Genomic DNA, 144,179 nt, shown 5'->3' with positions numbered 1-144,179 from the left:
ATTTGGGGTAATACCGTCCGACAGGAAGCAGTCAGAGGGCTGAATTTTGGTGCATTGGTAGAGGACATATTGTGCACCAACATATCTCAAGCACACAGGCCTGGCTCACAGTGTGTGAGAGCTGGACATGGTGACATGGTGTTTATGTGGTGTGATTATGGGGGGTGTGCAGACAACTTTTGCCAAACTTTGAGCTATGCTCAGAGGCCCTAAATATGTTGTAGGGGGCCTTTCCATGATTGCATAGATGCCTCCGTTGTGCTCTTGCGTCCTTCCTTTAAGGAGATATGCCCCCTCAAAATTTGGACAAATTTAGGCTTTGGCACCACCTAGCGTCTGAATGGTACACTGCAGAGGCCCCATTCTTACATGTTCGGATTCAGGGTCCCAAGACCTTTCCAACCAACCAAGTGAAGGCGAGTGTCTGGGATATGTTGTCGAGGCTTTTGCTCCCTTTCCATAGACACCTCATATACATGTTTCGGTCAAATGGTTCAAAGGTTACACGCCCCCAAAAGTGGGCGTTTTCACTTGATAGGGTGTAACTCTGGGACTGTTTGTCATACACCAATGTCCATGTGACCGCTGCGATCGGGTTATCGAGCCTAACAGGATTGGTGTGTTTTTTACTAGAAAAAGTATCATTTTCACAATTCCAAATGCCTATCTAAAAAGGTTAGGGATGACGCCCTGATCTTGAATAAATAGGAAAATGGAATGTGGATGTGGGGCAATACCACCTGACAGGAAGGAGTCAGAGGGATGAATTTTGGTGTATTGGTAGAGGACTTACTGTGCACCAACATATCTCAAGCACACAGGCCTGGCTCAAAGAGTGTGCGAGCTGGAGTGTGATTTCTCAGGAGGAAACTTGGGGGGCGTGTGGCCCATGACTGCGCTCACAGTGACATGGTGTATATGTGGTGTGATTTTGGGGGGCGAGCAGACAACTTTTGCCAAAACTTTGAGCTATGCTCAGTGGCCCTAAATATGTTGTAGGGGGCCTTGCCACGATGGCATAGATGCTTCCGGTGTGCTCTTGCGACCCTCCTTTAAGGAGATATGCCCCCTCAAAATTTGGACAATTTTAGGCTTTGGCACCACCTAGCGTCTGAATGGTACACTGCAGAGGCCCCATTCTTACATGTTCGGATTCAGGGTCCCAAGACCTTTCCAACCAACCAAGTGAAGGCGAGTGTCTGGGATATGTGTTCGAGGCATTTGTCCCCTTTCCATAGACACCTCATATACATGTTTCGGTCAAATGGTTCAAAAGTTACACACCCCCAAAAGTGGGCGTTTTCACTTGATAGGGTGTAACTCTGGGACTGTTTGTCATACACCAATGTCCATGTGACCGCTGCGATCGGGTTATCGAGCCTAACAGGATTGATGTGTTTTTTTACTAGAAAAAGTAGCATTTTCACAATTCCAAATGCCTATCTAAAAAGGTTAGGGATGACGCACTGATCTTGAATAAATAGGAAAATGGAATGTGGATGTGGGGCAATACCACCTGACAGGAAGGAGTCAGAGGGATGAATTTTGGTGTATTGGTAGAGGACTTACTGTGCACCAACATATCTCAAGCACACAGGCCTGGCTCAAAGAGTGTGCGAGCTGGAGTGTGATTTCTCAGGAGGAAACTTGGGGGGCGTGTGGCCCATGACTGCGCTCACAGTGACATGGTGTATATGTGGTGTGATTTTGGGGGGCGAGCAGACAACTTTTGCCAAAACTTTGAGCTATGCTCAGTGGCCCTAAATATGTTGTAGGGGGCCTTGCCACGATGGCATAGATGCTTCCGGTGTGCTCTTGCGACCCTCCTTTAAGGAGATATGCCCCCTCAAAATTTGGACAATTTTAGGCTTTGGCACCACCTAGCGTCTGAATGGTACACTGCAGAGGCCCCATTCTTACATCTTTGGATTCAGGGTCCCCAGACCTTTCCAACGAGCCCTCACTTGTCCCGATCGGCCTTGAAACAAAGACATGTCATCCCCAGAACTGCGATTTATGTAGGCAGTGGACGCCATTAGATCTTTACTGCATTTTTTGGGCAAAATGAGTCATTGGTCAGAAAGAAGGAGGGATCCGATGGAGCTGATGTTTATATCTGTTGGTTGGGGTCCCTAGTACCTTCCAAAGATGACTCCTCTGTCCTGCTGCACCCCCGCATTCTTGAGATCCCCCACCATCCTAAAAATCACAATTTCTAAGCCTCTACGGAAGTTTACTCAAACAGCATGCCACGTGAAGGCGAGTGTCTGGGATATGTTGTCGAGGCTTTTGCTCCCTTTCCATAGACACCTCATATTCATGTTTCGGTCAAATGGTTCAAAGGTTACACGCCCCCAAAAGTGGGCGTTTTCACTTGATAGGGTGTAACTCTGGGACTGTTTGTCATACACCAATGTCCATGTGACCGCTGCGATCGGGTTATCGAGCCTAACAGGATTGGTGTGTTTTTTACTAGAAAAAGTATCATTTTCACAATTCCAAATGCCTATCTAAAAAGGTTAGGGATGACGCCCTGACCTTGAATAAATAGGAAAATGGAATGTGGATGTGGGGCAATACCACCTGACAGGAAGGAGTCAGAGGGATGAATTTTGGTGTATTGGTAGAGGACTTACTGTGCACCAACATATCTCAAGCACACAGGCCTGGCTCAAAGAGTGTGCGAGCTGGAGTGTGATTTCTCAGGAGGAAACTTGGGGGGCGTGTGGCCCATGACTGCGCTCACAGTGACATGGTGTATATGTGGTGTGATTTTGGGGGGCGAGCAGACAACTTTTGCCAAAACTTTGAGCTATGCTCAGTGGCCCTAAATATGTTGTAGGGGGCCTTGCCACGATGGCATAGATGCTTCCGGTGTGCTCTTGCGACCCTCCTTTAAGGAGATATGCCCCCTCAAAATTTGGACAATTTTAGGCTTTGGCACCACCTAGCGTCTGAATGGTACACTGCAGAGGCCCCATTCTTACATCTTTGGATTCAGGGTCCCCAGACCTTTCCAACGAGCCCTCACTTGTCCCGATCGGCCTTGAAACAAAGACATGTCATCCCCAGAACTGCGATTTATGTAGGCAGTGGACGCCATTAGATCTTTACTGCATTTTTTGGGCAAAATGAGTCATTGGTCAGAAAGAAGGAGGGATCCGATGGAGCTGATGTTTATATCTGTTGGTTGGGGTCCCTAGTACCTTCCAAAGATGACTCCTCTGTCCTGCTGCACCCCCGCATTCTTGAGATCCCCCACCATCCTAAAAATCACAATTTCTAAGCCTCTACGGAAGTTTACTCAAACAGCATGCCACGTGAAGGCGAGTGTCTGGGATATGTTGTCGAGGCTTTTGCTCCCTTTCCATAGACACCTCATATTCATGTTTCGGTCAAATGGTTCAAAGGTTACACGCCCCCAAAAGTGGGCGTTTTCACTTGATAGGGTGTAACTCTGGGACTGTTTGTCATACACCAATGTCCATGTGACCGCTGCGATCGGGTTATCGAGCCTAACAGGATTGGTGTGTTTTTTACTAGAAAAAGTATCATCTTCACAATTCCAAATGCCTATCTAAAAAGGTTAGGGATGACGCCCTGACCTTGAATAAATAGGAAAATGGAATGTGGATGTGGGGCAATACCACCTGACAGGAAGGAGTCAGAGGGATGAATTTTGGTGTATTGGTAGAGGACTTACTGTGCACCAACATATCTCAAGCACACAGGCCTGGCTCAAAGAGTGTGCGAGCTGGAGTGTGATTTCTCAGGAGGAAACTTGGGGGGCGTGTGGCCCATGACTGCGCTCACAGTGACATGGTGTATATGTGGTGTGATTTTGGGGGGCGAGCAGACAACTTTTGCCAAAACTTTGAGCTATGCTCAGTGGCCCTAAATATGTTGTAGGGGGCCTTGCCACGATGGCATAGATGCTTCCGGTGTGCTCTTGCGACCCTCCTTTAAGGAGATATGCCCCCTCAAAATTTGGACAATTTTAGGCTTTGGCACCACCTAGCGTCTGAATGGTACACTGCAGAGGCCCCATTCTTACATCTTTGGATTCAGGGTCCCCAGACCTTTCCAACGAGCCCTCACTTGTCCCGATCGGCCTTGAAACAAAGACATGTCATCCCCAGAACTGCGATTTATGTAGGCAGTGGACGCCATTAGATCTTTACTGCATTTTTTGGGCAAAATGAGTCATTGGTCAGAAAGAAGGAGGGATCCGATGGAGCTGATGTTTATATCTGTTGGTTGGGGTCCCTAGTACCTTCCAAAGATGACTCCTCTGTCCTGCTGCACCCCCGCATTCTTGAGATCCCCCACCATCCTAAAAATCACAATTTCTAAGCCTCTACGGAAGTTTACTCAAACAGCATGCCACGTGAAGGCGAGTGTCTGGGATATGTTGTCGAGGCTTTTGCTCCCTTTCCATAGACACCTCATATTCATGTTTCGGTCAAATGGTTCAAAGGTTACACGCCCCCAAAAGTGGGCGTTTTCACTTGATAGGGTGTAACTCTGGGACTGTTTGTCATACACCAATGTCCATGTGACCGCTGCGATCGGGTTATCGAGCCTAACAGGATTGGTGTGTTTTTTACTAGAAAAAGTATCATTTTCACAATTCCAAATGCCTATCTAAAAAGGTTAGGGATGACGCCCTGACCTTGAATAAATAGGAAAATGGAATGTGGATGTGGGGCAATACCACCTGACAGGAAGGAGTCAGAGGGATGAATTTTGGTGTATTGGTAGAGGACTTACTGTGCACCAACATATCTCAAGCACACAGGCCTGGCTCAAAGAGTGTGCGAGCTGGAGTGTGATTTCTCAGGAGGAAACTTGGGGGGCGTGTGGCCCATGACTGCGCTCACAGTGACATGGTGTATATGTGGTGTGATTTTGGGGGGCGAGCAGACAACTTTTGCCAAAACTTTGAGCTATGCTCAGTGGCCCTAAATATGTTGTAGGGGGCCTTGCCACGATGGCATAGATGCTTCCGGTGTGCTCTTGCGACCCTCCTTTAAGGAGATATGCCCCCTCAAAATTTGGACAATTTTAGGCTTTGGCACCACCTAGCGTCTGAATGGTACACTGCAGAGGCCCCATTCTTACATCTTTGGATTCAGGGTCCCCAGACCTTTCCAACGAGCCCTCACTTGTCCCGATCGGCCTTGAAACAAAGACATGTCATCCCCAGAACTGCGATTTATGTAGGCAGTGGACGCCATTAGATCTTTACTGCATTTTTTGGGCAAAATGAGTCATTGGTCAGAAAGAAGGAGGGATCCGATGGAGCTGATGTTTATATCTGTTGGTTGGGGTCCCTAGTACCTTCCAAAGATGACTCCTCTGTCCTGCTGCACCCCCGCATTCTTGAGATCCCCCACCATCCTAAAAATCACAATTTCTAAGCCTCTACGGAAGTTTACTCAAACAGCATGCCACGTGAAGGCGAGTGTCTGGGATATGTTGTCGAGGCTTTTGCTCCCTTTCCATAGACACCTCATATTCATGTTTCGGTCAAATGGTTCAAAGGTTACACGCCCCCAAAAGTGGGCGTTTTCACTTGATAGGGTGTAACTCTGGGACTGTTTGTCATACACCAATGTCCATGTGACCGCTGCGATCGGGTTATCGAGCCTAACAGGATTGGTGTGTTTTTTACTAGAAAAAGTATCATCTTCACAATTCCAAATGCCTATCTAAAAAGGTTAGGGATGACGCCCTGACCTTGAATAAATAGGAAAATGGAATGTGGATGTGGGGCAATACCACCTGACAGGAAGGAGTCAGAGGGATGAATTTTGGTGTATTGGTAGAGGACTTACTGTGCACCAACATATCTCAAGCACACAGGCCTGGCTCAAAGAGTGTGCGAGCTGGAGTGTGATTTCTCAGGAGGAAACTTGGGGGGCGTGTGGCCCATGACTGCGCTCACAGTGACATGGTGTATATGTGGTGTGATTTTGGGGGGCGAGCAGACAACTTTTGCCAAAACTTTGAGCTATGCTCAGTGGCCCTAAATATGTTGTAGGGGGCCTTGCCACGATGGCATAGATGCTTCCGGTGTGCTCTTGCGACCCTCCTTTAAGGAGATATGCCCCCTCAAAATTTGGACAATTTTAGGCTTTGGCACCACCTAGCGTCTGAATGGTACACTGCAGAGGCCCCATTCTTACATCTTTGGATTCAGGGTCCCCAGACCTTTCCAACGAGCCCTCACTTGTCCCGATCGGCCTTGAAACAAAGACATGTCATCCCCAGAACTGCGATTTATGTAGGCAGTGGACGCCATTAGATCTTTACTGCATTTTTTGGGCAAAATGAGTCATTGGTCAGAAAGAAGGAGGGATCCGATGGAGCTGATGTTTATATCTGTTGGTTGGGGTCCCTAGTACCTTCCAAAGATGACTCCTCTGTCCTGCTGCACCCCCGCATTCTTGAGATCCCCCACCATCCTAAAAATCACAATTTCTAAGCCTCTACGGAAGTTTACTCAAACAGCATGCCACGTGAAGGCGAGTGTCTGGGATATGTTGTCGAGGCTTTTGCTCCCTTTCCATAGACACCTCATATTCATGTTTCGGTCAAATGGTTCAAAGGTTACACGCCCCCAAAAGTGGGCGTTTTCACTTGATAGGGTGTAACTCTGGGACTGTTTGTCATACACCAATGTCCATGTGACCGCTGCGATCGGGTTATCGAGCCTAACAGGATTGGTGTGTTTTTTACTAGAAAAAGTATCATCTTCACAATTCCAAATGCCTATCTAAAAAGGTTAGGGATGACGCCCTGACCTTGAATAAATAGGAAAATGGAATGTGGATGTGGGGCAATACCACCTGACAGGAAGGAGTCAGAGGGATGAATTTTGGTGTATTGGTAGAGGACTTACTGTGCACCAACATATCTCAAGCACACAGGCCTGGCTCAAAGAGTGTGCGAGCTGGAGTGTGATTTCTCAGGAGGAAACTTGGGGGGCGTGTGGCCCATGACTGCGCTCACAGTGACATGGTGTATATGTGGTGTGATTTTGGGGGGCGAGCAGACAACTTTTGCCAAAACTTTGAGCTATGCTCAGTGGCCCTAAATATGTTGTAGGGGGCCTTGCCACGATGGCATAGATGCTTCCGGTGTGCTCTTGCGACCCTCCTTTAAGGAGATATGCCCCCTCAAAATTTGGACAATTTTAGGCTTTGGCACCACCTAGCGTCTGAATGGTACACTGCAGAGGCCCCATTCTTACATCTTTGGATTCAGGGTCCCCAGACCTTTCCAACGAGCCCTCACTTGTCCCGATCGGCCTTGAAACAAAGACATGTCATCCCCAGAACTGCGATTTATGTAGGCAGTGGACGCCATTAGATCTTTACTGCATTTTTTGGGCAAAATGAGTCATTGGTCAGAAAGAAGGAGGGATCCGATGGAGCTGATGTTTATATCTGTTGGTTGGGGTCCCTAGTACCTTCCAAAGATGACTCCTCTGTCCTGCTGCACCCCCGCATTCTTGAGATCCCCCACCATCCTAAAAATCACAATTTCTAAGCCTCTACGGAAGTTTACTCAAACAGCATGCCACGTGAAGGCGAGTGTCTGGGATATGTTGTCGAGGCTTTTGCTCCCTTTCCATAGACACCTCATATTCATGTTTCGGTCAAATGGTTCAAAGGTTACACGCCCCCAAAAGTGGGCGTTTTCACTTGATAGGGTGTAACTCTGGGACTGTTTGTCATACACCAATGTCCATGTGACCGCTGCGATCGGGTTATCGAGCCTAACAGGATTGGTGTGTTTTTTACTAGAAAAAGTATCATCTTCACAATTCCAAATGCCTATCTAAAAAGGTTAGGGATGACGCCCTGACCTTGAATAAATAGGAAAATGGAATGTGGATGTGGGGCAATACCACCTGACAGGAAGGAGTCAGAGGGATGAATTTTGGTGTATTGGTAGAGGACTTACTGTGCACCAACATATCTCAAGCACACAGGCCTGGCTCAAAGAGTGTGCGAGCTGGAGTGTGATTTCTCAGGAGGAAACTTGGGGGGCGTGTGGCCCATGACTGCGCTCACAGTGACATGGTGTATATGTGGTGTGATTTTGGGGGGCGAGCAGACAACTTTTGCCAAAACTTTGAGCTATGCTCAGTGGCCCTAAATATGTTGTAGGGGGCCTTGCCACGATGGCATAGATGCTTCCGGTGTGCTCTTGCGACCCTCCTTTAAGGAGATATGCCCCCTCAAAATTTGGACAATTTTAGGCTTTGGCACCACCTAGCGTCTGAATGGTACACTGCAGAGGCCCCATTCTTACATCTTTGGATTCAGGGTCCCCAGACCTTTCCAACGAGCCCTCACTTGTCCCGATCGGCCTTGAAACAAAGACATGTCATCCCCAGAACTGCGATTTATGTAGGCAGTGGACGCCATTAGATCTTTACTGCATTTTTTGGGCAAAATGAGTCATTGGTCAGAAAGAAGGAGGGATCCGATGGAGCTGATGTTTATATCTGTTGGTTGGGGTCCCTAGTACCTTCCAAAGATGACTCCTCTGTCCTGCTGCACCCCCGCATTCTTGAGATCCCCCACCATCCTAAAAATCACAATTTCTAAGCCTCTACGGAAGTTTACTCAAACAGCATGCCACGTGAAGGCGAGTGTCTGGGATATGTTGTCGAGGCTTTTGCTCCCTTTCCATAGACACCTCATATTCATGTTTCGGTCAAATGGTTCAAAGGTTACACGCCCCCAAAAGTGGGCGTTTTCACTTGATAGGGTGTAACTCTGGGACTGTTTGTCATACACCAATGTCCATGTGACCGCTGCGATCGGGTTATCGAGCCTAACAGGATTGGTGTGTTTTTTACTAGAAAAAGTATCATTTTCACAATTCCAAATGCCTATCTAAAAAGGTTAGGGATGACGCCCTGACCTTGAATAAATAGGAAAATGGAATGTGGATGTGGGGCAATACCACCTGACAGGAAGGAGTCAGAGGGATGAATTTTGGTGTATTGGTAGAGGACTTACTGTGCACCAACATATCTCAAGCACACAGGCCTGGCTCAAAGAGTGTGCGAGCTGGAGTGTGATTTCTCAGGAGGAAACTTGGGGGGCGTGTGGCCCATGACTGCGCTCACAGTGACATGGTGTATATGTGGTGTGATTTTGGGGGGCGAGCAGACAACTTTTGCCAAAACTTTGAGCTATGCTCAGTGGCCCTAAATATGTTGTAGGGGGCCTTGCCACGATGGCATAGATGCTTCCGGTGTGCTCTTGCGACCCTCCTTTAAGGAGATATGCCCCCTCAAAATTTGGACAATTTTAGGCTTTGGCACCACCTAGCGTCTGAATGGTACACTGCAGAGGCCCCATTCTTACATCTTTGGATTCAGGGTCCCCAGACCTTTCCAACGAGCCCTCACTTGTCCCGATCGGCCTTGAAACAAAGACATGTCATCCCCAGAACTGCGATTTATGTAGGCAGTGGACGCCATTAGATCTTTACTGCATTTTTTGGGCAAAATGAGTCATTGGTCAGAAAGAAGGAGGGATCCGATGGAGCTGATGTTTATATCTGTTGGTTGGGGTCCCTAGTACCTTCCAAAGATGACTCCTCTGTCCTGCTGCACCCCCGCATTCTTGAGATCCCCCACCATCCTAAAAATCACAATTTCTAAGCCTCTACGGAAGTTTACTCAAACAGCATGCCACGTGAAGGCGAGTGTCTGGGATATGTTGTCGAGGCTTTTGCTCCCTTTCCATAGACACCTCATATTCATGTTTCGGTCAAATGGTTCAAAGGTTACACGCCCCCAAAAGTGGGCGTTTTCACTTGATAGGGTGTAACTCTGGGACTGTTTGTCATACACCAATGTCCATGTGACCGCTGCGATCGGGTTATCGAGCCTAACAGGATTGGTGTGTTTTTTACTAGAAAAAGTATCATCTTCACAATTCCAAATGCCTATCTAAAAAGGTTAGGGATGACGCCCTGACCTTGAATAAATAGGAAAATGGAATGTGGATGTGGGGCAATACCACCTGACAGGAAGGAGTCAGAGGGATGAATTTTGGTGTATTGGTAGAGGACTTACTGTGCACCAACATATCTCAAGCACACAGGCCTGGCTCAAAGAGTGTGCGAGCTGGAGTGTGATTTCTCAGGAGGAAACTTGGGGGGCGTGTGGCCCATGACTGCGCTCACAGTGACATGGTGTATATGTGGTGTGATTTTGGGGGGCGAGCAGACAACTTTTGCCAAAACTTTGAGCTATGCTCAGTGGCCCTAAATATGTTGTAGGGGGCCTTGCCACGATGGCATAGATGCTTCCGGTGTGCTCTTGCGACCCTCCTTTAAGGAGATATGCCCCCTCAAAATTTGGACAATTTTAGGCTTTGGCACCACCTAGCGTCTGAATGGTACACTGCAGAGGCCCCATTCTTACATCTTTGGATTCAGGGTCCCCAGACCTTTCCAACGAGCCCTCACTTGTCCCGATCGGCCTTGAAACAAAGACATGTCATCCCCAGAACTGCGATTTATGTAGGCAGTGGACGCCATTAGATCTTTACTGCATTTTTTGGGCAAAATGAGTCATTGGTCAGAAAGAAGGAGGGATCCGATGGAGCTGATGTTTATATCTGTTGGTTGGGGTCCCTAGTACCTTCCAAAGATGACTCCTCTGTCCTGCTGCACCCCCGCATTCTTGAGATCCCCCACCATCCTAAAAATCACAATTTCTAAGCCTCTACGGAAGTTTACTCAAACAGCATGCCACGTGAAGGCGAGTGTCTGGGATATGTTGTCGAGGCTTTTGCTCCCTTTCCATAGACACCTCATATTCATGTTTCGGTCAAATGGTTCAAAGGTTACACGCCCCCAAAAGTGGGCGTTTTCACTTGATAGGGTGTAACTCTGGGACTGTTTGTCATACACCAATGTCCATGTGACCGCTGCGATCGGGTTATCGAGCCTAACAGGATTGGTGTGTTTTTTACTAGAAAAAGTATCATTTTCACAATTCCAAATGCCTATCTAAAAAGGTTAGGGATGACGCCCTGACCTTGAATAAATAGGAAAATGGAATGTGGATGTGGGGCAATACCACCTGACAGGAAGGAGTCAGAGGGATGAATTTTGGTGTATTGGTAGAGGACTTACTGTGCACCAACATATCTCAAGCACACAGGCCTGGCTCAAAGAGTGTGCGAGCTGGAGTGTGATTTCTCAGGAGGAAACTTGGGGGGCGTGTGGCCCATGACTGCGCTCACAGTGACATGGTGTATATGTGGTGTGATTTTGGGGGGCGAGCAGACAACTTTTGCCAAAACTTTGAGCTATGCTCAGTGGCCCTAAATATGTTGTAGGGGGCCTTGCCACGATGGCATAGATGCTTCCGGTGTGCTCTTGCGACCCTCCTTTAAGGAGATATGCCCCCTCAAAATTTGGACAATTTTAGGCTTTGGCACCACCTAGCGTCTGAATGGTACACTGCAGAGGCCCCATTCTTACATCTTTGGATTCAGGGTCCCCAGACCTTTCCAACGAGCCCTCACTTGTCCCGATCGGCCTTGAAACAAAGACATGTCATCCCCAGAACTGCGATTTATGTAGGCAGTGGACGCCATTAGATCTTTACTGCATTTTTTGGGCAAAATGAGTCATTGGTCAGAAAGAAGGAGGGATCCGATGGAGCTGATGTTTATATCTGTTGGTTGGGGTCCCTAGTACCTTCCAAAGATGACTCCTCTGTCCTGCTGCACCCCCGCATTCTTGAGATCCCCCACCATCCTAAAAATCACAATTTCTAAGCCTCTACGGAAGTTTACTCAAACAGCATGCCACGTGAAGGCGAGTGTCTGGGATATGTTGTCGAGGCTTTTGCTCCCTTTCCATAGACACCTCATATTCATGTTTCGGTCAAATGGTTCAAAGGTTACACGCCCCCAAAAGTGGGCGTTTTCACTTGATAGGGTGTAACTCTGGGACTGTTTGTCATACACCAATGTCCATGTGACCGCTGCGATCGGGTTATCGAGCCTAACAGGATTGGTGTGTTTTTTACTAGAAAAAGTATCATTTTCACAATTCCAAATGCCTATCTAAAAAGGTTAGGGATGACGCCCTGACCTTGAATAAATAGGAAAATGGAATGTGGATGTGGGGCAATACCACCTGATAGGAAGGAGTCAGAGGGATGAATTTTGGTGCATTGGTAGATGACTTACTGTACACCAACATATCTCAAACACACAGGCCTGGCTCACAAGGTATGAGAGCCGGCGTGTGATTTCTCAGGAGGTAAGACTTGAAACTTTTTTAAATAGGAACATGGAATAGTCTGCCCATCCCCCACCTTCTTGGTCCATCAGTGAAGTTGAGTTTGAGCTCTGAGAGTTTCAGGAGCAGAGATCCAATGATTTTTCAAGTCTGACATACAGGCCCCCTGTCTTGGGGGCTTGTCTGGGACCTTCCAGGGCTTACATGTTTGTATTTTTTATTGCCCCAACCCTAAGCCAACCCCTAATTTATCGGCCATTTTGTCCTTCCACAATTCCATTCCCATATTTATCCCCATTCAGTTTTGGACTAACTTCTTGGTTTAATTTCTCAAAGACCGTTGGGCCTACGGAGATGGTTGAAACAGTCCCAAGCACGTCTCGACTCACTCTTCGAGCGATCAAAGCTGTTTTGGGGCCAAGACCAACTTTGGTCCAAAACTTTAAGCCACACTCTCAGGCCCCAGGTATGTTGTAGTGGGCTTCGCCCCGAGCACGTCGATGCCTTTGGATGGCTCCTGCGACCCTCCTTAGCAGAGATATGCCCCTTCAAAGTTTGGACATTTTTAGGCTTTGGACTGCCCATCCCCCACCTTCTCAGTCCATCAGTGAAGTTGAGTTTCAGGAGCAGAGATCCATTGATTTTTCAAGTCTGACATACAGGCCCCCTGTCTTGGGGGCTTGTCTGGGACCTTCCAGGGCTTACATGTTTGTATTTTTTATTGCCCCAACCCTAAGCCAACCCCTAATTTAGCGGCCATTTTGTCCTTCCACAATTCCATTCCCATATTTATCCCCATTCAGTTTTGGACTAACTTCTTGGTTTAATTTCTCAAAGACCGTGGGGCCTACGGAGATGGTTGAAACAGTCCCAAGCACGTCTCGACTCACTCTTCGAGCGATCAAAGCTGTTTTGGGGCCAAGACCAACTTTGGTCCAAAACTTTAAGCCACACCCTCAGGCCCCAGGTATGTTGTAGTGGGCTTCGCCCCGAGCACGTCGATGCCTTTGGATGGCTCCTGCGACCCTCCTTAGCAGAGATATGCCCCTTCAAAGTTTGGACATTTTTAGGCTTTGGACTGCCCATCCCCCACCTTCTCAGTCCATCAGTGAAGTTGAGTTTCAGGAGCAGAAATCCATTGATTTTTCAAGTCTGACATACAGGCCCCCTGTCTTGGGGGCTTGTCTGGGACCTTCCAGGGCTTACATGTTTGTATTTTTTATTGCCCCAACCCTAAGCCAACCCCTAATTTAGCGGCCATTTTGTCCTTCCACAATTCCATTCCCATATTTATCCCCATTCAGTTTTGGACTAACTTCTTGGTTTAATTTCTCAAAGACCGTGGGGCCTACGGAGATGGTTGAAACAGTCCCAAGCACGTCTCGACTCACTCTTCGAGCGATCAAAGTTGTTTTGGGGCCAAGACCAACTTTGGTCCAAAAAGTGTCCGCAGGCCCCTCACCGACAGGTATGTTGTAGGTCTAGATGGACTGATCTAGGAAATGCAATCATTTTATTCTGAGACCTTTCCTGCACTCTAGGATGAGGGCCCAAAATGTGGATATTGACCCACTTTGGTCACACCTCCTGTCGCAGCCATAGACCCCACGTGCCTCATTCGAACATGCCTGCAGTCGTATCGAAATGACCTATACAAAGATATCTTCATCAACAGCCCTGGACCCTTCCCTGAAAATGGAAGGTGTCTGATCTCCTCCAAACCTGGAGCATTTTAAAGAGGGAGGCATGCAGCACACAGAATAATACACTAACCTAGCTCCATGGGGAATGTTACACTGCATATCTACCACCAAAACTTTTTTCTTCGTAATACATTGGGACAGACCCCCCGTCTGCTTTGCATAGGTGGGCCTTTGTAATCAGACCAATACCCACAATGTTCAGCCCACACACTGCGGACCTCTAGCGAGCCATCTGGCACATGTGGTTAGGGGGTTAGGGTTATGTGGAGCTACATATGGCTGCTTGGATGCAACCATGGCTTATATTTGGGTAATTGGAAGTCCCCCATCACTTTCCCACACATTCCAGGTGATTAGAGGACATTAGGCATATTCGGGCTAATAAAGGGGATAAAATAATATAATTGATGATTTTGGTTAGATTTGGTTCCAAAAATGTATTTAAATCAACTTCCAATTTGATCTTCCAACTTCCATTGGTGGTACAACACTGCCCCCTAGTGAATTCCAAATTGCGAAAATTCCACATGGAATCTGGAATTTGGAATGAATGGGGCGTCAATGGGAAAATGGAATCCTTCCATTTTACATAGAGAATGAATGGCGAGCTAATAACCCTAACCCTAACCCTAACCCCTAACCCTAACCCTAACCCTAACCCCCTAACCCTAACCCTAACCCTAACCCTAACCCCTAACCCCTAACCCTAACCCTAACCCCTAACCCTAACCCTAACCCTAACCCTAACCCTCATCGCCCAACCTTTTAGAACTAACTACCTTGCCCAAGAATTCTTTCCTAACCCTAACCAACTCCACCCTCATAACTCACCTTTTTAGAACTAACTACCTGGCCCGATAAACCTTTCCTAACCCTAACCAACTCCACCCTAATAAACTTTTCTAGAACTTACAACCTTACCCTGTAATACTTTCCTAAACCTAACAAACTTTCATCAGTTAGTTACCTTAGTAACGTTTGCATAACCCTAAGTACTCATCCTTGTGCAAACTAAGAAAAAGACACATAGAATGTGTATTTGAAAGACTTTAAAGCAACACAAGAAGATGTGTAACTTTAAAACAACTCTAACCCCAATTGGCGATTGGACACACTCCGGGGCTTGATCAACCTCGGCAGGGCCTTCCTTGGGGGAGGGTGTCTAGTGATAATGGCCGAAACACCCTGTGATCCCGAGGTCCACTACTGATGATGTGTCCTAAAACTAAGGTAGTAGAAATCCAATTTTAATAACTAGAAACTAAATCAAGAGACAAAAAATACTTACCAATGTCTAGCAATGGAAAAAGAACATGAAAACAGACAAAATACTCACCCAAAACAGCAAAACTCACCTTATACTGGCCAAAATACTAAATATTGCACTCCTTAAAAACAACAAAATAAAGGTCCGACACAATCATAATATGCTCCTTGTTGAACCACACAGAGAAATGGAGCCCAGAGTGACAAGCGACGGCCCGTGCATTGCCTTTGGCTCCCTACTTAAACTGTTTCGGTTAATAAACTGACTCAGGGGGAGTCATCGAGAAATACTCCAATCCCTAACCAGCCTGAGCCTTTCGGACTACCAAGTTCCTTTTACTCTAAGGTGGTTCAATATTCCAAACTGATAGAACACCTCCTCCAACCCCTTGTTTCTTCAGAATCGAGGGGATGGTAGAATACAGGGTATGCCTAATCCGGCACGGTGATGGTTGATAGATGTAACCACATCTCCCACCACTGATCCCTGTCTCTGCTTGAACAACCTCGACTTCAACTCTTCTCTCATTTTTTCCCCTCTACACCTCCTCCAACCCCTTGTTTCTTCACAGAGTCGAGGGGATGGCAGGATGCAGGGTATGCCTAATCCGGCACGGTGATGGTTGATAGATGTAACCACATCTCCCACCACTGATCCCTGTCTCTGCTTGAACAACCTCGACTTCAACTCTTCTCTCACTTTTTCCCCTCTACACCTCCTCCAACCCCTTGTTTCTTCACAGAGTCGAGGGGATGGCAGGATGCAGGGTATGCCTAATCCGGCACGGTGATGGTTGATAGATGTAACCACATCTCCCACCACTGATCCCTGTCTCTGCTTGAACAACCTCGACTTCAACTCTTCTCTCACTTTTTTCCCCTCTACACCTCCTCCAACCCCTTGTTTCTTCACAGAGTCGAGGGGATGGCAGGATGCAGGGTATGCCTAATCCGGCACGGTGATGGTTGATAGATGTAACCACATCTCCCACCACTGATCCCTGTCTCTGCTTGAACACCTCGACCTCAACACTTCTCACACTTTCTCCTCTCTGCTCCCCATTCCAGATTAACGATCCCAAAAACATCATCTGTGAAGAAAGACAGAACCAATATCTTCAGCCCTGCTTGGGCAGATCGGAGTAACCTTACGGTGTCAACAACCGATCTGTTTACTGAAGGGTTCCGAGCAGGGAGTAAGTATGCGGCCCCCCTGGGTTCCGACTCCAGGAACAGCACGCAGGGTGTGGTGGTCCAGGGCATCAGGACCTGAAACGTAGCCAAGTCTTCTATGAGGTTTAGCCTCACCCATACACAGCCCATTTACACCACACACGACACCCATTTGACCCTTTCCCTAAACCCCTAAGGGCACGGGGGGCCGTAACGACCTGAGGGCACACGGAAGGCAACAGCTTGCTGGGGCTGGTCCAAACTGCTTTTCGGGGGGGCCCCTCAATCCCCAAAAGGGCAAAAACTAATTGGACTCCTTCAAATTGTCAAACTCCCCCTAAAATGGCCATCCCCTAGCTCGTCACCCTATAATTTACTATCTTGCCCAATAAGGTTTTCCTAACCCTAACCAATTCCACCCTCATAACTCACCTTTTAGAACTTACCCAATAATGTTTTCCTAACCCTAACCCTAGCTCACCTTTTTAGAACTTACTACCTTGCCGATAATGTTTTCCTAACCCTAACCAATTCAACCCTCATCGCCCAACCTTTTAGAACTAACTACCTTGCCCAAGAATTCTTTCCTAACCCTAACCAACTCCACCCTCATAACTCACCTTTTTAGAACTAACTACCTGGCCCGATAAACCTTTCCTAACCCTAACCAACTCCACCCTAATAAACTTTTCTAGAACTTACAACCTTACCCTGTAATACTTTCCTAAACCTAACAAACTTTCATCAGTTAGTTACCTTAGTAACGTTTGCATAACCCTAAGTACTCATCCTTGTGCAAACTAAGAAAAAGACACATAGAATGTGTATTTGAAAGACTTTAAAGCAACACAAGAAGATGTGTAACTTTAAAACAACTCTAACCCCAATTGGCGATTGGACACACTCCGGGGCTTGATCAACCTCGGCAGGGCCTTCCTTGGGGGAGGGTGTCTAGTGATAATGGCCGAAACACCCTGTGATCCCGAGGTCCACTACTGATGATGTGTCCTAAAACTAAGGTAGTAGAAATCCAATTTTAATAACTAGAAACTAAATCAAGAGACAAAAAATACTTACCAATGTCTAGCAATGGAAAAAGAACATGAAAACAGACAAAATACTCACCCAAAACAGCAAAACTCACCTTATACTGGCCAAAATACTAAATATTGCACTCCTTAAAAACAACAAAATAAAGGTCCGACACAATCATAATATGCTCCTTGTTGAACCACACAGAGAAATGGAGCCCAGAGTGACAAGCGACGGCCCGTGCATTGCCTTTGGCTCCCTACTTAAACTGTTTCGGTTAATAAACTGACTCAGGGGGAGTCATCGAGAAATACTCCAATCCCTAACCAGCCTGAGCCTTTCGGACTACCAAGTTCCTTTTACTCTAAGGTGGTTCAATATTCCAAACTGATAGAACACCTCCTCCAACCCCTTGTTTCTTCAGAATCGAGGGGATGGTAGAATACAGGGTATGCCTAATCCGGCACGGTGATGGTTGATAGATGTAACCACATCTCCCACCACTGATCCCTGTCTCTGCTTGAACAACCTCGACTTCAACTCTTCTCTCATTTTTTCCCCTCTACACCTCCTCCAACCCCTTGTTTCTTCACAGAGTCGAGGGGATGGCAGGATGCAGGGTATGCCTAATCCGGCACGGTGATGGTTGATAGATGTAACCACATCTCCCACCACTGATCCCTGTCTCTGCTTGAACAACCTCGACTTCAACTCTTCTCTCACTTTTTCCCCTCTACACCTCCTCCAACCCCTTGTTTCTTCACAGAGTCGAGGGGATGGCAGGATGCAGGGTATGCCTAATCCGGCACGGTGATGGTTGATAGATGTAACCACATCTCCCACCACTGATCCCTGTCTCTGCTTGAACAACCTCGACTTCAACTCTTCTCTCACTTTTTTCCCCTCTACACCTCCTCCAACCCCTTGTTTCTTCACAGAGTCGAGGGGATGGCAGGATGCAGGGTATGCCTAATCCGGCACGGTGATGGTTGATAGATGTAACCACATCTCCCACCACTGATCCCTGTCTCTGCTTGAACACCTCGACCTCAACACTTCTCACACTTTCTCCTCTCTGCTCCCCATTCCAGATTAACGATCCCAAAAACATCATCTGTGAAGAAAGACAGAACCAATATCTTCAGCCCTGCTTGGGCAGATCGGAGTAACCTTACGGTGTCAACAACCGATCTGTTTACTGAAGGGTTCCGAGCAGGGAGTAAGTATGCGGCCCCCCTGGGTTCCGACTCCAGGAACAGCACGCAGGGTGTGGTGGTCCAGGGCATCAGGACCTGAAACGTAGCCAAGTCTTCTATGAGGTTTAGCCTCACCCATACACAGCCCATTTACACCACACACGACACCCATTTGACCCTTTCCCTAAACCCCTAAGGGCACGGGGGGCCGTAACGACCTGAGGGCACACGGAAGGCAACAGCTTGCTGGGGCTGGTCCAAACTGCTTTTCGGGGGGGCCCCTCAATCCCCAAAAGGGCAAAAACTAATTGGACTCCTTCAAATTGTCAAACTCCCCCTAAAATGGCCATCCCCTAGCTCGTCACCCTATAATTTACTATCTTGCCCAATAAGGTTTTCCTAACCCTAACCAATTCCACCCTCATAACTCACCTTTTAGAACTTACCCAATAATGTTTTCCTAACCCTAACCCTAGCTCACCTTTTTAGAACTTACTACCTTGCCGATAATGTTTTCCTAACCCTAACCAATTCAACCCTCATCGCCCAACCTTTTAGAACTAACTACCTTGCCCAAGAATTCTTTCCTAACCCTAACCAACTCCACCCTCATAACTCACCTTTTTAGAACTAACTACCTGGCCCGATAAACCTTTCCTAACCCTAACCAACTCCACCCTAATAAACTTTTCTAGAACTTACAACCTTACCCTGTAATACTTTCCTAAACCTAACAAACTTTCATCAGTTAGTTACCTTAGTAACGTTTGCATAACCCTAAGTACTCATCCTTGTGCAAACTAAGAAAAAGACACATAGAATGTGTATTTGAAAGACTTTAAAGCAACACAAGAAGATGTGTAACTTTAAAACAACTCTAACCCCAATTGGCGATTGGACACACTCCGGGGCTTGATCAACCTCGGCAGGGCCTTCCTTGGGGGAGGGTGTCTAGTGATAATGGCCGAAACACCCTGTGATCCCGAGGTCCACTACTGATGATGTGTCCTAAAACTAAGGTAGTAGAAATCCAATTTTAATAACTAGAAACTAAATCAAGAGACAAAAAATACTTACCAATGTCTAGCAATGGAAAAAGAACATGAAAACAGACAAAATACTCACCCAAAACAGCAAAACTCACCTTATACTGGCCAAAATACTAAATATTGCACTCCTTAAAAACAACAAAATAAAGGTCCGACACAATCATAATATGCTCCTTGTTGAACCACACAGAGAAATGGAGCCCAGAGTGACAAGCGACGGCCCGTGCATTGCCTTTGGCTCCCTACTTAAACTGTTTCGGTTAATAAACTGACTCAGGGGGAGTCATCGAGAAATACTCCAATCCCTAACCAGCCTGAGCCTTTCGGACTACCAAGTTCCTTTTACTCTAAGGTGGTTCAATATTCCAAACTGATAGAACACCTCCTCCAACCCCTTGTTTCTTCAGAATCGAGGGGATGGTAGAATACAGGGTATGCCTAATCCGGCACGGTGATGGTTGATAGATGTAACCACATCTCCCACCACTGATCCCTGTCTCTGCTTGAACAACCTCGACTTCAACTCTTCTCTCATTTTTTCCCCTCTACACCTCCTCCAACCCCTTGTTTCTTCACAGAGTCGAGGGGATGGCAGGATGCAGGGTATGCCTAATCCGGCACGGTGATGGTTGATAGATGTAACCACATCTCCCACCACTGATCCCTGTCTCTGCTTGAACAACCTCGACTTCAACTCTTCTCTCACTTTTTCCCCTCTACACCTCCTCCAACCCCTTGTTTCTTCACAGAGTCGAGGGGATGGCAGGATGCAGGGTATGCCTAATCCGGCACGGTGATGGTTGATAGATGTAACCACATCTCCCACCACTGATCCCTGTCTCTGCTTGAACAACCTCGACTTCAACTCTTCTCTCACTTTTTTCCCCTCTACACCTCCTCCAACCCCTTGTTTCTTCACAGAGTCGAGGGGATGGCAGGATGCAGGGTATGCCTAATCCGGCACGGTGATGGTTGATAGATGTAACCACATCTCCCACCACTGATCCCTGTCTCTGCTTGAACACCTCGACCTCAACACTTCTCACACTTTCTCCTCTCTGCTCCCCATTCCAGATTAACGATCCCAAAAACATCATCTGTGAAGAAAGACAGAACCAATATCTTCAGCCCTGCTTGGGCAGATCGGAGTAACCTTACGGTGTCAACAACCGATCTGTTTACTGAAGGGTTCCGAGCAGGGAGTAAGTATGCGGCCCCCCTGGGTTCCGACTCCAGGAACAGCACGCAGGGTGTGGTGGTCCAGGGCATCAGGACCTGAAACGTAGCCAAGTCTTCTATGAGGTTTAGCCTCACCCATACACAGCCCATTTACACCACACACGACACCCATTTGACCCTTTCCCTAAACCCCTAAGGGCACGGGGGGCCGTAACGACCTGAGGGCACACGGAAGGCAACAGCTTGCTGGGGCTGGTCCAAACTGCTTTTCGGGGGGGCCCCTCAATCCCCAAAAGGGCAAAAACTAATTGGACTCCTTCAAATTGTCAAACTCCCCCTAAAATGGCCATCCCCTAGCTCGTCACCCTATAATTTACTATCTTGCCCAATAAGGTTTTCCTAACCCTAACCAATTCCACCCTCATAACTCACCTTTTAGAACTTACCCAATAATGTTTTCCTAACCCTAACCCTAGCTCACCTTTTTAGAACTTACTACCTTGCCGATAATGTTTTCCTAACCCTAACCAATTCAACCCTCATCGCCCAACCTTTTAGAACTAACTACCTTGCCCAAGAATTCTTTCCTAACCCTAACCAACTCCACCCTCATAACTCACCTTTTTAGAACTAACTACCTGGCCCGATAAACCTTTCCTAACCCTAACCAACTCCACCCTAATAAACTTTTCTAGAACTTACAACCTTACCCTGTAATACTTTCCTAAACCTAACAAACTTTCATCAGTTAGTTACCTTAGTAACGTTTGCATAACCCTAAGTACTCATCCTTGTGCAAACTAAGAAAAAGACACATAGAATGTGTATTTGAAAGACTTTAAAGCAACACAAGAAGATGTGTAACTTTAAAACAACTCTAACCCCAATTGGCGATTGGACACACTCCGGGGCTTGATCAACCTCGGCAGGGCCTTCCTTGGGGGAGGGTGTCTAGTGATAATGGCCGAAACACCCTGTGATCCCGAGGTCCACTACTGATGATGTGTCCTAAAACTAAGGTAGTAGAAATCCAATTTTAATAACTAGAAACTAAATCAAGAGACAAAAAATACTTACCAATGTCTAGCAATGGAAAAAGAACATGAAAACAGACAAAATACTCACCCAAAACAGCAAAACTCACCTTATACTGGCCAAAATACTAAATATTGCACTCCTTAAAAACAACAAAATAAAGGTCCGACACAATCATAATATGCTCCTTGTTGAACCACACAGAGAAATGGAGCCCAGAGTGACAAGCGACGGCCCGTGCATTGCCTTTGGCTCCCTACTTAAACTGTTTCGGTTAATAAACTGACTCAGGGGGAGTCATCGAGAAATACTCCAATCCCTAACCAGCCTGAGCCTTTCGGACTACCAAGTTCCTTTTACTCTAAGGTGGTTCAATATTCCAAACTGATAGAACACCTCCTCCAACCCCTTGTTTCTTCAGAATCGAGGGGATGGTAGAATACAGGGTATGCCTAATCCGGCACGGTGATGGTTGATAGATGTAACCACATCTCCCACCACTGATCCCTGTCTCTGCTTGAACAACCTCGACTTCAACTCTTCTCTCATTTTTTCCCCTCTACACCTCCTCCAACCCCTTGTTTCTTCACAGAGTCGAGGGGATGGCAGGATGCAGGGTATGCCTAATCCGGCACGGTGATGGTTGATAGATGTAACCACATCTCCCACCACTGATCCCTGTCTCTGCTTGAACAACCTCGACTTCAACTCTTCTCTCACTTTTTCCCCTCTACACCTCCTCCAACCCCTTGTTTCTTCACAGAGTCGAGGGGATGGCAGGATGCAGGGTATGCCTAATCCGGCACGGTGATGGTTGATAGATGTAACCACATCTCCCACCACTGATCCCTGTCTCTGCTTGAACAACCTCGACTTCAACTCTTCTCTCACTTTTTTCCCCTCTACACCTCCTCCAACCCCTTGTTTCTTCACAGAGTCGAGGGGATGGCAGGATGCAGGGTATGCCTAATCCGGCACGGTGATGGTTGATAGATGTAACCACATCTCCCACCACTGATCCCTGTCTCTGCTTGAACACCTCGACCTCAACACTTCTCACACTTTCTCCTCTCTGCTCCCCATTCCAGATTAACGATCCCAAAAACATCATCTGTGAAGAAAGACAGAACCAATATCTTCAGCCCTGCTTGGGCAGATCGGAGTAACCTTACGGTGTCAACAACCGATCTGTTTACTGAAGGGTTCCGAGCAGGGAGTAAGTATGCGGCCCCCCTGGGTTCCGACTCCAGGAACAGCACGCAGGGTGTGGTGGTCCAGGGCATCAGGACCTGAAACGTAGCCAAGTCTTCTATGAGGTTTAGCCTCACCCATACACAGCCCATTTACACCACACACGACACCCATTTGACCCTTTCCCTAAACCCCTAAGGGCACGGGGGGCCGTAACGACCTGAGGGCACACGGAAGGCAACAGCTTGCTGGGGCTGGTCCAAACTGCTTTTCGGGGGGGCCCCTCAATCCCCAAAAGGGCAAAAACTAATTGGACTCCTTCAAATTGTCAAACTCCCCCTAAAATGGCCATCCCCTAGCTCGTCACCCTATAATTTACTATCTTGCCCAATAAGGTTTTCCTAACCCTAACCAATTCCACCCTCATAACTCACCTTTTAGAACTTACCCAATAATGTTTTCCTAACCCTAACCCTAGCTCACCTTTTTAGAACTTACTACCTTGCCGATAATGTTTTCCTAACCCTAACCAATTCAACCCTCATCGCCCAACCTTTTAGAACTAACTACCTTGCCCAAGAATTCTTTCCTAACCCTAACCAACTCCACCCTCATAACTCACCTTTTTAGAACTAACTACCTGGCCCGATAAACCTTTCCTAACCCTAACCAACTCCACCCTAATAAACTTTTCTAGAACTTACAACCTTACCCTGTAATACTTTCCTAAACCTAACAAACTTTCATCAGTTAGTTACCTTAGTAACGTTTGCATAACCCTAAGTACTCATCCTTGTGCAAACTAAGAAAAAGACACATAGAATGTGTATTTGAAAGACTTTAAAGCAACACAAGAAGATGTGTAACTTTAAAACAACTCTAACCCCAATTGGCGATTGGACACACTCCGGGGCTTGATCAACCTCGGCAGGGCCTTCCTTGGGGGAGGGTGTCTAGTGATAATGGCCGAAACACCCTGTGATCCCGAGGTCCACTACTGATGATGTGTCCTAAAACTAAGGTAGTAGAAATCCAATTTTAATAACTAGAAACTAAATCAAGAGACAAAAAATACTTACCAATGTCTAGCAATGGAAAAAGAACATGAAAACAGACAAAATACTCACCCAAAACAGCAAAACTCACCTTATACTGGCCAAAATACTAAATATTGCACTCCTTAAAAACAACAAAATAAAGGTCCGACACAATCATAATATGCTCCTTGTTGAACCACACAGAGAAATGGAGCCCAGAGTGACAAGCGACGGCCCGTGCATTGCCTTTGGCTCCCTACTTAAACTGTTTCGGTTAATAAACTGACTCAGGGGGAGTCATCGAGAAATACTCCAATCCCTAACCAGCCTGAGCCTTTCGGACTACCAAGTTCCTTTTACTCTAAGGTGGTTCAATATTCCAAACTGATAGAACACCTCCTCCAACCCCTTGTTTCTTCAGAATCGAGGGGATGGTAGAATACAGGGTATGCCTAATCCGGCACGGTGATGGTTGATAGATGTAACCACATCTCCCACCACTGATCCCTGTCTCTGCTTGAACAACCTCGACTTCAACTCTTCTCTCATTTTTTCCCCTCTACACCTCCTCCAACCCCTTGTTTCTTCACAGAGTCGAGGGGATGGCAGGATGCAGGGTATGCCTAATCCGGCACGGTGATGGTTGATAGATGTAACCACATCTCCCACCACTGATCCCTGTCTCTGCTTGAACAACCTCGACTTCAACTCTTCTCTCACTTTTTCCCCTCTACACCTCCTCCAACCCCTTGTTTCTTCACAGAGTCGAGGGGATGGCAGGATGCAGGGTATGCCTAATCCGGCACGGTGATGGTTGATAGATGTAACCACATCTCCCACCACTGATCCCTGTCTCTGCTTGAACAACCTCGACTTCAACTCTTCTCTCACTTTTTTCCCCTCTACACCTCCTCCAACCCCTTGTTTCTTCACAGAGTCGAGGGGATGGCAGGATGCAGGGTATGCCTAATCCGGCACGGTGATGGTTGATAGATGTAACCACATCTCCCACCACTGATCCCTGTCTCTGCTTGAACACCTCGACCTCAACACTTCTCACACTTTCTCCTCTCTGCTCCCCATTCCAGATTAACGATCCCAAAAACATCATCTGTGAAGAAAGACAGAACCAATATCTTCAGCCCTGCTTGGGCAGATCGGAGTAACCTTACGGTGTCAACAACCGATCTGTTTACTGAAGGGTTCCGAGCAGGGAGTAAGTATGCGGCCCCCCTGGGTTCCGACTCCAGGAACAGCACGCAGGGTGTGGTGGTCCAGGGCATCAGGACCTGAAACGTAGCCAAGTCTTCTATGAGGTTTAGCCTCACCCATACACAGCCCATTTACACCACACACGACACCCATTTGACCCTTTCCCTAAACCCCTAAGGGCACGGGGGGCCGTAACGACCTGAGGGCACACGGAAGGCAACAGCTTGCTGGGGCTGGTCCAAACTGCTTTTCGGGGGGGCCCCTCAATCCCCAAAAGGGCAAAAACTAATTGGACTCCTTCAAATTGTCAAACTCCCCCTAAAATGGCCATCCCCTAGCTCGTCACCCTATAATTTACTATCTTGCCCAATAAGGTTTTCCTAACCCTAACCAATTCCACCCTCATAACTCACCTTTTAGAACTTACCCAATAATGTTTTCCTAACCCTAACCCTAGCTCACCTTTTTAGAACTTACTACCTTGCCGATAATGTTTTCCTAACCCTAACCAATTCAACCCTCATCGCCCAACCTTTTAGAACTAACTACCTTGCCCAAGAATTCTTTCCTAACCCTAACCAACTCCACCCTCATAACTCACCTTTTTAGAACTAACTACCTGGCCCGATAAACCTTTCCTAACCCTAACCAACTCCACCCTAATAAACTTTTCTAGAACTTACAACCTTACCCTGTAATACTTTCCTAAACCTAACAAACTTTCATCAGTTAGTTACCTTAGTAACGTTTGCATAACCCTAAGTACTCATCCTTGTGCAAACTAAGAAAAAGACACATAGAATGTGTATTTGAAAGACTTTAAAGCAACACAAGAAGATGTGTAACTTTAAAACAACTCTAACCCCAATTGGCGATTGGACACACTCCGGGGCTTGATCAACCTCGGCAGGGCCTTCCTTGGGGGAGGGTGTCTAGTGATAATGGCCGAAACACCCTGTGATCCCGAGGTCCACTACTGATGATGTGTCCTAAAACTAAGGTAGTAGAAATCCAATTTTAATAACTAGAAACTAAATCAAGAGACAAAAAATACTTACCAATGTCTAGCAATGGAAAAAGAACATGAAAACAGACAAAATACTCACCCAAAACAGCAAAACTCACCTTATACTGGCCAAAATACTAAATATTGCACTCCTTAAAAACAACAAAATAAAGGTCCGACACAATCATAATATGCTCCTTGTTGAACCACACAGAGAAATGGAGCCCAGAGTGACAAGCGACGGCCCGTGCATTGCCTTTGGCTCCCTACTTAAACTGTTTCGGTTAATAAACTGACTCAGGGGGAGTCATCGAGAAATACTCCAATCCCTAACCAGCCTGAGCCTTTCGGACTACCAAGTTCCTTTTACTCTAAGGTGGTTCAATATTCCAAACTGATAGAACACCTCCTCCAACCCCTTGTTTCTTCAGAATCGAGGGGATGGTAGAATACAGGGTATGCCTAATCCGGCACGGTGATGGTTGATAGATGTAACCACATCTCCCACCACTGATCCCTGTCTCTGCTTGAACAACCTCGACTTCAACTCTTCTCTCATTTTTTCCCCTCTACACCTCCTCCAACCCCTTGTTTCTTCACAGAGTCGAGGGGATGGCAGGATGCAGGGTATGCCTAATCCGGCACGGTGATGGTTGATAGATGTAACCACATCTCCCACCACTGATCCCTGTCTCTGCTTGAACAACCTCGACTTCAACTCTTCTCTCACTTTTTCCCCTCTACACCTCCTCCAACCCCTTGTTTCTTCACAGAGTCGAGGGGATGGCAGGATGCAGGGTATGCCTAATCCGGCACGGTGATGGTTGATAGATGTAACCACATCTCCCACCACTGATCCCTGTCTCTGCTTGAACAACCTCGACTTCAACTCTTCTCTCACTTTTTTCCCCTCTACACCTCCTCCAACCCCTTGTTTCTTCACAGAGTCGAGGGGATGGCAGGATGCAGGGTATGCCTAATCCGGCACGGTGATGGTTGATAGATGTAACCACATCTCCCACCACTGATCCCTGTCTCTGCTTGAACAACCTCGACTTCAACTCTTCTCTCACTTTTTTCCCCTCTACACCTCCTCCAACCCCTTGTTTCTTCACAGAGTCGAGGGGATGGCAGGATGCAGGGTATGCCTAATCCGGCACGGTGATGGTTGATAGATGTAACCACATCTCCCACCACTGATCCCTGTCTCTGCTTGAACACCTCGACCTCAACACTTCTCACACTTTCTCCTCTCTGCTCCCCATTCCAGATTAACGATCCCAAAAACATCATCTGTGAAGAAAGACAGAACCAATATCTTCAGCCCTGCTTGGGCAGATCGGAGTAACCTTACGGTGTCAACAACCGATCTGTTTACTGAAGGGTTCCGAGCAGGGAGTAAGTATGCGGCCCCCCTGGGTTCCGACTCCAGGAACAGCACGCAGGGTGTGGTGGTCCAGGGCATCAGGACCTGAAACGTAGCCAAGTCTTCTATGAGGTTTAGCCTCACCCATACACAGCCCATTTACACCACACACGACACCCATTTGACCCTTTCCCTAAACCCCTAAGGGCACGGGGGGCCGTAACGACCTGAGGGCACACGGAAGGCAACAGCTTGCTGGGGCTGGTCCAAACTGCTTTTCGGGGGGGCCCCTCAATCCCCAAAAGGGCAAAAACTAATTGGACTCCTTCAAATTGTCAAACTCCCCCTAAAATGGCCATCCCCTAGCTCGTCACCCTATAATTTACTATCTTGCCCAATAAGGTTTTCCTAACCCTAACCAATTCCACCCTCATAACTCACCTTTTAGAACTTACCCAATAATGTTTTCCTAACCCTAACCCTAGCTCACCTTTTTAGAACTTACTACCTTGCCGATAATGTTTTCCTAACCCTAACCAATTCAACCCTCATCGCCCAACCTTTTAGAACTAACTACCTTGCCCAAGAATTCTTTCCTAACCCTAACCAACTCCACCCTCATAACTCACCTTTTTAGAACTAACTACCTGGCCCGATAAACCTTTCCTAACCCTAACCAACTCCACCCTAATAAACTTTTCTAGAACTTACAACCTTACCCTGTAATACTTTCCTAAACCTAACAAACTTTCATCAGTTAGTTACCTTAGTAACGTTTGCATAACCCTAAGTACTCATCCTTGTGCAAACTAAGAAAAAGACACATAGAATGTGTATTTGAAAGACTTTAAAGCAACACAAGAAGATGTGTAACTTTAAAACAACTCTAACCCCAATTGGCGATTGGACACACTCCGGGGCTTGATCAACCTCGGCAGGGCCTTCCTTGGGGGAGGGTGTCTAGTGATAATGGCCGAAACACCCTGTGATCCCGAGGTCCACTACTGATGATGTGTCCTAAAACTAAGGTAGTAGAAATCCAATTTTAATAACTAGAAACTAAATCAAGAGACAAAAAATACTTACCAATGTCTAGCAATGGAAAAAGAACATGAAAACAGACAAAATACTCACCCAAAACAGCAAAACTCACCTTATACTGGCCAAAATACTAAATATTGCACTCCTTAAAAACAACAAAATAAAGGTCCGACACAATCATAATATGCTCCTTGTTGAACCACACAGAGAAATGGAGCCCAGAGTGACAAGCGACGGCCCGTGCATTGCCTTTGGCTCCCTACTTAAACTGTTTCGGTTAATAAACTGACTCAGGGGGAGTCATCGAGAAATACTCCAATCCCTAACCAGCCTGAGCCTTTCGGACTACCAAGTTCCTTTTACTCTAAGGTGGTTCAATATTCCAAACTGATAGAACACCTCCTCCAACCCCTTGTTTCTTCAGAATCGAGGGGATGGTAGAATACAGGGTATGCCTAATCCGGCACGGTGATGGTTGATAGATGTAACCACATCTCCCACCACTGATCCCTGTCTCTGCTTGAACAACCTCGACTTCAACTCTTCTCTCATTTTTTCCCCTCTACACCTCCTCCAACCCCTTGTTTCTTCACAGAGTCGAGGGGATGGCAGGATGCAGGGTATGCCTAATCCGGCACGGTGATGGTTGATAGATGTAACCACATCTCCCACCACTGATCCCTGTCTCTGCTTGAACAACCTCGACTTCAACTCTTCTCTCACTTTTTCCCCTCTACACCTCCTCCAACCCCTTGTTTCTTCACAGAGTCGAGGGGATGGCAGGATGCAGGGTATGCCTAATCCGGCACGGTGATGGTTGATAGATGTAACCACATCTCCCACCACTGATCCCTGTCTCTGCTTGAACAACCTCGACTTCAACTCTTCTCTCACTTTTTTCCCCTCTACACCTCCTCCAACCCCTTGTTTCTTCACAGAGTCGAGGGGATGGCAGGATGCAGGGTATGCCTAATCCGGCACGGTGATGGTTGATAGATGTAACCACATCTCCCACCACTGATCCCTGTCTCTGCTTGAACACCTCGACCTCAACACTTCTCACACTTTCTCCTCTCTGCTCCCCATTCCAGATTAACGATCCCAAAAACATCATCTGTGAAGAAAGACAGAACCAATATCTTCAGCCCTGCTTGGGCAGATCGGAGTAACCTTACGGTGTCAACAACCGATCTGTTTACTGAAGGGTTCCGAGCAGGGAGTAAGTATGCGGCCCCCCTGGGTTCCGACTCCAGGAACAGCACGCAGGGTGTGGTGGTCCAGGGCATCAGGACCTGAAACGTAGCCAAGTCTTCTATGAGGTTTAGCCTCACCCATACACAGCCCATTTACACCACACACGACACCCATTTGACCCTTTCCCTAAACCCCTAAGGGCACGGGGGGCCGTAACGACCTGAGGGCACACGGAAGGCAACAGCTTGCTGGGGCTGGTCCAAACTGCTTTTCGGGGGGGCCCCTCAATCCCCAAAAGGGCAAAAACTAATTGGACTCCTTCAAATTGTCAAACTCCCCCTAAAATGGCCATCCCCTAGCTCGTCACCCTATAATTTACTATCTTGCCCAATAAGGTTTTCCTAACCCTAACCAATTCCACCCTCATAACTCACCTTTTAGAACTTACCCAATAATGTTTTCCTAACCCTAACCCTAGCTCACCTTTTTAGAACTTACTACCTTGCCGATAATGTTTTCCTAACCCTAACCAATTCAACCCTCATCGCCCAACCTTTTAGAACTAACTACCTTGCCCAAGAATTCTTTCCTAACCCTAACCAACTCCACCCTCATAACTCACCTTTTTAGAACTAACTACCTGGCCCGATAAACCTTTCCTAACCCTAACCAACTCCACCCTAATAAACTTTTCTAGAACTTACAACCTTACCCTGTAATACTTTCCTAAACCTAACAAACTTTCATCAGTTAGTTACCTTAGTAACGTTTGCATAACCCTAAGTACTCATCCTTGTGCAAACTAAGAAAAAGACACATAGAATGTGTATTTGAAAGACTTTAAAGCAACACAAGAAGATGTGTAACTTTAAAACAACTCTAACCCCAATTGGCGATTGGACACACTCCGGGGCTTGATCAACCTCGGCAGGGCCTTCCTTGGGGGAGGGTGTCTAGTGATAATGGCCGAAACACCCTGTGATCCCGAGGTCCACTACTGATGATGTGTCCTAAAACTAAGGTAGTAGAAATCCAATTTTAATAACTAGAAACTAAATCAAGAGACAAAAAATACTTACCAATGTCTAGCAATGGAAAAAGAACATGAAAACAGACAAAATACTCACCCAAAACAGCAAAACTCACCTTATACTGGCCAAAATACTAAATATTGCACTCCTTAAAAACAACAAAATAAAGGTCCGACACAATCATAATATGCTCCTTGTTGAACCACACAGAGAAATGGAGCCCAGAGTGACAAGCGACGGCCCGTGCATTGCCTTTGGCTCCCTACTTAAACTGTTTCGGTTAATAAACTGACTCAGGGGGAGTCATCGAGAAATACTCCAATCCCTAACCCCTAACCCTAACCCTAACCCTAACCCTCTCCGTTGCCCGACGCGGCCGCCCCTGCTTCCTCTGCTTCCTCTACTACCTCTCGCACTATCCCACTCCCTGTGGACCTGGCCGGGGGCCGTCCGGGCCCTCCGATCTTGCAGTCTACCTTACTTTCCCCGCCCAAATTCAAAGCTACAACTCACCTAGCCAGGCCCCACAGGAAGCTACAGGACTGGTCTTTCAGACCCAAAAAGCCTGTAGTCTTCCTGGGGGACTCAAATATTAAACGGATCCCTCACTACACAAACCCTAACATTCAACTTGACAGTTACCCCGGAGCTAACATCTACCATTTTCTTAAAATATGCGAAAAAACACCGTGCAACCCAACTACCAAAATCGTCATTTTCTCCATAGGTATCAACAATAAGGATCAAGATCCAAAACAAACATCCATCAAACAACTTAAGGCTTTGTACAGACAGGCACGGTCTACCTTCCCTAATGCAGACATCTACTTCCCCATCCTCAACTTTTCACCTCATCTCACACCAAGACAACAGGACAACCTGAAACTTCTCAATAATACCATTGCAACACATTTTCCATTCCTTATGGAAATCCCTCATGACATTTTTCACACGGCTGATGACAACATTCACTGGACAACCGCAACGGCACAGACTATCTTCCAACATTGGTGTAGGCAGCTAAATTTATAGATCCTCCTCAAACCAAGTCGGTTATCACACATACTCGCACATCACAACCAGACATCCGCCATTACCTGCTACCCAAGAAATACTTCCATCAGGATACCACCACGGCCCCCATCCCCCCACCAACAACTTCTAACAGGCCCACTCCATCGGACATCCCCTCCCACACATCCCCTAACCTGGGATGGGACTCTACCTCAACAGTCTTAAACCTATCCAAACTATTCACTCCCTCAGCTGCTCAGATCTCACTCCTGGAAAAGGGACTCTCCTTCGTCCCCAGACCTAAGCTTTTAGATCGGGAGGAGCTTCAAAGGGACCTCCACAAATATCATAGACGCTTAAAAATCATTGACCACTTCCGCAACTCGAGTAACACCCATGAGACCCCTTTCACATCCCCCTCCACCTGGGAACCACCCTTTTCCCAGGTGACAGGGGCGGTCCAATCCCTCATACGTTCAGACAGACACACCCTTCTCTCATACCGGCCACAACCTGACATTCTTGACAACCTAACATCCATAGAACGCAGAGCCCTAAAACAACTATCCAAAAATCCTAATATTATCATAAAACCAGCGGACAAAGGTTCCAAGATCATCATCTTGGACAGACAACAATACCTTTTAGAATCTAATAGACAGCTCACAAACTCCATGTATTACAAACCCATCCCCGAAACATTACAACCACAGACCCAATCCCTGATCAGAAACATAGTTCGTTCCCTTCATCATCGCAAATTAATTACAGCCAAACAGAGAGATTTCCTATTTGGTCCAGACCAACCTCGCCCCCGACAATTTTATCTCTTACCCAAGATCCATAAAGACCCCTCTGACTGGACTGTTCCCTTTGAAGTTCCTCCCGGACGCCCGATTGTCTCCGACTGCGGGAGCTCCACCTACAACATTTCACAATACATAGATCATTTCTTAGGACCCCTCTCAACAAAGCACCCCAGTTACATCAAGGACACCTACCATTTCCTCAGTATTATCAGACCCATGGCTGTCCCTAATAATGCTTATCTGTTTACCCTGGATATTGACAGTCTTTACACCAACATCAACACACAACATGGCCTAGAAACAGTTTCATCCATTTTCCACAGATTTCCAGATCCTAAAAGACCAGATGCCGATATCCTGGAATTACTCAAAATTTGTCTCACCAATAATGATTTTACCTTCAATAACAAACACTTCCTTCAAGTCCATGGGACAGCCATGGGTCAGAGATTTGCACCCTCCTATGCCAACATCTACATGAGCGAGTGGGAGCGAGAGGCATTAGCCAAATGTCCCCTCAAACCCCTTCTGTACCTCCGATACCTAGATGACATCATAGGCATATGGCATCATGACATCTCCCTTTTTCAGCCCTTCTTGGACCTTCTCAATAACCATCACTCGTCAATCAAACTAAAACACACAATACATCCCTATCAGGTCCATTTTCTTGACACTACTGTGTACTTCGAAAATTTCAACAATACACACAAACACATTCACACCAAAGTTTATTTCAAAGCAACAGATACACACGCCCTTCTTCATAAATCCAGTTACCACCCAAAACATACCTTCCGAGGCATAATCAAGTCCCAAATCATCCGTTTTTTCCGCATCTCATCTAAACACTCGGACTTCCAACATGCCACTCAAACACTGTTCAAAGCTCTCAGATACAGGGGCTATTCCAAAAGATTTCTCCGTTCTGTGAAAAATACCACTTTGGCTGCTCTTGCTCCCACTCGCTCCAATATTGTGGCACAGCATCCTTATCCTCCACAGCCCTGCAGTCGGGGACAACCAATTCTTCACTCCCCTTCCCCTCTTCCCCTTTCCAATCTCAACCAATCCCTCCTGCCCCACTCCTCTCCAGTTTCCGCCCACCCTCACTCACAGCCCCCCTTCTCTTGTTCCAACCTCAACCCTTCCCCACCCCTTTCTCCCAACCCCAACCATCTTCCATCCCAGCCCGCCTCCCCCAATCCTAGCCTGAGCCCCCCCAACCCTTACCTCCCTTCTAACCTTGCCCCTTCCCCCCTCCTCTATCCTAACCCTAACCATCTTCCATCCCAGCCCGCCTCCCCTAACCCTAACCCTAGCCCCCATATCCCTTACCTCCCTTCCAACCTTACCCCTTCCCCTCTACTCTATCCTAACCCTAACCATCTTCCATCCCAGCCCGCTTCCCCCAACCCTAACCTGAGCCCCCCCAACCCTTACCTCCCTTCCAACCTTAACCCTTCCCCTCTCCTCTATCCTAACCCTAACCATCTTCCATCCCAGCCCACCTCCCCCAATCTTAACCTGAGCCCCCCTATCCCTTACCTCCCTTCTAACCCTAACCTTTCCCCACTCCTCTATCCTAACCCTAACCATCTTCCATCCCAGCCCCCATTCCCCAATCTTTACCCGAGTCCCCCCAACCCTAACTTTTCCCGACTCCTCTATTCTAATCATAACCATCCTCGACCCTTGTCCCCTCTCTCCCCTGGTTCTAACTTTAACCCTTCCCTTCCCCTCTTTTCCACACCTAATCATTCCCCACACATGCTCCTCCTTCCGAACTCTAACCCTCTCTCCAACCCCTTCTCCTTCCCTGACCCCAAACATTCTCCCCCCTCTCCCCTACCCTCCTTGTCCATTCATCTTTCCCCCTAACCCCCTACTCCTCACCCATCCCATGCTACTATACCACCTACTTCTCCCATCCTCCCCCTTGGAAAGGCCACCCACGCTCCCCTTACACGACCCGCTTCAGCACCTAGACCCCTCCCCTTCATTAGCACTTTCTCTCACAGATTCACCCCTCTTCATAAGGCAATCAAAAGTAACTTTCAGAATCTAAAACCTAAACACCCACCTTTCCATAACCATAGATTCATCACAGCATACAGAAGGAACACCAATCTTTACGACATCTTAGTTCATTCGGCTTTCACTGAACATAAACACCCCCACCATCAACTCGATCACCTATTCATCCCAAGGAAATTCATCACCAACTCTCACAGTGGCAAAAGCCTCCCCGTACTAGCTGCCTACTCGCTTTCTTCCAGGAACATAGTCTATGCCATCACCTGCACGGCCTGCAATAAACTCTATATTGGCGAAACTCAACACTCCATACTCACCCGTCTCAAACAACACCTGTATAACATTAGGGAAGGTCGACTGTCCACCCCCCTGGTCAATCATTTTCAGCTTCACTCCATAGAACATCTCACCATTTCTGGATTAGAATCAAATGAGAGATGGACCATCAGACAGCGGAAAAGAGCAGAAAATTCATACACTGGTTACACTCACCCCATATGGCCTCAACATGGCCCCCTAATAACCCCAATAACTCTTTTTTTTCCCCATTCAGGTCCTTTTTTTTTTTTTTTTTTTTTTTTTTTTCCCATAAGCAAATTTTCCCTTTATGTTCAGTTAACAGCATTCCATGTCCCACCATCTTTCACAAACATTCTCCGGGGTTGGCATCGCTCGCCGTGCTGAGGAATTGAACTGTTCCCTCTTGCGTGGTGGGCAGATGTCAACCCCTTTTTGCCAATCACACTGTTGACCTGCACACACCCAACCTGATATTCATTGTTCCCTTTGCCTAACCCTAACCCTCTTTTTTCCTCTTTCTTTTCCCCCCAAAAACATTTGCCTTTTTCAGCTCTCTGGGGCCGCACTGGGGAGTCGAACCGCTCCCAGCCGTGTGGCTGGCGGATGTCAGCCCCACTTTGCCACCAACATTGTTGACACATATACACCCAATATGGTATTCATTGTCTCCTTCTTTATCCCCTTTTTTTTTTTTTTTTTTTTTCTCTTTTTTCAATAATCAGCTATATTTCATCTTCACACAACTGACAATAACCTCCAAGTCAGTAGGCCAGCGCAAAAAACCATAATTGTGGTGACCCGAAACCCCAACCCTAACCCCAACCCCGTGCCGGGGGATCGAACCAGGTCCCTCTGGCCTTCCTTGGGGGAGGGTGTCTAGTGATAATGGCCGAAACACCCTGTGATCACGAGGTCCACTATTGATGATGTGTCCTAAAACTAAGGTAGTAGAAATCCAATTTTAATAACTAGAAACTAAACCAAGAGACAAAAAATACTTACCAATGTCGAGCAATGGAAAAAGAACATGAAAACAGACAAAATACTCACCCAAAACAACAAAACTCACCTTATACTGGCCAAAATACTAAATATTGCACTCCTTAAAAACAACAAAAGAAAGGTCCGACACAATCATAATATGCTCCTTGTTGAACCACACAGAGAAATGGAGCCCAGAGTGACAAGCGACGGCCCGTGCATTGCCTTTGGCTCCCTACTCAAACTGTTTCGGTTAATAAACTGACTCAGGGGGAGTCATCGAGAAATACTCCAATCCCTAACCCTAAACCCCTAACCCTAACCTGATACCTAACCCTAACCTGTCACTAACTAATTTAATTTAATTTATTTTAATTAACCCCACCCCAGGATTTTAACCCTAACCTTAACCCCTAGGACTTTCCCTCTTCTCCTAATAATCTAATACCCTGACCTTGTAATTAAATCTTAACCCTAACCAGTGGAATCCTAAAACTAATAAATCTCAAATAAAAGACTAAAATAATGATTATAAATAAATAAAATATCAATTAAAATAATAACAATAATTATTAATTAGGATATAAAATAAACTAAATTTGAACTCCTTCTCCTCCCCAGGGACATCCGGTCCAGGGCATGTTCATCTGGGTGGTGTCGTCACCCGGAAACAGGAGTGCGAAGGCCAGTGCATGTGTTCTACAGCCTTGGACCTTCGGTCCTCGGCTGCGGACACTTTTCCCTACTTCCTAACCCATTTTAAGGCAGCGCCGGTCATAAAACTGGCTGCAGGGCCGAAGTATCAGTTTGTCCTTTAAACTTGTCAAATGTAAATGTCTGTATGTCTAACCATGGACTAGCTGACTTGAACCTTGAATTTCCCCTTGGGGTTAAATAAAGTATCTTTGATTTGATTTCTCACTAGTTTGGCAGAGTTTTACAACAGTCCTGTACACATCGCGATGTTTCTCAATGTAAATCTGCCTTGTGCTTCTTAAAATCCTGCAAGCTTTACATACATGGTGGAACTTTACTTTTATTGAACCTGTTTTCATTCACAATGTGTCAAGTTAGATGATTGCTCCCAGCTGTGTTCTTCAATCAGCAGTGTCTGTTACTGTATAAATTAGCATAGGCTCAGTGTTTTTGCAATGTTTCTTTTTTTTTTAAGGGGGCATAACCTTGTAACATCAAGTCAACTCAGTACTTCTGTTTGTCATTTTGCCACTTTATCCATTCAAATATTAAATTATGAACCTTATTCAGGAGATATGTTTGGATTTTTCACATTTAAACTTTTTCAGTTATTCAGGTTTTTGTAAATTTTTCAATGCTGTATTGTGATTGCTGAAAACATAAATTCAACTTGGCAATTGATTTATTTTTTTGCACAATGCGCTGCGGACTGCTTTATCGTGGTGCACCGCGACACAAGTGTATAGCAGTGTACAAGGCCCAGGTTCTCCTCCAGCATGTACCATAGAGCTTCTTAATGGTTAGTGTTCGAATATTATGAGGTTCATGCAGAGGCCTTTGATTGGTGCTGTTGGTCAATTACCTCCAGCTGTGTGCTGCACAGACTAGAAGTTACAGTCTAAGAGGAGGCTAAATATACCCGAGTAGTACAGTGCAAAATGCAACAATATTGGTGTGGAAAAAAGATAGTTATAATTTTAGAATACAGGTATTATGAAAGACCATATAAGCAGATTTAAGTGATTGTTTACAATGATTTCAACAACAAAACACAAATTTTCAATGTGACTTTATAGTTTGTCAAGTCAAACTTTTTAGCTGTTTCAAAGGTCTTCACCACTTCTGTGTCTGGTACATTGCAGTCCTGACTCCCACTTTCTTTGCTGAAAAAATATCAAGTCAGCTCAGTGCCTCTTAATAGTACCCATCCATAGCACCTAAGAAAAATGTTCCTGTACATGTAGTTAGTGTTGACTGTTCACACAAATGGAATAGTGTGAAATAAAAAGAAACTGTGCTTTTCATTTGACCAACAGCAGTTTAGTTCAACTTTTTCCTTTTTTTGTGATTGGCTTTTTTTTCCCTTCTTCACAGCAGTTTAGTTCAACCTTTCCCTTTTAGCAATCCTGCTGATTACACGCTGGTGGAAGTTCTAAAAAGGCATTTTTATGCCAATAGCAAAACTCTTCATTAGTTCTGCCAGTTCCTTGAAGATCCTCGTTTCAATAGAAATGTTTTACCTTTTTCCACACATATATATCTGGGCAAAATGGTGGCCTAGTGGTTATGAGAATGGGCCTTTTTACTGGATGTTGAAGATTTGAATCCAAACTAACATTTCACCAAATATTACCACATAGTACAACTTAACACCTCCTTCCACAAATGTATTAATCTGTATTCAGATATTGCAAAAACATTTTTGTGCAGGTAATCCACATATTACCTGCACACCTTCCAGCTGAAGCCGAAGACTCTTATGGAAAGGTATACCACATTCTGTGTGCTACTAGCATATAATCATGATGCACAATGCTCAAAACTGGATTTGAACCCATCCCATGTATACCAATGCCTACCTGTGTACCGGTGCAGAAAATGGACCAATCGCTGAACTGCATTTTCTTTCTTGTCCAATCACAGGAACGGATTTTAAAAATTGACCAAAACTTGAATAACTCCAAAAGTATAAATGTTACAAAGACCAAAAATCCTAGAACATATCGCCTGAATTGGCTGAGACGTTCAATGCTGGAATGCTTGTAGTGAGACTGAAGGTGTAGGAGGAGTAACATTTCAAACATCTTGCAGGAAAGACAACTTCATTCTGTTTTAGCATTTTAACAATTAAAAAATTCATATTTAACGGTCATTTCCCAACAGTTTTTTTTAAAAACTTGAATTAACACTTTTTATAAGTTGTGGAAATTTCCAAGACAAACATTGCACAGACACTATTCCATTTGTGTGAACAGTCAACACTACCTACAGTTTTCAGTTAAATCTAAGCACTTTGATGGATCAGTATGCAGTAGTTTGTGTGCAGAACCCATGCCTTGTATACCATTACGTACCTGTGTACCGGTGCAGAAAATGAAACTATCGCTGAGCTGAATCCAGTTTCATCCAATCACAAGAACCGAATACATTGATAAAAACTGAAATAACTTAAAAAGTTTAAATGTTATAAAGACCAAAAGTCGTAGAACATGTCTCCTGAATGGGCTGAAGAGATTGATACTTGAATGGTTGAAGTGAGACAAATGGTGTAGGAGGAGTAGCGTTTCAAACATTTTTACAAGAAAGACAATGGAGACCGGGACCAAGACGAACCAGACACTTCAACCTGGTGCAGAGCTCCAAAACCCCGTTGAAGCTGTTTTCAGCTCATTATGCAAAAACTGACCAATTGCAGAGCTGAATCTTTGCAACGTCCAATCCACAGTGGGTTTGAAAGACTTTCATCCAATAACAAGGCTGAATTATTTTTGCAAAATGTTAAATATCTCAAAAACTACAAAGATTTGAAATGACAAAAGTCATAGCACACTTCTCCTGAAGGAGCTGCAGGGTTTAAGATGTGAATGGTTGAAGTGACTTGAACGTGTAGGAGTAGCACGGCAAAATTTGGAGGAATAATAAAAATGGCCGAACAGGATCTCAATAATGTGAATGCTCCCATGGGCATTTATATTAATAAACACATCAAGTCTTTTAGGGGAGGTAAGATCAGTATGCTTTAATAGGATATCAGTGCAGAAACCAACTTCTTATTGGGTTTATGTCCCCATAAAGTAATGATAAAATAATGAAATCTAAATGAATATTAGAATAATGAAAAAACTGTATTAACTAATATAAGTGTATATTATGACATTGACAATAACAGAATACAAGTAGTTTAACATGGATCCCCTATGGAATAACACAAACCCTGCTGATTCACAGGGTAAAATAAAATAAAATGCTGATATCTTAAAAGAGAAAGCACAGTCAGTGAGCAGATTTACTCCTGATGATTTAGCTTTTTGGGAAAACCCTTCAAGCAGCACAGTATGTTGAACACAAACTAGAACAGGTGAGGAGCCTTCTATACTTTAAACCAGAACCCTGAAGCTCTGCCCAATTAGCATCTCATCCACTGCAACATTAGCTTTTCTTATGCAGAAATTGTCTGACTCACTCTTTTTTATTGGTTGATATTTGCTTTATTTTAAAGGCTTAAAAACCTTTTCCATCTAAGCTAAAAGAGCAGAAACTTAGCTTCTCTTTTTTCTAGATATTTTATTAATCTGACTTTCATTTTTTCAACTGCATCCACTTACTGTTAACACAATTCACGTCTCATCTGAGCGTATTATCCAGCTATACTTTCTTCACTGTGCTCGGTTCCTGCTCGTTTGTTGTCCAGCTTTGGTCTCCAAACAAAATAAGTGGACAATATTGCACTTTTAATTATTTTTATGGTGATTTTGGAACATGCTTTGAAAATATAAGGTGCTTTTCTGGGAAGCTATAGTTCTAAAAGACACAATACATGATCCTATTAGCATGAATAGCTTCCTTAAACAGATATTTAAGACTTCAAGAGCCTCTAATTTGACCAATGATTGCAGAAAAATACACTTTTGTGTTACAGAAGCAAAGTAAAGTGGAGCAAGAAGAAAACGGGAGTGATGAGCAGATGAAGTAGAGTTGTGCATCATGTATTGGCTGAGCAGGAAGTCTCCACATATTGACTCATTTCTAATGTTTCATTACATCTGGATATTTTGTTAAACTACAGAGCATTTCTCTGGTTTTAATTGTATTTGGCATCTCACCTACCTACATTGCTGTCAAGAATGATATATATTGACATATTTGATAGTTTGCACACTTTGCATAATTTATCCGTAGAAATTTTGCTTAATTTCCTTTTGAAAACAATACTTGTCTTCTGGCCCCTGGTGGATACCAGGATGCAGAAGACTACACTATAATAATTGTGACCCCATCATGTTAATAAACGGCAATAATCCCTGAATACATACTAACCATTTAATTTATGAGTCTGGCCTTAAAAGGGTTAATACCCCATACTGTTTAAGATGAAAAGGTAAGAAAAAATACAATTTTAAAGAAACAAACTTGTAATATTTAGTTAAAAGGTGAGTTTAATTTTGTGATTTCACCTTTAATTTAGCTAAAATGATGTCGTGACTGAAGCACTTAAAATAAACACATTTTATTCTTTGATAAACATTTAGTCAAATGTATTCATGCTCTAATGCACATTGAAGTTTGAAGAATGCAGCATGAGAATTTGTTTTTAGTTATCCCAGATTAACAGAATTCTTTCAGTCAGTAATGAGCCAGAATTAAAAGTCCATGTTGTCACAATTGTCTGTTTCCTTCTAAAGAGACTGGTCAATCAGTTCAGTGTCTATGACCCAACAGCTTGTTAAGTACACAACTAATTCACAGGCCATGTCTACCATATAGCAGCTCTACATTCACCTTCCAGCTGTCAGAAAGAGCTTTACTTTCACTTTAGTCTTTCCTTCTAATCTTAAAAACCAACCAAGTGGCCTTATCTGCGGATGAGCCAGGGAATCCAGTTTCTTAAAGTCTGAATTAGCCCCCAGCTAAATGTTTTCAAACAGGATTTTAGCTCTCTCAGGAGCATTGAATTTTATCAAAATTCATCAAATCATCCAACTTTGGATACTTAAATGAATGTTTTTCAATATAAAATATGAACCATAACTACCTTTTCCTACCTTTTCTCTTTCCTTTAAATTAATAAATTCAATGTAAAGCTACAAACCAAAGAGAAATTATGTTAATTTATTTATCTATTTATTTAGTATTACAAGTCAATTCTTAGTTTGGATTTTGCTTGAAACTAACCACTAAAGTAAAAGGATGGGGACAAACTGTGCACTTGAAGGGTGGACTTGGGTTAAGTACAGCAAGTAAGGTCATAATAAGGCACATCGAATACATTCAAATGAAAACTTGAGTACAACATGAAGTAGATAACATCAAAATACAGTGTTAGTGAATCCAAGATGTAATAAAAACTAAAACAAAGCTTACATACATGGTCTATAAAGCACCACTGCATATCACATATACACATACACACACACATATATATATATATATATCTATATATATATATATATATATATATATGCAGCTTTGCATTTGTCAACTTCACCTCCCTTACAATATTTTAAATGCTACATATCTGAAAAAAGAAACTTAGAAAACTTCTATTTACTTATTAGTTTTTTTCTCTGTTTCTTTAAAGCAAAACACAAAAACAGCACTGGCCAGCCAAAATAAAAAACACAAACAAACACCATAAACACAAGAGGAAACAGCCCTGTGAATGGTATAACAGCATCTAATGGGGTGAGGACAAAGTACCAAGAAACATAACTAAAAATACTGTGTTTAACAGTAGTTCTGTTTTTATGTGTATGTGTACAATGCTCCAAGTCATACTCCAAAGTGGTCACCGCACAGATGTTTAGCTCAAAAGTAAAAAATAAAAATCAAAGTTGTTAGACTAAGAATAAGGACAGAGAGAAGCAGAGTAATATAGTGAGAACATCTATACTGAATACAGACAGCTGATAATCTGTAACAAAGCTGTCTGATATTGACAAACTGGCCATGTCCTATAAAAAAGAATATGAATCATGAGGATGACCTCCACTGTCTCAGTATGTTAACTATTGTAATTTATAAAACTTTGCAGGCATGACATATGCCCCCTTAACCCTTTTCCTGAAGCACATCACTGCTTTTAAATGCTCTTGTGACTGCACAAGTTGAATGGGTAAAGCCCATCACATATGAACTCTTTTGTGCAAGCTATTAGTTTGGCAAATGAACTCACTTCCATTCTGAAACTGTAGCACAATTAAACTACTGCACAACAAGAAAATACCCTGTAGTCACACAAGTAACTTATTCCAACTTAACACAGACATGATACAAATCAACTTTAGGGGAGAAAAAAAAAACTTAATATTTAACTTACAATAGACTCCATATATTGTAGTAAATGTTTATACTACAGTGACACAAATAACAGAATCTGATTGGATGAGTAAAGGAGAAGAAAAAGCAACATGAGCTGGTTGATAAAAGCTAGAAAAAAAAACACTTTCAGTAACATATAGACTATTGAGGCTACAATGAAATATAATGCCCAGGTTGCAGAAACAGAGCTAATGCTGCTGCATAGACCCAGAGCTGGGTATCATTTTACTCAATAATTCTCACAGTAAAGAAATCTTAAAAAAAAACATTTCCAAATCTTAATGCAAGTGTACTTCCTAAAAACAAAGAGGTCTTTCATACAAATCAAAATGAAACTGTTCTCTATGATGCCATGTTAAAGTTTTTTAGTTTTACTGATCGAAAAAAAAAAAAAAATATATATATTCATTCATATATATATATATATATATATATATATATATATATATATATATATATATATATATATATATATATATTCATTATATATATATATATGAATATATATATATATATGAATATATATATATATATATATATATATATATATATGAATATATATATATATAATATATATATATATATATAAATATATGAATATATATATATATATATATATATATATATATATATATATATTCATATATATATATATAAATATATGAATATATATATATATATATATATGAATATGAATATATATATATGAATATATATATATTCATATTCATATATATATATATATATATATATATATATATATATATATATGAATATGAATATATATATATGAATGAATATATATATATATATATGAATGAATATATATATATATATATATATATATATATATATATATATATATATATATATATATATATATATATATATATATATCCTTGGCTGGGGAGGGGTTTGGTCAGTGGCCTTTCTGTGTGGAGTTTGCATGTTCTCCCCGTGTATGCGTGGGTTCTCTCCGGGTACTCCGGCTTCCTCCCACCGTCCAAAGACATGCATGATAGGTTAATTGGTTACTCTAAATTGCCCCTAGGAATGAGTGTGAGCGTGAGTGGTTGTTCGTCTCTCTGTGTGGCCCTGCGATGGACTGGCGAGCTGTCCAGGGTGTACCCTGCCTGGATAGGCTCCAGCTTCCCCGCGACCCTGAATTGGAATAAGCGGTTCAGAAAATGAATGAATGAATATATATATATATATATATATATATAGCTATATATATATGTATATATATATATATATATATATATATATTGGGATTAATCACAATGGAAAAATGGTCAAATGTTTGATTTATAAAATATATATTAATATTTTCCCCTTCAAAAGTTACTCAAAACCTCAGCCCAGGTTAAAAAAAAAAAGGAAAGTAGTATGAGAAATTATTTATATTGGGCTAACTGTCTCTTTAAAGTGCTGCAGTCCTCTATATTGCACAGCAGTCATTTAAATAATCATCTTTGGGACTCAGACTCAGATGCTGAGAGCAAATTGCGCACAGTGGTTGCTTTTAAGAACCAGATCATGATTTTCAGCTCTGGCTTGAGACTTTGACTAAATTAAGAAATGGGACTGTATGCAGGACAGGTGCACAAAAACGGAACTGGACTGTCTTTTCTAAAGTGTAGGTACTATAACATGTTCTCCAGGGAGCTAAATGCTTTAGTTTATAAAGAGAAGGTGGGGATGGGATGTAAGCTGCATAGAGTGCACCGCCTCCGTTAGTTGGAGACTGTACTGCTGCAGATGTTTGTCCTAATCCCAAACCACCAACTCTTCTTCTGTCAGACCTGGGTTTGATGTTCTGAAAAATGGTACAATCTACTGCTAATCCAGTGATTTCCCAGGGTCAAAACCAGGGTTAAAAAAAAAAAGGTAAAATATGCCTGTAACCTTATATGATTTGCTAAAAATCCAGTATTGACCCTTGTTTTTCACACAGGGACCCTCATTAATCATATGTTAGGTATTCTGCTGTGGTCGGAACCTCTACTCTGATCAACCTGCATCTAATATGTCGATAGTATGGGGGTAAAAGAGATTTAAGGAACTTGATCCTGATATGGCTGCAAGTTTCAAGAACTACAAAATGGACGGGAAACAGAGTGTGGGGTCAAGCAAAGCAGGACATGGTTGTGAACACCATTCTCTATAGGTAGCGTAGCCTCAGGGTTTACAGAATGCTCAGAGGCACAAAAGCTTTAATAAAAATTTTTTTTTAAAAAAGGAGAAAAAAAAGTTGTGTTCAAAGTACAGGTCTATGCAGGGGTTTAAATCTGGGGCTCTAAGTGGTTTGGTCAAGGGCTTGCAGCAGGTCACAGCCCTGGAGGAGGTGCAGGCTGCCCTGCAGAGGGACATTAACCTCGCAGTCATAGCGAGTCAACTCCGGCAAACAGGAGGGCTCAAATGAAGAGCCCAGCAAATGACTGATGCCTGCAACAACAGAGAGGGATGTCATTTTATTAAAACCGCAACATGAAAAGTTCATTTTGAAGACTGAAATATTACAAACGTGTCATCTCACTCTCTGTCTTGTTAGACGACAGTATGTTATACTCTGTGTAGCTGCACCTCTTTTGGGAAAAGGATTTTTCATTTGCACCACCTAATTCATTTCCGGGATACTGAGACTTCCTGTGTTGCTGCAGAGAGCTAAAAAATGAAGACGGGTTGCCAGGCATCATCCTCCCCATCCCCAATTCTGTGAGCAGAAAGCCACGAGTTAAAGGCATAGCAGATTAAACAGAAGATGAAATCATGTGACAGAAACAGATTTACCTGTGAGTGATTCTGTGCTGAGGGAGCGATCCATACAGCCGTCATTCCTAATCTTTTTCCATCTGATTTCTGTCAGCTTACTTTCACTCTAAAACACACCCAAAACAGACATTTATTTATCTTTTAGCATAAGACACAAAGACTGCATTGGGCTAAATTAGGGAATGGGAATTTCATGTCATCGGCAGTGCATCATGGCTCACATCTGTCATGTTGGCATCTACAATAGCTTACAGCTGCATCAATTGCATCTGTGATTGTTGTTTATTTTGGTGACAGTTTTTCAAACTTGCCTGCTTGGAGGAAATATCAGACCTAATAATAATATTAATCACAACAACAATAGTAATAATAATGATAATAATAATAACAAACCTGTGAACAAACTGTCTACTCCTGTGTAATATCTGAATTACACTTTATGCAATTCATCTAAAGTTTAAGACCAAAATCAACAAGGTAGTATTATTTATAAATAGGACACTTCAAATATTTTGATTTTTGACTGTTGTGTCTCTTTCAATTTGTATGTTACTGTTTAAAAATATATTAAAATAATCCTCTTGGCTGTGTATTTGCATAGCTGATGCTATTGCTGCCGGTGAAGCTAAAGTTTAGCTTCAAGTATCTGAGAGCAAATCACTGTGTTGTTATATTCCAGTTTAAAGCTATGCAGGTCCTGCACCATTTGTTTGTAACTGGAAATTTGCTATTACGGATTTATAGTTCCTAAAACAATTGATTTATTGACTGGGTAGATACCCACACCATAAACCCGGTAGGCAAAGATGTTGCCATGGCGACCTGTGATAGTTTCTCATTTTGCTACTCTATGTCTTGGTTTTATTTAAATAAGGTCCATATTATTTATCATGCCAGTTTTCTGGAGATAATGCTCTCTAGCCTCGTTCATTAGTGTGTCCCTGTAAGTCCCTTTCCCTTTCTGGTATTTTAGCATGTTTTCTGTAGCAGCACTGAGTGTCCCAACTCGCTATGAATGAAAAGAACAAACTATTGTTTATATTGCGGTAAAAGCAAATTTAATGTGCGTGACCCATAATGCTTAACCACTCCCATTCCCTATAAAATTAATTTTCCCTGCTCCAACACACCTAACTGAAATTGTTGATTGTTTATGTAGAAAGTTGACATGACACTGTAGGATCCATTTAATTTGAATCAAGTGCGTTGGAGCAGGAGATTAACTAAAACTCGCAGGATAGCAAAAGCTGACACCCCCATTCAACATGTCAGGCTTTCTGTCTCATGGCTGATATTGACTTAGCGATGTCCAGTGCATGGCTTTGACAGTGGCCATCAAGGTCTAGAACTGGACATTGGGCATACAACTGACTTAGCTGAAAAAGTAAAGAATCAAGGTGTTGCAATGGTCCAGTCAAATGACTCCTGTAAACCTAGATTGAAAAGAAGATCAGGCCACAATTGTTTCAAAGACCGACAACATTCAAGAAAAAAAAATTCCACGTTGTTCATCCAGAAAACTTGAAGAGGACTTAAAGTTTTTGTCACCTGCAGAGGGATTTACCTCACTATTCCACTCTCTTTATGAACATGTCTAGGTATTGCATACTATCTCAAAGATCTTTCAGCATCTACAGGCTAGGCATATGACAGAAACTCACCACAGCCATCTGGTCGAAGGAGCGCTTGATTTTGTTGGGCATGGCTACTCTGACTGGACTCGCATCTTTGCAAGCCTGTATAAAGTTATCCATGGACCTGCACACACACACAAGCAAAGATTTATCACAATAAATCTATTTCATTTTATCATGTTCTGATTAGTTTAGAAATGTCGCTTATTAATGCTTCCTTGTTTTTTGTAAAAAGTTTTTGACTTCACCTCTTCCTTCTCAATCTCAGTTCAGTCTTTGACAACATTTTACGTTCTACCCTTCTCAATAGACTCATCCATTAGCAACACCCAAACACACCACTTCTGGTTTTGTTTGTATATTACAGGCCAAACTCTGTTCATACAGATAAAATCTTCTAGATCCAACCCCTCAGAAATCGCTAAGGGTGTGCCCCAGGGCTTTGACCTGCGGTCCCTTAATCACCTTTTTCATTCGCCTTGTAAATAACTTTTGCATATTCAATATCCACTTTCACCACTTCGGACTGAAACCCAGCTCTACCTTTCCAGCAAACTAAACCCCTACTCCCACCCTCCTCTCTCACTGCTTGCTTAACTGACATTACATTCTAACAAATTTCTTGAAATTAAACAGTAAAAAAAACCAAAAAAAAAACCAAAAAAAAACCAAAACGAGCTTCTCCTCTTTGACATAAAATCATCATCCAAAGTTGACAAATTCCTTTACAGTCTCCTTCCTCCCCACGTTAAGAGTCTGTCATTTTGGACAACACTGTCTTTCTATTTATATGGCATCATCACCTAGTTCAATTCAACTTTATTTGTATAGCGCCACTTCAGAACATTGCTGTCACAGGGTACTTTACATACACGAATCAACATACACATCATTTCAAGCCAAAAGTTTGAAATTGTGTGATTATTATGATTGTTACCACTGTTTGTGCATGAGAGTTGATACATTCTGCTGGCTTGATGGGCGTTCTTCTCCTGATATATTGTCTATCAGGTAGGCCTTGCTGGGTTGTTGTTGGTAGGTTATCAAAGGGTCTGGAGGCCACTGCATGGAAGACAAAGGAGTGCTGGCTGGGGCCTGATACGGGGGATTCTGCATGTGTCCCATCATGTCTACAGAAGCCTGACTAGAACGTGTCCTCCCCTCTCCAGCCCAGGATGGTTTCGGCTGGGGCTGGTATTGGCCTTGGAGCTGAGCAGTGGAGGACAGTGGCTGAAAGAGGCTGGCAATGTTGCTGAAGCTCTGCTGGGTGCTAAGGTTGCTGGTACTTCCCAGGGATCCACCTTGACTCGCCTCTCTGAGCTCATTCTCAGGAATAATGGGATTCAGTTGGAAGTCTTCTCCATCCATGGGAATGTAGGGGGCTAAAGTTTCCAGGTCCAAATCGCTTAGGTCCCGCTAGAAGACGAGAAACAGGAGCAAGTTGTAAATAGATAAAAGCTAAATGTGTCTGATTCTGTGTGAACTAGAGGTACAAAGCTATGGTTAGAAAAGGTCAGGCTCTATAAATCAGTGAGCATTGCTTCCTGAATTAGGGCCAAATCGGCATTTTCTTCTTGAGACCTTTTGAGTCATGTCAGCCTGACATTACTCTTGCCTGTGCTTTAACTGAGCCATTAACAGTAGACTAATCAGCCTGAGGAAAATTTTTGTCAGACCGTGAAGCGCAATGTGGGCACGAGTGCAAAATGACCAGGAAGAATGATGAAAAATCTGAATTTGGGCAAATCTCAGAGAATAAGCAATTAGACTCCCTCCATGAACGGGCCAAATAAGACCCGCACACAAACACTCTTTCCTTCTTATGTGACACGTCAGCGAAGCTCCATAGTTGGAATTTTACATATTAGAATTTTAGGAGAGGGCTGCATGGTGGTTAGCACTGTGGCCTCACAGCAAAAAGGTCGCTGGTTCGATCCTCAGCTGGGGTGAGGTGTGGACAGTGTCCTTTCAGTGTGGAGTCTGCATGTTCTCCCTGTGTATGCGTGGGTTTTCTCCGGGTTCTTCGGCTTCCTCCCACCGTCCAAAGACATGCATGTTAGGTTAACTGGTTACTCTAAATTGCCCCTATGGTTGAGTGTGAGTGGTTGTTTGTGTGTCCCTGTGATGGACTGGCGAGCTGTCCAGGGTGTACCCTGCCTTTCGCTAAATAACTGCTGGGATATGCTCCAGCTTCCCGTGACCCTTCATCGGATTAAGTGGTTAGGATAATGAATACATTTGAGGAAAGTTATAGGTGCTGATGTTCCAGCAGACCCAATGCAGATGCCAGGGAAGCAAGGCAAAAAAAAAAAAAAAAAAAAAAAATAGGAGGAAAACCTCCTAATCTTCATCAACTCCTCAACTCTGATGAACCACCGGTATTAAGGATAGTACATCCCAATTCTCGGCTGTTGGAACTGCTGCCCTCTGGTAAAATTAATTCTGAATCTGATTATAGTTAGGTAGTTAGGTAGTCATTATAGGTGACAATGTATCTAATGTAAACAAAATAAAAATTTAGTACAAAGACTATCATCTTTACAGACTTTCACTCAAGGGAGCATTAGATGCATCCCATGTTTGTAATCTGGGTGGAGGAGCAAAAATGCAGACTACCTGGTTTGAAGTGAAGTGGGTTGGAGGATGGGAAGAAGGAAGGGGACTGCAAGAGGAACTGGAAATCCAGCAAATTGTAGTGTTAATGCCAAATGTAGCTCAAATTAGGCTCAAAGATGTCGGTTATCAGATAACTGCTTCTCTGAACATAAAGTGGTTACAAAATGACAGCAAACAAGAAGAGTGGAGGTTAAATTTAGTCTAGAATACCAAGAAAAGTTACAGAGACCTGTAATCTCATTTTTAGTCATTGGAAGACAATGTTTTATGAATCCTCTTCCAAAAAGCGTTGAAAGACAAATCCTGTGGACTAATGAAGCTAAATGAAACTATTTGAAGAAAAAACACTGCAGACTACTGTGAAAAGCAGGCAGGTAGATTTATTACATTTTGGGCTGAAGCTGCAGTCAGAACATTTACTTTAAAGTGGAATAAAATCAATGGATACCAGATATCCTGAGAAGATGGTGTGTATAACATGACAGTGATCTCATTATTCAAAATCTTGGTTGAATGGCAGCCAAAATTAGAAGGACTTTGTAGGAACAGTAATGGGAGCAACATATTACCATGCCGAGTGCTAGAATTATAGGCGGATGGAAACCTTAGTAATCTAGTTGCATTTCATTTTGTGTGTTTAAGGGATAAAAATGCCCAAAACTTTGTATGTCAATGTCAACTATTTATATGGTTCATTCTTGACAAATGTTTCCTGTGATGCAGTGAATGGTTTGAAAACAGCTTATAAGGCCCTTAAGAAGTTTTCCAATAACCAGTTAATGAGTCGGACCTTTCAGTTCTGGGTATCATATGGCTCACACAAACCTCAGAGTTTGTAGAGCTGTTTTCATCTGTTTCGAGAGCAAACAGCTTCTTGGTGAGCTCCAACTTCAGGTCATTGTCCACTGAGCTGTAGTAATCACCTGGGCTGCTGGGCTGCAGAGGATGAAGGAGAATGTGATACCAACGGAGACGAGAGAAGCAAAGAGGGCAAAGACAAAAGCAAGCAAAAAAGATGAGCTTCAACAAAGCCATCATTCACTGCTAACAGTCTGTTATGGCCAAACATCCACCCCCGATATTCTCACACACTCTGCTTTGATTTTAGTTTGCTCTGTTGGTGTTCAGTGAGGTCACTGAAAGTGGGCAATCAACCAGTGGCTGACTCACTAACTACCCTCCCACCCAAACAATTGGCCCTCCCTACCGTGGAGCAGCTGCTGAGGCTTGGGGTGGCGCTACCAGGAGGCAGATTCTGCTGCACAGTGAATGCGCTGGCCATGCTGGACATGTCCCCCTGAACAGCAACAGCAGGTTGAACCGCCACAGCTGTAGCAGGCTTGTGGCCATCGCTGGTCCAGGATGAAGGTGGAGGGGGCATGGTTGGAGCAATAACAGGACTAAATGCTGCCGGCTGCTGGGGCTTGTCAAACTGACAGCGACCTGTCAGAAAGATTCTGGATATTTTAGAATCCACTCTTATGCATCGTTGATATTAAGCCCTCATTAAGGTTTTAAGACATTGGAACTCACCAAAATCCAGGGAAATGATGGTGTCTCCAGGTGTTGGAGCCAGCTGAGCAAGGTCCTCTGGCTCCTCCTTGAGTATGGTGAAGAGAGAGTCTCCCGGCTCATGGCTCATGCCCACCCTTCTGGTGGAGAAGAAGCTGCCCATGTGTTGCGGCTTGAACATGGACTCTGTCTGCTCCAGGGACAAAATCATAGCCTTGTCCTCCACGTCACTGCAGGTTTGGTGAGAACACTTTGAGTAGGAAAAGATTTATCTGTGCAATGATAACAGAGTGGTTCAGATGAACGTTTTCACCTGAGGACAAAGTTAATGCAGACGATGCACTGCGGCTGAGAGTTGCGGCTGTTGTAAATGACAGTTCCCTGAGTCTCCACCCAGACATAGCCCCCATTCTTAGCCAGCATGCGATACTGTCCACTCACAGCTTGGCCTTTGGTGCACACTGCAGACACACAGAGACAAACTTAAATGTATCATCAAGTTTTAGTCTGAGTACAGGACTGATAATAAGTGATAAATAAATAATGAACCCTTCATTTCCCGCTGATAGTTTTGATCCTTTACAAGCTAAAATCCTTTCCCGTATTAGCCCCAGTGGATACAAGTCTCTAAAGACCTTGAGATAATAACAGATGCATCTGAGTTGAGCTAAAAGAACTGAATTCAAATTAAATCTTTAGACTTTTTTGCCGAACAGCATATCAGAAAGATGCATAATTTGTTTGAGTTTCTTTGGTTGCATCTGTGAAACCCAGTAAAGATCGGGCTGTTTAACCAACAGAGAACAGGCTTTAAGCAGCAAAAAATAGCTGTTAGCTGGAAACTCTGGACTCAAAGGGCTGGACTAAAAAACTATCCACAGCAGATGAACAAGTCTTAAAATGATGTCCTAAAGAAAAGACGCGACAAGGACCAGAGGGATGCTTGAGGTGATCCATGAAGCCTAATCAGAAAAGATTTCCGAGGAAATATGGCTGTCAAGATGCCAGAAAAGGCTGATGTCACATGACTTTCAGGATTGAATTGAAGATCAGTATGAACAGGTCTAATGTAGGGACAGATCCTCCCCAGAACCCAGACCTCAACAGGTCTGCTGGAGCTGTGGATCTTCCTCATAATGTGACCATGATGCTGTGTGAGATCATATGTACAGAAAACTGAAAAGAAGGCAGAAACATCCAGAGAACAACTCTGGAAAGTCCCTCAGGTCCTCCAGATAACTCTTCCTGAAACTTCTTTAAGAGGCTTAAGACTGTTAAAGAATAAAGATGTTCAGACCAAACATTCATACCAAGCTTTTCCAAATATTCCCCAGCTCGATTTTTCTCATGCTTTGCTTCTATTGTTGCAGCCACTTCCTGTTTTGTCAGCGATATAATAAAGACTAAAGTTCTGGCTCAAGGCTTCTGCCCGTTACTTTAAGTTACAAAGAGTTTCAATTTGAAAATACAGTTTCTTATTTATTTACTATCAAGCTTTTAGATCAGGAGGACAAAGCTGGATGTTTGACTGGGCTGCAGAGATGTTCTGGCTGCAGTCCAGAGTTCAGCACTGGCGTGGGAATCAAGCAAGAACAGTCACAAAGCGTACATTAGGCCAATGACATTGTGTGAGTGTGTACAAGTGAGTGACTTTTTTTGAGGAAGCGTGGAGCAAATTGTATGTAGCAGAGAACAGCGTTAGCATGTGCTGATTGACAAGCTGGTCACGTTGGCCGTGAGAGCGAGTTGTGTGTCTAAGAGACATTAAGATAGAAGGCCTCTTTATCTCTCAACATTTCAGCCAACTAAAGTCTACAGAGAAAAAGAAACACTAAAAACATAATCAAACTTCCTTTTTTTGTGTTTTACATTCACACGAAATGAAACTAGATCATGTAAACCTCACTGCTGCATTATCTCCTGCTGTTTAAGAAAATAAGTCCTAAAATCGAAATCTGAAACATTTTATCAAAACAAAATACTCCATTGTGTGTTGAATGAGTTCTGCAGGCAGCACAAGCATTAAATATTTTAATGGTTTAGAAGCTTGCATTACGTTTTTAGAGGCATATCGCACCACTTTCTTAAAAATAACAAAGCAGTTCTGCATCTGTGGAGTAAACATACAGCATACATTATGCTGGATATGCTTTATGGAGCAACTGTTTCTGCTGCTGAGAGCATATAATGATGTGTTGTGTTAAAGGAGAAAATAGCCATGACACTTCAGAAATTGTCTGCACACACACGCACGCCCACGCACGGGCACACACACACACACACACACACACACACACACACACACACACACACACACACACACACACACACACACAAAGTCATTAGATTGTAACAGAGGACACCTGCTCTCCTGTCCACTGTGTTTGTTTGTAGCACCAGATATGTGCAAACCTCATCAGGACATCAATGGTTTGACTTAACTTGATAACACATCTTAATACCTCTCTCCTGCTGTCATATACACACACACACACACACACACACACACACACACACACACACACAGGAAAAGCCATATATATATATATATATATATATATATATATATATATATATATATATATATATATATATATATATATATATATATGAACAGAGCTGAAGGTAAAATTGCACATATGTAAAAACCACTGATAAATCTACACCCAACAAAGATTTTAGATTAGATTTTAGATTACAACTGCTCTATAAATGAACAATGAAATACTTCTGTGTGTTAAAGTCATATCTATGAACACATACATTTTTTTCTTTTAAAAACTGAAATCTATTTGATTCAACTGTTTAACCGTTTATTAAAATTAAGTATTAAGTTATTAATTACAGGTGACTGCTAAGGGAGTCAGGATCTGGGATAAAAGGTGTACCAATAGTTTTACCCTGTTTTTAGTCCTGTGATTTCTGATTGTGTTCTGGGGTCTTTTGTTTTATAAAATGGAGGTATCAAAAACTTAATGTCAAGCCTGTGAAGCCAACATCAGATGCTTATTGAATGTTGATAAGCTGAAATGTGGCCTAAGCTAGGCCCAAATTTATTTCTCCTTATTTCTCCAGTTTTAGCCTCTCTTCATTGGCTGCCTGTTGAATCTAGAATAGAATTTAAAATCCTTCTCCTTACATATAAAGCCCTCCACAACCAGGCACCACTATATATCAAAGACCTCATAGTTCCTTATATACCAAGCAGAGTACTTCGTTCGCAGACTGCAGGCTTACTTGTGGTTCCTAGAGTCTCAAAGAGCTGAGCAGGAGGCAGAGCCTTTGGTTATCAGGCCCCTCTCTTATGGAATAAGCTCCCAGTTAGTGTTAGGGAAGCAGACACTCTCCCCACCTTTAAGACTAGGCTGAAGACTTATCTTTTTGATAAGTCCTATAGCTAGGGATGGTTAGCATCCCTTAGTTATGCTGCTATAGGTTTAGACTGCTGAGGGACATTTCCTGATACACTGAGCTTCTTTCTCTTTATCTCTCTCTTTTATCCCTTGGTTTCCTTATATAGACTATGCGTGTGCATGTCGATGGGTGTGCCTGAATGCAAACTAATTCTTCTGGTTTTTATTTGTGTAGAATCTTGTGGTGGGCCCATGAGCCCAACCGGTTGGGCTCAGCAAAAAAGGATTACATGATGACCTCAACTCGGGACGTTGTGGGTCGGTGGAGGGAATACTTCGAAGACCTCCTCAATCCTACCAACACGTCTTCCGATTAAGAAGCAGAGGTGGCGGACTCAGGGGTGGACTCTCCTATCTCTGGGGCTGAAGTCGCTGAGGTGGTTAAAAAGCTCCTTGGCGGCAAGGCCCCGGGGGTGGATGAGATCCGTCCGGAGTTCCTTAAGGCTCTGGATGCTGTGGGGCTGTCCTGGCTGACACGCCTCTGCAGCATCGCGTGGGCATCGGGGTCAGTGCCTCTGGATTGGCAGACTGGGGTGGTGGTCCCCCTTTTTAAGAAGGGGAACCGGAGGGTGTGTCCCAACTACAGAGGGATCACACTCCTCAGCCTCCCTGGTAAGGTCTATTCACGGGTCCTGGAGAGGAGGGTCCACCGGATAGTCAAATCTTGGATTGAGGAGGAGTAGTGTGTGTTTTGTGGACTTCGAGAAGGCCAAGTACCCCGGGGGCTCCTGTGGGGGGTACTCTGGGAGTATGGGGTACCAAACCCCCTTGTATGAGCTGTCCGGTCCCTGTACGACAGGTGTCAGAGCTTGGTCCACATTGCCGGTAGTAAGTCGGATTTGTTTCCGGTGAGGGTTGGACTCCGCCAAGGCTGCCCTTTATCACCAATTCTGTTCATAACTTATATGGACAGAATTTCTAGGTGCAGCCGAGGTGTTGAGGGGATCCGACTTGGTGGCCTCAGGATTGGGTCCCTGCTTTTTGCAGATGACGTGGTCCTGTTGGTTTCATCTGGTCGTGATCTCCAGCTCTCACTTGAGCGATTCACGGCCGAGTGTGAAGTGGCTGGGATGAGAATCAGCACCTCCAAATCTGAGACCATGGTCCTCAGCTGGAATAGGGTGGATTGCCCTCTCCGGGTCGGGAGTCAGGTCCTGCCTCAAGTGGAGGAGTTTAAATATCTCGGGGTCTTGTTCACAAGTGAGGGAAGGATGGAGCGTGAGATCGACAGACGGATTGGTGCGGCGTCTGCAGTAATGCGGGCTCTGCGCCGGTCTGTCGTGGTGAAGAAGGAGCTGAGCCAGAAGGTGAAGCTCTTGATTTACCAGTCGATCTACGTTCCTACCCTCACCTATGGTCATGAGCTGTGGGTCGTGACCGAAAGAACGAGATCTCGTATACAGGCGGCTGAAATGAGTTTCCTCCACAGGGTGGCCGGGCTCTCCCTTAGAGATAGGGTGAGGAGCTCGGTCATCCAGGAGGAGATCTGCATGCATGCATTATATTCAACTATCCAGAAGGGATAAATTTAATACATTTAAACTGTTGAGTAGCATATTTCATAATTATACTGGATTATTGAGCCAACATCCCCAATAAATGACACTTGAAGGTTAATCTTGTTGCAAAGGACAATTCCCTTTTTAAGATGAGCTTTTGGTGTCACCAAATCTGGCAAATCTTATAGAAGACCAGGACAGAGACGACAGGACAGCCAAGAAAGGTTAAATAAAAAGCTTTTCTTTTTTTTTTGTGTTGGTTCACAGAGATTCTCTTACGAAGTTGTGGACTCAACCCCTAATGATCCCAGATCCAGGAAATTCCCCTGACAGGGGACTTTCCTGATGTGAATGCACCCTAAGAGCGGGAATGCTCCTTGAAAAGAGTTTTCAGTTTGCTCTTAAAAGTAGACAAGGCCTCTGCATATTGAACAGTCTGGCTCGTCATTCCACCGCTGTGGAACAACAGAGAAAAAGAGTCTGGCTAGGGATTTAGTCCCATGCAGTGGTGGTAATGGTAGGCATCCTTTCACTTGTGAAGTGTAACAGTTGAGAGGGAGTGTAGATAAAGCTTTGACTGATTTTATTGATTAATTAAAAAATTATTCTTATAAACGTATGAATGATTTTCATATAAAAACAAAATTCTCTTTCAGAGCATTTATTAAAATACAAACATTTTTCTTTTATCTTCACAGATCAGCATCAGAAGCTACATAAATTCCTATTTCAAATCAAATCAAAGATACTTTATCTATCCCCGAGGGGGAAATATTCAGCTTGTCCAAGGTTAGACATAGACATTTACATTTGACAAATTTACAGAACGAACTGATACTTTGCCCCTGCAGCCAGTTTTTTAACTGGTGCTGCCTTAAAATGCGGAAAAGATGACATGAGGAAGGATGGTGGGTGTTGAAAAAAAAGAAGAAGTATCTCTACACTTCACCTAAAGAAAACCCACCTACTGTGTTCTGGAACTTTCCACAATCAGCAGATTAATGTGTGAGCACTAAGGGTGTCAGGATTGGGTATAAATGGAACATCCATAGTTTTAGTAACAATTATTAGTTGTGTGGTTTCTGAGTTATGGGTTTTGGGTGATTTTTTTGTGCAAATGGAGGAATAAAGAATTGTAGAGCCAGTTCATCTTTGTATTTGTTTAGACATGTGTGACTTACAGTTGTGGTGGATCTTGGTGACACTGTCTGAGTCCAGGGCATGATAGAAGTCATAGACTGAACGACCTATTAGGTCCTCAGGAGCGTAACCCATCAGCTCTGTCACTCTGGAAAGCAAACATTTCATACAGTTATTACTCTTAATTTTTCCTAGACTTTTGATCTTACATATGCTGCTGCTTTCCAATCCAGAACCTCTGCACTTCAGAAGACATCACACATGATTTGGAAATTAAACAGATTGGTGGACCATCCTCTCATTCTCCGTCTGTGCTAACACCCTGTGCTTTTGAGAACAGGTAATCTCTTTCTGTTTTTCTATTTCTATAAAAGAAAATTTCAAACCTTTGCACTATCAGAGTCCACATACCTACACAACATTATCTGCTCAAAATCATCAAAATTACATGTTTAACAGTCCTGTCTTTAAGCAGAGTCTTTAAATTCTCTCAAGTCCAATAGATGCTTAATATTATTATGGATACTATAGTAAATTTGTAAACTGATTCAAGATCTGCAACAGAACTGGTACTATTGAGCTTTCCGCTTTTTCCTGAAATTGGCACTTGATCACAAATGTTGATGTTACATTATGTCTTTACAAAATGTATTGGTACAAATTTACATATGATTAAGCTAGCATTGTTGGTCTTGAATAAAAATTAATCTGACTGCTAGGATTATATTATTTTCCTGTGGAGCCAGCGAGGAATATCTGAGAAGCTGCAGGTTGCAGATTTCTTTAACTTCAAATTAAGAGGTTATTTTTGATGCAGCTACATTTTTCTTTCAACTTTAATCACACCATAACTGTATTAAACCAGATTCATAGATAAACACACTGACTCCAAACACACCTGTAAACCATTGCAACCTGACAAAAATGACTAGCTTAAATTTCATTGACTACAAATGGGAATGTACTGTCATAATATCTCATTCTGGCATCAAGATGATTTACTAAATATACCCTGCATAAGTGAGCTGAGTGAATATTTTTGTTAAGTCTAAGTTTGTTAATAAAAACAAGGGAGGTTTATTTGTACATCACATTTCATTCGGAAGACAATTCAGTACTTTAAAACATTAAAAGCCATTCAGATTGTGCAATGACAGTATTAACAAGCAGTAAAAGGCAGCAACAAATTATGAAAATCATAATAAAATCATTTTAAAAAAACCCCATCAAAATCTCTTAGTCCTGGTTAAAGCTCCAGCAGCCTCTGGATGGGCTGCAGATGTTTGACCCTTTATGGGGCACTCAATGAAATACCTTGAAATGAGGGATTTTAACCTAAAATAGTCCTGGTTTGTACCAAGACCTCCATTCTATTGTTCAATTAAAGAAAATAATAGTTTCATGCTGAATATGAAAGAAAACAAAGTGATGAAAAATAGTCACCTGCCCCATTAAGGGCTACTGCTCTTTAAGAAGCCCTGTTAAAAGACCATTCCAGTAATCATCTAATGGTTTTACTGGGAAGTCCTGTTAAAGACAAAACATGACAGTAAACCAGTCTACGGGAGATGAATGATGGAGGAGGTCACTTTTTGCCCACCAGAAATCATGTGGAACGTTAAAACGACGTGGGAAGATGACTTTTGTGAGTCAGGTCAGAGCAGAATAAAGATTTATAATGAGTAGATTATAATATTTCATGAGGATTTATTGTGTACAAGAAAGAATGAGGAGTTTGAAAACGCAGAGCTTCCTCAGATAACAAATCCGACAGCTGCAGGCCTCAGAGCCAAAACATCAGAGGGAAGGTGAAATGGAATGTAAGATTCTATTTGACAATCATTTAGAACCTGCTTTTATCCAAAGAGACTTATATATGAGACTAACCTGAACCCAAACACAAAATCTAACTTTGAATCTTTTAACTTTGAATCTGATGCTCTGCAACCGGAAACCAGTGAAGTGTGAATAGCAGCGGAGATGAAAAACTAGGCTGAAGAGGAGACATGCACCATGATATGGAGTGGAAAACAGTTACATTTATATTATAAAGATATCTATTCCCCATTTTCCTTCTAAAATAATGTATCCGCACTTTTCCTTCCTCCTTGGTCCCTGAATGCAGCACATAGTTGTTATTGACCCAACTGGATGCAGAATCAGAATACTTTATTGTTATTGGACCAGCATCAGCCACAACATTTGTTCCAGTAAAACCTGTCTAAGAGTAGACAAACATACATATAAACATAAACAGTAGGACAAGGCCGACTGAGGCAACGGCCACATGAGTGGCACACCTCCTTTTCACAGGATTCACAGGACACAATACGAGTGAGAAGAACCCGAATTTGACTTGTTATGTGAACAAGGCAAACAGGGCACGCACACAAACTCTCTTTCCTTCTTATGTGGGACATTAGCAAAGCCCTACTGATGGAATTTTACACATCAGAAGTCCAGAAGGAAAGGTATGGGCTCTGCTTTTCCAGTCAACCCCATGCAGACCTATGCCTGCCAAGCGGGCTCGTTCTACAAGGACCACCGGGTCTGCTGAAGAGGACAGTTAGGGCGAAAACCACTTATCTTCCTTATTTGAGTTGTCTAAGTGTTTACTTCAACTTGAGTTCAGGTGACAGAGTGAGATAAAATAAAATCAAATAGAATAGTCGAGGCTGAACACCTGGACTCCACCATCATTATCGGAGATCTTTCTCTTGTTTCAGCACTTTTCCTTCATTCTAAACTCAGTCAGAATGACAAATTGTAATCCACAATCACTGCCAAGTCATTTTTAATAACTTATCAAATCAATGTTTTATTCAGATATTTTTCAGTGCATTGTGGTAAAAAATATAAAAAAGCAAAAATAAGAAAAATGGCACAATGTTGTTTTTATGCCTTATATTTAAAATTATAATGGCATTCAAACTTAGCAAGAAGATATTTTATTAATTTAAAGGAAAATTTAAGTGTTCAGTAGCTACGTTAAAACAAAACCAAACAGTATGTTATAATGTGATAAGTCCCTTATCAGATAAGGGTTAGGGTTATAAACCATTCTAAACCATTTGTTGTATTCATTTTTCTGTCTTTTTTTATTTTTATTTTTATTTTTTATACTTTCTTGTAATTTCTCACCACCTTGATCATTTGGTAAGTATCTGTTCCTCCAGCTACTGGAAACAGATATGTGCTTCTTTGTCTGTCTTTCCATTCAGACTCTAAATGCCTCAGTGAAAAGATGTATAAGTTCTTTTAAATTAATTAAAATTAATTTAATTAAAATTAAAGAGAATGTAACAGGATTTCATCGTGACCTTCCCGCTCGACCATGACTTAGAAGACACACGGTCATGTGACATTGTAAAATAATGTTTTGTTGCTTTGATTGCGTTTAGTCTTATATTTTGTTTTTTGTTTGTTTCCCCCAAATATACATTTTTTTTTTTTCATGCTTCATGGCGACATCATGGGATGCAGGTTAATATCTCCCACATCAGAAACATTAACATTGTGGAAACTCTTCCCTCCACTTCAAAGTAAGACACCCTCCCCCCCCTCTCGTTTTTCCCCTCTGCGGCCTCTCATGCTGCCGGACAAAAGCTAAAAAAACTTTCCAACCTTTCTCTAATGAGTCCAAGTTCCTGCTGGGCTGGGAGGCGGACTCCAGTAAAATCATTAGTGGAAGATTTGTGCAGCTATTAAATTGCACCAGAAATGCAAAAATGAAATTGTTTCTTTTCTTGCACTGCAGTGACACAAACACATTTCTGCTCCATAAGAACCTTTGTCCTGCCTGAGCGGCTTGATAAGATTATGAATGTGCTGGTGTAACTCTGAGTGTGTGCATTTGTCATGTGCTTGTGTGAATGCTTCAAGGTGCTGCCAGACATCTGACAAGCAGAGCAGTTCATGTCTGAGATAGAACAAACCACAGGTAGCAGAGGGAACAACCATGACAAATTATTATTTCTTGTGCATACATTCACACATTATTATTAATCAATGAGCAGTAATGGTTCGTGTATTCTGACATTGTTGTGACGCCTTCTGAAAGTATTAATAGTGTACAATTAAAGCTCAAGATCCCCACAAGGCTGCTGCCTCTACCCAAACACTTTTCTCTGTATACGCCGGACTTCATCTCTACACAACACAGCACCATCGTCTCGTCAATGACACGATCATCCAGGGGCTCATCAAGGGGGAGACGAGTCGGGGCCCTGGTCAACAACATTATTGCCTACGGAGAAGAGAATGAGTTCATCCTCATCATAGTTAAGACCAATGAAATAATCCTGGACTTCAGGAAGAGGGCTTCCCCCTACAGCCTCTTTTTATCAGAAGAACTGAGGTGGAGAGGGTGGACAACCATGGACTCCTGGGACAGCAGGTAACATCTGATCTGAGCTGGACACATGGGACTACAGCCACAGTGAACAAAGCTCAGCAGAGACTCAGGAAGGCCAGTCTAAATGTCCAAGCTCTTACCAAGGCCTACAGAGGACTGATAGAGAGCATTCTCACCACAGGTATCACTGTCTGCTAAGGAAACTCCACACAGAGAGGAAATCTTTACAAAGTCATAAAAACTGTGGAGAGGATTATATAGACACACCTTCCACCCATGGACTGCATGTACGAAGAGTGGTGCAGAAAAAGAGCAGAGTGATCAGAGACCCCCTCTACTGAGCTCACTCCCTACTCAGACATAGACAGTGTAGATACAACCCTAGACATGGAACTGCATCATAACACAGAACCCTTCTTCTTTCCAGCTCTATGACTGATGGCTGAACAAAACCAGGGAACTTTTTAAATGACAAAAAAATTAATCCTAGCAGCCATGTTGTCTCGGGCTTTATGCCCCTGGTAGGGTCACCCATGGCAAACAGGTGTCTAGGGGAGGGACCAGACTAAGTATGGCTCACAGTACCCCTATGATGTACACAAACTCGGGCAGAAATGTTCCCTTGCCCAGACGCGGGTTACCGAGTCTCCCTTCTGGAGCCAGGCCTGGAGGTGGGGTACGTGAGCGAGCGTCTGGTGGCCAAGCCTTCGCCCATGGGGCCCGGTCGGGCTCAGCCCGAAAGGGTTACATGGGCCCCACCTCCCGTGGGCTCACCATATGCAGGAGGAGCCGTAGGGGTCGGGTGCAGTGTGAGCTGGGCGGCAGCAAGGGGCGGGGACCCTGGCGGTCCGATCCCCGGCTGCAGAAGCTGGCTCTAGGGACGTGGAACGTCACCTCTCTGGTGGGGAAGGAGCCTGAGCTTGTACGTGAGGTTGAGCGGTTCCGACTAGATATAGTTGGACTCACCTCGACGCATGGCTTGGGCTCTGGAACCAGAACCCTCGAGAGGGGCTGGACCTTCTTCCACTCTGGAGTTGCTCATGGTGAGAGGCGCCGAGCAGGTGTGGGCATTCTCATCAGTCCCCAGCTTGGTGCCTGCACGTTGGGGTTTACCCCGGTGGATGAAAGGGTAGTTTCCCTCCGCCTCCGGGTGGGGGGGCGGGTCCTGACTGTTGTCTGTGCTTATGCACCGAACAGCAGTTCAGAGTACCCACCCTTTCTGGAGTCCTTGGAGGGAGTGCTGGAGGGTGCTCCTTCTGGGGACTCCATTGTTCTGCTGGGGGACTTCAATGCTCACGTGGCCAATGACAGTGAGACCTGGAGGGGAGTGACTGGGAGGCATGGTCCCCCCCCCCCCCTGAACCGAAATGGTGTTTTGTGATTGGACTTCTGTGCTCGTCATGGATTGTCCATAACGGACACCATGTTCCAACATAAGAGTGTCCATATGTACACCTGGCATCAGGACTCCCTGGGCCGCAGTTCGATGATAGATTTTGTAGTCGTATCGTCGGACCTACGGCCACATGCCTTGGACACTCGGGTGAAGAGGGGGGCGGAGCTTCAACTGATCACCACCTGGTGGTGAGTTGGCTCAGATGGTGGGGGAGGAAGCCGGTCAGATCTGGCAGGCCCAAACGTGTTGTGAGGGTCTGCTGGGAACGTCTGGCTGAGTCCCCCGTCAGAGCGAGTTTCAACTCCCACCTTCAGCAGAGCTTCGAACATGTCCCGAGTGAGGCGGGGGACATTGAGTCTGAATGGGCTGTGTTCCGTGCCTCTATTGCTGAGGCGGCCAGCCGGAGCTGTGGCTGTAAGGTAGTTGGTGCCTGTCGTGGCGGTAATCCCAGGACTCGTTGGTGGACACCAGCAGTGAGGGATGCCGTCAAGCTGAAGAAGGAGTCCTATCGGGCCTTCTTGGCCTGTGGGACTCTGGAGGCAGCTGATGGGTACCGGCAGGCTAAGCGGCATGCAGCTTCGGCTGTTGCCGAGGCAAAAACTCGGGCATGGGAGGAGTTCGGCGAGGCCATGGAGAAAGACTTCCGGACGGCTTCGAGGAGATTCTGGTCCACCAACCGGCGGCTCAGGAGGGGGAAGAAGTGCTCCATCAATACTGTGTACAGTGGAGGTGGGGAGCTGCAGACCTCAACTCGGGACATTGTGGGTCGGTGGAAGGAATACTTCGAAGACCTCCTCAATCCTACTAACACGTCTTCCGATGAGGAAGCAGAGCTGGTGGACTCAGGGGTGGACTCTCCTATCTCTGGGGCTGAAGTCGCTGAGGTGGTCAAAAAGCTCCTTGGCGGCAAGGCCCCGGGGGTGGATGAGATCCGCCCGGAGTTCCTTAAGGCTCTGGATGCTCTGGGGCTGTCCTGTCTGACACGCCTCTGCAGCATTGCGTGGACATCGGGGTCAGTGCCTCTGGATTGGCAGACTGGGGTGGTGGTCCCCCTTTTTAAGAAGGGGGACCGGAGGGTGTGTTGCAATTACAGGGGCATCACACTCCTCAGCCTCCCTGGTAAGGTCTATTCAGGGGTCCTGGAGAGGAGGGTCCGCCAGATAGTCGAATCCCGGATTGAGGAGGAGCAGTGTGGTTTTCGTCCTGGTCGTGGAACAGTGGACCAGCTCTATACCCTCTCTGGGGTCCTGGAGGGGGCATGGGAGTTTGCCCATCAGTCTACATGTGCTTTGTGGACCTGGAGAAGGCATTCAACCGTGTCCCCCGGGGGCTCCTGTGGGGGGTACTCCGGGAGTATGGGGTACCGGACTCCCTTGTACGAGCTGTCCGGTCCCTGTACGACAGGTGTCAGAGCTTGGTCCGCATTGGCGGTAGTAAGTTGGATTCGTTTCCGGTGAGGGTTGGACTCCGCCAAGGCTGCCCTTTATCACCGATTCTGTTCATAACTTATATGGACAGAATTTCTTGGCGCAGCCGAGGTGTTGAGGGAATCCGACTTGGTGGCCTCAGGATTGGGTCCCTGCTTTTTCCAGATGACGTGGTCCTGTTGGCTTCATCTGGTCGTGATCTCCAGCTCTCGCTTGAGCAATTCGCGGCCGAGTGTGAAGCGGCTGGGATGAGAATCAGCACCTCCAAATCTGAGACCATGGTCCTCAGCTGGAATAGGGTGGATTGCCCTCTCCGGGTCGGGAGTCAGGTCCTGCCTCAAGTGGAGGAGTTTAAATATCTCGGGGTCTTGTTCACAAGTGAGGGAAGGATGGAGCTAAGATCGACAGACGGATCGGTGCGGCGTCTGCAGTAATGCGGACTCTGCGCCGGTCTGTCGTGGTGAAGAAGGAGCTGAGCCAGAAGGTGAAGCTCTTGATTTACCAGTCGATCTACGTTCCTACCCTCACCTATGGTCATGAGCTGTGGGTCGTGACCGAAAGAAGGAGATCTCGTATACAGGCGGCTGAAATGAGTTTCCTCCGCAGGGTGGCCGGGCTCTCCCTTAGAGATAGGGTGAGGAGCTCGGTCATCCGGGAGGAGATCAGAGTAGAGCCGCTGCTCCTCCGTATCGAGAGGAACCAGTTGAGGTGGCTCGGGCATCTGGTCAGGATGCCTCCTGGACCTCCCTGGTGAGGTGTTCCAGGCACGTCCCTCTGGGAGGAGACCCCGGGGAAGACCCAGGACACGCTGGAGGGATTATATCTCTCGGCTGGCCTGGGAACGCCTCGGGATCCCCCCCCGCAGAGTTGGCAAATGTGGCTGGGGAGAGGGAAGTCTGGGCTTCCCTGCTTAGGCTGCTGCCCCCGCGACCCGACCCCGGATAAGCGGCAGAAGATGAAGATGAAGATGAAGATGAAAAAAGCTAAGTTCACTTTCACTAAATGTGCAATAAGCGGTCCACTGTTGCCTGCAGATTCTGTTTCCTACCCAGTCTATAAATTTTTTTTTGTTGTTATTGTTTGTTTTATCTATTTCTATTGTGCAATTTGACTTGTATAGTGTCTTTTTGCTGTATAGTTATTTATACATTTTATACCTACTTTTATAGTTCATTTGAACTTTAATTGTCTGACGACCCTGAGAGCGCCACACAAGACTTCCAATGTGTTTTGACTGTTATTTGATTCACAAATGGCAAAAAAAAAAAAAACAACTTAAACTTCAAAGTAATCTGTCAATCAGTCAAATATTCTGATTTGAGACTTCTGATCATTGTTCAGGTTCTGGATAGACTTTTTTCCTTTCTGTCAGTACTTATGCAAATGAATATCTTGCTAGTTTTTTTTTTTTTTTTTTTAGATTTGGAATATTTTAGCATCTGGATGCCGAAAAGATCTTCACATAATGAAAAAAAAAGGGTGGATCACGTCATTCTGGTCTCCTGGTTCTATAATAAACTGTTTAATGTGCAACCTTCTGACTGAAGCTGTGTTTTTGCCTACTTATCATCACAGTAGGTGAACTTCATGTCCATGCTGTGTCTGCTGAGGAAGGTCTTGCTGTCCAGGGGCATGTCGATGTTGGACGGGTGTGGAATTGGTTCGCACATCAGGACAGCACAGGTGAGGGGAGGCTCCTTGTAGCTGCAGAGCACGTGTGAAGGGCAGCCGTTGTACATCTTCAGGTGGCCGGTGCAGTGCAGCACCTGGAGGGAGTCCAGCACAATCAGTTTAATGGACCATTTACAAGTGTTAAAATCTGTTAAATTGGGACTCCTAACCGATACTTTTTGTAATTTATGCACATATTGCTTGATGATTGTGTGTGGAGATTTCAAAGCACATCCAAGCTGTTCAGACTTGTTTTGGTTGTATTCAAGTAAAAATCATCTATTGTCTAAACTCGTCAAATGCTTAAGAATGAGTTTTTACCTTCCAGCTGGCTGACTTGAGGTTTACAGTGCGTCCTCTGTTTGTCACTGTGCATTTCATCCTCATGAAGAAATCTCGCTCTGTACTCAGATCTTTGCTTTTTTTACCAAAGCTGCTTCCTAAAAAACACAACAAAGCTCAGACAGTACAACAAATGTGTGGTTCCTGAATCTTGATGAAGGACAACAAGTAAATTAAATGAACATGATCTTGTTATAAATATGAATGAGACTTCTGCTGGGAGCCATCACAACCCCTACATCTCACTGCCCTTACATGCTTGACCTTTGCAAATTACACTTATAGATGACATGTTTAAACCCCATTTGCATACTTTATGCAACATAAAAATATATGTCCTGCTACTCCACTGCTGATACTCCCCTTATCTGCCTTTGGTCCCTGTTTAAGTAGGAAAAGAGTCAAAGGATGTGGAATTAGGAATTAGGTGTTACATCACCGGGCCCTGCGATGGACTGGCAAGCTGTCCAGGGTGTACCCGGCCCAAAGACTGCTGGGATAGGCTCCAGCTTCCCTGCAACCCTTCATCAGATTGATCGGTTAGCGTAACGAATGATTGTTACATCACAAGGTCAGAGTTCATTCCTGGAGCTGCCGCTAGAAAGTGCTGAAGTGTGTTTTCTCTCAGATGCCACTCTCCAGTTTCTTTATATGGTTACACAACGTTAAAAGTGTCCAAGACACAGAATGTATTTAAATATGTGTGATTACAGCACCGTCCTGGTTGTGTGTTCTGTGGCCAGCGCTAAGTTAGCAAACACAGCTAAGTGAATGTGAGAAAATGATTTTCTCATGTGAACTGTAGACTCTTCCATTTTATCTCGCACTGTAGCACAATCAGCTACTTTTAGATATAAACACAAAAGCTAAAAGCCTGCAGATGGGGTCAAACTCTGACAATTGCCAGTTTCACTCGCTTACTCATCCTCACATCCTCTTATCCTCCAGTCACCTCTGTGCATGCACACACACTTCCTAGCTGTTTCTTAAGGCTCCTCTCTAGAGAATTGACCTTTGACCCATTGTGCTCATGTCTGATCCGGACATTAGCAAATGAGATAAACAACATTATGGAACATTCTACACACACTAGGCTCACCCTGCCACATATACTTCATGTTTAGACTGCAAAATGTGTCCAATAGACAGGGTCTGGGTTGGCTTGGCTGGGGGGTGGCACTGAGACACTGGGATGGGTGGGCAGTGGTCATCGGGGCCCTTATCGGGGTCTTCCTGCCATCTTCCCCCCAGCCGTGTCTCACACGGGGCATGTTGGGAATGAGAGATGAGGGCATGGATAAAGTTGCAAGGTGAGAGAGTGGGGGGTGGGGGGGGGTGGTATCAGGGTGAAAGAATTTGGGTAAGGGGATGGGAGACAGGGTGGGGGGTGGGTTTATGCTGATTGGTAGGGGCTGTGGGCGTGTGTGTATGTGGGGTTGTGTATAAGGAGGAGTGTGAGTGCAGATGGAGGGGGAGGTGTGTGTGTGTCTGTAGTGTGAATGTGAAGACATGACCACACCTGCACAGCCAGGCAAGATGCTCTGGGCTGGAACGTGCTAGCTCTGAGTGCCTTGTTGGAAACCCTCTGGTGCCACCTTGTGGTTTCGATAGTTCTGAGGGCCCTGCCATTAAAGCCATCTATTCTGGTGGCCAGGGTCCTATTTAAGGGCCATGTTTCCAAGCTGTAGATCAGGATGTGGAGAATGTCTGCTAATGTTGCCAGAGTTCTTCTACATCTAATCTTAGTTTAAGGTTCCTGTTGGCTGTCACTGTGGACCTCAGGTATACAAAACTCTTGACAGGCTCTATGAAGTCACTGCCAAGCTGCGGGGAGGTGGATCCAGTCCGTTTTCAACATACATATATTTGGGTTTTTTTCCCAGCTTACTCTGAGGCCAAACATTTCTGCTTTTTCTCTGTTGACCAGAGTGTTCCTCAGCGGGCTGTAGGATGTACTGAGCAGCATGGTGTCGACAGCATTTTCCAGGTTGGTCCAGTGGTTATTGCCAATGGACACCCCAGGGGCCGTCTCACAAACCCTATAAATCAGTGGTTTATGATGCAATTAAAGTGCCAGGGTCATACAGCCCTGGCATATGAGACTGGAGATGGAGAATCAGTTTAAGTCTGAGTCAAATTGCAATACTACACAAAAATTGTGTAGTATTGCATATGGCTGTCAGATAGATCAGACCTAAACAGATTTTTATTAAAGATTATATTAATGTTTTTTACTGCTTTAACAAATGAACAAATAGATTAGTCTGTTGAGAAGTTATTGAATCAAGGTTTGGTAGCTTCATGCTGACCTGCTGTCTTCAAGCTGAGGTTTTCCCTGATCTCCTCGTGGTCACATGGGTGGGTGAAGTCAAAGATGCTGTGACCAGTGAGCTCCACCTTTACAATAAACACAACTTCATTAAAATCACAAAAAAATTACATTTTTTTTATTTACAAAATTATCAGGCTTGCCTCCCTGATTAAACTTTCTCTCAGGATTTGCTTTTGGATTGGTGCCAAAGACAAAAAAAAAATGCAAACTTTGTTTTACTGGTAGCTGCAGAGGGACTGTCTTGTCTGCAAAAGGCATTTGCAATGTATATTCTGCAGACGAGACTGCTGTCCTGCAGCTCGTTCCCACTAAGAGACTCATAACGTACGTGCATGTGTCTCATGTTCTATTCCAGCTCTCTGTAAGAGGTTGTATACCTGCGTGAGCCCCATGAATTTGTTGATGTTCTCAGACAGGAAGATCATATCGCCGTCTGATGTTACCACAGTAATGAAGCCCTCCAGAGACTTGAGGTACATTTTGTCCATGTGTCCATCCTCGCTGCTGTCGCCATAGCTGCTGCAGTCTGGAAGGACATAGAAGGTTATATTCACAGCTGTTTACTCCCACTGGATGTAAATATCACTGCAATTCTGTGTGAACAACAAGTAAGTGCATCTTTGTGCATCCAAGGTCACACTTGATCCAGTACAATAAGAACCATTATGGCATGCTTTTGTGAGATTATTATTCTTCACAGCCTTTTTAGTTTTGGATTTATGTATCTGATGCACACATAGATTGTCCTCTAGATTAATAACATGTATTCGGCAATTTGGTTTCAATGCCACTACTATAACTGGAAATATTAAATGTAAAGAGAAGTTACTGTACTGCAATTTTTTTTAATCACAATTGTGGAATGTTCTGCTATTTGTGCTGTTGTTCACGCTGTTCCCATAGAATGAATCTAAAATTAGAAGACAAGGAGGAAAATTATGGCTGCCCCTTTTTCAGTTGACCAAATGTGGACTTCTGCCTGATAAGCCAGGCTCATTTTAGGATGAACATTAACAGTGGTGTCAACATCAGTGTTAACAGCAGCATGAACAGTAGCATTATTAGAAGCATTAACAGTAGCATGAACAGTAGCATTATTAGTAGCATGAACAGTAACATTATTAAAAGCGCTAACAGTAGCATTATTAGTAGCATTAACAGCAGCGAGAAAGTAGCATGATTAGTAGCATTAACAGTAGCATTATTAGTCGCATAACAGTAGCATTATTAGTAGCATGAACGGCAGCATGAGCAGTAGCATTAACAGTAGCATTAACAGTAGCATTATTAGTAGCATTAAAAGTAGCATTATTAGTAGCATTAAAAGTAGCATTATTAGTAGCATTAACAGTAGCATTATTAGTAGCATTAACAGTAGCATTATTAGTAGCATTAACAGTAGCATTATTAGTAGCATGAACAGCAGCGAGAAAGTAGCATGATTAGTAGCATTAACAGTAGCATTATTAGTAGCATGAACGGCAGCATGAGCAGTAGCATAATTAGTAGCATTAACAGTAGCATTATTAGGAGCATTATTAGTAGCATTAACAGCAGCATTATTAGTAGCATGAACAGCAGCATGAACAGTAGCATGATTAGTAGCATTAACAGTAGCATTATTAGTAGCATCATTAGTCGCAATAACAATAGCAATAATAGTAGCATTATTAGATGCATTAACAGTAGCATTATTAGTAGCACGAACAGCAGCATTATTAGTCTTAATAACAGTAGCATTAATAGTAGCATTATTAGTAGCATGAACGGCAGCATTATTAGTAGCATTAACGGTAGCATTATTAGTAGCATGATTCGTAGCATTAACAGTAGCATTATTAGTAGCATTATTAGTCTCAATAACAATAGCAATAATAGTAGCATTATTAGAAGCATTAACAGTAGCATTATTAGTAGCATGAACAGCAGCGTTATTAGTAGCATTAACAGTAGCATTAACACTAACATAAACAGTAGCATTATTAGTAGCATCAAAAGTAGCATGATTAGTAGCATAATTAGTAGCATTAACAGCAGCATGAACAGTAGCATAAACACTATTATTATTAGTTGCTTGAACAGTCCTAATAGTGGCATTATTAGAAGCATTACAATCAGCACGAACAGTAGCATTGACAGTATCGTTAACAGTGTGAACAGTAGAGTTAGCAGTAGCCTAAATCGTATCGTTGTTAGTAGCTTTAACAGCAGCATGGACAGTAGTGCAAACAGAAGTGTTAATAGTAGCGCGAACAGCAGCTTAACTGTATGCAGTTAAGTTCGAATATACCCAGTCGAGGATTCAAACATTTACAGAGAGACTCCACTCAGAAAAAAAACAAGGCTTACATAAAGCAGTGTGTGTGTGTGTGTGTGTGTCTGTGCACACACGGATAAGGGCCTCACACTGAACAAAGCTCGGCAGTAAACTGGTGTGAAGGGTGGAAAGCTTATAGTTCCTCTGCTATGCTTCACGGAATTAGGACAGCACCATTCTCAAGGCTCCCTGCAAGGCATATGGATGGAGTGTGGAGCCAGGCCTGGTCTAGGTTTGCTTCCTTTGGAACACCAGCGGTTTCTCATGGGCCCCAACGACCAGAGAGGACTCTGGGGTCCCAGTTTAAAGACCTGCGGCACCCTTTGCCCTAGATACTTAGCTGTGATTACCAGTCATTTGAGCGGAATTGCACTTTTCTTCTCTTTGTTTTTGGTTGCGTAACTGCCCTGGATTGAAAATAATGAGTTGCAGAATGGAGTGATAGGCAACTGCAGGACAAATCATTTCTCCTTCTGATATTTGTTCTGCTGTTCTGGACAGAATGGTGAACATCAGAAGGCAGCAAAAAAAAAAAAAAAAAAAAAAAAAAAAAAGACAAAACAAAACAAAAAAAACTATCATAGTGGGTTTTCTATTTTTTTTTTTTTTAACACTTATTACAACTCCTGGTTGCCTGCTTTCATATTAAACATGGAAGGACAGACTTAGGGTCTTTAATGTCTAATCAGGACTTCCGGTATCCAGCGCCATATTTTATATTTTGATGATTTGATTTTATATAACAAAATGAACAAAAGAAGGTTTAAATAATTTTCAGGTGAAGCGAGGAGCATTAGTGATGGTTTAGCTACATCACAAGAGTTAATATGATAAACCATCATATTAAATACACTGAATAGGAAGTAAACATAAAAATATGGAAATATTTAAGGCAATAAATTGTCTGAAACCAAATTTCTACACTCTCTCTTTACACTTTTATTATACACTGCTAAAAAAAAAAAAAAAAAAAAAAAAAAAAAAAAAGAAGGGAACACTAAAGTAACACGTTGTAGATCTGAATGGATAAAATATTTTTATTAAATACTTTGTTCTTTCCATAGCTGAATGTGCTGACAACAAAATCATACAAAAATGATCAAAGAAAATCAAACATGTCAACCCATGGAGGTCTGGATTTGGAGTTCTACTCCAAATGAAAGTGGAAAAACACACTACAGGCTGATCCAACTTTGATGTAATGTCCTTTGAACAAGTGAAAATGAGGCTGAGTAGTGTGTGTGGCCTTCGTGTGCCTGTATGACCTCCCTACAACGCCTGGGCATGCTCCTGATGAGGTGATGGATGTTCTCCTGGGGGATCTCCTCCCAGACCTGGACAAACATCCGCCAACTCCTGGACAGTCTGTAGTGCGACTTGGCGTTGGTGGATGGAGCGAGACATGATGTCCCAGATGTGCTCAGTTGGATTCAGGTCTGGGGAACGGGCGGGCCGGTCCATAACATCAATGCCTTGGTGTTGCAGGAACTGCTGACACACTCCAGCCACATGAGGTCTAGCATTGTCTTGCATTAGGAGGAACCCAGGGCCAACCGAACCAGCATATGGTCCCACAAGGGGTCTGAGGATCTCATCTCGGTACCTAATGGCAGTCATTGATGTGCCATCCTGGATGAGCTGCACTACCTGAGCCACTTGTGTGGGTTGTAGACTCCGTCTCATGCTACCACTAGAGTGAAAGCACCGCCAGCATTCAGACCAAAACATCAGCCAGAAAGCATCGGAATTGAGAAGTGGTCTGTGGTCACCACCTGCAGAACCACTCCTTTATTGGGTGTGTCTTGCTAGTTGCCTATAATGTCCACCTGTTGTCTGTTCCATTTGCACAACAGCATGTGGAACTGATTGTCAATCAGTGTTGCTTCCTAAGTGGACAGTTCCATTTCACAGAGGTCTGGTTGACTTGGAGTTACATTGTGTTTTTTGGGTGTTCCCTTTATTATTTCTTGGCAATGTATATAATTTATACAAGAAAAACTACTTCAATTCGTTGACAAGTTTAATAAATCAGTTACATTTATTACACGTTACTGCTGTCGTTTCAGCTTGCGTTAAACTGGCATGTTTTACACCACATGCAGGTCCTGATGCAACTCATCTGACTTGGGACTGGCCTCAGGGAACAATAGTGTCCCCCTTGGGGCTGCAGCAGTATAGCTAAGAAGGACTCAAACGGCTGACCATTATGACCATGACAATCACAACACAACTGTCTAACACCGGAGCCACTACCACCTTATTTATGTCATACAAAATATTTCCCTGAAATATTTTAAGTCCATTTTTCATGTACCTTTGAATTATTTTACATTAAAATATTTAATATGTATATGACATAAGTAAAATAACTTTCAATATTTTTTTCATTTTTCCAATTCTAGTAACTTTTACAAATATCCATCCATCTTCGCCTTTTATCGGGGGTCGGGTCGCGGGGGCAGGAGCCTAAGCAGGGAAGCCCAGACTTCCCTCTCCCCAGCCACATCTGCCAACTCTGCGGGGGGATCCCGAGGCGTTCCCAGACCAGCCGAGAGATATAATCCCTCCAGCGTGTCCTGGGTCTTCCCCGGGGTCTCCTCCCAGAGGGACGTGCCTGGAACACCTCACCAGGGAGGTCCAGGAGGCATCCTGACCAGATGCCTGAGCCACCTCAACTGGTTCCTCTCAATGCGGAGGAGCAGCGGCTCTACTCTGATCTCCTCCTGGATGACCGAGCTCCTCACCCTATCTCTAAGGGAGAGCCCGGCCACCCTGCGGAGGAAACTCATTTCAGCCACCTGTATACGAGATCTCCTTCTTTCGGTCACGACCCACAGCTCATGACCATAGGTGAGGGTAGGAACGTAGATCGACTGGTAAATGGAGAGCTTCGCCTTCTGGCTCAGCTCCTTCTTCACCACGACAGACCGGCGCAGAGTCCGCATTACTGCAGACGCCGCACCGATCCGTCTGTCGATCTCGCGCTCCATCCTTCCCTCACTCGTGAACAAGACCCCGAGATATTTAAACTCCTCCACTTGAGGCAGGACCTGACTCCCGACCCGGAGAGGGCAATCCACCCTATTCCGGCTGAGGACCATGGTCTCAGATTTGGAGGTGCTGATTCTCATCCCAGCCGCTTCACACTCGGCCGCGAATCGCTCAAGCGAGAGCTGGAGATCACGACCAGATGAAGCCAGCAGGACCACGTCATCTGGAAAAAGCAGGGACCCAAGGCCACCAAGTCGGATTCCCTCAACACCTCGGCTGCGCCAAGAAATTCTGTCCATATAAGTTATGAACAGAATCGGTGATGAAGGGCAGCCTTGGTGGAGTCCAACCCTCACCGGAAATGAATCCAACTTACTACCGGCAATGCGGACCAAACTCTGACACCTGTCGTACAGGGACCGGACAGCTCGTACAAGGGAGTCCGGTACCCCATACTCCCGGAGTACCCCCCACAGGAATCCCCAGGGGACACGGTCGAATGCCTTCTCCAGGTCCACAAAGCACATGTAGACTGGTTGGGCAAACTCCCATGCCCCCTCCAGGACCCCAGAGAGGGTATAGAGCTCGTCCACTGTTCCGCGACCAGGACGAAAACCACACTGCTCCTCCTCAATCCGGGATTCGACTATCTGACGAACCCTCCTCTCCAGGACCCCTGAATAGACCTTACCAGGGAGGCTGAGGAGTGTGATTCCCCTGTAATTGGAACACACCCTCCGTTCCCCCTTCTTAAAAAGGGGGACCACCACCCCAATATGCCAGTCCAGAGGCACTGACCCCGATGTCCACGCGATGCTGCAGAGGCGTGTCAGCCAGGACAGCCCCACAGCATCCAGAGCCTTAAGGAACTCCGGGCGGATCTCATCCACCCCCGGGGCCTTGCCGCCAAGGAGCTTTTTGACCACCTCAGCGACTTCAGCCCCAGAGATTGGAGAGTCCACCCCTGAGTCCCCCAGCTCTGCTTCCTCATGGGAAGACGTGTTGGTAGGATTGAGGAGGTCTTCGAAGTAATACCTCCACCGACCCACAATGTCCCAAGTCAGCAGCTCCCCATCAAATATAAATATCTATTTTTCTAATACTTTAGTATTTTTTATTTCACTTTTTTTTTTTTTGTTTTGTTTTGTTTTAAAAAGACAAAAACTTAATAGCTATTTATTCTTTTTCCATTTAGGCTTTGTTTTAAACAAGTTATTAAACATCTCTTTTATCCAGACAACAAACACAAAAATGATCAATTTTTAGACTGTTTAATATTTCAGCTGACATGTTTTGAAGTGCAGATGAGGAAGGATTTTCTTATTTTTGGGGCAGTTTTCAAAAATCTGCTGCCCTAAAAATGACACCTTCTTCAGTTAAAACAGGATTATTTGAGTTGTGTTTCTTAGACATAGAAAAGTTTAATTCATGGTTAGAGAACCTGGTGAAGCAATTTTAAACCACTTGAGTGTCAGAAGGATGTGTTGTGCATGTAGGTTACATAACAGGTGTTTTCTTCAGCAGCTTGCATGTGTTTGTATGTGTGTCTGTACAAGCTTGTTTGGCGCCACAGCAGTTGGGTGTTATGGCTAGCGTGTATAATGCCAGCACCAGGCGAACGATGGGCAGAGCTCTGCCCTTCCTGTCCAACCCCTCCCACCCCCATCACGAAGCAATCAGACCGGTCTGATAATGCTATCTACTGCAGCATCTTACAGATCTCCCTGACACTTTTCCGACCCTCATTACCGCCACTCCTCCTCTTCCATGGTCCCTCTCTGTCTCCTGACTTCCATCTGTAGGTTTCCCCCTCAAAATCAAACTGACCTCCCTTAAGTCTTGATGCTTCAGCAGCAGAAATCTCTCAGTTGTGGGAAATAAAACAAACTGCAGAGTCATGTCATGTGTGAACCAACCAAACCTCCAACTTGGTACAAATTACCTTGAGTCATTTAACGTGTTCAACAGGGATCTCCAATTTAGGTCGCCGGGGTTGTCTTGAAGTTATGATTCTCTACTGCAACACCTGATTAAAATAAATTGATCTTCAATAGCTTGTTCAGTTCTGAACAATTCTGTTAATGACCTGTTTATTTGAATCAGCTGTTGCTGCAAAAACTTCAAATATTGAGACTAAATAAGTTCATGTGCATGAGCAAATTCTGATAAAGCAAGAAGAAAAAATTGTGAATGTATTTGCTCTGCACACTACACCTCAACAAAATGTATTTAAAGTGGAACTATTCTGTGCATTTCAGGCTAAGTTCTTTTTATTTCTGAGCCCAGAAGGACTGGGATTGATGGAGTTATTGTCACAAATCTCTTTATTTACCTCAGACCGACCCTCTCCGTAGGCTGTCAGATCAGCCTGCGGGCAAAACGAGTGGATTGAGACTCTTCCGCATTAAGCCCCGCCTCCCGCCACTGCACTACATCGGGAGCGCGCACCGCACCTGCTTTCGCCGTCATTGTAACGTCTCATAAACAGAAGGATTAGGCTCATATGAACTCAATAAAAAAACAAAATACAATGTCAACACATAGCATCCAGCCCTACATGTTGGAACCTGAATCAGAGCCTGAAAACGAAGTGGAAAACAGCAACCCACAGCAACGAATGCAGCAGGATGTCTCTCTTTGGTAAACTCACCAGCCATCGTTGGAAATAACTTTATCCCACGTTTTCCACCCGCCTGATGTATTTGTACATGCCCTTGTTAACCAGTAGAAGGTAACCAATCACCCAACCTTATCCCCCGGGACGTCACAAGGATTTCCACGTAGAAAAAACTCTCTAAAACGCGTTTTTTGTTGCCATGGAAACCGAACAGAGAGCATGCTGGAACTCAAACTCAAACATGCGTTTAGGTGATAAAAAACAGTGTTGTTCACATGTCTGATGAGGATTCAACGCTGTAACACTGTAGAAAGCTCAGAAAACTCCAAATACCATCATAGGAACCCTTTAAACTCCCAATGGCGAAGAGAAATCAACATGACAGCAGAATATGAAATGGTGACGGATAACAGTTTTGCTACTATGGACAAGAACATTGAATGTTGGAAGAGGGATGGGTTGGCCGAACAAATGGTGAAGAGATAAAACGTATTGCTTTTGCTGAAATAGGGGTGTATTAAACATGCAATTTAATGTGCTGGCATCAAAATGTGAAAGTTGCCTTTGTGGTTGTTTTGAGACCTATGTGAGTTGGTTGTCCAGACCAAATGATGTTTGGTATCATCTATATGTGCAGTTTCATTAGATGACTTTTTTTTTTTTTTTTTTTTTTTTAATACCAGAGAATAATTATATGATGTAATGTAGTATTTAATATTACATTATATTATGAGGGCTTAAAAAAAGATGACATCTTGATGGTAGCATGTGTTCTTCCAAAACTCCCAACATTTGCAACTGCTGATGCAGTAGTGGATGTTGAGCAGCATCACCGTGACTGGCTGGATGCAGTGCAGGTAAAATGCTGGACGCAGCCTAATGATTAATTTTTTGTCTCAAGACATTACTGATAACATTTATTACAGGATTCCTATAGTTTCACAAGTGTTACAATAACCAGTAATGGTAAATATTTTATGTATTGTTGCAACTTAAATGTAGTTGCATATTTGAGCTTGTTACCTACTGCACTGTCTTCTATATGTTACTTGTTGCTTTGGCATCCAGACATTTGTATCAGATATTATAGTTATATATTTTAACTTAGTCTCTGAACAACATAGGTAGACTGAAACCTTCAAACCAAATCTTTCACTTGGCTTTACACTTTGTTTTCTAACAGACAGTAAAACGTGGCTCCACTTATAGAACTAATCTTTTGTATAATCCTTGCAGAGAAGTCTTGATGACATAAATGCGAAGGACCTAAGAAGACTCACATCCCAGCTCCTCAGAAGGAAACCAGGCCTGATTCCCAGTCAATGTGTGGCTACTGGAGACAAGTGTCCTGATTTGTGCAGACACAACCCTGCTTTGTTCCTGGCGTTTGATTCTTCTTTTTTCCCCAGGTAAACTGCCAATTAATAGCTTTTCTGAGGAATTTTATTGGCATTTTATTTGAAATAATCTTAATAACTATGGAGGGATGTGACTGCAAAGGAACAAAATACAAGTTTATTATGAAAGTTCAGAACTGTAAAAACACACAAATCTAACAGTAGCAACAGTGTGTGGCGTTTAGACTCTACAACGAAAGGTCAATAATTCCTCTTATCCATGTTTTATCTGTTGCTGCTGACTTCATACACATTTGTCTCCTTTTGGTTCATCACCGTTATGGAAATAATTATTGGATGCAGTAAGGGGGGTTGAGGTGAGGCACCTTCATGTTTTACTGGAGCGGATCAGTCTGGTGTGAAGTTACTGGGATGGGAATCAGCTCCAAATCCGAGAGCACGATGCTCGGCAGGAAAATGTGGAATACTTCCTCTGGGTTGGGAAGAGGTCCTGATTCTCTGTGGGACTCCAAGTCTTCATGAGAGAGGAGGAACCAAGCAGGAGGTCAACAGTTAAATTAATGCAGCATCTGCTATCATGTGGATTCTGCATCTGCTTTGTACTCCTTGTTGGTCGCCATCGTAGGTCTGACAACATCCCGACTGGATGAGCCTAAACTATTCACGCAGGCTCTGATGTCATCAAAAGCATCATTTCTGCAACCTAATTCAGCACAAACCAACAAAATTATTCTGAGTTCATTTTGAGGAAAGTGGGGGTCTGGCATGCCCTCAGATTGACCATTTAAATAAGCCAAGCAGTAATGATATTTTTTTTCTAGCACAAACAACCACTCCTACTTCCACACCAACTAACCTGCCGTATGCACATCATCTGGAGAAACACCAACACCAGAGGCAGAAGAATAAAACCAAAGAAATGCTGTGAAATTTGAGAAATTTGTGCAAAATCATATATAAATTTTCACACATCAAAAATATTTGCAGAAAAAAAGAAAAATGCATGTTTGATAGAAACTGCACCCAGAAAAATCTGGGTTTACAACAGAAATGTTAATTAAAACACAGTCCGACACTTTGAAGGGTGCAGAGCCTGAATGTTGACACAGCCTTGATACTGAATTATAAAGCAAAGAGGCGTAGAACATGCGTAAGCGCTGGTTTATAAATCTTGAAGTTTTGTGTGCCGAATTTCTTTTAGTCCGTTGATACACCACATGTAGTTATTGTTGATACAGTCAGTTTTATAAATGAGGCCCCAGATCTGCGAAGTTAGTCACATTGTATAAAGTTTTGATCGCAATTGCCTGGGTTAAGCCTGTTACATATCGTTTTTCTTTGATGTAGAATAACCAACTTTGTAGTCAACAACTAACAAAGCAGCTTCTCGTCACAGTTTATCCAGAAGTTGAGCCACAAAATAACGTTTGTACTCACAGAACAGTGTAATAACACAAGCAGGGAGTCCCTAACAGTGTGTCAATTCCAACTTACTAGGAGCAACGTTGCTAACTCTGCTTCAGACTTCAGTCCTTTGGTTCCATGAAGCTTGAAGCTGCTTTTTTCTTTTTACCAGAAGCAGCTTCATCCATGCTTTATATCAAAGAAACTAGCAAAAGTTAATAAGACGTCTCCGCAAGCGTAGCTCCTCCACATGAATGTTCACGAGGTGAATAAGTTGAAATGTGAGTGAGCAGTGTGAATCTTACATATTCTGCCTTTAAATCACCTCAGTAAGCAGCTGAAACCACTCTGCCAGCTTATGTGAAATTATATGATAAAAAATTAGATTAAAAAAACTGACAAGATTTTACTGCTGATGAAAGACAAACATATACTGGCATTTAGTTAATGCTAAACACCTCCTCACAGCCTCCTTTCGGGTGGTTTCGTGGCTGCATTGGGGAAATCTAAACATTTTTTTCCACCTGAAAGCTGCTGTCTGTGTTGTTCTCTGATCTCACTTCAAGAAACAGCAGCAGGAATGGAAACAATGGCTCTGCTGCTTCCTCTGCTTCTAATTTTACCAGAGCCAAGAGGAAGAAGGGGAGATGGCGTTGTCATACCTTCCTACTTGACTGGACAATAATTCCCACACACCTACACGCAGGTGAAAATCTGTGAACTGTAACATTTTTGGGAACCTGAAGTCTTGATGCTGCACCTTCTGTGTGTGTGTTTTGCAGAGAGCTCATACTTGTGGTGAGCAGCTTGCGTGTGCGCAGGAAGCTGATGGTTAGCCTCATGATGGAGGCCTTGTCCAGGTGAGCGCTGACGCTGTGGGGTAAAGGCAGCTGGTGAGCCAGTTCATAGAAGACCTCTGTCTCTTTGCTTCGTCTACAACGCGCCGCATCCCGGGACTTTTCCTTACGCCGCTCCGAGCTGCTCCTGCAAACAAAGGGACAGTTACAAACTTGCTTCCAGATGTTCTGTTGATCTTTTCAGACTCCAACATTTCTTTTTTTTCCCCCAGAGAATCAATTTGCTGACTTCAACCCATCTGGTACATTAAAAGGGCAGCTATTTGTTGATGGTTAGATTTCAGATTTGCAATAATCTGGTGTGAATGTGCTTTCTGTCCGTTATCTTTCCAGTCTAATATTTCAATGCTGCAGGCAAACTGGAGCGTATGTAAAGTCACCCTTATAAATCCACATGTGATCAAAGACGTGCAACACATGACCACTTAGTTAATCTATAATGGTGCAACAAGACGATAAAAAAAAAAAAAAAATCCCACCATCACACTTGTTTTTTAATGAGTGCATCTTGTCACTATGAAATGCATTTTTTCCCTACAATACAGCTGTGGATGGATTTGCTTTGCAGTGAGATGAATTGCATAGAAGCTCATACACAGAAAGAGAAAGTAAATCAAAGATGAACAACAGAAATAAAACTGAACAATGTTACACAATTTTTCTGATTATATGCAAACTTGTTGAATAATCAAACTTCATAACAAACATGCATAAATACTCAAACAGAACCAGAATTAATTCATTTTCTTTCTTTCAACTTTTCTTTTTCAGGTTTAAAAAAGAATATAATTTTATACCTTAAAATGTCTGATTTATTTTAATGGCAGTGACTTCTACTATTTAAATTCCTGTTACTCAGTAGCTTTCCAAAAATGATAAACCAAATTTTACAACTTTTTGTTCCCAAAGCTGCATCATTTTAGTTTCACTTTACAGATCACATCACAAGCAAGCAACTAGATATCAACCCTGGCCAATATGAATGTGGGTATTACGGAAAAAATGAAGTAAAAGAAAGACAGGAACGGACCACGCAACAGTTAAGACAGGGGGTGGGGAGATACAAGAAGAAAAGAAAAAAAGGAAAAGACAAAGCAGAAAGTGCCAAATAAAAACACTCAGAAGAAGAGGATGAAGAAGTTGAGAACAGCAAAATAATTCACGAGTTCCTTTTTCTTCTTCTCTGGTGTTTTTGGATGGCTGTAAACAACTTTATAACGATAGCGCTGCCCACTAGTGGATGCACTGATTTAGTAACCATGGCAATGTAAAAGACTCATGAAAGTATGAAGATGGAGCCACTTGACAGCATTTGAAACAAAAATACGTATTTACAAATTTAAGGGAGCAGAAATGTACCTTTAGGGTTACGTATTTACATGCAGCTATCAACACGTCCACGTATGTATTATGGCTGCCACGCATTCCTAGCATTTGTGTGGATCACAGGCCATTCGCTTGAATGTGAGGTAACGTTTTTCAACATTAACGTTAATGCTAAAGGCACCCATAAACTCTGTCTGCCCTGGGTGGCCGATCCCAGGCGGGGTCGTTCCTTGCCAGTTTGGGCCCAAAGGGACCCGTTTACCCTGACTGTGGGGCACTTTGGCTGGGCCCCCCCCCCTTTGCCGCCTCCTAAGTGGGTGCTTGGCTGGCTCCGGAGTGGGGCGGTTGAAGTCTGTGCTTGGAGGCGGCTGCCTGCTGCCCGGGTCTCGGGGTTCTCCTGGCTTCCCTCTTGCCTTTGTGTGAGGTCACATTTGGTGGGTGGGGTCACATGATCACTCTTCTCTGAACACGTTCCACTCTGTATGTTCTGCATGTGACACAGTCACTGAGTCATCTGCAGGTTCATTCACAAACAGGAGCTGGTTTTCTTTCTGTGTTTCTCATTTATATTTAACTTGTTAGTTTCTAGTTCTTCCATCAGTTGATAGCTTAGTCCTCCACATGGGGAATATGAATCTAAAGTTGGCTTGTATGTGTGCATATGTATATGTATCTGTGCTCATACGGGCGAGTGCGTATATGTGTATATGTGCATATGTATGTTTTCTTTCTTTCTCTCCCTCTTTCTGTCTCTCTTCTGTCCTTTCCGGTCCAGCAGTGCGAACTCTGCAATACAAACAATAACGCAAAATAAATCGAGAAATAAAATAAAAATTCAGAAAATTAAGGGGATCATTATATCTATAAAGCTCCCTTTGGCAAAGTAAATCTGCTTAGCAGAACACAGCATCCAGACAATCATTCTGCTTGCTTAACTGCTGGACAAGACATATGTCCATATGACATATGTTACAAAAAAAAAAAAAGGCACCCGTAAAAAACATTGGCTGTTTTCTCAGCTAAAGAAAACACACATTATGTCGCCTCATTTAGCGAGCATAACTTTGGGTCTCTGAAACAAATCCCAATTTCGATGTTAAAAACCAAAAAATCATTTTAAAAGTTCAGCCTCTGATCCAGCCACATCACTAACATTCATATTGAGACATTTAAGGTGGCGGATGGCTCTCTCTGGGTGCATATAGTCACACTTATGAAGACTCACGTTGTATGAACCACCCTTCACACAGTTCATGCAGCAGGTTTCCAGTGAAATTGTGTGCAGAAATGGTGAGAAGCATAAGCGTAAACATTACGACATCCATCCTGGTCCTGCTAGGTTTACAACACCTCTGCATCTTCAGACAAGCAATGACCTGTGTGGAAGCAGGAAACATCCAAGCAACCTGAAGGCAACGTGAATGTAACACGGCCATTTTGTAACAGGACTGGATTAGTCAAGTTTTCACTGAATGGTTTCATGTTGCTGCAATGTTCCCAGTTCTCCTCTGCTGGTTTTGTAGCTCATCATCAGCCTGATGATAGATGAGCCAGCTGAAAGGTCCATATCAGCCAATCACAGTAATACCCTACATATTTTGCATTCTAACAATGCTGAAAATACCTGTAAATCCATTTTCAGAATACCAGGTACAGCCGCACCGGCCAGTCAAGTTAGAATCAGCAGTCAGTCTGACGTGCATGTTTGTGGACCTTGGGGAATAATGGTGTCGATCCCGTTCCTGGAAAATCATGGTTTCTTCTCAAGGTATTTTCACTTTAGCTGTGTGCTGAAATGAAGATATCTTTGTGCAGTAAAAAGAGCCATTAAATGGATAAAACTTTCATTTTACAATGGAAAACTTTATTCTTTGCATATCTGAAGAAAAAAACACTAACACTGAATTACATCTCATGCAGGGAAAATGCAAATAGGACCAGAAACTGAGGACGAGTGTGCATGTCAAGCCTCTGGGGCAGTGAAACTGTAACAACACACCCCATAAGGCCAGGAAACACATGGGAAACCTTGTGTGCCAGCAGCTTGCTAGTCTGAAGGTTTTGCTTCAACATACCAAATAAATTCATAGATCCAGCAGCACTGGCCCACCACTGTGCTTTCCGCAGGTTCAGCAGGGTTTGAATTCAGCATTATCTCCATGTGAGAAGCTGACTTTGGGCATGTCAGCACTGTGTCACAGTGGTGAACCAAAAACCACTAATCAATTATGACAGTTTTCCAGCCTGCCTGAACATTAGCTTGAACAGTAGCTAAAGTTAAACTTAGCTTAACTCACATGAAGTTGGCTGCTTACTTGGGTGCCACAATTTCAATGCATAAAACACAAAAGCTTTTATCCCCTTATAAGCTTCAATTTAACCACATAGCTGAAGCTAACAGAGAAGGAGCCTAACCCCCAAAGTCATTGAGAAACAGTTAAGCAAGCCGTTGATTTATCTTCTCCTGATCCCAGACAAAGGTTCATAGGTTACATTTCATGATATCATTTAGTAAAGATGCCATGATCTCCTAAAAGTGGAGCATGAGTGACAAATGCATTGTTGCATGTTGACATTTTGGCCTTTTAAAAACTCTGCTAGGCCATTAAGGTGGAAAAACCGGTCTACAGACAACTTTCAGAAAATAAATTTGTTATGCGCAACAGTTTAAGGGTAAAACCATCAGAACAAAGAATTTTTCAACCTCTGATCCATCTGCAGGTTCAGACTACAACAGCCTGGCTGAACTCCAGCTGGAATTCCAGGAGAACCCAACCCACCATCTAACCTGATTGCATGCAAGCCTCATCCTCCTTAGTCAAGCTTCACAAACAACATACTCTGTATTTATGTCTGCAGGTGCTAAAAACAAACTAACTCAACCTAAAATTTGATCATAGGCAAGAAACACGCTTTTTTTGGGTAAAGAAATCCAGCAAATATCTCAAAGAAACTAAACTGACCTCAAACATGTTCTCTTTGGTCCTGATCTAAACCTCCACAGAAACACAACAGACAAGACCATCCAACATGCATTAAGATGAAGGAGATAGCTTACAATTAACAGGAAAAGCAAAGCCCAGGAGCACCATTATCTTATCTCAGGGAGCATGTCCCATCAGCTCCCTGCTTGTCTGCCAGGTTTAAACTCATTAACCCAACTGACAAACCTGTTACTGATGAGCCAGCAGGCAGCAGAGCAGACCGCGTCCACTCCATCAAGTCAACCGGAAGAGCCAATCTCAACTAGCCTCTCCAAACCCGCCTGTGTGTGTGTGACCATATATGTATGTGTGTGAGGAGGTTGATTGTCCAGGACCATTGTTGCTGCAGGTCCCAGCTGGATATTTCAGGATATGAAACAATGGGAGTCTCAGCAATTCACCAGGGCACTGAGCCTTCTGATGTACTGGGTGACCCTTCACACACACACACACACACACACACACACACACACACACACACACACACACACACAGAAGGTGAGCACAAAAAGAACTCAGGTAAAGCCTACCCCCCCCCCCCCCCCCCCCCATTTTCTGTCTTTTGCGTTTTGCAGCTTCCTATCGTATCCCACTGCTAGACGGAGCCGACAAATGATGCCAAAAGCTCAACAAAATGAAGACATACAAAAACAGCTTTTACATCAATATGCAAATGTAATCATGTCAGAACAAACCAAATAAATTAGTCATTAGTGTTGCAGGAAAAATCTCATTTCTTTTATGCACCAACTGCCAGAAAACTTGTTTAACACAAGTGCATGAAGATGGCTAAAAAAATAGTTTTTAAGCAGAAATGTTCGCAAATAAATGGAATGTACTTCATTTACAGGGAAGTCATTGAGATGATCATCTGAAGAAATTCTTATTGATGAGGACAATCTGGTCAAAAGTCTTTCGAGCTGTGACTCCAACTGTTGAAAGAAGCATAAAATGAAGATTTAACAATTCTGACTTGTTTTGTGGGATTACCTAATTTAATTTTATTCTATTTGGCATAGTCATTCTAACTTTTGCTCCAGGTTGAATCTGCTTCTATAAAAAGTGCTGTAAGATAAAATGGTCATTATTACTAAGTGTAATTGATGGCTTTTTGGTCACAAACTGAAAAAAAAATCTTTGAGAAATGAAATGAAAAGGTCCCATCTCCAGTTCCTGCTTAGACTTGCCTTTGTTTGGCTTTTTGGGCTATATTGTGCATTTTTGTCTCATTGTGATGCAGCATGTGATGTCTGACAGAAGGTGATGCATGGAAAAAAGCTTCGCCTGAGCATCAACCTTTGTAGCTGCCGCTCGATGCAAACACGCATCGGACAAGACACAACAGTCTGACTGCAGAGGCCACCGAGTTCATATAATCTAACCATGAGGGAAAAAACTGTACTGAACTCTCTGAGGTCAGTCAGACACTCGGCTCAGCATAAAAAGAGCTGGACACTTGTCAGACCAGAGAATATCCTTCATGATCAGAATGTACTATTCACATGTTGGACCTTACGATGAATATTTATTAGATGCTGAATTTTCCACAGTATAGGATGCATTGGTACTCCAGAAAGTAAAACATTAACTTTATTTTAAACAATGAAACTGTGCTTTCAGTAAATATGACCAAGATGAAACTGCAGGACATTAATGGTAAGATGCAACTTGAGGGTGTTTTCAGAAAGAATTACATGAATGTAAACTTGTTAATTAGCCGAATACAAAGTAATGCCCCTTCTGACTATTGTCAGCTTAGCAAAATGGGTCTTCGCCTTCAGTTGTTTAAGAGAGATAAGGTCACCCTTACCTTTGAGGGTCAACTAGTCATGGTCATTTGGTTGTGCAGCCAAAAGAAAACGCTGCATTATGTGACCAAGGCATGCATGATACACTAAAAAAAAGTCTTCCCAAGGGTTAGGGTTAGGGCGTCTCCTTTTACATTTAAATTTGATCCAGTGTAGGATCAAATTTATACATTTTGCTGAACACTTGGTTATTTTCACCAAAACAGATTATCTGTTTAATATTTGGTTTCAGAATAAAGCAAAAGCATTTCAAAACAGTGATTGATGTACTGCAAGTACATGTGGGTGTTAATACTACCAATAAACCAGTCATTCATAAACATTACCTCAGTGGAGCTGCACAGTCTCCACCAGGAGACGGCAGTAACAAGCGACGGCCAGTAAACCGGTGAGGGGGTGAGGGGATAGGGATGTGTGCGGATGGGTAGATGTGTGTGTGTGGAGGGGTGTGTTGGTGGGTGGGTTGTTGGTGGGGGGGGTGTATATGCTGAGTGGGATGTGTGAGTGAGGGTGAAGTTTGGATGGGGGGGCTGTATATGTGCTGTATATGTGTATGTATGTGTGTATATATATATATATATATATATATATATATATATATATATATATATGTATATATATATGTATGTGTGTGTGCGCGAGTGTATATACATATATATATATGTAGGTGGGTATGTATGTGCATATAAGTGTATGCACTGATCTCTTTCTTTTGTTTTCTCTGTTCTCTTTCTGCCCCTTTTCTATCCTTTCCAGTCCGGTCCAGCAGCATAAACTCTGTAATTCAAACTATTATCCAAAACAAATAGAAAAATAAAATAAGAATCAACAAATACAAGGGGATCATTACATCTACAAAAGTTCCCCTTGGCAAAATAAATTTGCTTAGCAGAACATCCAGAACATCAGTCTGCTGCTTAAATGCTGGACAAGACAAAAAAAGAGAGAGAAAAAAAAAAAAGAAAAAAGATAACATTCCTGGTTCCACCCGACTTCACAGAGACGTCGCCGACCTGCTTTCAGAGCGACGAGGAAGGCAACCAGGTCCATGCGGGCTGCCGGCTATCCTCATCCCCCAGCACTCACGCAAACACCAACAGGTAGTCCTGAGTGGGTAATCACAGTGGTAATTCTGGTTTGGTTGTTGCAGAAAAAGAGGCTTAGGTGTCCATTAAACAAAAGGTGAACAGATATGCAGAATGAGGAAGGTAGAAAAATACCTGGCATTCTGAGACCTTAGTGAGAGAAGTCAAGCTATCGCTCTAAACCACAGCAAGTCACATTTCCATGCAACACACACACACACACACACACACACACACACACACACACACACACACACACACACACACACACACACACCCTAGCCTGAGTTACACCAAACTTTCACTGTCTTAAAGAGCTGCATCCCTACTGAATTCTAAACCAGTAAGACCAGCAGGTATACAGCTTTTCAACTTTTATTTGCAGTAAATTTATTTATTTATTTTTTTCCTTTTTTTTTGTCTTGTCCAGCATTTAAGCAGCAGACTGATGTTCTGGATGTTCTGCTGAGCAAATTTATTTTGCCAAGGGGAACTTTTGTAGATGTAATGATCCCCTTGTATTTCTTGATTCTTATTTTATTTTTCAATTTGTTTTGGATAATAGCTTGTATTACAGAGTTTATGCTGCTGGACCGGAAAGGACAGGAAAGGGACAGAAAGAGAACAGAAAAGAGAACATAAAAAAACAAAAAAAAAACAAAAGAAAGAGATCAATGCATACATGTATATGCACATACATACCCACCTACATATATATGTATATACACTCGCACATACAGTATATATATATACATATATACATACATACATACATATACACATACATACACATGCATACACACACATGTACACATACATGCATACATAAAGATAGATATACATACATACACATACACATACATACACACACATATATATATATATATACATATATACACATATGCATACATATATACATATCCATACACATACATACATACACATACACATACACATAAGTACACACACATACCCACCCACACACATAAATATATACACCCACACAAGCCAACTCTAGATTCGTGGAGAACAAAACCGTTGACAATCATGAGGACCAGAAACTAGCAAGTTAAGTCAAAAAGACAGAAAGAGAGCTACCTGCTGTTAGTGAATAAACTTGCTGGATGACTCAGTGACTATGACACATGCAGAACATTCATGCAGAACATTCAGAGTGGAACGTGTTTAGAGAAGAGTGATCATGCCAATGTGACCCCGCCCGCCTACAGCTAGAGGAAGGCCAGGAGAACCCAGAGACCCGGGTAACCGACAGTCACCCCCAGGTACAGATCCCAACCCCCCCACTCCAGAGCCAGCCATGCATCTGCCCAGGAGGTGGCGAAGGAGGTGCCCAACCAGAGTCCCCCGCAGTCAGGGGGAACAGGCCCCAGCAGGCCCAGGCCGGCAAGGGCCGATCCCGCCGGGCACCGGCCACCTAGGGCAGACAGAGCGCAGGCCCCAGGGCCCCAAGAGCCCGAGAGCAGCCCCCCGCCCCTGCAGGCAGAGGGTACAGCCCACACCGACGGAGGACCAGGATCCCCAGACCGCCACCCAGCGGCAGCCAGGTCGCACCCCAGTGCACCAGCTGCGCCCCCGGGTACAGGACACCACCCCCCCACCACCAAACCACACACACATATACATGCATACCCCCCCCCCAAACACGCACTCCCCTCTCAACCCCCATCCACACAACCCTCTGCAATCCATGCACATCATCCATCACATATACAACCCCACCCCACCTCTACTCACTCACCCATACCAAGTCACACGAACCCCAATCGCCCCCGCCCCCACACACGCTCACCCCCCGCCCCCACACACGCTCACACCCCGCCACCCCATCCCTCTACTTCTACCCAACCACACATGCCCCACCAAACACCCCTCCACCACCCATAGCCCCCCTCCAAACTTCACCCTCACTCACACATCCCAGTCCGCATATACACCCCCCCCCCCCCCCCCCCCCCCCCCCCCCCCACACACACACACACACACACACACACACATACCCTCACTCCTCCAACACAGGCACACCCCAATACAACCCACGCGCCAACATACCCCTCCACACACACATCTACTCATCCTCACACATCCCTATCCCCTACCCACCTATATCCCCAACCCTAATCCCCCCCCAGCCATCCCACCATCCATCTGTAACCCCATACACCCACTCCCACACATCCTCACCTCACCCCTCCATCATGTCCCATGTGAGATACCTCAGAGGGGGCAGAGGACAGGATGGCCCCGATCAGGGCCCCCATAACTACCCCCCACCACTCCCAGCGTCCCCCCCACCACCCCACAGATGCAGCCGACCCAGCACCCCCCCAGGGCCGGCGACAACCCTCCTACAGCCAGGCCAGCCCAGACTTAGGCCTAATGGACGGCACTCTTCCCCCACCCGTACCCCCCCCAGTAAAGCCCCGAGAGCAGGGGCATGAGAAGACCCTATCGTCCCTGCCTCCCCCCCGCTTATGACTGATTGTGAAGTATGTATTAGTTGCAATTAAAATTGAGGGAAGTGCCACGCGGTGTTGGGAGAGGGACCACCTAAGCAGCCCCGCCCACCATACACCGCATGCCCCCCCCCCCCTAATCATGTGAGTCGTCAGTGTTTTGGTGTTTGGTGTCTAAGTGTAATTAAAACTGGGAGGTGAGCCGAGGCTGGGTGCAGCCATCAAGACCACCTTGATGGCCTTTCTCACCACCCAGCGCCACGTGCACACCTCCCAATACCCTGCCTGTGTGTGATGGGGAGCGGGGAGGAAGAGGGGTTGAGGGATTTAAGTCTGGAGGAAAGTGAGCTTTCCTCCAGAAGGTGAGCCGCCCGCGGCACTGGGCATGCCCCCTACTCCCAGGGCCCCCCAAGGACCAGGACAAGCCGGGGACAGCCATCCCCGTAACCAGAGCCTTCGGCGACTCTAACCAGAGAGTCATCACCGACCCAAGAGGGGACCAACTCACCACATGCAGAAGGGGGGCACGAGGACAAAGAGGAGGCGGGGCGGCAGAAGGGGAATCCCAGACCGATTGTCCACCGCCCCCTCACTCACAGAGGACACCCCCACCTGGGGACATGAAGTCCCCCCTTGTCCACACATCGGCACTTCACACTGTCTCAGCACACACCTACAGCCACACACACACACTTCCGGACACATTCAGGTCCACCCAGCCACCCGTTCAGCCCACCCTTAAAACCCTCCTCCTGACCCCCACGTCACATCCAAATCTCCCCCACTCCCATCCATCATATCTACACTTATCCACCAACCTACCACACACATGCACCACCCACTCCCCCATACATACACCCCTGCCCCCCCCCCACACACACACCCGTATACATGCACCACCGCCACTCCCCACATACACGCATCACCCCACTCCCCTACACACACAGCACTACCCCCCCCACACACGCATCATCACACTTCCCCACCCACACACGCATCATCACACTTCCCCACCCACACACATCCACATACCTATGTACCGCCACCAGTCCTCAACGCACACCCCCTACACACATCCCTCCATACACACTCACATCCCATCCACACTATCAAACACCCCCCACTCAACAAGTCCCAGGGTCGCAACCAGGCACCAGAGCACGTACCTGCCCGCCGCCGCAGCGGCAGGTCCAGGTCAGCCCAGCCCCCCCCCCCCGGCACAAGCCGACCCCCCACCCCCAAGAGACAGGGGACAACAACCCCGGGCACCGGACCCCGGGACCCCGCCCAGCCCACCCCACGGCGGCACAGGCGCCCGTTACGGAGTCAAGCCCGCCAACCCATCCCCCGCCAGCGACCTCGCCCCGCCGCCGTGTGGCAACTCCAGCCGCTGGCCCATCCAGGTCCACAGTAGGGCTAGAAACCTAGCCACTCCAGCAATGGAGCAGTCAAATTCCCCCCCCAGGAGCCCACCACAGACCCACAGCCCCCAGAGACCCCCAACCGGCCACCAACCCCGAGCGCAATAAGGTCACATTCTCCCCCCATACTAAGTGATGGAGCTGATCACAGGGGACCAGAGGGAATAAAGTTCAGCTGACTGATCTCTTGAGGAGGCAGACATCATCTCCATACTGATGTGATCTAATAAGAGATTTCTGAACTGCTGGATACACAGACTTTGTTTGCTTTTCCAGTTTAGAAGGATAGTTTTCTTTGCGATACATAAACTGGTGAGGATTAAGTTTGCAGAATTAAATTCTATGTTAATTTCACCCAAGTGACCCAGTAGGCCCAGTTTGGGGTTTGTAGGGATGTTACATTTGAAGCAATTTGACAGATCTTTACATACCTGAAACCAGAATTCCTGGACAGGTGGGCAAGACCACAAAGCATGGTAGTAGCTGTCAGTCGTGTTGCCAGTGCAGTGTGGACAGATGTTGGATTGTGACAGACCCATCCTGAACATCCTGTGTCCTGTATAATGACTTCTATGCAGAATTTTAAATTGTATTAGTTGCATGTTTGAATTCTTAGTCATTGTAAATGTATTTGAACAGATTTGTGACCATTCATTTTGGTCAAAGTTACTGGATAAGTCTGCTTCCCATTTAGAAGTTGGGAGACATATGGAATCGTCTAGCTTTGATAGTAATCTATATATTTTGGATAACAGTTTCGGGGCATTGAGATTTAAGAATTCTGCAGCCCTGATAGGTAGCTGCAAGTTTAATTGATCAGGGGTGTATTTCTTACCTATAATAGATTTAAGTTGGTGGTATTCTAAGAATTTTGTGCTGCTGATTTCATATCGTGAAGTAATTATATCAAAAGGGAGAAAGTTCCCGTTTTCTATTAAATGTTCTAACTGTTTTATTCCTTTATTCTTCCACTGAGGGAAGTTTATCATTTTCTGGTTTTGCTGGATGTCGGGATTGTTCCAAATAGGTGTAAGTTTGCATGGAATAAGCAAGGACTTGGTTAGTTTAAGAAATTCCCACCAGGCCATTAGTGAGGAGCTGCTATTAATGCTTTTAAAGCATTTTTGGCGTTTGACAGCTGTGCTGATAAATGGCAGGTCTGAAATTGCCATATCCTCACACATAGCTTCTTCTATATTAAGCCATGGTTCATCTAGATAGCTAGGTTTAAGCCATTTAGAGATGTATTGTAGTCTGGTGCTTATAAAGTCATTCTGGAAATTAGGCAAGTCTAAGCCACCGCTATCTTTAGTCTTCTGGAGTGTTTTTAGACTAATCCGTGGTGGTTTGTCTTTCCAGAGAAATCTAGTAACATTAGAGTCCAGCGATTTAAACCAGGTCGATGGAGGTTTAATGGGGATCATTGAAAACAGATAATTGATTTTAGGTAGAATCATCATTTTTATAGTTGCAACTCTTCCCATTAGTGATATGGGTAAAGATTTCCACCGTGTGAGATCGTCCTCAATTGTTTTTAGTAGAGGGACATAATTTAGCTTTATAAGGTCTGACAGTCTGGGTGAGATGTTTATTCCCAAGTATCTAATATCTCCTGACTGTAAAGCAGTGTCAGGAGTATTATGGAAGGAACAGTTGATGGGTAGAACGGTGGTTTTAGACCAATTAATGGAATATTCAGAAATTAATGAGAATTTATTGAGTGTGATTGTCTGACAGATGGATGATTGTGAATTTTGAAGGAAAAGTAAAACATCATCAGCATAAAGACTGGTCTTATGCTCCATATTTCTACAGTTAATGCCTTTAATGTCTTTGTTTTGTCTAATGCTAGCTGCTAAGGGTTCAATAAAGATTGCAAAAAGTGAGGGGGAGAGTGGACAGCCTTGTCTGGTGCCTCTCTGCAATCTGAAGCTGTGAGAAGTTTGATCATTTGTCCTGACGCATGCATTTGGATTGCTATACAGTATCTTTATCCAGTCGATAAACGATGAGCCAAACCCCAATTTTCTTAATGTTGCAAATAAGAATTTCCAGTTCACCCTGTCAAATGCTTTTTCAGCATCTAGAGAGATTATTGTAGTTTCCAGGTTATGTATGGTGGCATAATCAATTAGATTTATTAGTCTGCATGTATTAGTGGTGGAATGTCGTCCCTTGATAAATCCTGTTTGATCAGGATGTATGATAAGTGGAGTTATTTTTTCTAGTCTTGTAGCAAGCACTTTACTGATTATTGTAAGATCTACATTCATTAGTGATATTGGACGATAACTAGATGGGAGTTTGGGGTCTTTTCCTGGTTTTAGTATTATTGTAATACTAGCCAAATTCATGTTTTGAGATATTCGACCTTTTTCCTTAATTTCTGAAGCCATTTTATAAAAAGTGGGTGCTAGTGTAGACCAAAATTCTTTATAATATTCAACTGGAAAACCGTCTGGTCCTGGAGCTTTATTGCTGGGCATGTGTTTTAAAGCTTCATGTAGTTCCCCTACTGAAATGGGTGCGTCCAAAACCATTTCCTGATCCTGTTGTAACTTTGGAAGATTGAGGTAGCTGAGAAATTCCTCAATGCTGTTGTCTGATGGATCTGTTTCTGAGGAATATAATGTTTTATAGAAATCCCTAATATAATCCCTAATTTGCAGTAAATTTTAAATTAACTTGTCCATATTTATTCATACAAACACGTCAAGCCCAACATGCTCCTTTCGTGTGGAACGCTGTAGCCCAGCCAGAAGCACCTGCAGCTCGGCTTCTGGGCAAAGTAAACTGACTGAATGTGGTTTGACAGGAGCTGTTCTCCACACCCTCAGCACACCTTCATTTTTTTTCCTTTTCACTGCACACCCTCCAGCTTTGCCATCACTTTTCTCACCATTTCTGCGATTAACCTTTCAGTCACTGGCTGCAGCCAGAGCCTCGAGAGATTCATGTGCTCTCATCAACACTCCTTACACAAGCTAATATACGTCTTCCCATCCTGCAGAAATCGGGCTAACATTTCTCTGGCAGTCAGACACTTTGTGTGGGTCATTCATGTACATGTAAGCTGGAACATAAAGTCATCAGGATGCAGAAGGTTTTATCGGTGCATGTCACAATTTATCCACTGACTAAATCTTTCATGTTTAAAAAGCGTTTATGGAACGATTTTTATTATTGTAGGTGAGGACCTATATTTTTACTTTTTAGAAGCACCTGACGAATCACGTTGCAGAACAAACATGGCCAACACTCGCTGACATGCAAGGATAATGCCAGTCAAAAGTTCAGACACACTTTTAAATTGGATTTACGCTTAAACAAGTTTTTCCTCCCATATAATGAAAGCTGGGGGATGTTTATGCATATTTTTTTTATTTATTTGTTCATTTCATGTTTAGTTCGAGTTGCAAAAAATGTTCGAGGCACAGAAAAATAAACCTTGTGTAATCTGCCCCTCAAAGCATGTTTCAAATAATAATAACAATAACAATAATAAGAACAACAATAATAATAACAACAATAATAACAAGTTGAGTTGACTTCTATAAATTAACCCCCACCCTAACTAGGTCACCACACATTACTTCAACAATTACATCAAAACATCTTTCTTGTATGTCGGCAGATAGAGTCACTTGTCTTGCAATTGTGTACACTTGTACAACATTGTAGCCCTTTATTTAAAGAGTTCCATAACTTAACTGCATAAGCAGACACTTCTGTTTGTGTCGTTAAAGCAAATAGTGACAAACGTCCTGTGAAATAAAATTGAAAAGATTTTGAACAGCATCAGGTAGAATTCCCTGTTTACCTTTCCGCGTAACAAGTACACACTTTAAATAAACCAGATCCTTGAATTTAAGTTGTCTGGTTGTCAAATGCAAATAGTTTGTGTGTTCTTCATATCCTTTTTGATGATAATCGTCATGGCTCTTTTTTGCAATAAAACCAGGGGTTTAGTGGTAGTACAGTATGGGTTACCCCACACCTCTGCACAATAATTGCAGTATGGTAGAATCATAGAACAGTACAACCTACCCAACAACCTGCAATTAAAAAAAAAGATCTTTTAAATAAAAAGCACATTTTTACCAAGTTTCTGTTTTCCATTGGCAATATGAGCAATCCAACTTCATTTTTCATCCAGACCACCAAGGAATTTGACTTCATTAACTCTTTCAATTGGTGGTCTATGGGTGGTCCTGGGGCCCTGCTGGTTCTCAGTCCGGGCCGCGCTTCGGCACCCAGTGCCCGCCGGCCCTGCTCACCGTCGCCCTTTGCTACTTGGTGCCCCGTCGCGCCCCAGGGGGCTCCTGCCTGGATGCTTCCTTTGCTCTGGACTCGTGGGACAGCAGCGCTCTCTGCTTTGGCTGCCTGGGCTCTGTGTTTGGTGGGCCTGTTGGGACCCTGGGTTCCTCCCTGACACTTCAGACCATGGTCGCACTTCTTTAACTAGTACTCAGTTGATCCTTGATGGCAAGACCACAGCTTGCACATTCACATGTGCATGCCCACAAAAGTGTTCATCTTTCCACCTACTTCCTACTAAATGTAGCAGATGTTTATCTGTTAAGTTTCTTCTGCAGGTATATCCACTAACAGTTGTGTGTGTGTGCGTCTATTTTTATTTTTTTTCCATATAATTATTAATACACTTTATATATCTTGTTGTACTGTGATACTGTAGTAGTATTTAATTGGTTTTGCAAATAGAATTGTTTATGCTCTTTTCTCTTGTTTGTTTTTCTTTTCTCTTTCCTCTCATTTTCTTTTCTCTTCCCCTGTCAGGTCCAGCGCTGCCATATCCAGTCTGATGATGATTTCAATAAAAAGAATAATAAAAAATAATCAGAATATGTCTCCCTTGACAGAGCAAATCTGTCTGGGAAAAACATGGCACACAGATTGCCGTACTGCACAAGGTGATGCTGGACAGGACAGGTTAAAATAAAAAAAAAAACGGTAACACTTTATAATAAGGTTCTGTTGTAAGTCATTTGTAAGAGATTATTTAATGATTAACTAATCATTAATAAGGCTTTACAATGCATTAATAAATCATTAGAACATAATATGGTAATATTTAATGTGTGTTTAGTAGATCAACTCTAAATCTTTTACAAATGATGATATGCTAAACTAATCATTTACAAAACATGACAATATATGCATGAATGATTAGTAAAAAGTATATTCCTGATTTAATAATTCATTTGTATCTGTAGTAGTAAGTGTAGTCGTAACTAGTCAGCTGATCTGTAAAAAGGCACAAAATGCAAACATGTGAACTGAGGTTCTGTTGTAAGTCATTTGTAAGAAATTATTTAATGATAAACTTAATAAAACTTTACAATGCATTAAAAGTCATTATAATATGGTAATATTTAATGTATGTTTAGTAGATTGATTCTAAATCATTTACAAATGATTATATAATGATAAACTAATCTTTTACAAAACATGATGACATATTGATGAATGATTAGTAAATATCAATTAATAATTCATTTGTATCTGTACTTTTAAATATAGTAGTTAGTAGAAAGCTGATCTGTCAAAAGCACAAAATACAAGTATATGAACTGAGGTTCTGTTGTAAGTCATTGTAAGAGATTATTTAATAATTAACTAATCATTAATAGTGTTAAAAAATCATTAGAACGTATTAGGGTCATATTTAAGGTGTGTTTAGTAGATTAACTCCAAATCATTTACAAATGACTATATGATAAACTAATAATTTACTAAATATGATGACATATTCATGAATGATTAGTAAATAATATACTACTGATTCAATAATTCATTTGTAGCTGTACGTTTAAGTAAAGTAGTTTGTAGAAAGCTGATCTGTAAAAAGCACAAAATGCAAGTATGTGAACTGGTGTTATGTTCCACAGATCCCACCAGGTGTGCACATCAAGTGTCACAGAATGTGTCAAGAACCACTCTAGTGAGCCCTACACATTAGTTCACATTAATAAATATTTAGAAGGCGTTATAGATTATGTGTAACTATATTAATAAATCATATTTAGATCTCTCTGCATCCCCCAATCTAAAGTGTAACCAACTCATATTTTATTCATGTGTTTTTTTATGGTAGATATTTCTTACCTGTTACAAATGATCTGTAACGAATGTGTAAGAAACAGTGTACAATACCGGAAAATGATGCTTAAAGGTAGCATTTATTTAAACACAAATATAATAAAATAACATTTCTTCTGTAGACATACAACTACAAAGAATAAATCAGTTATAATCTCTGGCAAAATTGATCTATAAAGCTGTCCAATGTCATGAAGGAGGCGTCCTAGACTTCCATAGATGTTCTTTTGCCAGCCATTTGTACCATTCAATAACTGCAAGGTGATGCTGATGATGATGGACCCTCTCTTAGCATGGTGAGCAATAATCGGCATGAGCTCTCTTCTGGTCCTTCTTTCAACTAAGCGGAGAACTGGTTTTACAGATCCATGTCCTTGGTATTTCACCCCCAGCATGGCAAACACCCACTTCTTCCTTTTCCATCCACCAGCCAGTCTCCCTCGCCCATACTGAAAATAAGTAGGTAAAAATAATTTTACAAAGATTTGCATTAATTTAAATAAAGCATGGTCAGACCCTTTTAAGTAATAATAGTTGAGTAACATGAAAATGTATTTTTATGTGAAGCATTTTATTACTTAAATATTTATTATTCTTACCTTTCTTTTGTGTCGAAAGTGACTCATCTATCACAACAAACTGTCTTCTGCCCCCTATTTGTTGTCCTCTTCTTCTCCTCATTCTGTCCACTGCCATCACACGTGCCTCTCGCACTTTTTTGGCCATTTTTGACAAGGTTGCAGAGCTCCCTGCTATGTCATCTTCAATCATATCTATTTGTCTTAAACAAAGTCCCTGAGAAAACCTGTAAAAAAAAAATCAAAATTAGCAGACAAATGGTAATTAATTTGAGGGGTTTAGTGTGTAAGTGGAAGAAACAAACCTGTGCAGAAATCTCATCCATTTGAAGAGGGACACTTTGGAATGACTAAATGAAGACTTCTGCCTCTGTGACTGCTACGTTGGCACCTCCTGAGAGATAGGTGAAAGATAAACCTCTTTTATAAAATAATTTTATATATAATATAATATTATTTTGTAATTTGTATTTTCTTTTATGCTTTTTTCTGTAATGCTGTTAATGTTGTATGTAAAGCACTTTGAATTGTCTTGTACATGAAAGGTGATATACAAACAAACTTGCCTTGCCTTTAAATTTAGATGTGATGCTATCATTGGCAAAATAATGCAATATCATGCTAGTTATGAAGTGACTATACTAAAAACCATTTTTCAACACTTTCACTGTATTAGTTATCATATATATAGCAAGCTGAGAAAAACAAGCTTTCATAAAAATGAGCATGCAATTTATAATGCATTGTGTTTATATATAGTGAAAACTAATTATATATGCAGTACATAGTGCATGCTTTATAAAATTACATATAAAATTTAACCACCCCACCTTACTTACCATTCATATTGGTCGATGCAGTTCTTTTTCTTCAACTTCATTTTATGACCACATGCTCCACATCTCATTGTTCTTTTAAGTGCTTTTTTCTTTTGCATCCGTTTGATAAGTTTCAGATGTTTCTTTCCCTCCACCAGCTCAACTGATAGGATTGCTTCAGGATTGCATACACTGCTCTTGTCTCCGTTACCGCCAACCTGCTCTGACGTAATCTAAAACCTGTAGTTTACAACGTGTTGTCAGCGCGGACAGCAAAGCATTATGGGAAATGGTGTCCTGCCGGTGGGACTAGTCCCGGTCAGAAAGCTACATGCGCCGAGCGGCAGAAATGGCGGCACCTTCAACCACTGCAGTTGCCCGAAAGCTTTCAACACGATTGAGAAAAAGGTTCAACCGGAAAAAGTGATGAAACAACCGCGGAGCAAGGGGAAAATGATGAAGCGGGCAGCAGCATGGGCAAGTATTTCAGATATTTTACTCTCACACGTTTCGGGACATTTGTGCTAGTTTTGCTAATTGCAAATCATGTTTTTTATTTTTATTTTTTATAGAAGGTAACCATAGATAACTTCTTCCAAAGTGATGCCCAGACTCAGACATCACTTTGTTGACATTTTTTGTCAACAAAAAAAACTGACAAAAATATTCTTTTTTCGTTAACAGTTCAGTTCACAGAAAAAACAGGTTTATAGCTGGTTTTGCTTCTGTACCTATGATTTGTATGTTTAAAGGAAGATTCAGATATTTGGAATCTCAGTCTTTTCCAGGGTATGTTTTTGTTTTAGGATGTGCAACATTGAAAAAGGAACCTTTCAGAAAGATTAAAAAGTATGGTTGATTTTAAACAAGAATAAAGCAATATTGATGAAGTGGTAATACTGTATATGATGTTTTTGATATTAATCTGTCTTTGATGTTTGTTATTTAGAAAAATAGTAATTAATTAATTACATTAATAAGGAGTGCAATGTAAGCCACATGTACAAACATGCATTATATGTCACAAGACATTTGCAAGAACAATAGGAGGAAAAAAGGCAAGAGTCATATTTTCATAACTTAGTTAATTATGTGGGTTTTTTGTTTGATTTTTGCAGCTGTAAATCCAAATGAGGTGTTGAGAAGATACAAGAAAGTCTTACATCAGTTCAGACAAGGAAAGAACTTGAGGTCCTCCTACAACGCTGTTGGAGTGGACAGGAATACAGTGGTTGCCAGTGCTGCCATTGCAGAACTTGCAATAGTTTCCCAAGCAAAGTATGAAGAACTCCTACGAGGCAACTCAAGAGGCCAGAAACTGCAGACCTTTATCCAAAAGTGTTCGGATGTGTTAAGCGATGACCCTGCACTTTTGTCTGCGGTCGAAAATTTGAAAAAAAAATGGAAAGCTTCTCCCCATTACTAAGAGAAAGTAAAGAGTAGGATGCTATGCCAGTTTGGCAATGTTCTATGTATAGTTCTGATATACATACGTGTAATTATTTTTTGTACTAATTTTTGCAAACCTGTCCATTGCAAGCAGCATGAGTATAATTTTGTAGTATGTCTACAGAAGAAATGTTATTTTATTATATTTGTGTTTAAATAAATGCTACCTTTAAGCATCATTTTCCGGTATTGTACACTGTTTCTTGCACATTCGTTACAGATCATTTGTAACAGGTAAGAAATATCTACCATCAAAAAACACATGAATAAAATATGAGTTGGTTACACTTTAGATTGGGGGATGCAGAGAGATCTAAATATGATTTATTAATATAGTTACACATAATCTATAACGCCTTCTAAATATTTATTAATGTGAACTAGTGTGTAGGGCTCACTAGAGTGGTTCTTGACACATTCTGTGACACTTGATGTGCACACCTGGTGGGATCTGTGGAACATAACACCAGTTCACATACTTGCATTTTGTGCTTTTTACAGATCAGCTTTCTACAAACTACTTTACTTAAACGTACAGATACAAATGAATTATTGAATCAGTAGTATATTATTTACTAATCATTCATGAATATTTTTGTAAATTATTAATTTATCATATAGTCATTTGTAAATGATTTGGAGTTAATCTACTAAACACACATTAAATATGACCCTAATACGTTCTAATGATTTTTTAATACTATTAATGATTAATGATTAGTTAATTATTAAATAATCTCTTACAATGACTTACAACAGAACCTCAGTTCATATACTTGTATTTTGTGCTTTTGACAGATCAGCTTTCTACTAACTACTATATTTAAAAGTACAGATACAAATGAATTATTAATTGATATTTACTAATCATTCATCAATATGTCATCATGTTTTGTAAAAGATTAGTTTATTATATAATCATTTGTAAATGATTTAGAATCAATCTACTAAACATACATTAAATATTACCATATTATAATGATTTTAATGCATTGTAAAGTTTTATTAATGATTAGTTTATCATTAAATAATTTCTTACAAATGACTTACAACAGAACCTCAGTTCACATGTTTGCATTTTGTGCCTTTTTACAGATCAGCTGACTAGTTACGACTACACTTACTACTACAGATACAAATGAATTATTAAATCAGGAATATACTTTTTACTAATCATTCATGCATATATTGTCATGTTTTGTAAATGATTAGTTTATCATTATAAAATCATTTGTAAAAGATTTAGAGTTGATCTACTAAACACACATTAAATATTACCATATTATGTTCTAATGATTTATTAATGCATTGTAAAGCCTTAATGATTAGTTAATCATTAAATAATCTCTTACAAATGACTTACAACAGAACCTTATTATAAAGTGTTACCAAAAAAACACCATTTATTGTAAAGAGACTTTTTAGTGTTTACAAATGATTAATAGGCTTCCTTCACATCAGCCACGTAGACTCCAGACCAGTTGTGTTTTTAAAAGTTCATTTCTAAATTCATTGGTTATTCTTCTTAAAAGGGAATGTGCAGGCAATATGTCTAAGGAATCAGACATATCTTTGAATTTAGGTGGATTTAGGAAATCAATGTTAAAGTACCCACCGATGAAGAGAGTTTTACGATTGTTGTGCTTATCAAATAAAACTTTCAAAACTGTTGTGAAAATCCTCTTTTAAACCTTGTGCTCTGTACATGCATGCAGGTGTCACATTCTTGCCTTTCTGCATGTCTATTTCAACCACAACACCTTCCATAATTCCCTCCGTGGCAAGATACATTGATTTAATCATTTTGCATTTCATATTACAATCAACATACAACACCTCGCCCTCTCTTTCCTGGGCATTTTGTATAATACATATTATATCCTTGGATTGCAAAATCTGCACCCTTCTCATCAGTCAGCCAAGTTTCAGAGAGAGCAATAATTTTATATCAACAGGAAAGTGATATCACTTCCCATTGTAGAAAATATCTGAGCAGCTTTATGTAAATGCAATCAAAGATGTTCTTTAATGATCATCTAATGTCAAGTAACTTCAGATAACAAAAGAACAAAGCACTTTTGACCATAAAACCTCCTTTCTTCCAGCCCGTCAAGTCAACAATGCATCTCTCCCATTCACAAAATTAAACTGCGCTCATCAGTTGGTGAGAATCTCTACTGTCCCAGACAAATTTTTTTTTTTACATTTTAGCTCTGCTGCATTACAGTATTGGCCACTATAACTTTCAAGTTATCATGATCACAAAACAGGAAAAAAAAAGAAAATAATCTTGTGAGCCATGCAGTCATTTACAAGCATATTGTTTGCGCATTGTTTCCATTCATAGAGATAGATTCTTCCACACATGTTTTCACGCTTCTTTAAGTTTGTTGTGTCTGCACGAATTACTTTTATTTCCACTGTATGTTTAGTTAAAACTGAATGTAGGCCGTCAATGTGTTTCTCCAACCTGTTGATGCGAGCCTCAGCTTTACTGTCAACCTCCCGAAAATATTTGGCCTTCAGGTCCTCCACGGCATTGACCAAAATTTCATTGGTGTTGCCGAGCTGCTTGTTTACTTCAGGCATTAGTGTATATATATATATACACATATATACACACACACACACACACACACACACACACACACATACACATATATATATATATATATATATATATATATATATATATATATATATATATATATATATATATATATATATATGTGTATCACATATATATGTGTGTGACCATCAGATTCTCCCCATCAGGTGCCAATAAAAGACTAAACCACACTCTGATTTGACCCTTTTCACTGGCAGCGGAAACTTTTCAGTCGACTGAACATCATGCATGTTCACAAAAACCTTCAGACAACAGCAGAAAAAACAGGTCCCGACTTCTGGTGTCCATGTGCTGTTGTGATAACAAGGCAAAAGGTGCTTATAGGAAACAGATCCTGTAACCAGAGCAGGTGTGTGTGTGTGGTCCAGGGCTTCACAACACCTCTCCATGGATCATTTGCTTTTCTGCTCTGTAGCTAAAAATGTTGTAATCAGTTTGTTTTTGTTTCCTTCACTCTCACTGAGGACAGATGTACAGATTGAATTGAAACCCCATCAAGTGACCACACCTTCATTTTCTCTTAAAGGAACAGTGCACTTGTTTGAAGAGATCTGTATCATTCCTGGAAGCAATGTTGACTTGAAAGTCTTCCCAAAAGCACATTTTTTAAATAATTCTGAAACTCAATCCTGTTTCTTTGTCATTCAATTTAGGGTTAGGGTGAGGGTCAGTAAGGGTTTTAACTGTCATGACTGTCTCTGAACATGGCGTTTATAATAAACATGTCCCTTTATACCTGTCAGCATGGTGGATAGGGAGTCAGTTCTGGCTTAAAAAGATCAACCCTTTCTTTCAGGTTTCAGAGAATTTCTTTCCAAAATCTCAAAGTGTTCCTTTCGTTTGACCAAAAACTAGAATTTAGAGGTTTTAATTGTGAATTAAACATGTTCATTTACACTATGAAGGTGGTTTAAGTTAGAAAAGGGCCCACACCCATAAAGCCCAACCACACGCACACCTTTCCTTGCTTACAGCGAGTCTTCCTGTAGTTGTGGCGCCTGGCCGAACACAAACACAGAGAAACAATACAGAACAGGCTAATCTGTGATCCTGAGGAACACAGAGTTCTGGAAACGAAGCCAAGCACACACACACGCACACACACACACACACACACACACACCCACACACACACACACACACATTCATGAACAAACAGCTATCCCAGACAGGGGCCCAGACTCAATCAAGGGAAGAACGATGCAGGAGATTGCTGATGATTCTGATAGTCCATGAAAGACACACTCTGGCACAAACAAACCAACCTGCCCTCGGCGTGCTGATGGTTGGGACAGACTGGCAAAGAGAAAGAGGCACAGAGAAAAAAGTCAGAGTGAGAACACAGGTGGTGAGGGCGAGGGGCCGCTCAACTGAGCAGCCCCTCCTGTTGAAGATTAAACAAGCAGCACAGACTAGATCTAAACTTTCACAAATAAACAAACTAAACTTGGGAAGGTTTTTGTTGACCAACTTGTACACCCTGAACACACCAGACAGCCATTGTTGCTCAAAGTCTACAAATTCAGTTTTGGATCATGCAGCTCATCAGAGTGAAACACTTCCAGACAACCTGATGTTTGAGTTCATGTTTTCTGCATGTTTCCATACAGCTTGTTGTTATCTCCCTCCATCAGTGAGGTTATTCTTTGTTTATGCTGGCATTTTTCAATCCGTTTACACAAAACCTACTGGAGGATACAAAATGTGTTTCTGAGAACAGGTCTTGGTCTAACTTAGTCTCTGATCCAGATCAGCATCTGGATGCAGGAATGTTGTGAAGAATTCTTCCTCACTGCGAGACTGGACCATATTCAATATATCTGCATATACCTCCAAATTAAATGCTGAGAAAATCCAGAGGTTCCCAACAGGTTTTCCGAGATATCAAAGATAGATGTGGATCCCAGCAACATTCTGGATACAACCATTCAGAACAGGAACATTAATCTGGATAGGACCATCAAAAACAGGAACAACTTTCTGGATAGTACCATCCAGAAAAGGAGCAACAAAGCTGGATACTACCAACCTCAATCTGTCCAAGACAGAGTTCATTGTCTGTCCAGCCAATCCTTCCTTACCTCAGCAGATACGTGTGAAGCTCCACTCTATCACACTTGTTTCTACGTCTGCTGCCTGGAATCTGGGTGTCATGGTGCATGACCAGCTGACCTTTAAGGTCCATGTTGCCTCGGTTGCCCGTACCTGCCGATATGCTCTCTACAACATCAAGAGAATCAGACGAACCTGACAGAACATAAGACTCAGCTTCTGGTTCAGGCTCTGGTCATGCATGTTCGATTAAACCTTGCAAATGATTCAGAATGCTGCAATGCATCTGGTTTTCAACCAACCCAAACAAGCTCATGTCACTCCGCTGCTAATCACACTTCAATGGCTTCCAGTCGCAGCACGCATCAAATTTAAAGCTTTGCTTCTGGCTTACAAAACAGTAACAAACGGCTCCCGTCTACCTTCACTCCTAATCCAGGCCTACACTCCCTCTCCACAGCTACGTTCCACCAGTAAAATATGCCTTGTTTTTACCTAGGTCTGGGCGATTAATCATATTTTTATCTCAGTACGATCTGGGTTTCCAACAATGATAAAAATAAAAGGGTGTGATTATTTTTCTCTCTGCAGTTTCCTCTCCTGCTGTCTTCAGCTGCTAATCGAGCGTCTCTGGCGTTGCAGCGCTGTGCTGTAAACTCCTCCCACAGCCGCTTTGCTTTCATTCAGACACTGTTGCCAACTTGAAGACTTTCTGCTAAATCTGGAGACTTTTTTTGTTAAAAGCGACAAATCTAGCAGCTTTTACTGGAGTTATTAGAGACTTTTCTGGTGTTCTGGCGACTGACTTGAAGGCACATATTGTTCTGCAGTTACTGTAAGGAAGGAGCAGCGGGAGCCTCTCCCGTCCTAAAGCACTCCCAGGCGGCCAGTCTCAGTCGGCTCCGGCTGCAGGTCCATGTAGAATAACTGCAGTAGGTTGTGGAAGTTCACCTAAACATAGTTTATACCATTGTCAGTGACAACTGCCTGCATTATTTTCCTATACATAGTTCGGCCAGTTAAACGCTGTAATATCCCTCCGTTACGGGGCGTTACCATAGCAACGCGTTAACCAGCTGGTTCAGATCAGCTGTCTTTTAACAGGTGAATGAGAGAAACGCACTGCAGCCTGACAGCAGATGTTTGGCATAAAACGTACATCCAGACCAACATAAAATAGTTCCTATACAAGCGGTAAAAGCAGATTAAACAACTCGGAACCGTGCATTAGATGGTTATAATGCACGACACGGAGTCTAGAACACCACGACGCGCAGCGTTGTTTAAAAATACTGGATAATTGTGTTAAATAATCGATATCTCTATTTCAGTCAATAGAGATTATAATTTTTGTCATAATCGGGCAGCGATAGTATACCACCACTTAATGGAACTAAATCACTGATCAATGATCTCCCCAACTCTGTCCACTCTGCAGAGTCCCTGTCTACTTTTAAGAGCAAGCTGAAGACTCAGCTCTTCAAGGAGAACTTCAACACTTCGTTTAGCTACATTTGTCAAAAAGTCTGAGAACTTAGCCCGGTTTTTTGCAACAAACATTATGGTATTTATTCTTTGTATTTTAACATAGGTGATATTGTGGAGTGGGGGCGGGGGGACCTGTAGCACTACACATCAAGACCGGCGTCCAGCTGGATTCCAGCAGTCCACTGGCCCCTTCTGATGATGTCCTCTACAGTTTGATTTTGTGCTTGTGTTGTTCTTACTCTCTAATGTAAGTTGCATTCTGGATACTACCATCCAGAACAGGAACAACATTCTGGATACTACCATCCAGAACAGGAACAACGTTCTGGATACTACCATCCAGAACAGGAACAACGTTCTGGATCCTACCATCCAGAACAGGAACAACATTCTGGATCCTACCATCCAGAACAGGAACAACATTCTGGATCCTACCATCCAGAACAGGAACAACATCCTGGATACTACCATCCAGAACAGGAACAACATTCTGGATACTACGATCCAGAACAGGAACAACATTCTGGATCCTACCATCCAGAACAGGAACAACATCCTGGATACTACCATCCAGAACAGGAACAACATTCTAGATACTACCATCCAGAACAGGAACAACATTCTGGATACTACCATCCAGAACAGGAACAACATCCTGGATACTACCATCCAGAACAGGAACAACATTCTGGATACTACCATCTAGAACAGGAACAACATCCTGGATCCTACCATCCAGAACAGGAACAACATTCTGGATACTACCATCCAGAACAGGAACAACATTCTGGATACTACCATCCAGAACAGGAACAACATTCTGGATCCTACCATCCAGAACAGGAACAACGTTCTGGATACTACCATCCAGAACAGGAACAACATTCTGGATACTACCATCCAGAACAGGAACAACATCCTGGATACTACCATCCAGAACAGGAACAACATCCTGGATACTACCATCCAGAACAGGAACAACATTCTGGATACTACCATCCAGAACAGGAACAACATCCTGGATACTACCATCCAGAACAGGAACAACATCCTGGATACTACCATCCAGAACAGGAACAACATCCTGGATACTACCATCCAGAACAGGAACAACATTCTGGATACTACCATCCAGAACAGGAACAACATTCTGGATACTACCATCCAGAACAGGAACAACATCCTGGATACTACCATCCAGAACAGGAACAACATCCTGGATACTACGATCCAGAACAGGAACAACATTCTGGATCCTACCATCCAGAACAGGAACAACATCCTGGATACTACCATCCAGAACAGGAACAACATTCTGGATACTACCATCCAGAACAGGAACAACATCCTGGATATTACCATCCAGAACAGGAACAACATCCTGGATATTACCATCCAGAACAGGAACAACATCCTGGATACTACCATCCAGAACAGGAACAACATTCTGGATACTACCATCCAGAACAGGAACAACATCCTGGATACTACCATCCAGAACAGGAACAACATTCTGGATACTACCATCCAGAACAGGAACAACATTCTGGATCCTACCATCCAGAACAGGAACAACATCCTGGATACTACCATCCAGAACAGGAACAACATTCTGGATACTACCATCCAGAACAGGAACAACATTCTGGATACTACCATCCAGAACAGGAACAACATCCTGGATACTACCATCCAGAACAGGAACAACTACTACCACTGGAAAAGAAGAAACGAAGAGTGTAATTGTTGGGAGCTCAGTCGTTAGTGTAAGAATCCAGGTTAAGGTATAGAGGAAACAGAAAATGGGTGTATTCAGGCCACTATCTGATGCTTTTCTTGCTGAACTGTTCATCCCTGTAGATCTCAATCGTTCATGCTGTATTGTTTGCTGCTTTTGTGCTGGTTGAAGAAATAAAGCCATGTAAGAGAGACCTGGTGTGTGCTTCACTGCTAGCCTGCTAAGGAAGCTGGCCTGGATGGTTACAAGTAATGCCAGGCGGACACTGTGCGATTTTAGAAATCTGACTGTCGGGGAAATGCTCCCACTGCACGACGGGTTTGTCCCTCTACTCTATCTAACCCTATGACGTGTACTCATACTGTACGACTGCTGTCACCCACGATTATTGACAACCACGACTACTTGTCGGCATCAGTCAGTGTGTGACGGCACAACGTGCTTGAGTGTGAACAACGAAAAACAAAGGTTCCTAGTTCCTATGACAACCACAGCGTGCCTGACAAGATGGCGAGCAGGCAACAAGTTGTTGCAGTTGTGTGCGCTGAAATGAAAAAAAAAAAAAAAGAAAACCTCGTCTTCTCTCCATAGCTCTACTAATCTGTCTTCTAGCAGCTGTGTCCACCGCACACGTCTGAAGCTGGGGTTGCCCGCCATTGTTTACAGCTCCACCGGTATCTACTGCGCAGGTGCGAACGTAGAATCGTGACGTAACACCGCTCACACTGTACGAGCGACGGCGAAAATTTCTGACATGCCAGAAGTTTGATCGGGAGGTCGCAGCATCATCGTTAGAATGCAGCAGCAATTAATCCTTCCTCGTGAATGTTCTCACACTGTACGGCTCACGACCTCCCGACCGGACATCCCGACACTGCAATGTTTCCACGATGACGCAGCGTGGTCTGCGACATCAAAATCCTGGTGAAATCCCCTCGAAATCGCACAGTGTCCGCCCGGCATTACCAATACATGAGCCAAACTTTTCCTTAGAACCCGACGCCTCTGTTCCACAATTAAGAGCATGAGGTCTGCAAGGTGGCCCTGCGATGGACTGGCGAGCTGTCCAGGGTGTACCCTGCCTGTCGCCCAAAGCCGGCTGGGATAGGCTCCAGCTTCCCCGCGACCCTGAATTGGAATAAGCGGTTTGGAAAATGAATGAATGAATGAATGAATGAATGAAAAGGTCTGCAAGGTAACTATTATGGTGAATATCGTACGTACTGTCCATGTATTAAAACTGTGCATTATTTCTGCTGCGTGTTGTGGTGCTATCAGCACTGCGTTGTATAGGAACTATTTTGTTGGCCTTGATGTACTTTTCATGCTAAATAAGCACCAGACAACAGCACATATTTCTCATATACTAGTCAAAAGCTGATCTGAATCAGTCAATTAACGTGTTGCTATGGTGATGTACATAATTGAGTGATATAACAGTGAATTAACTTTGCAAATTGTGCATATTCATGAAAATAATGCACCCTGGTCAGTTTGCAAATTCTCACTGACCAGGTATAATATGCTGGATAAGCCAGTCTGCCTTATGTATCAAAAATAGACTAGCTATAAAAAAATGATTAATACTGCGCCTTATATCTTATTTGTTGTTTGTTGTAAACAATATTTGTTCTTTTAAAAGTCCTTTTTTTTAGTTCAAAATGAAAATAAATAAATACATAAAAATCTGCTGCACTTTACGGTGAGAAAATACATTATTTATTTGCCTACTCTTGGAAGGATTGTTCTGGAATAATTTTTGGTGTGCCGGGACCCTGGTTCAATGATAATAAATGCTTCTGAATCTGAAACACTGGATTCATTATCAATGTATCTGGAATCTGATCGTGTATCCATATAAACATGAATATAGGACTAGAACGTCTGCTGAAAACAAGCAGGCGGCTGGAGGTCTGAGTTCTCACTGGGATTTTGTTTTGGAAATGGTTAAGAGCTAGAATACCTCATTCATCTGAATGTGGTGCTCCATTTCTACGTTGGGCGGGAGTAATTCTTACGCAGTGTCCCAAAGTTCAAAGTTCAGACAGATTTTCATTTATGAAACAACCTGGTGTGAAGTCAGTAGGAGACTTGCTTGAAGTTTTAATGAAAGTCATTTAAAAAAGGAAAGTAAAAGAAAAACAACCCTAGATTTGGATCAAAAGGACTTACTTCTTAGAAGCTCCATGACCCAGCTTTAGTAGTAGCTGTACTGTGTAGTAAAGTGTTAACCTTCAGAGTAATGCTTGTTTGTTCATGCATGAAAGAACAAAAAGTCCCTGTTTAAATGCATTTTTTAGGGTAAAAAAAAGTTTATCCTGTGCTTTTGTGTTGTTTCTTATTGGCATCGTGCTCTAAGATGTGAGGAGTCATCTCTCTTTTGTTAGTGTCCATGCCCTGAAAGGTGAAGTAAAAACAAATGGTAGAACAGGATTACAGGGATTTTAAGACAAAGTCATGTGACTCACATTCAGATTTTTACTTTCTCATCATTCCCATGGACACCTCCAACATTCCACATTTCTTTGTGAAGCAGTTTGAATAAACATCAAGCAGAGATTTTAATCCGATTTAAAACCAGAACAAAACTTAAGGAGATCCAGTTTAATTCAGATGTTGATAATTAATAATTAAAAAACTACAACTTTGCTTTGCTTAGCCATGTTTTGACATCACTTACAGATACATTTGTGTTGCTGAGATGCCCTGTGAGGACGCTGAAACGCAACATCGACATGAAGGACAAGCGGAAAGGAAAACTTATCTCTCAGCTTCCTTTCAGTTTGAGAATAGTGGTGCTTCTGGTAGGATGCTGGGAATTTCCTGGAAAGTTAAAGGCTTTTTTCTCAATGTGCTTTGCAACACGTGAAGATTTAAACTCTTCATGCAAACTAAACAACTTCATCTGCGTTTGTTTGATCTCAGAGAGGATGAAAGCTCCCTCTTTACCTCAGGAAGTGATTATTTTGTAAAAGAGGTTATCCATTAGACTTATTACAGGTGCTAGAGCTAAAATGAGGCCCCTTAGGGCTTGTTTTAGCCTTGCGGTGTGGAAACTAGGGGATTATAAAAAGGATTTCTGTGCTGAAGCTTGAGGATGCATATGGAGGCTTCTTATTCTTTTAAAACACATCTCAAGCATTCATTTATACATAAAATTGAGGATTAAACATTCCATAGGTAAATTACATAGGTAACAGAAGTCTGGTGAGACACCCCTCTGCTCTGTAAAACCGTCATTTATCCTCCAGGATTCAATACAAGCTGTCATGGTCACTCTGGACGGGATGATCCTCACAGCAGATCCTAGATCCTGGATCTGGGCCTGTTCGGTAGCAGAGGAAGCGGAAGAAGGGGAGCTGGACGGGAAAAAGGAAATGGGAAGGAGACAGAGTTTTGAAAAAGGGGAAAGCTCATTTGTCGGTCTAACGGCACAGAAGGGAGTCCAGGATGAACATGGGACAGAAGTAAGAAATGTAAATACAGACAGGTTGACCAGAGGGGGAGGTGAGAATGAGGGAGATAAAAATAACAAAGGAAAGATGGAAACAGAGGTTTCCCAGACCACCTCCTCTCCTCCCCTCGCTGTGCGGGGGGCCTTGGGGTGAAACGGGAACCTGACCGGCAGCCACAGGACTCCATGAGGTCGTTTACACACAAGTTCTCCTTTCACTATTTATCAAAAGAGAAATGGCCAAACAGACAGCAATATTCAAGAATAATAAATCGTCTTAACGTTGTTATAATTTGCTCTCTGGTTTTGAGCAGTAGGAGTACCAGAATGAAGATCTAGTTAAGTCTGATGTGTGTGAGGTTTGTTGCAGCAGGGAAACGCCGAACGCTTGCAGACTGCGGTCCTCGAGGACCAGAGTTTTTGGTTTGGTTTTTTTTTATTTTTTATAACTCATCCATTTTCAACTAATCTAATCTCAAAATTTAGCATGATTAGGGGCTGTCCTTTTGATTGACAGGTATCAGATATCTGTCTGGAAGAAGGCACAGTGCAGAACAACTGTGGTTGGTTAACAGCGTGACTTAGCTTTAGCCTGCCTACTTTCATCAGCTAGTTAGTTCCTGTTAGCTCCGGTTTAGCTTGGTTAGCTCTAAGCTTTTATATAAAGTCTACGGTTTCAACATAGGGTTGTTGAAACCGTAGACAATCTTTTTCTCTATTGCCTCAGAGAAAATAGGTTGGGAAGCAGTGATGTAGAAAATTTGGCAAATAGAAAACTTGGCATCTGATTTGCACATTAAAAAAATTTTAAAAATGAGAGGAAATGAGGGGAAAACAAGCCTTAAGTCTAAAATTTGAAAGAAAACTGAAAAATGATCAGAGAGCCGCCTGAGGCTCACTGCTGGAGCTCGCTGAGAAAACAGAGCATTAATCTGACTTAATGTTGTTTAAAAAGCTATAAATCCATTCAGAGCTGCACTTTCAGGACCAAAGCTTCTCCCTGCATTCCCATGTCCTGTACAGAGCAGGTTTAGCATCTGCTCTAAGTGGCACGATGTGTTGGAAGGACGGACTGGCCGGGGGTTAGCACACAAAGGAGGCCTGGCGGCGCTTTGCCAACCTTGGCTGCTAAATGCTGAGTTGACAGCACTTGTCTCCACAGACGGCTCCTACATTTTTCTCAGCCAGCTTTAAATCCCAGATTCCTTTTATTTATGTGTATCAATGCAACCATAAAAGCCTTTGTGTACTTCCAGTGCAGCTGTCTTCACCTTAAAGACTGAGGTGAAACAAAGTGGGACAAATAAATGCAACAACAGAGCAACAAAACCGACAACTGGGAGATAAAATGAACCACAAATGAATGCTTTACAACACACTGCACCAACAATACATGAAGGCAGTGTTTCCCCACCCTGCCTAGACATGATCCTCCTCCAAAGCATCTCAGTCAGATTATTGAACTTTGCTGCCTGCTAACGAGCCTTTATGTTTTTAAAAAAAAGCTCAAGACCTACCTTTTTAGTTTAGCTTATAACTAAGTTTTAACATTCTTATATTAACCCATATTTATCTTTCTTTTTAGTTAATTTTATTTATTTATTTATATATTTTATATATTGATTTACATAGTATAGATTTTATTATTTTATTTTAATGGATTTTATTTTTGTTTAGTTATCACTCCAGCTCTCTCCTCATCGGGGTGCTCTTCGCCGAGGGCTGCCCCTGCTCTGACTGCATGGGTGTTGCTGTGGGGGCTGTCCCTGTCTGGTGGGTCGGGATCCAGCGCTGCAGCCTTACGGTTGTGGCGTGGGTCCTGTCTGCCCGGACCCGGGTGGCCCCCATGGTGATGGCCTGGGTGGTCTTGGTTGGGGGTAGCCCTTTGTGTAGAGGCTCCCTGAGAATACCGTTTCCTTATCTGGTGCACATCTGGTGCAAATGCACCTGGCCATTCATTCATCTTCTTTTAACTGTTACAGGGCAAATAGGGCATGGGTGAGGGTGGTTGTGGGTGGGTGAAAGGGGATGTGTATGTGTGTTAGTGTTTTATCTATTTTGATGTAAATTGTTTTATAATGTAAAGCACTTTGTATTGTTTTTAAGCACGAAAAGTGCTATACAAATAAAGTTTGATTTGATTTGATTTGATTTATTTCATTCAGGTGAGTTAAGGTGGGTTTTGCCGGTATAACATGCAGGGGGGCCTGAGGACCAGGACTGAGAAACACTGCAATAAGGAATTAATGGGAAATGTTTCCATCATCAAGCAAAAAGAGGTCCTTTTATACTTTTATCAGCAAAACCTATCAAAACTAAGTCTTTCTTAGGGCTGGGCGATTAATCGATTTAATCGATTAATTTGAATCTGCTGTTTATGAAGATTTATTTTGATGAAAATCAGGATTTTTTTTTTGCCCCACCAACAACATGGCAGCTAGAAACGAACAAGAAGTGCCCCCTCTGCGTTTCCATTACATTTTGTTGCAAAATAAAAACGACATTTCTACGTTTTGACAACAGTTGTGATTTGTGGGTGTTTCCGTTGAACAATGTTTAGCACATTAGCATCAGGTTTTGTAATTGCGGTTAATGCAAAGTGGGCACGTAGCGGTATTTTATGCTTTTCTACTTGCTGCAGAGAATTTGCAGCTTTGATTTTGGAAGATTTTCGCCTTCATTTTCTTTTCTAAAACTCTGAAATTCGCTGTTATTTATTCCACACCGCGCCATCTTTACCGGGAATTAACTGGTCACGACCCCCACATGACAACCCCCCACTGGGGGGACACGTAAACGCAATAAAAGTGTTTCCATTACACTTTTGCAATATGTTTCTGTATTGGAATGTCTGAAAAACCACCTCTTGAGATTGTAAAAACGATATTTCGTTTTTGCAAAGTTTCTAGGTGTCATGGAAACGCAGGTTTTTCAGCGTGGGAGGGGGCGCATGCCACAGGGGTCTGAAGCCAGATGCATGTATGTTAGAAATATAGCTTTAATTAACATTCAGGGATTTTTTAAAAATATTATTTTGTATCAAAGAGGTCAATTTTCTCGAAACATGTTAAGTGTAAAGAAACATTCATTTTTATGACCTCATTGCCAACGTGGGAAATTGTTTTGGTTATTTAATGTCAAAATACTCTAAAAGGAATCACTATTTCTTTTCCAAGAGGAGGCACTTTATTTATTAATTTATCAGTTTTTTATTTTAGAATAAAATTACACAATTGAAGTGAGGCCTATTCTTAAATGTTTGATCAAAACTTAAAAGCTATCTCACAGTGGAAACGCACGGAGTACAAACATGTTGTTACTTATAATGTTTACAGCGCCTGCATCTCTTTTTACAATCTTGTTTAACAGCTTGTTTAGTTGCACTTTAAATTTAGGTAAACTTTTAGGCTGATCGCAATAAAAGCATTTTTGAAAAAGAATATTTTTTGACATTTGTAATTTTTCTTCTTTTTCTTTACAGTAAAGGGAAAAAAATCGATTAAAATCGGAAATCGGATTTTGTTTAAAAAAAAAAAAAAAAAAAATCTGAGATTTTATTTTTTGGCCATATTGCCCAGCCCTAGTCTTTCTATGATTCCAGCTGTGTTTAGAAGCACATTTTAGCAAACAAAGTAATGATGAGGAATGGATCCATCTCCCTGCTGTCCAGTAACAGATCGGCCTGACTGCCCTGGACTCCGACCTTTGGACATTGTTTCCAACGGAATCACATGCTGAACGAAGCGAGAGGGTTCCTCACACGTCAACATATCAGCCAGCCGACGTGTAAAAATGAAGCCATTTGATGAAGTCAGCATCCCGTCATGACAGTGTTTAGCTGATCACAACCTGCATGTTGACATCAACGGAGAAGCATCAAGATTATTATGAATATGGTTTTAATATGAATAATGATCATTTCTATAAATCATTTGCAGTGCAGGACTGAGTTTCAACACATCAGATGATCAAGGCGTGGATTTAGGACCTTTCTAAAAATCCATCTTGTCAACGTGCAGCGAAGACCAGTTGATCAATACCAACTCTAACAGATCATATATTTTTGCTTCTCCGAGCAGGGATTGCATCAGTTTCAAATTAAGCCATAAAAACGCCTTATTTTAACTTATTTGAACATTTTCTTTGTAATCCAGGTTATACAATTCATTTTAACGTTAATGTTTGTTTTATTTTGATGTTTGACTTTTTCATGCAGATTTAAAAAAAAAAAAAAAAAAAAATCATTTTAAAACATCTGGTTATTTTTGTCAAAAATTTTTTAAAGATAAAAGAAATTTAATTTTTAAGTCACATCAAACATTAAAAATAGAGCTTAAATTGGCGTATAGCTTTAACTTGTCTATTTTGTCTTACATCTCTTTTAAAAGGTCGCATTTGTGGAATGAAAAGGACTGTATAGTTCATCATTAGTTTGGAGTTCTGTCTCCTTTCACCCTTTCCTCCCCGCTGTAACGTACAGAAGCGACAGCAACATGACCGGGGGGCCGAGCCGCCGACAGAACTGTCTGTTGTCTTAACTTAGCTTAAGTTGCTACAGCAACCTCCTCAATCTTCTCCTGGAGGACCGTTGTCATGCATACGTCTCCAACATCCTGCTCCTGGAGGACCGCTGTCCTGCATACGTCTCCAACATCCTGCTCCTGGAGGACCGTTGTCATGCATACGTCTCCAACATCCTGCTCCTGGAGGACCGCTGTCCTGCATACGTCTCCAACATCCTGCTCCTGGAGGACCGCTGTCCTGCATACGTCTCCAACACATTGATTTGAATCAGGTGCATTGCAGCAGGGACACTTGAAAAACCTGCAGGACACCGGTCCTCGAGGACCTGGGTTGAGGATCCCTGGTCTGTAGTAGAGATATCACAGTTCGTACCAAGAGTAGAAAACCTTCCATGTTATTATCCTCGGTAAGCTAAGATGCTATTATCCTCGGTAAGCTAAGATGTTATTACCCTCGGTAAGCTAAGATGTTATTACCCTCCGTAAGCTAAGATGTTATTATCCTCGGTAAAATAAGATGTTATTATCCTCGGTAAGCTAAGATGTTATTATCCTCGGTAAGCTAAGATGCTATTATCCTCGGTAAGCTAAGATGCTATTATCCTCGGTAAGCTAAGATGTTATTACCCTCCGTAAGCTAAGATGTTATTATCCTCCGTAAGCTAAGATGTTATTATCCTCCGTAAGCTAAGATGTTATTATCCTCGGTAAGCTAAGATGCTATTATCCTCGGTAAGCTAAGATGCTATTATCCTCGGTAAGCTAAGATGCTATTATCCTCGGTAAGCTAAGATGCGATTATCCTCGGTAAGCTAAGATGCTATTATCCTCGGTAAGCTAAGATGTTATTATCCTCGGTAAGCTAAGATGTTATTACCCTCCGTAAGCTAAGATGTTATTATCCTCGGTAAAATAAGATGTTATTATCCTCGGTAAGCTAAGATGTTATTATCCTCGGTAAGCTAAGATGCTATTATCCTCCGTAAGCTAAGATGCTATTATCCTCGGTAAGCTAAGATGTTATTACCCTCCGTAAGCTAAGATGTTATTATCCTCCGTAAGCTAAGATGTTATTATCCTCCGTAAGCTAAGATGTTATTATCCTCCGTAAGCTAAGATGCTATTATCCTCGGTAAGCTAAGATGTTATTATCCTCGGTAAGCTAAGATGTTATTATCCTCGGTAAGCTAAGATGTTATTATCCTCGGTAAGCTGTTATTATCCTCGGTAAGCTAAGATGTTATTACCCTCCGTAAGCTAAGATGTTATTATCCTCGGTAAGCTAAGATGTTATTATCCTCGGTAAGCTAAGATGTTATTATCCTCGGTAAGCTAAGATGTTATTACCCTCCGTAAGCTAAGATGTTATTACCCTCCGTAAGCTAAGATGCTATTATCCTCGGTAAGCTAAGATGTTATTATCCTCGGTAAGCTAAGATGTTATTATCCTCGGTAAGCTAAGATGTTATTACCCTCCGTAAGCTAAGATGTTATTATCCTCCGTAAGCTAAGATGTTATTATCCTCCGTAAGCTAAGATGTTATTATCCTCCGTAAGCTAAGATGTTATTATCCTCCGTAAGCTAAGATGTTATTATCCTCCGTAAGCTAAGATGTTATTATCCTCCGTAAGCTAAGATGTTATTATCCTCCGTAAGCTAAGATGTTATTATCCTCGGTAAGCTAAGATGTTATTATCATCCGTAAGCTAAGATGTTATTATCATCCGTAAGCTAAGGTCCAAACATGTCCCCTTATATGAGCTTTATACTCTATGTAGCTGTTACCTGGTGTGTAGTGACCATAAAACCGCATTTTAAAAGATAAAACCGCAACATAAAGCTGCCAGAAAATGTAAAAACCTTCCTGCAAGCTCGTCATGAACATTGATGAAACAAAGTCTGCCTTTGCGGTCATGAATCACACCATTGACGCCTTGTCCTCACGTAGCAGGTGTCTCACAAAACCAGGATATTTTTCTCCGATTCCTCCTGTCATCCACACCAAAACGCAGATTTCTGCATCAGAAACGATGGTTTTAAAACTCTCCAAGCAAAGTGGACATATATAACTACGGTTTTGGGTTTTTAACCGTGACCGTCTGCAACAGAAAATGCCATGAGGTCACATGTGCACCCTTTGTTTATGTAACCGAGGGTCTTGTTCATGCGTTCATATTTTTATAATATATAAACCAAGAACACAAAGAAGTTCTGCAGAACTGGCACAGCAGCTGTCTTTTATAATTAATCAGCACCGTCAAACTTTCACCAACAACAAAGCGTGAAATTCCGGTCTGGCCCCTTTAGAATAAAACCGTAGACACACCGCTTACAGAACACATGAAGTCTTTTACATTTACACCAGTATGGACGTTCTCCAAGCTGTGATGGCGTCATCCGTTGTCCAGAAACTTGTGTTCGTTTCTTTTTAAAATGTTAAATACCGCTCTACATAAACTATCAATGGCAGAGAACGACATTAAGGACAGTTATTTTCCACCATCTAACCATGATATAACATTGGAGAAGTGTTTTGTGGAAGTAACGTTGTGAGATGGAAGGTTCTTCTGACTGGATGGATTAGGAACGCTCCTGCTGCTGAAAGGTTTGATATTCTTATGAATGTCTTAACGCGGTTATGCAGGTAGGTGTGGATGGATTTGTTTTTGAAAAATGAAGTCTTTGGACTTTTTTTTTTTTTTTTTTAAATACTGGTCACGTGGGGGGGGTATCTGGTTTTACAAAAACCCAGTTACGTGTCGACAAGGCCTGAGAGTAATTATAACCTCCAGGCAGCGACCGCCTCAACGAGCCACTGTGTAACACAGCAACAAACAGTAACTAGTGAACTCTGACACACACACACACATATTGCCTTCTCTAAAATCACCAACATGTTCCCAGTGGAAGCAGGCAGAAAACCTCTCCTGACGTCCATTTTCCTCTTAACTCGGTTTCGGACGTTATGGCCCCTCCGGTGTTTGTGTCCTTCATCTTAATACCGACTCTGTTGGTGTTTGGTCACTCAAACTGGATAGACAAGACCGTGTCAGGCAAAAGAAGAAAACAGCTGACTGAAATTAACTTTCCTTTCTGAGAGACTTGTAAATGAAAGCTTCATTTTATGCCATTTCCATGCAAATCCAGCATAATGAAACAATCCTCTTGAAAACAGGGATTTCTTCTTTTTCCAGCCTCAACTGAAAGGTTTTTCCATGATGAACTAAAAATAATCTTTTTTTTGTTTTGTTTTCCACATTGATTCTGTCTGACAGCTGTGATGAAAGGAGCACACAAACCAAGCAAAGCATTATTACGCAACATTAGGCCTCATGTGCACTGGTGAAGAATTAAAAGCCAAAAGAGAAGAAAGCTTCAACGTTTAAGCAGCAGCAGCACAGCATGTACACAGCGCTTCAGACCTCAGGAAACACTTTATATCGGCATGAATAATGTCATTTACTTCGTACAAACAAACAGTCCTGGCAATAATCCAGTTGCCCAATAAACCAGTATAATCCGTGCTAACCAGGTACTGTCCAATAAACCAGTATAATCCGTGCTAACCAGGTACTGTCCAATAAACCAGTATAATCCGTGCTAACCAGGTACTGTCCAATAAACCAGTATAATCCGTGCTAACCAGGTACTGTCCAATAAACCAGTATAATCCGTGCTAACCAGGTACTGTCCAATAAACCAGTATAATCCATGCTAACCAGGTACTGTCCAATAAACCAGTATAATCCGTGCTAACCAGGTACTGTCCAATAAACCAGTATAATCCGTGCTAACCAGGTACTGTCCAATAAACCAGTATAATCCATGCTAACCAGGTACTGTCCAATAAACCAGTATAATCCGTGCTAACCAGGTACTGTCCAATAAACCAGTATAATCCATGCTAACCAGGTACTGTCCAATAAACCAGTATAATCCGTGCTAACCAGGTACTGTCCAATAAACCAGTATAATCCATGCTAACCAGGTACTGTCCAATAAACCAGTATAATCCGTGCTAACCAGGTACTGTCCAATAAACCAGTATAATCCATGCTAACCAGGTACTGTCCAATAAACCAGTATAAACAGTGGTAACCAGGTTCTTGCAGTTCTGGAAACTTCTTGAGCAGACAGTCTCATATCTGCTGCCGTAGTGACTGGTTGGTGATTATCCAATAAAGTCTTGTCTTCAGCTCAAACAGGGTCAAAGGTCAGTAATGAAGCTTATATCCAGAAAGGAAACAGCAGGAAATTTCATGTTAGTGTTACAAATATTAGTTATTTTACGATTAAATCATAAAATAGTTAATAGAGCTGCAGCTTTTATGGAAAATGGACAAACCACAGTCGCCATTTAAACAAGTCATAAACTTGCGGTTTGGGTTTGTTTGCCTTTTTCTTTTTCTTTTTTTTGTAGAAAGAAACAATTAAATAAATTAATGGGAGTCTAAAACTTGGTTAATCACCATAGAAACCCAAATTCAAAGATAAATATGATGTTGCACAAAGCAGCTTTCAGATTTATGCCGTGAAAATAAGCTTTTAAATGAACCCGAGAACAACCCCGCGTTGAAGCAACCGTTTTCTGCGTCTGTCTCGCTTCTTTCCGCAAAAAAAAAAAAAAAACCAAAAAAAAAAAAACCGCACATTTTGCGCTGTTTTAAGGCGCAAACGGCTCACCTCTTCTTCTCCGCCGTCATTCTGCAACTCAGTCCAACTTCAGTCCAACTTCAGACCAACTTCAGAGCAGTCTGGAAAAGTTCAGGTGAGAAAACGCGCAGGATGCTGGATCTCAGCTGAGTCCATAAAGCAGACCGTCCAGGCTGGGGGAGGGGGCCGTACAGTCTCAGAACACTGCCGAGGACCGCACAGCCTCTCACCTGCAGAAAAACAAAGCACGCACAACTCCACGCACTCCACGCAGGCTGTAAGTTCACGCCGAACCGCTGCTGTCGCTCCAAACTTTCCTCACGCTGCTGGCAGAAGCAGAAGCTGCTCGGTGTCTGACCGGAATGTCAGCTGGGTCGGTGACGGAGAAGCCGGCCAGCTGATTGGCTGGAAGCGCCGCCGTGAGCCACCCCTCCCACAGCCCCGCCCCCCTGGGGGTCGACCCTCCTGCCTGATAAGGAACGTGTGTGTGTGTGTGTGTGTGTGTGTGTGTGTGTGTCTCCTGTTTATTAAAATACCTCAAGTCTTCACAATTAATGAAGCTTATTAATTATTTTGGTAATAAACCTCAATAAAGATTTTTTTTTATGTAAACATCTAATATTCTATCCAATAAACAAAGATCTTATCCAATAAAAGAGTTGTAAAATTGTATACAGATTATGCTCATTCACATTTTCAGAAAGATTATTTATTTATTCTTTTTTTTTTTATTTAGAGATAAATTGGTCTGGTGACAAATGTCTCTTAGTCATGGTCATTTCTGTCCTCAATATGTGGTCCTGTTAAAAAGGCAACCAGGATTTAGTTGAACAATCAATAAATATCAGGGTGTATGAAGTTATAGTTTAGTTTCTTGCTGCCTTTATCTCTATTTATTCATTCATTTATAAAATAGAGATCAGGCTTATTGATGTGTATTTCTTATTTTCCCAACTACAACTAAACAACATACATTTTAAACACTCAAAAGGAAAGGAGCAGAGAGAAGAAAATCTGCTTTTCTCACACTAATTAGTATACCAAAAATAAATATAAGTTGTTAAACAAATAGAAATGTAACAAAAAGAAACAACAGCATGCCGATATTCGTATTTTACTTAATTTATTATCTATAAAACATCACCTCGGCTGCACGGTGGCACAGTGGTTAGCACTGCAGCCTCACAGCCAGAGGTTCGCTCTGGCAATGAAGAGAGAGAACCTGGTATGTTTGATGGTGAAATTTCCCAGCTGTTCAATTCCGACACAGAAGATGATGAGTTACAACAGACTGATTTAAAAAAAAAATGTGTATTTTTTAAATTAAGTACCAGTACTGTAGTTGGATACAGTTAAAACTCACTGTTTTTCTTTCGTTACTTTGTTTTACATTTGGTTTAGTGTGTGCCCAAAAATGCGATTTCACCTTGTGTATTCCCGAAAACAAAAATAGACTCCGTAATTAAGGCTGCACCTTATAATGTAGTGCACCTTGCAGCCTGAAAAATATTATTTCCTTTTTAATTATTTATTTTATGTTGGCCTCAATGTAGTTTTTATGCTAAATAGCTGTTGTCAAGGCCCTGTGATGGCCTGGCAAGATGTCCAGGGTGTACCTTGCCTTTCGCCCAAAGACTGCTGGGATAGGCTCCAGCTTCCCCGCCACCCTTCATCGGACTGAGCGGTTCGTATGATGAATGAATGAATGAATGAATGAATTAATTAATTAATTAATTAATGAACTGTAGTGAAGCTACAGCGTGTTTCTAATTTATCTGTCAAAAGCCAGCTGATGTAAATCGGGTATTAATACATTGCTATGTATCAAAACAGACTAGCTTTTAAAAAATCATTGAAATTGCACATAGAACATAAAAATACGATACTTCTAACTAGTGGTGTGCTAACTGAATGCTAACAACCAAGTAGCACTCTCTGGTGCCTCGCTGTCTAAGTCCGTTATGACCACTACAGAAGCCGTAGTAAAAAATGAAAAAATGAGTGTCCTATCAGATGATGGGGTACAGAATTATACATAGTTGTGCTTCAATACTGATGCCAATAAGTTACTAACACATCCCCCATGTATTTGGTAGCTAAGCTAACAGCTGATGTTGTGGTGTGACTAGAGGGGGGACACCAACTCCCCTTGACAGATCGGCTGAAATAAACGATGAAAGAGGAGGAAAAACATTGGAAAATGTGTGTGAAAGTAGCATATGGTGTCTTCTGTGAAGGGTAACAGCAACTGCTGTAATGGAGGCCAACAAATAGCTAACAGATAGGCTAACAGATAGGCTAAGAGATAGGCTAAGAGATAGCCTATCTGTTAGCCTAACAAATAGGCTAACAGATACGCTAACAAATAGCTAACAGATAGGCTAACAGATTAGCATCTCTGCTGTTTTCTACAGCAGTAACAGAAAATGATGCGACTCTGATGGAGGATAAACTACCTGCCCTGTTTCTAACATAACGCCAACATAACCTGTTAGACTGTATGACCTTACCCATCCAGCGGGAAGCTCCACCTGAAGTCCCTCATGAACATCTCCATCTGCTAAACGCTACACCCATCTACACCCTCCTTTTCTCATGATTATTCCTTTTCCTTTTCTTGGACATATTTCCTCCCTCTTGCAGGGCAAAGAGTCTGGATGCTCCTCCACTTCGATGGAGAACAGCAAGGTGAATGAGCCATGGGTGGGTTTGGTTGTTTCTCCTCCTCCAAATACACAGGACTTTACAGCTAAAACATGTAAGGCTAACAAGTTTGTCCCATCTCAGCCTCTGTATTTAAAGATGGTGATGTCACATGGCATCCTGCTGGATGCGCCGCCACCCATGTGTGTATAAATGACATTAGTTCTAAATAACTACTTAGATACAAGAACCCTTTCATTTGGATGCAGTTGTTATCCGATAAAGTACATATTTATGAATGTGATTTTTGATAATAAAAAGTCAAATGAGTAATGTCATGCATGCAAATATGAAAGACCTGGACACCAGCAGGTATTTAAATCGCATGGCTGCGAATAAAAAACGTTATGTGTCGATGGATACTAACATAATAGCACCATGTGAAATAACAACCATTTGTGTTACACATGATGAATAATATTAAGGGGTTTTATTGCACATTTGCAAAGCTGTTTGCATTTTCTATCCCACCTGCACATTCTCTTGACCAATTAGATCAAAATCAGAAATTAAACAAATACATGGAAAATGAAAACCCTTTCAGGGATTATTAGCTTTTTCTGTTTTGCTGATAATGAGGATGTGTTGTTACCTGGCAACGTGCAGTGTTTCAGCAGCATCTCATTTCTTCTCTTTAAAGCGTTTCTGTGTCAGAGTGACGTCCATTAGGTCTGTGATGGGCTGCTGGTGGAGCCTCAGGGCAACAACTGCGACTGGGTTGTTGGGTCCGGTGCTTCTGATTTCATCATGAAAAAACAAACAAACAAAAACAGGATTAGTCAGCTAATGTTACTTACATTTTCAGAATGACAGCAGACACAGGTTTAACATTATGCACTGCTGTTATAGCTCTTTGCTTTGAAAAGAGAAAAATAAAAATTGATTGTAATCATAATATTGTATGAATGGAAGTGGAACAAATGTAGAGGGGAAATATTTAATCATCATTCATCAGAATTAAAACAGTAAAAATCTCAGTAAGAGTCATAAAATGTTAATTTAAACAATTTCAACAAAACTTTTTTTCAAATAGAAATTCCCCTTTTGTAAATATAGAAATGAAAGAACCAACTTCAAAGTCTCAAAATATGTCTGGTTGGTTGTATTAGTTGTGCTTCATAAATTATGTAAAGGTTAAGGTTAGAAATTGAAGTAAACAGGCCAAAGCGAGACAGCCAAGTGTCATAGCTGATGATGAACCCAACAAAAAAGCAGGTCTCACCACATTTTTTAGAAGCACAGAAACTGATAAATGCCTCTGGCATTTCACATTGTTCTGCCAAGTTAACAGCTAAAATAGTCAGATGGACAAGATTAATGCAGCAGTCAGTTAATATGTACGATGCTAGAAGGTCATGATGCTTTGCAAAGTGTATGGAAACATGCACAACACGAAGAAAATTTCAGTCAAACAATAGGATATTAATTGTAGTAAAAAAAAAAAAAAAAAAAAAAAAATTAAATTACAGTGCATTTGCCCTACCCCCCCCCCCCCCCCCCCCCCCCCCCAAAAAAAAACAAAAACAAGACAAATGGAAATAACTGAACAAAACCACAGATTACAAAATACCCAGTTAAAAGCTTTATGAAAAGGACTGCAAACAAACTGATAACACACAGTAACATTCTGCACATGGCCCCAGGTTTCAGTGTTTGACAGTTTAGGGATCATGATACAGTTTCCATGCTTTGAAAGCAACCTCATGCCAATCTGCGTTACATGTACTTCCAACTGCGTCCACCATTGACATGAAAATCAGTACATTCGAGCTTCTTGCATGAAGGATGTTTTTGCTGGACATGGCATTTGTAGAACCTCTGGGACAGAGTGTTCTTTTTGGGTCGTTGTGGGACAAATAACTTGACATTTTTTAAAATAAAAAACTAAACAAAGATGCAACAGGGGACATGAGAAAGAGGAGGAAAAGGAGGGGGAGAGGTTTGAAATGATGGCAGTAAAGCCTCCTATCTGCTCTGCTTCACATAAACGGTGCACGTTTGGTGACATGACTGGTGTGTGGTTCTAGAGTTGCTGCTACATGTATGTACTGCTACTTGTGTCATGTATGTACCCCTACATGTGACATTTATATACTACTAAGTGGTTCATTCATGTACTGCTACATGCATCATGTATAAAATAGAGTCAAATTAAGCATGTAACTTTTCTTTTCCAGGCCCTTAACGTCATCTAGTTCTCTGTCCTCTGTTTGTTGGCTCTCCTCAGCTGCCCCAACAGGCCTCACAGTCTCCAATCCTCTCCCATGCCAACAACACTGCTCTTGAACACTGCAGCTGTTCATGTACATTACCGATCTAGCTTTGACTGACTCTAGATTCAACCTAACCTAACTTCAAACTTAAAATATCCCACCTTTGGTACCAAAAAGATGTTATTGGGTAAAATTAATCTCCACAGGACACAACTTCAATTTTGGGGTCTTTAATCGTGACTGCTCAAAAAAAAAAAAAAAAAAAAAGAGCAGCATTATATAAATGTAAAGTTACTGAGTGTTCTTTTTCACAGTCAGCTTTCCACGTTTACTACATCAGTGCAAACTATTCAGTCCACCAGGTGGGCATCACCATACACCACAGAACATCAACCCCTTCAGCATACAATGGCGCCATTGACACCTGGACGATGAAACGTGAAATGAATATTTACTGCATTTTTCACATATTTAATTAATTATAGGCCTCTATGATTACAACAAACGTGGGAATAAATGTTCCCTTGCACCGATGAAGCTTACCGGGGTCCCCCTTTGGAGTCAGGCCTGTGGGTGGGGCACGAGAGCGAGTGTCTGGTGGCCGGGTCTTTGCCCATGGGGTCGGTCGGGCTCAGCCCGAAAAGGTTAAATGACCGATTTTGTAGTCATATCATCGGACCTGTGGCCACATGCCAGGACACTCAGATGAAGAGGGGGGCGGAGCTGTCAACTGATCACCACCTGGTGGTGAGTTGGCTCAGATGGTGGGGGAGGAAGCCGGTTAGATCTGGCAGGCCCAAACGTGTTGTGAGGGTCTGCTGGGAACGTCTGGCTGAGTCCCCCGTCAGAGCGAGCTTCAACTCCCACCTTCAGCAGAGCTTCAACCATGTCCTGAGTGAGGCGGGGGACATTGACTCCGAATGGGCTGTGTTCCGTGCCTCTATTGCTGAGGCGGCCGGCCGGAGCTGTGGCTGTAAGGTCGTTGGTGCCTGTCGTGGCGGTAATCCTAGAACTCGCTGGTGGACACCAGCAGTGAGGGATGCCGTCAAGCTGAAGAAGGAGTCCTATCGGGCCTTCTTGGCCTGTGGGACTCTGGAGGCAGCTGATGGGTACCGACAGACTAAGCGGCATGCGACTTTGGCTGTTGCCAAGGCAAAAACTCGGGCATGGGAGTTCGGCGAGGCCATGGAGAAAGACTTCCGGACGGCTTTGAGGCGATTCTGGTCCACCATCCGGTGGCTCAGGAGGGGGAAGCAGTGCTCTGTCAATACTGTGTACAGTGGAGGTGGGGAGCTGCTGACCTCAACTCGGGACATTATGGATCGGTGGAAGGAATACTTCGAAGACCTCCTCAACCCTACCAACACGTCTTCCGATGAGGAAGCGGAGCTAGGGGACTCAGGGGTGGACTCTCCTATCTCTGGGGCTGAAGTCGCTGAGGTGGTTAAAAAGCTCCATGGCGGCGAGGCCCCGGGGGTGGACGAGATCCGCCCGGAGTTCCTTAAGGTTCTGGATGCTGTGGGGCTGTCCTGGCTGACACGCCTCTGCAGCATCGCGTGGACATCAGGGACAGTGCCGCTGGACTGGCAGACTAAGGTGGAGCGTGTGTTCCAATCACAGGGGAATCACACTACATGTGCTTTGTAGATCTGGAGAAGGCGTTCGACCGTGTTCCCCAGGGGCTCCTGTGGGGGGTTCTCTGGAAGTATGGGGTACCGACCCCCTTGAACGAGCTGTCCGGTCCCTATACAACAGGTGTCAGAGTGATGATGTGGTCCTGTTGGCTTCATCTGGTCGTGATCCCCAGCTCTCACTTGAGCAATTCGCGGCCGAGTGTGAAATGGCTGGGATGAGAATCAACACCTCCAAATCTGAGACCATGGTCCTCAGCCGGAATAGGGTGGATTGCCCTCTCTGGGTCGGTAGTCAGGTCCTGCCTCAAGTGGAGGAGTTTAAATATCTCGGGGTCTTGTTCACAAGTGAGGGAAGGATGGAGCGTGAGATCGACAGACGGATCGGTGCGGCGTCTGCAGTAATGCGGACTCTGCGCCAGTCTGTCGTGGTGAAGAAGGAGCTGAGCCAGAAGGTAAAGCTCTCGATTTATCAGTCGATCTACGTTCCTACCCTCACCTATGGTCATGAGCTGTGGGTTATGACCGAAAGAACAAGATCTTGTATACAGGCGGCTGAAATGAGTGTCCTCCGCAGGGTGGCCTCACCCTTAGAGATAGGGTGAGGAGCTCGGTCATCCGGGAGGAGATCAGAGTAGAGCCGCTGCTCCTCCGCATCGAGAGGAACCAGTTGAGGTGGCTCGGGCATAATTCTGCAATGGTATGGGCCGAGCTAGCAGTGCACAGACTCTTGCGTTGACCGGACTTGACTGTAAGCAGGATGCCAGTCTGGCCCACACTGGTCACTTGGCCGTGGTCCCGGAGCTGGTCCGCAAAATTGATTGCAACATGGAGAAAATTCGGCTGTCTGGAGCTGCCAGCCTGAGATGTGCTATGGACTCAAGGCCGAGGGCAAATAGTTTTCCTCACCTGGAACCCAAACAACAATCATATCTGGATTCGGCTTCCCAGCGGCCTTGGGCCGGTGCAACGCTCCTGAGAATGGAAGAAGACATGTTCATTGATGCTCTGTCCCCCTCCTCATCCACCCCCAGTCCCCTCCGTCATGACTCACCACCTTCCTGTGTGTCTTGTTCAGTCTATGCTTCAGTGTATGAGGTTTTTTTTCTCTGTATTTTCGGACCGCGTCTTTTTTTGGCACGGCCCGGAGTTACATGACCTTTTTTTGCCCTCGACCCCCTATGGTACTATTGTATCTCTGTTCTTATCTATTGTAAGGCAGCGCTGTAATAGCTGCATGGCCTAAGCTTAGCTCGGTTCTGTTTTGCTCTTTTGTCATGAATGTTACATGTATGTATGTCTGACCTTGAACGAGCTGGCTTGAACTCTGAATTTCCCCTCGGGGATGAATAAAGTATCTTTGATTTGATTTGATTGATATTTAAATAGCTAATTTAACAAAATCCTTACATTCCTGCCTTGTTTCCTTGTCTTTTCCGAAGTGAATAAAGTATATTTTGTTTGTTAATTTTTTTGTTCATTCATTATCCAACCGCTTAGTCCTATTAAGCTGGAGCCTATCCCAGCAATCTTTGGGTGAGGGGGGGGGGGCGTACACCCTAGACAGGTTGCCAGTCCATTACAGGGTTAACACAAAGAGAAAAAACAACTATTCACGCTCACACTTACTCCTATGGCCAATTTAGAGTAACTGATTACCCTAACATGCATGTCTTTGGACATGTATATTTCAAGCCCAAAATAACTTAAAAAACAACTACATCAATTTTCTTTCATTCACATACACATTTAGGGAAGAGGGAACATTGTTGAAACTGGAATGATGTTATACAGTACATGAAAGAATGGAAGTCTCTTTCTTAACTGGAAGCAAGAGCACATGCATGCAAACACTAAATTTCTTCTATTGCCCAAACACAACAGCAGAACATCTGGAGGTGATTTAAATCCTTCCAGTGACCGACCTGCACTCACATGCTTCTGGATGGTCTACATCTGAACAGACCAAGAACAAGAATACAGAATCCATGATGGGAAATCATCTGGTATAACTCCTGGAGAAGCTGAATGTTGTTATTGTTGAAAGGGGTTAGGTGTATGTGTTTGTCTAGGCTGCTATCTCATCTCCAAAGTAGGGGAATACATTGAAATCATCTTGATTGTTTTGTTTGATAATGCTGTCATCCACAGGCGTCAGGACAGGCTTTTCACGTGTAAAGTCCTGGTCAAAGTTATTGACATCCCTTCTGGTATTCTGTAAGGAAAAGAAAACAGATAAGGTCATGTTTGGTGGATTTCAGCCTTTAGACCTTTAATAGATACAGTCAACAATAAAATCAGTCGTTCTTCTTTATACAAGAAAGTTTATTTGTACAGCACATTTTATGTACAAGACAAGTAAAGAGCTTTACATCAACCCAAAAATCATCGTGTGCAGCTCTGGTCCTGGAACAACATCCCTGCAGGTATTAGATGTCCCCCCTCCAACATTCCTTTATTCTAAAGGTTAAGTTACAAATGTCCCCACAAATGTGTGTAAACCAGCAGCTCAGCTAAAGTTACCGATGCTACATTGGTGCATTTAGCAAGCAGTACCGTTAGATTTAGTCTGATCATAGATGTCATGAAGATATATGTCTATCGGCCTGACGCCCGTACTCCAGATAAATGTTAAAGATTTAACATTTATCTTTAAATATCACCCAAGTGACTCAGGATGCATAGAGTGGTGCAAGCTGAGATTCTCCATTTGAGTCATGTTGATTGAAGCCAGAAGTTTTGCATTGATGAACAGGACCATGTAACATGCATGTAGTTATCAGGAGCCTCATTTATCAATGCTGACTACAGGTGGTTTACGTACAGAAAACAGGAAATGCAGAGCAAAAAAACTACTCAATTTACAAAGCAGTGTGCACGCACGTCCCACGCCTGTTTCGCTTAATAAATCAGGATCAACATTAAATTTTGCGCATGTGAAGGAACATCTGGCCACGCCCACATTTTGTCCATAAAAGGTCAGGCGAACGCCCTGATAAATATTAGTCCATCTCATTTCCATGACGGTTCTGCAAGAAGAACAGAGGAATTTTCTGGGAAATGAGGCAGAAATTCTAATAGATAATGTTGTAAAATGTAAAAGTATTTTATCTGGTGGAGACGGGATGGACATCACCACCACCAGAAAGACAGAGGAGGTCAGCAGGGGACAGATGCTGTCAGCGTCTCATCAGACCACCGGACTTATCCAGAAAGGACAAATAAAGTGGTCAGACAATAAAATGTAGGGAGAAAGTGCATCTTGGTCCACAGGAGGAGGAAAGGGGGGCCGCTGCCCACTCCCTGCTCCAGATGATGCTGGAAGTGCTTCATTCCTTTGTTTCAGATTATAAAATGAATGGACATAAATGAGACGTCTCTGACTCCAGTTTATTTACTGGGAACATACTGGTGTTCCTGTGTGTCCCAGCTGGGTTGCAGCGCTGCAGAGAGGGGGGGCAGTGGTTCCACCTTGTGTCCTAGCTGCGGTGTCCTCGCAGAGGAACCAATAACTGCCATGAAAGAGGAGGTGCAGGAGACGGAGAGAAATAAACACCACCCTGACAGAAACCACACTAAAGATAAACTTGTGAATAAATGAGAATTCTCCACCTCTGATGTGTTGCATCACTTCTAGACGTAAAGCAGCAGCGTTTGGTTCCAACGTGAGAGGATTATTGACAACACAATCATTCAGACTGGATGATTGATCAGGTGAACGTAGGTGAAGCACTGACACCATTTAGCTGTACAACAGGTTTCCTCCTGGGCATGGAGGCACCTCCACCTGCCTCCATCTGCCCGATGGCCGCTACACCACGTCTGGCTGTGGAGAACATAGTTCTGTTCCTCTGCTCTGGGTTGGGAAAAGGAGCGGACCCGACCTGTCAGTCCCTTCCCTTTGGAAGGTGCCGGACTGGAGTCCAGAGTCTCCATGTTCCATGTCCACCAGCAGGGACAGATAAGCCACATTGGGGAGCATTTTATATCCAACCATCACTTCATGTTCTGTATCTGCAGGTGGAGGAAACACCTGAGCAGCCTGATGATGGACGACACATCATTTTAATGCAATTATTAATTAAGAGCTTTATTATTATGGCAGCTTCTGTATGAATCTGATGTGTGATCTGGCTTTTATAACATGTAGAACTGCTTCGTTTCAGAACACATTTTAGTGATTGACGTTTTACATGGTGTAGTAACAATATATCAAATGTGCATTTTCTTTTTTCTTTTTTCTTTTTTCTTTTTGCAAATGCTGTTAATGTCCAACATTCTGCGTAAGTTTATATTTGATTTTGAACAGATGTCTCAAATTTCACACCATTTCTTTGGTTTTATTTTCTGCCTTTGCTGTCGCCGTTTCCTGTTTCTCCAGATTTTGTGCGTACGCCAGGGTCAGAGTTGACGTAGAGGTACGGACATTCTATCGCCAAGTCGTGTTTTGATAAGTCCCAAAAGTTGACTACAATTTGCGTACGCTGGGTTTTGTGCATGCGACAGCTTCATAAATGAGGCCCCAGGTCTGTTGTCTTTGCACTAACGGAGGTTAGATGATGCAAGACCCATCTGGAACCCTAACCCTGTTCTGTAAAAAATTGTATATTGTATAAGTTGTAAGTTAGGGTGTTTAAGCATTGTGATTAAATGACAAGATGGGGCTTTTACTTTTACTGCCTTTAATCATGATGGCACGGATATTGTTCCCCATTGCTGGTGGGTTTTCTGCCTCACCTGTGCTGGGCCCCCGCCCGACCCCTCTGGTGGAAGCGACCGCATCGCTGCGGTAGCCGTGCTGGCCAGCTTGTGAAGAAGAAGCTACGGCTGTCACACCTTTCACCCATCTCTCAGACAAGATATGGATTATTATATCATTACGCTGTGCCCCGACGCTTTCTCGACTCAACTGATACCTGGTCCAAACGGAAGCTCAGAGCAGACAGAACTTTTTTTTGTTGCTGGTACAAAACTGTTGAATGAGGTCCCCCTCCATTTTAGACAAGCTTCCTCACTGTCCATTTTTAAAACTTATCGTAAGACCCATTTTTAGTCTTTGGCTTTTAACCCAGTGGGAGTCTGCTTCTGGTCAGAGTGTTATATTTTGGTTTTACTGGTTTTATTTACTATGTATTCATTTTGTTTTATTATCTCATTTTGTTTTTATTATTAAGGTGAATGCCCATGTATTATGATGGTATGTCAGTTGTTGCACACAGAGTGCTGTGCACCATCAAATCGGAGTACTTAGCTTTAACATAAGCTTTAACTTTAGCTTCAACGTGTGCCGTTAAAGTGTGGACTACCTGTACAAATAAGATAATGTCTGTCTTAAAAAGTTGTACAATTAATACAAAATATCAACTCAAATTAAAAAATAAATTGTGCATAAATTACAATTCAAAATTAAAATTTTGTTGTGAAAATGCTTCAAAGGAAACAAAGTTGCTCATATTGAGCAATAGTCTAACTTATTATATGGGCAATTTTAAATGGTTTTCTGCAATTTTCATCAATGATTAATGCAGTACTGCTGATTACACATTGCTGGCAAAGTCACCCCCCACCCTGATGGTATGTTGTGTCGTAGTGGTAAAACCTATTGCCTTTTGTTCAGAAGGTCGTGGGTTCAAGCCCAGTGGACCTTGATAAATCTTATCAGATGGCTGCACATCTTCTCCTAATGCTTATGTAGAAATAAATAAATCCATAAATCTTGTTTGCTACTTCACCCACTTAAATCTTAAGCTCTTTTGCCAATTCCACACTGTAGGAAGTTTAAGAAAAACATTCCCATTCCAATGATAAAACATTGTTACACTTCATGTGTAAAAATGTTTTATCATTATTTATCATCACCATGATAAATAAAGTTGGATAGTTGTGCTGCTTCTCCAAATAGCAATTGCATATAGATTATTCAGCATAATAGGGCGTTCACAGTGGCTCTTCAGCAAGAAGAGCGATTTTCCAGTTATTATATTATACATTATTCTGCCAAATTTTGCCATGCTACTACTCCTGCACTGTTCAAGTCACTTCAATTATTCAGATCTTAAACTGTGCAGCTTCTTCAGGACATGTGTGTGATGACTTTTGTCATTTCAAATCTTTGTAGTTTTTGAGATATTAAGCATTTTGTGAAAATAAATTCAGCCTAATGATTGGATGAAAGTCCTTCAAACCAAATATGGATTGGACATTGAAAAAAATTCAGCTCAGCAAGTGGTCAGTTTTTGCATAATGAGCTGAAAACAGCTTCGACTGGGGTTTGGGGCACTGGTTTGCAGTCTGCGGTTCCTCTCAGTCCCAGTCTCCATTATCTTTCTAGCAAAATTTTTGAAACGCTACTCCTCCTACACCTTTGGTCTCTCTTCAACCATTCAAATGTCAAATGCTTCAGCTCATTCAGGAGATATGTGCTGTGACTTTTGGTCTTTGTAACATTTAAACTTTTTAAGGCATTGAAGTTCTTGTCAATTTTTCAAATCTGTGACTGTGATTGGAAAAAACTGAAAATGCAGCATAGCAATTGGTCCATTTTCTGCACCGGTGTACAGGTACCCATTGGTATTCAAGGCAAGGGTTCAAATCCAGCATCAAACATTGTGCATCATGATGGTATGCCAGTTGTTGTACAGCGTGCTGAGTACTATGCCATCAAAGTGCTTCGCTTTCACAGAATACTGTGTAGTTAAAGTGTGGACTGTCTGCACAAACAAGTCAATGTATGTGCAAAGTCTGTCTTGAAAAGATGTACAAGTGACAAAAAGTGTTAATTCAAGTTTAAAAAAAAAAAAAAAAAAAACTGTGGGGAAATAACAGGTAAATCTTACATTTTTGTAGTTATAACTATACAAATGGAACAGAGTGGTCTTTCCTGCAAAATGTTTGAAAAACTACTCCTCCTATACCTTTGTCTCACTTTAACCATTCAAGTATCACACTTGTCAGCCAATTAAGGCGATATGTGCTAAGACTTTTGGTCATTGGAACATTTGAACTTTTCAAGTTATTCAAGTTTTTGTCAATTTTTAAAATCCGTTCCTGTCATTAGACAAAACAGAAAATGCAGCTCAGCAATTGGTCCATTTTCTCTGGTACACAGGTATACACATTGGTATTCAAGGCAAGGGTTCAAATCCAGTCTTGAACATTGTACATTGTCTGCACAAATAAGATATATCCTGTGCAATGTCTGTTCTCAAAAATTGTGCAATTAATACAAAGGGTTAGTTCAAGGTAAAAGAAAAAAAAAAACCCTGCAGAAATGACAGTAAAATATTACATTTTTGCTGTTAAAATGAAACAACATTGCTCATGTTCAACAATAAAGTATTTGACTGATTACACATGCAGTTCTAAAAGGTTTTATGCAATGATTTTCTGCAATGATTTAATGTAATTTAACTACTGACTTCAGAACTTAAGTTGTATTTACAAACTATTTAAAACCATCTTTTACTTCTTGACAGCAGTTCAACCTTTCACATCTTTATACAACTCTGCTGATTACACACTGGTGGCAAAGGCAACCGCATACCAATGGCAAAAAATATTAGTGCTCCTGCTAGGGTGTGAAGATGAACTGTTGTGGCATAGTGGTAAAATGATATGCCTTTCATTAAGACTGTTGTGAGTTCAAATCCAGGTGCTGGATCTTCATAAATCACATTAGATGGTTGTACTTCTTCTCCTAATGCTAATCTATGTCTAAAAGATCTTGTGTGCCACTTTACACATTTAAATCTTAAGCTCTTGTATCGATTCCACACTGCAGGAAGTGTAAAAAAAAAAAAACAACAACATTTCCATTCCAATGATAAACTTTTTAGATGATTTTGCCACAGTGCATTGGGGAGCTGTGCCGGTGTAGTGGTTAAAGAAATGGATTTGAATCCTGATGCATTATAATAATAATTTAAGTTGGATAGTTGTGCTGCTTCTCCAAATGGTTATGCAATAGCATATCAATCATTCAGCATTAAAGGGCATTCGCATTTGTGTTTCTGCAAGAAGAGTGTTTTTCTAGTTTTATTTTACTTTTTTATTCCTTGTATAATCTATTGTTTTATTGTGATATTTACTTTTTTGGCTGATGTACAGCACGTTGTCCCAACTTTTGTTCTTTTAAAGGGCTTTATAAATAAAGTTGAATTAAGTTGAGTTGAGTGAATGTGTTTAAATACATTTGCAACCAGAAGGTCTGACTAAGGTTAAAAGATAAATATACCAAGCAGAGGACTTCATTCACAGACTGCAGGCTTACTTGTGGTTCCTAGAGTCTCAAAGAGCCGAGCAGGAGGCAGAGCCTTTGGTTATCAGGCCCCTCTCTTATGGAATAAGCTCCCAGTTAGTGTTAGGGAAGCAGACACCCTCCCCACCTTTAAGACTAGGCTGAAGACTTATCTTTTTGATAAGTCCTATAGCTAGGGATGGTTAGCATCCCTTAGTTATGCTGCTATAGGTTTAGACTGCTGAGGGACATTTCCTGATACACTGAGCTTCTTTCTTTTTCTCTTTATCTCTTTCTTTTACCCCCCCCCCCATAACAGTGTTGCATCATTAACATGTATGTCTCCTGTCTCAGCAGGTCTCCCTGGCCGGGAGTAGCAGTTCCTGTTGTCTGTTGTCTTTCTGTCCTCTTCCCCCCACACAGCAGAGGCAGATGGCTGCCTGTCCTGAGCCGGGTTCTGCCGGAGGTTTCCTTCCTGTTAAAAGGGAGTTTTTTCCTTCCCACTGTCGCCAGTGTGCTTGCTCAGGATGGGAGATGGAGTTGGACTCAACTCAATCTGTTGGTTTCCTTATATAGGCTGTTATGAATTGGCCTTCATTATGTTTTCCCCTCTGTCTGTAAAGCGTCTTGAGATGGCATTGCCGTGATTTGACGCTATATAAATAAAGTTGAACTGAAAATAAATTCCCATTTCAAGGTTGGTGGAGCGTTTCATTTCGGACATTCATTCATTCATTCATTTTCTGAACCGCTTATTCCAATTCAGGGTCGTGGGGAAGCTGGAGCCTATCCCAGCTGGCTTTGGGCGACAGGCAGGGTACACCTTGGACAGCTCGCCAGTCCATCGCAGTCATTTCGGACATCAATGTGTAAATTATTTATATTAATTTGAGGCTGCTGTGATTAAAGAACTTTGCTACCCTGATAGGAAGTTGCAAGTTAATGAGATTTAGGTTATACTTTTTACTTAGTATCAATCTGAGTTGCTGAAATTCTAGAAATTCGCTGCTACTGATTCCATACTGTGAAGTGAAAATGTCAAATGATCTAAATGTTTTGTTTACGATTATACCTCCCATGTGCTTGGAAGGATGGGTGTATATTTACATAGGAAGAGTGGTGTCTTAATTATTTTAAGGTATTCCCACCAGGCTTACAGAGATGAACTAATATTGATGCTTTTAAGACTATTATGTTTGATAACTTGGCTAATGAAAGACAAGTTTTTATTTATAGACTTTCACAGAATGCTTTTTCAAGATCTAACCATGGCTCATCTAATGGGTGAGTTTAGCATAATTTTGAGATGTACGGTGATCTGTTGACTAAGAAGTAGTAATGGAAATTGTGGAGGTATAAACCTCCAAAACTTTTCATTTTCTGTGGAGTTTTTAAGGCTAATACGTGGTTTGTTCTTCCAAAGAAAGTTAAAAATGTGAGAGTCCAGTGACTTAAACCACTCAGGGGATGGTTTAAAGGGTATCATAGAGGAGAGGTAGTGGATTTTTGGTAAAACCGTCATTTTAATCGTTGCAACTTTGCCCATGAGAGAAACGGGTAGAGAGCTCCAGCGTGTGAGATCATCCTCTATGGTTTTTAAAAGCTGAACATAGTTCAATTTTGTTAACTCTGAAAGCCTGGAAGAAATGTTTATACCAAGTATTTTATATTTCCTGGCTGTAATGGAATAGTGGGTATATTCTGGAAATAACAGTTAATGGGCAGAACTGTCGACTTTGACCGGTTAATAGAATAATCTGACATTAAAGAAAAATCATTGATTAGTGAGATGGTCTTTGATAGAGAGGTTTGTGAATTCTGTAGAAAAAGTAATATATCATCAGCATAAAGACTTATTTGGTGTTCTAAACTTTTATTTTGTGTCCTTGATATTTTTATTCTGCCTGATAGCAGCAGCTAAGGGTTCAGTAAAGATAGCAAATAGTGAGGGTGGAAGTGGGCAGTCTTGTCTGGTGCCTCTCTGTAAACTGAAGCTTGGTGAAGTTTAATCATTCGTCTTCACACAGGCCTTGGGTGAGTTGTATAATATCTTTATCCAGTCCATAAAAGAAGGTCCAAATCCAAATTGTGTATAGTTGCTAATACAAACTTCCAGTGAAAAGTGTTCTTGTATCTAAAGAAATAATTATTAATTCTAAATGTTAGTAGTCTATGATATTTTTAAGTCTGCGTGTATTAATAGAGGATTGTAAATGGACTTGCACTTTTATAGTGCTTTTCTATTCATACAGACCACTCAAAGTGCTTTACACTACTTGTCACATTCACCCATTCACACACACCCCAATGGGTACATCAGGGGGCAGCTTGGGGTTCAGTGTCTTACCCTAAGACACTTTGGCCTGTTAGGGGAAGCCTGGAATTGATCCCCCAACTTTCCAGTTGAAGAACAACTGCTCTTCCTCCTGAGCTACAGCTGCCCCTTTAATGAAACCAGTTTGGTCATGATGTATAATGGAAGGAGTTATCTTTTCTAGCCGTGTAGCGATGGTTTTGCAGAGTGATTTTGGTCGATAACTGGATGATAGTGAAGGATCTTTAACCGGTTTTAGTAAAAAGCTAATGTAAGCAGAGTTTATATTTGGAGGTAGGGGTTAACCCTGTAGGGTTTTAATTTCAAGTTCTAATTGGGATTTCTTGCATTCACATTTTTTTCTTTTAAGATAAATCAGATTTCCTGTTAAATCCAGGGTCCATCCATCCATCTTCTGCCGCTTATCCGGGGTCGGGTCGCGGGGGCAGCAGCCTAAGCAGGGAAGCCCAGACTTCCCTCTCCCCAGCCACATTTGCCAACTCTGCGGGGGGGATCCCGAGGTGTTCCCAGGCCAGCCGAGAGATGTAATCCCTCCAGCGTGTCCTGGGTCTTCCCCGGGGTCTCCTCCCCAAGGGACATGCCTGGAACACCTCACCAGGGAGGTCCAGGAGGCATCCTGACCAGATGCCTGAGCCACCTCAACTGGTTCCTCTCAATGCGGAGGAGCAGCGGCTCTACTCTGATCTCCTCCCGGATGACCGAGCTCCTCACCCTATCTCTAAGGGAGAGCCCGGCCACCCTGCGGAGGAAACTCATTTCAGCCGCCTGTATACGAGATCTCATTCTTTCGGTCACGACCCACAGCTCATGACCATAGGTGAGGGTAGGAATGTAGATCGACTGGTAAATGGAGAGCTTCGCCTTCTGGCTCAGCTCCTTCTTCACCACGACAGACCGGCGCAGAGTCCGCACTACTGCAGACGCCGCACCGATCCGTCTGTCCATCTCACGCTCCATCCTTCCCTCACTCGTGAACAAGACCCCGAGATATTTAAACTCCTCCACTTGAGGCAGGACCTGACTCCCGACCCGGAGAGGGCAATCCACCCTATTCCAGCTGAGGACCATGGTCTCAGATTTTGAGGTGCTGATTCTCATCCCAGCCGCTTCACACTCGGCCGCGAATCGCTCAAGCGAGAGCTGGAAATCACGACCAGACGAAGCCAACAGGACCGCGTCATCTGCAAAAAGCAGGGACCCAATCCTGAGGCCACCAAGTCGGATCCCCTCAACACCTCGGCTGCACCTAGAAATTCTGTCCATATAAGTTATGAACAGAATCGGTGATAAAGGGCAGCCTTGGCGGAGTCCAATCCTCACCGGAAACGAATCCGACTTACTACTGGCAATGCGGACCAAGCTCTGACACCTGTCGTACAGGGACTGGACAGCTCGTACAAGGGGGTCCGGTACCCCATACTCCCGGAGTACCCCCCACAGGAGCCCCCGGGGGACACGGTCGAATGCCTTCTCCAGGTCCACAAAGCACATGTAGACTGGTTGGGCAAACTCCCATGCCCCCTCCAGGACCCCAGAGAGGGTATAGAGCTGGTCCACTGTTCCGCGACCAGGATGAAAACCACACTGCTCCTCCTCAATCCGGGATTCGACTATCCAGCGGACCCTCCTCTCCAGAACCCCTGAATAGACCTTACCAGGGAGGCTGAGGAGTGTGATTCCCCTGTAATTGGAACACACCCTCCGGTCCCCCTTCTTAAAAAGGGGGACCACCACCCCCCACCCAGGGTGGGGGGTGGTAAATCCAGGGTAAAGTTTAAAATTCTTTTCCTCACATATAAAGCTCTCCATGACCAAGCTCCACTGTGCATAAAAGACCTTATAGTTCCATATATTCCAAATAGAGCACTTGGCTCGCAGACTGCAGGTTTACTGGTGGTGCCCAGAGTCTCAGAGAGTCCTATGGGAGGAAGGGCCTTTACCTATCAGGCTCCTCTCTTATGGAACCAGCTCCCACCGTGGGTTTGGGAGGCAGACTCCCTCTACACCTTTCAAACTGCATTTCAAACAATTATAATCAAACTGAAAACCTTCCTTTTCCATGATTCTTATAGTTAGGATATGAGCATCTCCTGAGTTGGAGTCTGCATGTACGGGACCCAACTGTCCAGGTTCTGCCCATTGCTCTTATAGTTATGGGTAGTCTAGCCATCCATTACTTATGTAGCAATGGGGATGTTACCTGATGCACTGAGAAGTACCTTGCTCTATTTCTCTAATATATTAATGTATAAATATATGCCAATATTACCGTCTCTAACTTATTTCTCTTTTATTTGCAGTTCTTCCTGAATAAGTGCAGTTGTACATGTTGATCTGTCTTTCCTGTCGTCTCCACCCCAACCAGTCGAGGCAGATGTCTGCCCTCCCTGAGCCGGGTTCTGCTGGAAGTTTTCTCACTGTTAAAAGGATGTCAATAATCCACCATGCAATCACAGCCCCCCTCTCAGCTCCGCCTCTTTGCCCATATTTGTATTTTCCGGGTGAGACAATGCGCATGACGCTGCCAAGATGGTGATGGTAGGAACCGCCCACCGAGCTTCAATTCAGCTCATCAGAAACCTACGGGTGATGTCACAGAGACTCTGTCCAGTCTATGGAAGTGACGCTATGCAAATAAAGCTGAATTTAATTAAAAAATGTATCGTTTGTGCCTTTTCCTTTTTTTTTGCCTTTGAAAGCAGCTTGCTTCTTTTGATGGGGGTAGTTAGATCATTAACATTAAGTGTAATGACTCTGTATTGTTTGTAGTGCATAATCAAATAAAAAAGGAAACATTTTCAGTACACGCTCTTTAAACCCTAGAATAGCAAACAAATGTTGTAGAACAAATACACTACACAAAAACTGATAAAAGGAGAAAAACAAACAACTTCCAAGTTAGATGTTACTACTTGACCTCTTGAGTAGGGTGATGCATTGGCCACTAAGTGGCAAGGCCCCCTCAAAAAGTATATTTTGATGGTGACTCTCATACTGTGGCGCAGACTGAACACCTGTCGGGGAATTTATCCGATGAGAAATAAATCTATACATCAACTGTTTTCTGTTCAATTTATTGACCATGTACAGATGTTGCAGGCGAGAGGTCTCGAGAGCTCTGCCCCTGCTCAGAGTGCTACAGTGTTCTTTAAGCATACACAAACAACCTTTGCCTGGCAGCACTAGTCAAAACAACTGCTAGCTTGGAGATAACAGCAGTCAAAGCTGAAACAGGCCTTGAACAGAACACTTAGTTTTATGCATGAATCTACCAAAGCAAGCTTACTGAACTACTCTAACTATGCAGAATATATATCTTGTACTACTTAAAAGAAACTTAATAAATGAGTAACATATTAAAACTACACTATACGCATAATTCCACCACAGCACCTTAACCTTATGAGATCAGAAGAGGTCCAGTATAGTTAATTATTCCCTTACTAAAAATATTTGGAATAATGTGATTTTCACAAAAATCCTAGAAACTATACTTTTTATTTAGGGGCTTAGGGTTGGCAAATGTGGCTGGGGAGAGGGAAATCTGGGCTTCCCTGCTGCCCCTGCGACCCAACCCTGGATAAGCAGCATGAAGATGAAGATGACCTTGTTTTAAGCAACTGAAGCACAAACCTTTGGTACGAAGAAAGTCCAACTTTTCTTTGTGCAAAGATTTCCTCATCTTTTTACAATGTGCCATATTGTGTTCACTCTTACAAAAGAGACAAGGTTTGGTGAATGCACTCACCAAACCAGAAGAACCACACTTCTTCGACTTTGGATCTGTGTTAGCACTTAATGCTCTGTCCACTGGGGTCACAGTAGTGGTGAAAATTGTGTTGCCACTCTTTTTTTCCTGCTGAAACATTTTGTGCAGACTTGACTTCTCCTTTACTGTTATCCTTTATATCTCCAAACAAAGGGTGAAGATCAACTTTAGCCTGTGTATTAACAAACTTGACAAGGTCTTTAAATTTAGGTCTTTGAGCCTTTGGTTCTTCCAGGTCAAATGCAACACCCCTCCGTTTTTCTTTCAGTCTATATGGAAGCTTACTGACAATAACACGCATATTGGCTATGTTACCTAACTCATCCATGTATTCTGAGTCTGTCATAGCATTGCCACAGCTGGTGAGGAAAAGTGTGTTGAGTGCTTCACCATCATCTGCCTTGATGATGCCTTATCTATGTAAGCTACAGAAATCCGATACTCGTTTCCAAAATGTTCTTTCAGGGGTTTGTTTGCCTCACAGTAACCATGTTCTTCATCCATATGTAAACAACTCCGCACTAACTCGCGGGTTTGCCCACTGGTGTACTGCTCCAAAAAGTAAAGGCGATCCCTGTTGCTTTCTATTTTACTCTCTACACAGTGTTCTGTTCTGTCCTTTTAGGCGTGCAGAGGATGCTGATGATGCTGAAGAAAGGCTGCTTGCTTTGGATCTTCTAGATCTTTTAGATGTAGCAACAGATATGCTATGTGAAGGTTTAACACTGTCATCCACTTTCTTAGCTTCTTCCTTGCGTTTTTGTACATCTTTTATCCACCCATCCACTTGATCAGTAAAACATTTAAATAAATCTGCCTTTGGTTCAAACCAATCCTGTTGATCCTTGTTCATGACACACACTGCTGATATAGTCCTTTAACAGAAGTATTTAGTTCACAAAACTCCCCAAAGAGCTCATTAAAGTCACCCGTCAACTTATTTTTCCACCACTTCCACATTGCCGTCATCATCCATGAGCTTAAGCATCTCGCTCTTTTTAGCAGTAAGTTTACCCAGTGTAGCCTTTCTTGATCCTATTTTCCTTTGTAATGTATCCTCCATTCACTGTATGTTTTGCTTGCTGTTTTATCCAGTGTGACTGATGGTGTGTTCAGACCAAACGCATTTTGAGCATTGAAAACGCTCAAAACGCTGAACACTCGACGCTGGTCACTAAACTGCCACTTTTGTGTCCGACGCCCAAAACGCTCCCAACGCTCCTGCCGCGTCTGCCTCTTGTCTGTCAGGAGCGAGCGGCAAATGTGGCGGAAAAGAGAGGAGGGAGGCCGCGCTTTCCTTCCGGTCAGTTTGAATGATGGTGGATTCAGTAGAGATATGGCATGGTTTTATTTAATAAATAAAGCTAGAGGACGTTGTCGTAGGGCAGTGATAGTGTTTATGCAACAAGAGCCGCACTCAGCAGAGAGCCGCCGCCACCCCCAAACAGAGCGTTGCTAGGCAACGTATCCTGCTATGTTGCCAAATCAGTAACATTCAGCTTTTTAGCAAGGAATGGTTATCTTAACTATTGGACGGAGTAACGACATCTCAGCCCCGTGTCTGGGTTCACCACAGAAATCCTCCAGGATTTGCAAGCTGATCGCTCTGATTGGTTGACGCCCCGCGTCGAGCGGCCAAAGTTCAGCTTTGCCCATCTCTGGCTTTTGACGCGCATTCCGCGCGGAACGCCGACGCCCAAAACGTGAAACGAGAAAGCTCGACGCCCCCTTGCCGCACCTCCCCAAAGACTTTACATGGAAACCTGCCGCTCTTGACGCTCAAAACGCGTTTGGTCTGAACACACTGTGATTGTGTATCATCTTCCGTGGTTCCTTCATGACTTTTATCAGCCGTTTTCTTTTAGCCATTGCTAGCAAA

The 144,179-nt window shown here is 42.8% G+C and overlaps 1 protein-coding gene across 1 annotated transcript; it reads right to left on the bottom strand.

The window, feature by feature from the left end:
• Positions 1-44,917: 44,917 nt before the first annotated feature.
• Positions 44,918-121,720, bottom strand: epas1b (endothelial PAS domain protein 1b). Its single transcript, XM_079248577.1, has 16 exons — positions 121,444-121,720; positions 80,749-80,939; positions 69,646-69,794; positions 69,246-69,333; positions 66,916-67,034; positions 66,487-66,689; positions 57,788-57,894; positions 52,008-52,155; positions 51,716-51,924; positions 51,390-51,625; positions 51,008-51,118; positions 48,504-48,982; positions 47,594-47,690; positions 45,951-46,038; positions 45,697-45,873; positions 44,918-45,605 (listed from the first exon to the last, which is right to left on the bottom strand). The coding sequence occupies exons 1-16, from the start codon at positions 121,461-121,463 to the stop codon at positions 45,457-45,459; spliced, it is 2,571 nt and encodes an 856-aa protein (XP_079104703.1). The 5' UTR covers positions 121,464-121,720; the 3' UTR covers positions 44,918-45,456.
• Between the last annotated feature and the right edge of the window lie 22,459 nt (positions 121,721-144,179).

This window comes from Telmatherina bonti, assembly GCF_933228915.1.
Source record: "Telmatherina bonti genome assembly, chromosome: 11".
NCBI classification, from domain to species: Eukaryota; Metazoa; Chordata; class Actinopteri; order Atheriniformes; family Telmatherinidae; genus Telmatherina; species Telmatherina bonti.
This window is presented reverse-complemented; position numbering and strand designations above follow the sequence as displayed.

What these genes read in the sequence shown, in the direction of transcription:
- epas1b (XM_079248577.1), bottom strand. Translation starts at nt 121,463, where the DNA reads ATGACGGCGGAGAAGAAGAG. An exon ending in CACCAAGATCCACCACAACT is followed by an intron (nt 52,156 to 57,787) that starts GTAAGTCACACA and finishes GTGTGTCTGCAG; the next exon opens with TGTGCACCAAAGGCCAAGCT. An exon ending in GTCGTCTAACAAGACAGAGA is followed by an intron (nt 45,606 to 45,696) that starts GTGAGATGACAC and finishes CTGTTGTTGCAG; the next exon opens with GCATCAGTCATTTGCTGGGC.